Source organism: Notolabrus celidotus, chromosome 5 (assembly GCF_009762535.1).
Source record: "Notolabrus celidotus isolate fNotCel1 chromosome 5, fNotCel1.pri, whole genome shotgun sequence".
In the NCBI taxonomy this organism is placed as follows: domain Eukaryota; kingdom Metazoa; phylum Chordata; class Actinopteri; order Labriformes; family Labridae; genus Notolabrus; species Notolabrus celidotus.
Window position 1 is genome coordinate 38013433 of NC_048276.1, and position 113531 is coordinate 38126963.

The 113531-nt window shown below is 40.8% G+C and overlaps 5 protein-coding genes across 7 annotated transcripts in view; 3 read left to right on the forward strand and 2 right to left on the reverse strand.

Moving 5' to 3' along the window:
* Nucleotides 1–23657: 23657 nt before the first annotated feature.
* Nucleotides 23658–38734, forward strand: psmg1 (proteasome (prosome, macropain) assembly chaperone 1). The gene is made up of 8 exons (XM_034684495.1): nucleotides 23658–23922; nucleotides 25459–25659; nucleotides 26342–26445; nucleotides 28303–28448; nucleotides 30521–30583; nucleotides 31906–32104; nucleotides 34291–34421; nucleotides 38570–38734. Exons 2-8 carry the CDS (start codon nucleotides 25541–25543, stop codon nucleotides 38645–38647), a joined length of 840 nt encoding a protein of 279 aa, XP_034540386.1. The 5' UTR covers nucleotides 23658–23922; nucleotides 25459–25540; the 3' UTR covers nucleotides 38648–38734.
* A 3617-nt stretch (nucleotides 38735–42351) lies between these two features.
* On the forward strand, nucleotides 42352–77341 carry LOC117812792 (glucose-6-phosphate exchanger SLC37A2-like). Of its 3 annotated transcripts, none has more exons than XM_034683733.1 (28): nucleotides 42352–42751; nucleotides 45768–45908; nucleotides 46029–46136; nucleotides 50719–50835; nucleotides 50947–51057; nucleotides 52628–52747; nucleotides 52829–52932; nucleotides 53208–53402; nucleotides 53541–53689; nucleotides 53783–53865; nucleotides 56506–57228; nucleotides 60410–60491; nucleotides 61548–61638; nucleotides 64203–64281; nucleotides 64360–64495; nucleotides 66631–66707; nucleotides 67839–68005; nucleotides 68938–68975; nucleotides 69060–69236; nucleotides 71158–71248; nucleotides 71370–71432; nucleotides 72184–72269; nucleotides 72800–72848; nucleotides 74974–75047; nucleotides 75440–75518; nucleotides 75993–76090; nucleotides 76195–76282; nucleotides 77056–77341. In XM_034683733.1, the coding sequence occupies exons 11-27, from the start codon at nucleotides 57170–57172 to the stop codon at nucleotides 76261–76263; spliced, it is 1515 nt and encodes a 504-aa protein (XP_034539624.1). In that variant the 5' UTR covers nucleotides 42352–42751; nucleotides 45768–45908; nucleotides 46029–46136; nucleotides 50719–50835; nucleotides 50947–51057; nucleotides 52628–52747; nucleotides 52829–52932; nucleotides 53208–53402; nucleotides 53541–53689; nucleotides 53783–53865; nucleotides 56506–57169; the 3' UTR covers nucleotides 76264–76282; nucleotides 77056–77341. The 3 variants fall into 3 exon arrangements, with proteins under 3 accessions (XP_034539624.1, XP_034539623.1, XP_034539625.1); XM_034683732.1 differs by having other exon boundaries at nucleotides 42353–42751; nucleotides 76195–76259; XM_034683734.1 differs by lacking the exons at nucleotides 56506–57228; nucleotides 60410–60491; nucleotides 61548–61638; ... (13 more) ...; nucleotides 76195–76282; nucleotides 77056–77341 and adding an exon at nucleotides 54628–55141 and having other exon boundaries at nucleotides 42354–42751.
* A 17660-nt stretch (nucleotides 77342–95001) lies between these two features.
* LOC117812744 (cilia- and flagella-associated protein 45-like) lies at nucleotides 95002–97080 on the forward strand. Its single transcript, XM_034683658.1, has one exon. It carries the CDS (start codon nucleotides 95002–95004, stop codon nucleotides 97078–97080), a length of 2079 nt encoding a protein of 692 aa, XP_034539549.1.
* Nucleotides 97081–101651: 4571 nt separating this feature from the next.
* On the reverse strand, nucleotides 101652–104596 carry LOC117812746 (basic proline-rich protein-like). Its single transcript, XM_034683659.1, has 2 exons — nucleotides 104591–104596; nucleotides 101652–102431 (listed from the first exon to the last, which is right to left on the reverse strand). Exons 1-2 carry the CDS (start codon nucleotides 104594–104596, stop codon nucleotides 101652–101654), a joined length of 786 nt encoding a protein of 261 aa, XP_034539550.1.
* Nucleotides 104597–111783: 7187 nt separating this feature from the next.
* Nucleotides 111784–113531, reverse strand: part of LOC117812322 (glucose-6-phosphate exchanger SLC37A2-like) — a 24750-nt gene continuing 23002 nt past the window's right edge. Inside the window, exon 18 of the mRNA XM_034683008.1 lies at nucleotides 111784–112101. Within this exon, the coding sequence (XP_034538899.1) occupies nucleotides 112050–112101 (52 nt within the window). The 3' untranslated portion in view covers nucleotides 111784–112049. The remainder of the gene's footprint in view (nucleotides 112102–113531) is intronic.

The following is a 113531-nucleotide window of genomic DNA, read 5'->3' on the forward strand; positions in this document are numbered from 1 at the left end:
TGATATCTTTAAAGCTGCAGGCCATCTCCAGGCCGGGACAATCCTCTTGATATTCCCTCCACGCACACACTACTGCTTTGCCTGCAAGTCTCTGTCAGCAGAATTTCTAATGAATTGCACAAAAGCCAGTTTACCATGCATGCTCTCATGCAAACACACTTACACACGCACGCACTCACACACGCACACAAAGACAGAGGCTAACTTTTCCATTGTGCACAGAAGGCTTAAGGAAAGAATGGATGAGAGTCCAGCTCACGCAGAGAGAAACCTTCCTTCTCAAATTGATTTCTTCTTTCTCACTGATGACCCTGCCACCGGGCGCTAGTGTGTGATAAAGTGTGTGCATTCATTATGTGAGGATTTTACATTTCTGCATTCTTAAATGAAGACATATAGCCTGTGAGTTTCTCCTGGAAATGGCTCTATTGGATCGTGAAAGTGCGATACACATGCAACATAGGATGACAACTGCAGATATTGTATTTGTCACAAGGACACAAGAACATTTGTCTCTAAAAACTGAAATATTTTAAATCTATATTATGAAACATGATAAGCTAAATGAAACAACAACAGCCACAGCTGGTATGAGATAAGGTCATATTGGAACTTCACCTCCACTGTTTACTGATAGATCAATCATTATCTTTGATACAGATGTACAGTGAAGACAATGAATCATCCAGAGAAAATACGTTGTGGAGAAACGAAGGAGGAGGACCCAAGATGCAGACTTCAAAATGAAACTGATTTAATAACAAAAACTTGAGATAGACAAACTAAAACTTCAAATCCACAGAGAAACAACAGCACTAAGAACACGGGGAACAAAGAACACAGGAAAGACAAAGGCACAGGGAAGATGGAAGGAGGGAACTGGGGTGTTGGCCTGGGAGGCGACGGAGAACCTGGAGTCGGCAGGACCTCTGAGCGGAAACCGGTGCCGGCAGGACCTCCGGACAGGGGGAACAACAACAAGGGACAGGGGAAACAGAGGAACTAAATACACAGAGTCATCAACACAGGTGTGAGCACAGGACACAGGTGAGACTAATGAGGGGAATCACAAGAGGAGGGAAACACACAAGGGCATGACGTCAAACTAAACTGGAGACACAAGGATTCAGAACTACAAAATAAAACAGGAAACACAAGACTAGACTAAGAAAACCCAACAAGAGACATGGATCACTAAACACTCAAAGAGAGACAAAGGAGAACTAATACAGAATAAACACTGGGAGGAACCAAGGCATGAAACACAAGAACTAAACTAACCATGACATGTAGGGGAAGACATGACGCAAAGGGTCGTGATCCACATCGCTGCGATGAGGATCACAGCCTTTGTACATGGGGCGCACGCCCGAACACCAGGACACCCGTCACCCAAAGGGACAAATTTTTGAGACATTGCAGACTTGTATTACCTTTTTTAAATGCTTTGCTTGTTTCAGCTTTCAAATCATTACAGATGGTTACATTGCTGCTTATCTGTGTTTGTTTGTTAGTCCATGTTTTGTTGTGTAATCACACCTTAGTGACAGCTGGGAGGTTGGTGTGTCTGAGTGGAGTTGTAAAAAGAAGGGGTTTGGCCGTATGATGGCGTTTATGTTATCATTTCATTTAATGTGTTTATCATTTTTCACTTAAAATTCTACACAAAGGTGTGTTTGTTTTTTTACAAGTCTCAGGAATGTAACTATAAAGTTTATATTTTTGTTGTACACATTGCAAACAGTAACATTCATGCTAACAGGATATAATATACATATATATATATGCTAGTAAATAATATGTATATACTAACAGGACTAGCCAGGAGTCAGACGGAGTTTCAGGAATGTAGCATGGTGTGCTTCACTGAAACGTGGCTGCATCAGGATATTCCCGACCACAACGTCTCCATTGACGGCTTCCAGACTGTCCGGGCAGACCGGGATAGCAGCGAGAGCGCTGTGGGCCTCCGACCATATTATCTGCACAGGGAGATCTCACATGTCATACTGGTAGCTGTTTACATCCCCCCTCTGCCAACCGGACTACGGCGTCCAACGTTATCAACGCTGCCATAGCCAGACTCCAGACAGACCACCAGAGTGCCCTCTTCCTGATCTCCAGACAGACCACCAGAGTGCCCTCTTCCTGATCTCCAGACAGACCACCAGAGTGCCCTCTTCCTGATCTCCAGACAGACCACCAGAGTGCCCTCTTCCTGATCTCCAGACAGACCACCAGAGTGCCCTCTTCCTGATCTCCAGACAGACCACCAGAATGCCCTCTTCCTGATCTCCAGACAGACCACCAGAGTGCCCTCTTCCTGATCTCCAGACAGACCACCAGAGTGCCCTCTTCCTGATCTCCAGACAGACCACCAGAGATCCCTCTTCCTGATCTCGATAGACCACCAGAGTGCCCTCTTCCTGATCTCCAGACAGACCACCAGAGTGCCCTCTTCCTGATCTCCAGACAGACCACCAGAGATCCCTCTTCCTGATCTCCAGACAGACCACCAGAGTGCCCTCTTCCTGATCTCCAGACAGACCACCAGAGTGCCCTCTTCCTGATCTCCAGACAGACCACCAGAGATCCCTCTTCCTGATCTCCAGACAGACCACCAGAGTTCCCTCTTCCTGATCTCCAGACAGACCACCAGAGTGCCCTCTTCCTGATCTCCAGACAGACCACCAGAGATCCCTCTTCCTGATCTCCAGACAGACCACCAGAGTGCCCTCTTCCTGATCTCCAGACAGACCACCAGAGTGCCCTCTTCCTGATCTCCAGACAGACCACCAGAGTGCCCTCTTCCTGATCTCCAAACAGACCACCAGAGATCCCTCTTCCTGATCTCCAGACAGACCACCAGAGTGCCCTCTTCCTGATCTCCAGACAGACCACCAGAGTGCCCTCTTCCTGATCTCCAGACAGACCACCAGAGTGCCCTCTTCCTGATCTCCAGACAGACCACCAGAGATCCCTCTTCCTGATCTCCAAACAGACCACCAGAGTGCCCTCTTCCTGATCTCCAGACAGACCACCAGAGTGCCCTCTTCCTGATCTCCGGGGACTTCAACCATGTATTTATTTTCTACAGGGCTTATTATTGTATTTGTATAACTTATTGTGTATAGAGCGGTTTAAGAAACATCTTCTGATGCAGGACGTGGCGTTCTACTGCCCCCACTGCTCCCCCCTCTTTAACCAAAACCTTCCGAATGCTTTTTCTGCTGCCTCCACAGTGTTGTTGATGGCTCTTCTCCGGTTGGCTACTGTAATGCCCAGTGTGCTGTAGGCCTTGCTCAGGGATTGACTGGCAAATCCCTGACTGACCACTTCCACTGGCATGCGCCTGGTCTTCCACCCATTCCTCCGACAGTCCTCCGCCAGCTCCTGGTACTTCTCCCTCTTCCTCTCCTGAGCCTTCTCCATCCATTTCTCCCAAGGCACTGTTAGCTCCAGCAGGGTCAGTTGTCTTGTGGCCTCCGGGACGAAGATTATGTCAGGTCTCAGTCTGGACTGGGTGATGTGTGGTGGAATTTTCAGCTGCCTCTCCAGGTCAACTGTCATCGCCCAGTCTCAGGCCGTGGAGAGCAAACCAGCAGAGCAGGTCTTTGATGTACTCTGTGGCCTCTGTCCTTCCTTAAATAACTGTAATGACTGAATTTCCCTCCCTAGGATAAATAAAGTATTTCTGATTCTGATTCTGATTGGTTGTGCTTAGAGAATTAACAACACACCTTCATTTCCATCCACCATAAGATGTGAAGCCAAAATGCTGCCTCACATGTAACTCACTTAAATGGAGGCCTTAGGTCAGTTGTGTCCACAGCAGAGCAGATTAGTGCATTGATTTGAAGTGGACACTCATGGTTAACAAAAGTTTGATGACTCTTGTTTAAGTGAGTTACTCTACTAGTCCAATGAAGAACACTGCAGGAGTCTGCATCTGTCCACAGAGCTGTCAATCAATCATCTCTTTCACATCAAATAACTGATTTAACCAAAACTCTGTTGAAGAATGAGCTCTCACATGAACCAGCATGATGAGAACTAACTGCTTTAAAAGGAAGCATGGTTGGGATTCATCTTTAAACTTGTATCTCTAGTTTAGTCCAGTGGCCAAGCTTTGAGACCAACTGCTGCCAGTCACTGAGGGGAGTTCTAAAAAGGAATGGCTTCACAGGGGATAGACATTATTCTGCCCTTTTTTATTAGACAGCCTGTGGTTGTGCAAAACACTCTAGAGACAAAAATGACTTAAGGTTTCTGGCCTAAGAGTTTTTTTTAAAAATAAGTATCTCTTTAGAGCCATTACCAGAGCTGCAGATTTAAAAACACCATTAATATCCCCTTGAACATACACTACAAAGTGGTGTATGGGTAATACAGGCATGTGAGAACTATTAAAAATAGTCTCTGACAAAATGTGAACCGGTCCTTCTAATTGTTGTTGGCAAGAGGTGTTAATGGAGCTCTTCTATTCGTTGGGGGTCTCTCCAGCTAATTAGTTTCTCAATAATGAGTTCACTTCTTCATCATTCTTCACACAGCTCTCTTTACTTACTCTTACTGTGCCTCCAGATTCCATCTCTGCAATTAACACATTCATACATAAGTGCACCAGGCCAACGCAGAAACAGGTAGCATTGCATAAGGTATCACAGTCGCTTTTACAGTGAGTTTAGTTTCAGTATTTCATAACCAAAAGCAGATGAATAAATAGAATACCTGGCAGGAGCAAAGACTAAGGTGTAATACCTGCTCCAAAACATTACACAACAAGGTGGTGTGAAAAGCAGAGGGGGGATGTGATAATTGTACAAATGTGGAAACTGTTCACGTTTTCTTTTTTAAATATTCAATCATTTACTGCAGTACAGGTCTATGAAAAATACAGTCACATTACAACCTCTGTGTATTCTCAGGGGTATGAAAAAAAGGAAAAATGTGACATGAATGGAACATGAAAAAGGCGGTCAGACAGCGACTGATAAAACGTGCAGGGCTTTTTAAAATGTTCAGGGTGGTTATTGCAGAGGGGATGAAGGATTTCATGCAGAGGTTTTTCCAGGCCGGTTTGGACTTACGTACCGTCTGCCTGATGGCAGCGACTGGAGGGGGTGAGAGGGGTCCTCTGTGGTCAGGGTGGTTTTCCTGATAACAGAGCGGCTGTGCAGTTCAGAGAGAGGAGGTTGGGATGAGCCGATTATTTTGCTGGCCTGATTAGTTCTGCTGGAGATTTAGTTTGGTGTTTGTTTGTGAGGGCGTTGTTCCAGGGTGAAATGTTGAAGGTGATAATGAATTCAGTGAGTGAATAGTATACCAGAGTCAACATGTTTTGGGACCTTTTTGGATGTGTAGAAAACACATTTCCTTTATAAACATTAGAATCTAACTGATCCAGACGGCCTCTGTGGAGGTTTATGTTATCACTGAAGTTTGAACTTGTCCCCATCTTCTTTTTGATAGTTATTATCTCTGCTTTACTTTCATTCGCTGTAAAATCTTTGAAAGCAGAACACATTTTGTGACACCTCTTTCTTCATCCTGGCAGTAACTGTTGTTCTACCAGACAGCGCGGTAACGCACATGCAGGGGAACAGTGATGTCAGCCCTTTCTAGAAAACAGAATAAATGAGTAGGGCCTTACACAAAAAACGATTAAAAACAATGAAACAGTCTCACTAATGAATGTGTTTCAGTCCTCCTCCACATCTTCCATGTCTGCAATCAGGCTCAAGCACCAGTCCTCATTGCTTGAGTCTTGAGTCCTGAAAATCCAGACTGGAGTCAGGCTCAAGGGAACATTCAGGACTTTTAATTTGATCCTAGTGGTGACGGCTTTAACAAGCAGCTTGTTTTCCTCCAGTAAACTCATGTCAATATCTTCTCCAGAAATATATCATGAATCATCTGTACCAGCTCTCTGTCAGGGGGAGATGGAGCTCACTTCAGGACTGTTTCCTCTCAGAAGTATGCACAGTGGCTCACTGTCACATGAGGATAAGTAACAGAAGGTGTGTGCAGTGAAAACACAAAGCTTTGCAGTAATGCCAACACACTTCTTTGTTGTCACCTTGAACATCTGCCGGGTGGTTGTTAATTACAGTGGGGATGCATCCTTTTCACCTTGATCACTGGCACCACTGTCAGTGATCAGAGGACTGTGTGTGAGGTCTCAGTATTTACGTCATGTGCTAATATCTCAAGCTGTTATTACCAATATTATTATACAGTATGCATTGTTACTATAGGTTTGTATAATCTGTTGTTATTGTCTGTCTGTCTGTCTGTCTGTCTGTCTGTCTGTCTGTCTGTCTGTCTACCTGCCTGCCTGCCTGTCTACCTGCCTGTCTGCCTGCCTGCCTGCCTGCCTGTCTATCTGTCTGTCTGTCTGTCTGTCTGTCTGTCTGTCTGTCTGTCTGTCTGTCTGTCTTTATGCCTGTCTGCCCGTTTTTCTCTCTGTCTGCCTGCCTGCCTGTCTGCCTGCCCATCTGCCTGCCTGCCTGCCTGTCTGCCTGCCCATCTGACTGCCTGCCTGCCTGCCTGCCTGCCTACCTGCCTGCCTGCCTGCCTGCCTGCCTGCCCATCTGCCTGCCTGCCTGCCTGCCTGCCTGCCTGCCTGCCTGCCTGCCTGCCCATCTGCCTGCCCATCTGCCCATCTGCCTGCCTGCCTACCTGCCTGCCTGCCTGCCTGCCTGCCTGCCTGCCTGCCTGCCTACCTGCCTGCCTGCCTGCCTGCCCGCCTGCCTACTTGCCTGCCTGCCTGCCTGCCTGCCTGCCTGCCTGCCCGCCCGCCTGCCTGCCTGCCTGCCTGCCTACCTGCCTGCCTGCCTGCCTGCCTGCCTACCTGCCTGCCTGCCTGCCTGCCTGCCTGCCCATCTGTCTGTCTGTCTGTCTGTCTGTCTGTCTGTCTGTCTATCTGTCTGTCTGTCTGTCTGTCAGTCAATCAGTCAGTCAGTCAGTCAGACTGTCTGTCTGTCTGTCTGCCTTCCTGAGTGTTGCAAATGATCAACTAATGCAGACTCACTGTAGAGCGATACTATTGTTATCATGGGCGATGTATTAGGTATTGCATCATTTTATATCACATTGTATCATATTGTTTCACATCAGGTCGTATCATATTGTGTTATTTCATGTTATATCGTATCATATCGTATCATATTGTATCATGTTACATCGTATCATATCGTATCATATTGTATCATGTTATATCGTATCATATCGTATCATATTGTATCATGTTATATCGTATCATATCGTATCATATTGTATCATGTTATATCGTATCATATCATGTTATATCCAAGCGGCAACCTCTGGTCTCAAAATATGAAGCCCAAGCAGAAGTCTTAAACTGCAGTTCATCGAGCACCCGCTTGATGCTGGCTTCAGAAAGACCAGAAACCACATACACACCCATTCAAAGAAGACGATCTTTACAGCAGAAATAAACATGTTTACAGCCTGGTTCAAAAAACAGTTTGGGTCTACGTAGCTAATTTGTCTATCTCACACACTGTATGGGGGGTGAATTTTGTACGATTACAAGTTTTGCCCAAATAAGGACATGACTGACTTGACCGACAGGCGGGAACACATAGCTGTTGGTGAGGAGGCTCAAACCCCGCCCCTTTACCTCACACTAAGTTTGGTTGAGTTCCGCATTTCCAATATGGCTGGTTGTAATTTACCATGTCATATTGTATCGTATGGCGTTATATTGTATCATATTTAGTGGTGGGTAGAGTTAATCGAAACAGTACTCAAGTAAAAGTATTATTCTTTACATTAGGGGTGAGCCCGACTAAAGATTTGCTTAGTGGAATCTGATTCATCAGATTTTGCCTGTAGTGGATGAATAGTGGAATGTTTGTTGTTTTTCCTTATTGACTCAAAGTCTGCATGATGGTGACCGCATGACAATATTACACATAACCCTTTACAATCAAGAGACTCATAGCTTAAAGTAAAAGAGACAACAGAATATTATAAGTATAAAACTTAGATTTTTTTAATCTATATTGCAAAAACAACGAGGTGATGAAGGAGAGAAAACTCAAATAAGACCACCATCAGTTAAACATGGAACAACGCTCCGTTATAGAATGAGGAATCAGGAGATATTTAAACAGTGTTCACACAGAGGAGAGCAGCACTGTGGAGGGTAGTTTGTCCAACTTAAGACTAAACATTTGTATAATGTTCAAAATCAAACCTGAACCAGCTAAAGGGTTTTTAAATCTCTTAACAGAACCTTTTAAAACAGTCTTTCATCACGTCTTTGTCCGCTTGAGTCTTTTCAAACTGTACGTGAGGAAAACCATCGTGTGTACGGGCAGAAGTGCGCTCCTTGCTTTGTTGACTGTAAATCCTGTCTTTGAGAATATCCTCTCTGATGATGTGGAGGTGGATGGGATGCTGTGGATTGTTTTTGAGGCTTCAGACAGCTTTGGGTATCCCTCCTCGTTCTTTTGGCCCCGTACAGTTTTTGTGTGGTCCGGTATTCCTTGATCTCACAGCCCTCTTCATGAAGCTGCTCTTCATCTTCATCACTAGTTTTTAGGATCAACTGAAGATTTATTTCCTGACATTTTGAGCTACCATGAACGTAGAAAGATTTAAAGGCCAGCTGAGGTACGTCTGCTCCACAGGTCCCGCTAAATGGGAGAGTCCACCTTTAATTACCAGGGGAGATTTAATTACCACTTTAAGGAGATTTAACACTGCAAGAGCTGTTCTCAGAATTACATTAAATAAGTTTATGTTTATATAAAAACAGGATATATGAGACATTATTTTTACGGGAAACAGGAAAATAATGTAAAATTAGACATTGAGCACCCCCATGGTTTGAATGGAATGATCCACGTTTCATATGCAAATATTCAACTATGAGATTGGCAGTCGACTAAGGCTCGTTAGAACCAATCGTCGGATATTCGACTATTTGGGGTCAGCCCTACTTTACAATGATGATTACTCAAGTAGAAGCAAGACATCGGCTGAATATAAAAAAAATAATAATAAAAATAAAGGAGTGGGAAAATAGCGACTGGACAGCCCAATGTAACAAAGTAAAAGTACATCTTTTTTAACACAAATGTACTTCAGTAAAAAGTGCTCTGCAGAACAAATACTCTCAGAAGTATAAAATTTTTTGAAAAAACGACTCAAGTACATGTAACGGAGTAAATCTAACACGTTACTACCCACCTCTGCTCGTATCATATATCATATCATATCATATCATATCATATCATATCTTATTGTATCATATCATATCATATTGTATCATATATAATATCATATTGTATCATATCATATTGTATCATATTGTATCATATATAATATCATATTGTATCATATCATATTGTATCATATTGTATCATATCATATCATATTGTATCATATCATATTGTATCATATCATATTGTATCATATCATATTGTATCATATCATATCATATAATATCATATCATATTGTATCATATATCATATCATATTGGATCATATCATATCAAATCATATCATATTGTATCATATCATATTGTATCATATATCATATTGGATCATATCATAGCAAATCATATCATATCATGTCGTATCATATCATATCATATCATATCATATTGGATCATATAATATCATATTGTATCATATCATATCATATCATATCATATCATATCATATTGTATCATATTGTATCATATCATATTGTATCATCCTGTATCATATCATATCATATTGTATCATATTGTAACATATTGTATCATATATTGTATCATATTGTATCATATTGTATCATGTTGTATCATATCATATTGTAACATATTGTATCATATTGTATCATATCATATTGTAACATATTGTATCATATCATATCATATTGTATCATATTGTATCATATCATATCATATCATATTGTATCATATATCATATCATATCATATTGTATCATATCATATTGTATCATATCATATCATATCATATTGTAACATATTGTATCATATCATATTGTATCATATTGTATCATATCATATTGTATCATATTGTATCATATCATATTGTGTCATATTGTATCATATCATATCATATTGTAACATATTGTATCATATCATATTGTATCATATTGTATCATATCATATTGTGTCATATTGTATCATATCATATTGTATCATATCATATTGTATCATATCATATCATATCATATCATATTGTAACATATTGTATCATATCATATTGTATCATATTGTATCATATCATATTGTATCATATCATATTGTATCATATTGTATCATATCATATTGTGTCATATTGTATCATATCATATTGTATCATATCATATTGTATCATATCATATCATATCATATTGTAACATATTGTATCATATCATATTGTATCATATTGTATCATATCATATTGTGTCATATTGTATCATATCATATTGTATCATATCATATCATATCATATTGTATCATATCATATTGTGTCATATCATATCATATCATATTGTATCATATTGTATCATATCATATCATATTGTATCATATCATATCATATTGTATCATATCATATTGTAACATATAATATCGTGTTATATTGTTACATGTTATTTCATATCATATCCTATCATATTGTATCACATCATGTTATATTATATCATATAATGTTTTATTGTACCATATTATAAAGTATTATATCATATCATGTTATATCGTATCATATGCTATTGATTGGTGTTGATGATATCATATTATTTTTTAATCATGTCATATTGTGTTGTCAGCCTGCCATTCTCACTATTAGCTGCTGACTTGTATTCATTAGTAATAACAGTATGAACCTGGACTGACCTGATTTGTTACTGTGATTTCAGCCAGTTCTCAGTCCCAGGTGTGACATATCAACACTTTATCCAGATCCTTGCTGCCCCACACAGATAAACAGGGTTTCTTCAGGGTCTGAATGAGAGGCACTGTGCTTTCAGCTCACTGTGATGTAACCTTTTCCACATTAATATTAGATGCTTACAGAAAATGCTGTAGTGACATGTTAAAAGAAGTGATATTGTCCTCTTCAGCCGGCAGTCTGGAGGCGATGGATGGACCAACAAACACCTGACCTAAATCCAGGGGAATACGGCTGAAGTCAAGCATGCATTATTGTTACACCATCATGCTGTTCCTGACCTCATGCCTGTGTGTTTCTTGTCCATGGTGGATGACATGGACAAACAGCAACCCAGAAGAATGTGATAAGAAGACATGAGTCAGAAACGCATACAAGAGACCAAAACAAACACAACAAAGGATTAGAGGCAAATGGAAGAAAGGGCTGGAGCACTTCCGCTGGGGAAACTTGTAATGGATTTTCTTTTGCACAAACTATGATGACCCCAGAGAGTTACTGTGTCATTAAATTAATCGTCAAAACCCTGAAATAATGTGAAATAAGTTCTTCCCTCTAGACATGGAATAAACTACAGAGGAATGGAGGCTTTGGATTTATCATAGTGATAAAGTTAATGGTAAAAAATCACATACAACTTGTGATAAACCGAGCTGGCTGTCAGTATTCAGGCAATCAAAAGGGACTCTGGTTTGGTTCTAAAAAGCAAAATGTTGGACTAAAGTTCTTTAAATAAGTCCTGGAAATAGAATTATGTGGGCCCTAAAGGAAATTTAACAACATATGGCAGCCCAAACTGTTCTCTAACAAGCAGACTTGTGTTCCAGCTGGAAAGCACTAAAAGAATTTGGAAGGCTTATTTATATATTTGACAAAACCTCACACTTCTGTACGCTTCCTCTTCCCCACATTTTGCTCACTGACGTCCCTCCATCGATCTTTCCTTCATCTGCTGGATGGTGCATCATCGGCAGCTCACCTTTCCACCCACCTCACGGCTCTGTGAGCATCATCAGAGCCCTGCAAGCACTTACACGCAAGTTCATATGATTAATCCCACATCTCGCTCAGAAGTGATCACACCCCCAGTTGATGAACAATGCTGTTCCTAAGCAACTGATCCTCTCGGCGAGGGGTTTGCATGTTCTCTGTGTGTCTGCGTGCGTGGGATTCCTCCAGGCGCTTCACTTTCCTCCCACAGTCCACAGACAGGGAGCTCAGCTGGAGTGAACACTTTAAATTACCCCGGCGAGTAAATGTGAGTGCGTGAGTAGGTGCTCTGATGGAATGGGTGCCCAGTTGTGGGTGTGTGTAAAAAGGCTGAATCTCTTTGTGAATTTATATATAGGCATACATGCTGGAATGATGAACACTCAAAGGTCTCTGGTAGCATTTTTCTTAATGACCTTTTCAGCTTTCATGCATCCTTATATCAGGACAGAGAGTTTCCACATTTCATCCCTCCCCAAAAAGTTCCATAACCCTGTAAAGCCTGAGCCATCAAATAAATGCCAGAAAATTCTAATTCTTTGAAAATGGAGTGTTTATTGGACCTTCTGACAAAAACAAAATAAATTAAATACCAATTTTCATATATGAGTTTTAATTTGTATCATATTTGATACATCAGGCATTTTGGTGCAAATGTATTGCTCAAAGTTTCTTCTTTTTTAAACAAACTAGAACATATAAAACAACATTTTAGCCTATTAAACTTTGAGTTTGCTTCAAATTTTCCCAAAGTAATTTCAAACAGAAAATATTTTTTCCATATATTTACGACGTTATACATATTCTGTATCTACTACACAGTAAAAAAAAAATATTTATTGTATATTTCTTCTCTGAATTGTTCAATTTTTTATTGGAAATCAATGAGCAGCAGATAATTATTTACTAGGGAGCCATGGTAACATTCAACCAGTCATCAATCATCATGATACAGCAGGTTACATATATAGAAATACAATATACGTTATAAATATCTCAATTTCTACTCTAAATATACCTGATTATGTCATTTAAACATGTTCTTAAATAATAAAAAGACTGTATATTGCTTTATGGAATGATTAATGTTTGAAATTTAATAAAATTATGATTGACAGGTCTGTAAATAAATGACCTTATATACCTGCTGTATCACTTTTGATACACATTTTCAACACAGTTTGACTATAAATTAAGTTATGAAATAATAATTAGTTTAACATTGCATCAATCCAGTAACTATTCCTCTTGAAGTTTCAGGAACAATTTGAATTTTTTTTTCATCTAAACTTTTTCAAACTTTTTAAGAATATCCCTGAAAAACCTGGAGTGGGTCTCTGATCCACAGCTGACATTTTGGATGTCTCAAGTGACGTCCTTCTGGTGCATGAATTACTCACACCTGGTGGATTATCCGTGCACTGCATGTATCTGATTGTATAGATCAGAGTTTTTCAGAAAAATATATCACACTGATGATGTAGAGGTCTCAAAAACTGATGTATCAAATATGATATGCTTGGCGTTATAGGGTTAAAGGCTGCAGTTTCATCCCACAAACAGAACCCTACTGTACAAAATATAAGGTTTAGCCTCTCAGCATTGCAGCCAACAACGGCTCCTGCCTGCAGTTTTTTTCCATGTCATAATATAGAAAGGTTAAGAGTTAATTACTTCATTACCTCAGAAAAACAAGAGCTGTTATCTCACCTTAACAAGCTGTAATGAATGCATTAGCACTCGGAAAAAGAGCGTTTTCCCCTCCGTTGTAAAGTCGTCAGAGAGCAGGGTGTTAGCATGCATAGATGGCATCTTCACAACTGGAGAGTTTGATTAAAGCTAAACAAAAAAAAAAGTCAGATCATTTTATAATTCTTTACCTCTTCCACTGTTATGAGATTTATTTGAGAAGCTGTTAGCTGAGAGATTGGAGATGGTCAACCTCTCGTCAAAACAACAGCAGCGTGGAAAGAGCAACAGCCTGCAGTTACTGTTCAACATGCAGTGACAAAGTCCTGACAAATAAATGATATTATTATCTTGAGAATTTGGCCTTTTGTTTTCTTCAGACAACAAGATAAATCAATCACTAGAAAACAAGACTTAATATATTAGATATTATCAAAGTGGCATAAAGAAGGTGTCGGGCACTGCTGCCTCCACAGAACAGGTCCAACATTTCATAGATTCATCTTTAAATTGTAATCCATCAGTCAGATATTGATATTTTGGATTTTGGCAAACAGTGTCACTGACAGATGGATTACAAGATTACAAATCCTCCCCTGGGTACAGTCAGGAACGTGCCTCTTTGCCCTTTGGACCACAGGGATAAAGATGATAAGTACTCATACCATCACTGTTGTTCTTCTGCTTCTTCTGTTGGGATGATTTAATTGGCAGTCTCTGTTTATGCTGGTCTATTAACTAATCCTATCCACACACTGCTGGCACAGCCACTGCAATCTGTTAGTGGATCAGTGTCTTACCCCAAGGACACTTTGTCATGTGGTCAAGCAGGACCCGGGGTCAGAACACCGACCTTCAGACTGGGAGACGACGACTCTACCGCTGAGCCACATCCACAGGGATAAAGTCAGTGTGTTGGCTTTAAACAGTGATAGTATATATTAGTGTGGTTATCAGTTAACTCTCAGCTGAGGTTAAAGCCCCTGTGAGGAGTTATTTTGACAAGTTATAAAACAGACTGACATTAGTATTGATGCGTCTTTATGGCCTTTAAAGTCTCGAGAAATGTAAATGGAATATTTAAAATTCATATAGAATATAAAAATGTAATGTGTAATCAAGCTTCAACAAAAATCTGAGTGAAATTAAACATCCACAACTCTGAAAAAACTCTGTTCAAAAACAGCTTCTTTTACAGGTCAGGGGTCTCATTTATAAAAGAGTGCGTAGAATCTCTACTAAAAGAGTACGTACTCCGAAAACCCGGAAATGGCGTGCGCCAAAAATAATTCTGATTTATAAAACCGTTCGCACGCAAACTTTACGCAATGTTCCGTTTATAAATCACAAACCACCTGGAGATATGCGCACGTAGATCAGCCTCTTATGCCGCCCTTTTCACGCCCACATTCAACCATATACGGTCAATGCAAAGAGCTTTATGAATGAAGATGCATACAAATGAGCCGGAAGATCAAAGGTTCTCACGGTGAACCACGGCAACAACAAAGAGGAAGACAAACAAAATAAAGTTTCTGACTCACAAACCGTGGTCCTCATGAATGAAGCGGAGGTCAGAGAGCATGCTTTGTTTGTTTCTTACAGCAGGAGGGACACAAAAGAAATACAAATAAAAAATAAAAATATGGAGTGACTCCACGTCGCTGCAGCATTCATGTATCCGCCACCAGTGCCAGAGCATCCACCATTCATCATTATGCACGGGTCTCACTGCAGTGTTTCATGTTTACAGGACACACACTTTTATTTCACATTACAGAGAGCTCACGTCCTTCAGAGATCTCCTCTCTGATATTATCTGACAGAAGTTTGATCCCTGCATATAAGTTTTAATGTGCTGGTTTCATCACGGACAGCTTGACCTACGCTCTGACTGATTATGATGATATGTAAGATAATAACTCTGAGAACCAGGCATGGCTTTACTTCCACACTTTTCTCATTAACACAGTAAACACATGCAGGTGAGGAAGATGTGATCAGTGTGTGAGGCAGCCGTCACCGTGTCTCTGCGCTCCGCGTGCGCCGTACAGCAGTCTTTATTAAAAGTATAACTACACTCAGGGACTCTGCACAGAAGTCACTAAACATGACTCTCACTTTGCTCCGCGGCTGATTTACGTCCTCTAATGTTACTTTGGTTTTTACCTCCCGACAAACACGTTAGGATACGGCCCGTTGTTCCTCTACACTTTGGATGAAATGTGACGGTGAGACAAAGCTGATTAAATATTTGATGAACTTTAAAGACAAGTTTTTATCTTTTAATGACAGCTTATTGGAAACGACTCACAACAGACACATTCAAATAGAATATGTAGATTTTAGTGATGATGGTGACGTGGGTCTGTTAATATGTTGTTATTCAATGAATGAAATGTGTAAAAGGCATTAAAATATAATCTGACTTCAGTTCTCCCTCTCACCAACTGCGTCGCCAATTTCCCCTGCCTCTAAAATGTACGTACGCCTGGGTCAGAGTTTGCTTACCGGTAGTCACATTTTCACGTCAAGTTTGTTTTTTATAAATCACAAACTTGGCGTGAAAACAGGCGTACGCCAATTTCAGGCCCCGTTTTGTGCGTAAGCAATCTTTATAAATGAGACCCCAGAGCATTTCTCAGGACTGTGTGGGTGTGGCCTAACTCTTTGATTGACAGGTCAAGAGAGAGTTCACAGCCTGCATGTTTGAGCCGTCTGACTCTGAATCTAAAGACATCAAAACTCCAGAACCTGAAAATTATTCATTTACAATGGTCTCTGGTCCAGGGTAAAATTAGTGAACCGGTCCTAGAGAAAGTTAGTGAACCGGTCCTGAGGGAAAGTTAGTGAACTGGTCCTGGGGAAAGTTAGTGAACCGGTCCTGGGGAAAGTTAGTGAACCGGTCCTGGGGAAAGTTAGTGGACCGGCCCTGATGAAAGTTAGTGAACTGTTCCTGGTGAAAGTTAGTGAACTGGTCCTGGGGAAAGTTAGTGGACCGGTCCTGGGAGAGTTAGTGACCCGGTCCTGGGGAAAGTTAGTGAACCGGTCCTGGGGAAAGTTAGTGAACCGGTCCTGGGGAGAATTAGTTAACTGGTCCTGGGGAAAGTTAGTGAACCGGTCCTGGGGACAGTTAGTGGACTGGTCCTTGGGAAAGTTAGTGAACCAGTTCTGGGGAGGAAAGTTAGTGAACCGGTCCTGGGGAAAGTTAGTGAACCGGTCCTTGGGAAAGTTAGTGAACCGGTCCTGGGGAAAGTTAGTGACAGGTCCTGGGGAAAGTTAGTGAACCGGTCCTGGGGAAAGTTAGTGACAGGTCCTGGGGAAAGGAGGTGAACCGGTCTTTGGGAAAGTTAGTGAACCGCTCCTAGGGAAAGTTAGTGAACCAGTCCTGGGGAAAGTTAGTGAACCGGTCCTGGGGAAAGTTAGTGAACCGGTCCTGGGGAAAGTTAGTGAACCGGTCCTGGGGAGAATTAGTTAACTGGTCCTGGGGAAAGTTAGTGAACCGGTCCTGGGGACAGTTAGTGGACTGGTCCTTGGGAAAGTTAGTGAACCAGTTCTGGGGAGGAAAGTTAGTGAACCGGTCCTGGGGAAAGTTAGTGAACCGGTCCTTGGGAAAGTTAGTGAACCGGTCCTGGGGAAAGTTAGTGAACCAGTCCTGGGGAAAGTTAGTGAACCGGTCCTGGGGAAAGTTAGTGAACCAGTCCTGGGGAAAGTTAGTGAACCAGTCCTGGGGAAAGTTAGTGAACCGGTCCTGGGGAAAGTTAGTGAACCGGTCCTGGGGAAATGAGCCAAGCATATGCAGGTCTGTTTTATCTACTAGGCCACGGCTCAACTCAACCACGTCCCAGAGTTTTCCCAAATCCACTGCAGTTAGTGAAACAGAAGAATGACAACAAGCTGTCATCTTCAGCAGTGGATGTGCAGACAGAGGCACACGAGCACAGCGGTGCAAAGAGCAGAGAGACAGCTATACAGACAGATTACAGGCAGTACGTTATTAGCAAACAAGCTAACAGCTAAGACAACACTGAGGGGAGCTGGCTGAGACGTCAGGAGACGGTCTGAGCTGGAGCAGAGTAGTTTTGTTGAACATGTGTGGACGTGACTCAGTGCTTCATTTATGATTTGGTTAGATATTTATTACGTCATAAATATCAGGTTAAACCAGCCTCCTTAAAACCCAGTGTGAAAACGTGTTGAAAAATTGATTGAAGTTGAGTTCTAATATTGTTACATAGTTTTTAGTATTTACATATGGTCTGAAATATCATAGGTAGAACCTTTATGTTGATTTGGGTTACCAGGGCCTTCCAAGACCATCAGCACAGGATTGATTATCTCTATATAGTATTTTTTATGTCTCAAACTGCTGCTACCTGGTAGGTGTGAGTGTGAGTGACACCACGCTGCTGAAACAGATCAGTGCTGTAAAAGGAAAAGTGTATGTGCCAGTAGGGCCCCTTGTTTCTGATTGGCCTGTTGGCATATGCATGGTGCAGCCAGTATCAGGACAGTAGTATTATCGTATGTTGTAATTTATACAGCTTACAAACATTGAGAAAATTTAAAATGGCAGTCATCATGCATCTGCTTTGGTTTTCGTCCTTTACGAACCTTTTTGGAGCCAGGCCAACATTGTCGCCTGTTAACTCCAAGCGGCAACCTCTGGCCGCGAGAATTTAAACCAATGTGGAAGTGTTAAAAACTGCAGTTCATCGAGTGTCCACTTGAGGCTGGCTGCGGAAGTACAGGAAACCACATACACACCCATTCAAAGAGACGATCTTTGCAGCAGAAATAAACATGTTTACTGCCTGGTACAAAAAATTATCCATCCATTTTCTTCCGCTTATCCAGGGTCGCGGAGGTAGCAGGACAGGCAAGTTGACCCAGACATCCCTCTCCCCAGCAACACTTTCCAGATCCTCCTGGGGAATCCTGAGGCGATCCCAGACCAGATGGGATATCTAATCCCTCCAATGAGTTCTGGGTCTTCCCCAGGTCTTTCTCCCAGTTGGACGTGTCTGGAACACCTCTAAAGGGAGGCATCTGGGAGACATCCTTATCAGATGCCCGAACCACCTCAGCTGACTCCTTTGGACACGAAGGAGCAGCGGCTCTACTCCGAGTTCCCTCCTAAAGGCAGAGCTCCTGACCCTCTCTCTAAGGCTGAGCCCAGACCCCCTTCAGAGGAAACTCATTTTCTGAGACAGCTGACTTGATGGACAGGCGGGAACACTGTAGCTGTTTGCAAGGAGGCTAAAGTGTTCCCGCCTCTTTACCTCACACTAGCTCAACAGAAGTTTGGTTGAGTTCAGCATTTCCAGTATGGCTGCCGCCGACGATTGGCTTCAAAATAGGCTTCAGAAACAGATGGCTGACATCATGGAGACTAAGTCCATTATTTATACAGTCTATGGTTTACTCAGCTTTTTCCTCATTTATCTAACAATGTAGAGACTTGTGAGTGTGCATTAATTTGACGGTGCTCTCCTGTAAAAATAGACACTTGCGAGAGGGTCCTGAGAAACACGTAGTGCACCATGGGTAATGAATTTTAGGCACTATTATTAATCATCAAGAGAACCTGGAGTATGAAGGACAGGAAAGGGTATATGGCAGCTGGTGAAAAGTCCTTGTGTGCTGAAAAAAGTCTGGTACCCTAAGGGGTTAGAATTAGAAGTGGTGACACTGTGTAGTGGTGTGTAGCAGCTCACTTAAAGCACTGCATTTGTGAAGAAGCAGTGTTATATACATATGTTAGGGAGAATTTAGCAAAGAGATAGATTAAAGATTCAGACAACTTTATTGGTCCCAAGAAGGGCAATTCATTATAGCTTACCATACAACATTTAACATTTACAACACATCCATCATATATACATGCTACAAGTCAAGCACCGGATCCGTACATGAGACCAGAGGGTCTGTGAAGGACAGCAATAAGTTCATTTAGTTTATATGAAGTGTGATAAATAACAGTAAGATAAGACAATGATTAAAAGACAATATAATCTACTTTGACAATGTTACTTAAAATGACTAAAATGATTAGTTCTCCTCACAGGTGCATGAAAACGGCGAGCTGAAAGCATCAGTACGAACTGGGTAGAAAGAACATTTAATGGCCAGCTGATAATGGTTTTAGCTTTCTTCACCACCTGCTTCTCCAAGAGGGAACACAAGTCTCTTTGTTTGAGTCCCTTGATCTAGAGCAAACCTCAAATGCAAGAAGTATTGCTTTGTCCACAGGGGGCAGTAAAACCAACACAAACTCACCAGAGCTTTAAAGACACAATATATTAAATAAGTATTGGTTTTCTGTTCTTCTTTGTGTTGGTGGATAGTTCTGCAAAATGTCAAAACAATCTATAACTGTGGAAAAAAAAACTCCACCAGAGCAAATATCAACTCAACTCAACTCAACTCAAACTTTATTTATAGAGCACGTTTAAAACAAACGGAGTTGACCAAAGTGCTGTACAGATCAAAAACAGCACAAATGACAAAAATAACCCAAACAATGTCAAAGATGGAATACTAAGATACATAAACACAGTGCAAATATATAATAAAATAAGATAGAATAAAACAAATTAAAATGGAATTAAGATTTCTCCAGATGTCCACTCAACCTTGATTAAAAGCCAGGGAGAAGAGGTGGGTCTTTAGAGAGGATTTAAAAACCTCAGTTGATCCTCCAGAGCGGATCTGCCAGGGCCCGTTGTTCCAGAGCCGAGGGGAGCCGCCACAAAGGCTCGCTCACCTCTGGTTTTAAGCCTCGTTTTGGGAGTGACCAATAACCACTGACTCGATGATCTCAGTGTTCTGGCAGGGACATAGTAATGAAGAAGCTCAGTCAGGTACTGGGGGGCTAGGCCATTAAGAGCTTTAAAGACAAGCAATAACATTTTAAAATCTATTCTAAAAGCAACAGGGAGCCGGTGCAGTGGAGCTAGGGGATATGTGCTCATGCTTGTGTTTGCTAGTGAGGAGACGGGCAGCTGTGTTCTGTACCAGCTGCAGGCGGTGCAGGAGTGAGTGGTCCAGACCAAAATACAGTGAGTTACAGTAATCCAGTCACACACAAATTATGAATTGGTGCCATTAAATTAATTCGCAGACAGACAGACAGACAGACAGACAGACAGACAGACAGACAGACAGACAGACAGACAGACGTCATCTGACCGTCCCGTCCTTTTCGTAATGGTCAGTGATGTGATGTAATGAAATTCCTCTGAGTTTGTCCTGTCGTCGTTGTTGTTGTTGACATTCTTCCCTTGTTGTCTGGAGCCTGGAGGTTTTAGTGTTTGTTAAGCTGCAGAACATCCCTCCCACTCGTCCCTTTCTCCACTATCAATTATATTAACAGCACCCTGAAGCTTCCTCCCAGCATGTTGCTCCATTTTGTGACAGGAAGGCTCTCTGCTGTTACTTTATGGCCTCCTGCTACATTACAGCGCTGCACTGGTAATAGAGCTCACTCCTTATTCTACTCCAGGCTTTGCCCCGCCATCCAATTTGTCTTTCAAACACAAGACATTTTCTGGTGACAATGACGAATTTTTACGGCCATGCTGATGTCATCACATTTCTGTTTGTCCCTCATCTCCCGAGGCACAGCTTACAGGAAAATAAATTATACAACACTATGGACAGGATAGATGTTCGGCAGTCAACTTGAGGCCAATTTGCTCTAATATAACTTGGCTTATGTTCCCATCTACCATACAACTGGAGATGATCTGCCAGCATCCTTTAACTATTATGTTTTCAGTCTTTTTTTCCTTCTGTAAATTATGTATGAGCAGAAAGAAGCAGGAGGAGTGATGTGGCATGTCAAGTTTACCCTTGATTGGCACAAGGACCAAAAATAGCAACATCAAGCATTCCTACACTAATTGTTAGTCATACTCGAGCCCCATACGTTGTGTAACCACACACCATCATGTGAATCCACCAGAGTGCGGCGGCCTTAAATCATTCATCGATTTAAGCAAACAGCTCAGGCAGAAATACGTTGGACAGGCAGTACTCATGCATGCAGCCCCGAGCTTTGAGATTCCCACAGGGATTGTGAGGAGTGGCTGTTGATGCTCTGCTCTGTTTGTATGGACAGTGTGTTTGAGCTGCTCAATTGAAGCTACTTCTGTGCATTTTAAATATTTAGTCAGATCTTACTTGTTGGGATTTTGCTTATGCATAGGTTCACATTGTTATGTCTGTCTTTAAACAATGATTACCAGCCTCTGTGTACATTCAATTATTATTGAAAGCTGTAATAATGTCTTTATTATCATTACATGCCTTTAAAAGATTCCCTCCTATTTATTTAAAGTTAACACTTCCTGCAAACAGTAAATAATCTGCACTAACCATAAGTCTGTATGACCTGTGTTGTTTTTGTTGTCATCTGTCTCTGTCCATCTCTCTCTTTCTGCATCTCCCTCTATACATCTTTCCAATCCCGACCCAATCACAGCAGATGTGTGTCTAAGATGAGTCTGGTTCTGCTCGAGGAATCTGCCTGTTAAAGGATTAAGATGAGATCAGACTGAACTTTAAGATAAAATGGTATTAAATCTTGATGTTGGGTCTTTGTGAATTTATTTTATTTATTTTACATATCTATAAACATATAGTAAGGTCTAGACCTACTCTCTGTGTCTTGAGATGACATGTGTAATGTGAAACAGCGCTGAATAAAGATTGATTGATGAATTCTCTTTTTTTCTTTCATTTATTGATCAAGAATGAAGACACAAACAACATGGCACTGACATACTGATGTCTTTAAAATGTATCAATGAAAAAATACACTGATACATGTATATATCATTTTTTTAAGTTATATTTTTGGGCTTTATTGACAGGACAGTTGAAGAGAGACAGGAAATGTGGAGAGTAGAGAGTGGGGGTGGACATTGCATTAGATGGCCGACCAGCCGGGAGTCGAGCCGGTGACCTCTGTGATGGACTATAGCCTCTGTACGGGGGGCGCTTAGACCGCTAGGCCATCAGCACCCCCACAATTGCATATTTAGGACACTTGGGGAAAATAAAGGACAGGCATTTGAAATAATATTAATAATGAAATAATACAATAAAATAGAATACAATCAGAGTGTAGGTGTCATGAATCGATGTCTAGTTTAGTTTTGTCCTTGTGTTTCATGCCTTGGTTCCTCCCCGTGTTTATTCTGTATTAGTTCTCCTTTGTCTCTCTTGTGTGTTTAGTGATCCATATCTCTTGTTGTGTTTTCTTGTGTTTCTTAGTCATGTCTTGTGTTTCCTGTTTTATTTTGTAGTTCTTGATCCCTGTGGCTGTTTCTGAAACGGCCTGCTACATACTACTTACTAATGTAGTAGGCAGTAGGTATTGCCTACTACATACTGCGTTTGAATTTAGTATGTAGTATGACTGTTCTGTCCGATCTGTCATGCATCATGCTGAGCCAGACTTCGCTGGATTTCCGGTTTCAGAAAGCGGAAGTAAACAACGGCGAAGCCGATAAATAAAAAGCTTATTTAGCATCCATTTATGATTTAAAAAGTTAGGAAGTGGTTTATATGTAATTTGATAACTTTCACAGCACCCAAAAACGGATTTCCTCCCGTCAAAAAATGAGGAAAAAGAAAAAGCAGAACGAGCGCTGTGCATTATGGGAAACAGTACGCGAGGAAGACTGGTCCGATGCACACTGAGATATTTTCCCGAATCAGTAGACATCAGGGGAGTTTTGGCTTACTGCAGATTTTGCTCTTGTTCACATACTACTTACTACATACTGAATTTTGGACATATCAGTACGTACTGCTAGTATAGTAGGCGATTTCGGAAACAGCCTAAGTTTCCAGTTCAGTATTACTTCCTGTCCTTGTGTGTTTCCCTCCTCTTTGGTTCCCCTCATTAGTCTCACCTGTGTCCTGTGTTCACACCTGTGTTAATGACTCTGTGTATTTAGTTCCTCTGTTTCCCCTGTCATGTGTTGGATCATTGTACGTCGTTCTCTGTGTTTTATTTTGGACTTTTTAGATTTAGTGTTTTAGACATTTCAGTAAGTTCGGTTTGTACCTTTTGTTCTTTTGTTCTTATTAAACCTATTATTTTAAATCTGCACTCACATTTCCCAATGTGACAGAGGTTGGATCATTCTGTAACAATGGTGAAAACGGAGGAGGACCCATGTGCAGAAAATTAAGATTTAGATAATTAAAGAACAAAATGTACAAACAAAACTTACTAAGATGTCAAAGAACCAAATCTAAAGGAAAACAAGCGGAAAAAGAAACAGAAAACACAAGGAAGACAAAATGATAACTGGTTAGTAACTTTAGTGAAACACAGAAAACAGACAGAGAGAAAACAATGTATGAAACACAAGGCAAAAACTAAACCAAACATCAACTTATGACAGTGTGACAATTTTAATAATGGTTAAGTGGTTTAAGTGGTTGTATTGTGGTCATTACAAGAAATTGAGCAGAGCTGACTTGCGCTGTGATATATTTGATGGGGCCCAGAATTCCGAGCAACGCCCCTGTTCACAGAACTTGGGTTTCACTTAAGTTACTAACCATAGACTTTTCTGGAGTCCCTGAGGTCCCTTGTCTCATAGGTTCCTCTGAGTCGCTGCTGTGGACGTACCAGACTCCAGCAGCAACAGCTTCAACTACTATTACTACTATTCGTCCGTCTCTCTCTCTCTCTCTCTCTCTCTCTCTCTCTCTCTCCCTCTCTCTCTCTCTCTCTCTCTCTCTCTCTAATAATAATAATAAAAAAAATAATAAAAATACATTTTATTTATAACGCACTTTTCATTTCCAGAAATCTCAAAGTGCTACAGGCACACAGTAAAAACAAACTTGATCATTTCTTAAAAGCAGTACTTAAAATAAGTTAAAAGCCTCTTTAAAGAGGAAGGTCTTTAAATGTCCAACACGGTCTCAGCAGATGTGTGTCTAACACGAGTCTGGTCCTGCTGGAGGTTTCTGCCTGTTAAAGGAAGTTTGTCCTTGCCACTGTAACTTGCTAAATGCTGCAAAGTGCTCTGTTCATGGTGGATTAAGTTGAGATCAGACTGAGTCCTGTCTGTAAGATGGGACTGGATCTGATCCAGTCTTGATGTTGGGTCTTTGTTAATAATAGAACATAGAGTACGGTCTAGACCTGCTCTATTTGGAAAGCGTCTTGAGATAACATTTGTTGTGATTTGGCGCTATATAAATAAAGATTGTTTGATTGATTGACTTTCATGTATCTGGATGTGTGTGTTGGATATACGATCTGCCTGCAAAGAGAGCAATGTTTACAATAATATCATTCTGTTTATTTTCTATGATAAGTCCATTGGTGAAATTGCTTTTTGTTTTGGAAAATTATTTTAGCAGATGAAAAATGTTTGGTAAAGCCATTCATGTTTATCCTAGCAGAAAGCTTCAGAGTACATACACTTTAAAAATACATTATCAATAGTTTCAGTACTTTCATTCACAGGTTATGTCTCTATTTTGGTGTTAACACAGAGACTATAACTGAGGACTTTTTTATTTCGACCTGTTTGGGAACCATTCTAGTTAAATGGTTCCCAAAGTGGGGGTCAGGGGACGTTAACATGCAGTTATTAACAAAAGCAGCAGGTTCATCTCAACAGCACAGGAAACACGGCCACATGTTCATGTAGGCAGGCTAATTTTCTGCAGACCATCTAAATTAGGTATAAAGCAACATTCTATCAGCTCAAGGGACAGCATGGGACGCGAGTTTTTGGCACGTATAACTTAGTTTGGGAACCCCTGTCTTGGTTCATCATATCTGATCCTGTTTAATCATAGCTGTGATTATGCTTTTATTTTGAAGGGGCGCAGCAGCGGAAGTGGTGGATGCATGTCATGGCTGCAGGTGTGCATCACTAGGCTAACTTTCTCAGCTGTTTGTGATCATGGCCACGTTTTTCGGCGAAGTGTTGTCGGTATACTCTCGGGCAGTAGAGGAGGATGATGAGGATGTAGAAGAAAACGAAGAAGATGAAGAAATCCGCAGAGAACTGGAGGAGAAGAGGTACAATACGTTAGCCAGCTAGCATGTTTACAGAAAGTGTCAAGTCAGAAAGCATGGAAGAACTGAATTAGCTAACTTTAAAGGCTTATTTAAACTTATATTAAATATTTAAGTTTGTTTAAAGACTGAAAACCATTCATTACTTCTCATTATTGTATTATATATTACTGTTTGTGTTTCAAATGGCGCACTTTATCAAGTTAACCACAGCTGTGAGTGGTTCCAGCTAGCTAACATGACACATCAGCTAAAAGCACAACATTACACTGAACAGTGAGCTACTAGAGCTGCAAGTAGAAGTCAACATAATTCACTGTGAAATGAGCATTTTGATTAATTGTTTATTATTTTTTAAGATATTGGTCCATGGCGCTGTACACATATTAAATTAATTTAGATGACTCTGTACCGTCGTGGTAGGCTAACCCACAGAACTGTGACTACTTTCAGTTTCACTTTCAGGACACACTGCAGCTGATGATCAGCACATTCCCAAACAACATTTCCTCCACAGTGCATAACACCAGGATGTATTTGCTTGCTTTGCACTCTTGGAAATCACGCCTGAACAACAGCTGTCAAATATTAAAGTTTGAACTGTGTGTTATTTTGTACAGAAGTCATACTCTTCTTTTCTGTAACGTCCCCTCCTCTTCTTTACCTCCACATCACTATTCATCAGGGAGGTTGGTCTACACTGGAGCCCTGAGGTGTCAGAGTCGCTGAAGAACGGTAACAAGGTGCAGTGTTCAGAATTCATCCTCGCCGTGGGACACAACGCTACCAGTAAGTGATGCTTCTAACAGGACTTGTCAAATGTGTGTTTGAACACTTTTTCAACAAAGTATTTGATATTAGAAAACAGCCCCTGAGTGATCCCCTTGTGAAGGAGGATTTATTTCTTGCAGAATATGCTAATTATATTAAGCTGTACTCTTCTGCTGCAACATCATACTGTAGAGAAAAGTGATCTCCATGCATTGGATCTTTATTTTGTAGACATAACATCACTCAAAGAGTCAATTCAATGAAAGGCTGTCAAATATGCTCTTTCTTTTAGCAGGGATTTATTTAACAATGTTACAATGTTACAATGTCATTTAGCAGACGCTTTTATCCAAAGCGACGTACATACGAGAACAAGAACAACACAAGCAAAGATCTAGACAAGAGGAAACAAGATCAGTAAGAGTAACAAAGTGCTTTAAGTCAATTTGGGTGCAGGTACTGCCAAGCAGTGTAAAGGCAATGCACAAAAATAAGTAAGGAATTTTTTTTTTTTTTTCTTTCCCGAAATAAGGAACATCTACAATGAAGCAACCAACCAATCTAAGACCTTCCATTATCATCATTTAACAATAAGAAAACTGTCTTATGGTTGTATTTTCATTTTGTCTATTAGGAAGCAGAAAACAGCTAAATGTCTGTCACTATTTGGTAACATGCAATATGATGTCTTCAGTTTTCTTTTAGTCTAAAACCTACATTTTTCAGCTTTCCATCTCATGTGATATAAACAGATCATCAGCCTGTTGCACCAGCTGTGTGCAAGTTGTGTCCTCAGTTAGGGTGTAAAGTCCTCACTAAACCAAACGTTGAAACTAGTTAGTTTGTAACTTAAGTTGTGTCACTGTTTGGTTTCACCACAGAGACATAAGGTTCCTCTTAACGAGTAGACAGTAACGTCCAAACTAACCAAAACATTGTCACAGATATGACGTATACACTTCCAGCAGCCAATCAGAGGAAAGCAATTTTGATGCATTGTTATCTTTCGTGCTTAATCATCTCTGAACTGACCAACAGCTGAAACAAACTTATGTTACTGTCACGGAACAACAACGTGAATGTAAATCTTCATGAAGTGTCACAGTAAGGTGATAACTATAGCCTGAAGCCTTAATCTATGGTGTGTGTGTAATAACAGTGACATTGAGTGGGAAAATTATCAACTACAACACATGTTAATTTTCTAGAGTGCAAATCTTGGTCATCATATTTTTCCAAAGGATGTAATCTCTCACGGATATCGCGTTGCCGACATACTTTAGCTGGGAGAACCCTCTGTATCTCCTCATCCTCCAATCCATCCCACCTTTCAAAGCGACGCTGCTACCAGTACTCTACGGAGGACTTTACACCTACTAGGAGCTAAGTCTAAGAATTAAATTGTAACTTAGGCTTAAGTTGGGACTATCTCAGCTGGTGCAACAACCAACATGTTAGTAGAATGTCAACTTCATCCTAAATGAGAAATGATGTTTAAACTAGGCTACGTTTGAACTTACGCACAGCTGGTGCAACAGGCTGCAGGAAGTTGTAACACTTGAGAGGCTAAAATCAATCCCTGTTTGTACTTTTGTAATAGTTGCCAATGAATGTTATGTCATGAAGTAGTCCTGGTATTGCTTCAGCTCTAATGAGAGGAGTGTCACCTGTCCCACTGTGTAAGACAAAGACTAACAGATCTGTCAGTGTCCATACAAGTGATATGTAAACGGCTGCTGAATACTTTAAAAGACTTTAAAACCATGACTCATGTATAGACCTTCCTGGTAACATAAACAAACCAGAGCAGTAGAAAGGAAGCGCTCCTGTCACATGTGAGCTGTTGTTGAATACAGAGCGGGTTTGTCTTCACAGGGTTTCTGTCAGTGTATGTTCTCACCTCTGCAAAGTGGGACGCAGTGGGACATGCATCCGTGTGGAACGAGAGGAGCCGGGCTGTATCTGGGCAAAGCAGCGAGGAGTCAGCGTGTGTTTTCTACAGACAGAAGGACGACCCATCAGTGAGTGGCACACTGAACAAAACAACATGTGTTACTGTTTGAGTTATGCCACTCATAAAACGTTGTAGACTCAATCATTTCAGTTTAATGAGTTTGTTCCTGATTGTCTATTTAAATGATCTCGCATTAAGAGGACATTACAAAGTCTTTGCCATGTTCATTATCCAGCTACAAACAAGTGACAGATTAAAGGAATAACCCAGATAAACTGGAGGAAAATCAAAAAGCAGATGCTTTCAATGACATTAGGGATTCATCTTAAAAGCAATTATAGTTTGTTAGAGCTGATTATATCACTACATCAATCCAACACTTGTTTAAATGCTTACATTATAACTTAATAGATCTGATGGAGCAGAGTTTGAACCACATTTTAAGAGTAAAACACAAGACTCTGCTTCAGCCACCGAGGCTGTAAAGTAGGCCATGACACACAGAATTAATGATCTCTGGGAATCCGGTGTCTCAAACATAAACTGTCACCTCACAGAGTTATAACCAACCAGTCTGATGTGTGCAGAGACGTGTGTGGTTTTTCCATCAGCCCGGTGTCATTTGCACGTGATTCAATCAAGATAAACATAGTGAACGACCGGTGTGCAAGCACTGCCCTGCTGAGGGAGCGTCAGATTTATCACGCAGCCCTCAGATGGCTGCAGGGAGTTAATGAACTGAGGAGGAAGATTTTTATACACTATAAAGCAGCTGTGGACGAGAAATACTGTAGCCATAACACATTAATTTATAGGACAGATTTACTGAAACTCTTATCACAACCTGCATTTTTAAAGCTGTGATAAATGCATCTGTAAGTTTTGTGTTTGTAAGCATTTTCTGGGTCATTTTGGCCGAAGCTAACAGGGGGAGTTAGAGGCCGAACGAAGATGAGAAGGTGTCTGGCTTTATATGTAAGGGGTTATGTTCAGGTCCAAACCTGCTGCAATGATAAGTGGTTTTAATAAATGAATTAGTTTATAGCATGACAATGTGGAGTATCTTTTATGTAAGGGTTAGCAGGTGGTTATAGGAAATAGAGTCCCTTCAGGGTGGACAAGACCCGGACACAAAGGGTGGGTTCTATTTCCCATAACAACCAGCTAACCATACATTATCCTGCTTATCACCCAGCTACTAACTTAAAACACAAACATGTTGTTAAAAACATTGATGAAAGATGATTTTATTGATTTAAATGATTTATGTTTAAAGTTTTTAAAAATAGTCTCAGTGATTCCTCGTCAGTGATGGTTCCATGGTGATGGATTCTTCTCTGCCTGTTGTGGTGGATTGAACATGAAACTGTCCTCATTTAGCTCTCCTTCTTCTCTGAGCTCTGTGGTTCACACACCTTTAAAAAGAAACTAATGTCACAACTTTGAACCCTGCTGCTATCATCACCACCACTCATGGTTTAACTTTCTTTGGAGAGATCGCTAACCTAAAGTTTCTCTCACCTGCTCCACTCCTTCATCATATTGATGGACAGGATCCAATATGGAAACGTCTGTAGCCTGCTGATTTAGCATGCTCACCAAAGCTAACGTTTTAGCCACATTGTTAGCAATATGATGCTAATGAAAGCTAACGATTCCCACTCACCTTACGGTTTATGGTGTCAACAAGCAGAAGCTAAATGTGTCTGAACTCTTTTCTGTGGATTGATTTGACATGACGTATGATCAGTTTGTCTCTGGTGTTGATCATATTAGTGAAAGTTAATAACCAATGTCAAGGGGTTTTGACCAATCAGAATCGAACATCTTACACAGCTGAAAGATGAATAAGAGAGCCGGGTAATAACCGGCTTATTATGATGTGCCAACCCACAGAGCAAAAGTAAAGGTCAGAAAAAGAACAAACTGTTGGGGAGGTTGTCTGCTGGTTCTCAGTTGGAGGCAGCTGTGGTGGCGTGATGGAAAACACAAAACTCTGTTTGTTTCCTTAAATGTGTCATCCAGTAGTATTATCAGACTGTCCTGTGTTTAAGTTCTGCCTTTATTTTTTAAGAGATGTATATTTTTGACCCATAAATGTTGTGTCCATAAATATCCTTTGCATTCTTTTCCTTCCAGGTTTTGATTTGCCAAGTGAACGGCTACATTGCAGAGGACCAGCTCTTTCAGTGGGCACAAAAGGTAAGTTTAAACAGAATCATCAGGTGGTTGGTGCACTGAAAAATATCAAAGAGCCAAATGTTGCCTTGTATTTGAGTAATGATAGTAATCCTAATGACACTGACCTCCAGTAAGCACTGATCCCATCCCACCAACACACACACATATTGTCCAGTGCATTGTTCCCCTCTCATATTACCGTTCTTCTGCTAATGCAGTACACATATTTTACTGTGCACTATAAACAGTTTTACTTAAAGTCATGTTTTCTGTGCTACTGTGCCTGAAAGTTGTGCTCTTATTACATAATGACAGTAAAGGCTTTCTATTCCATCCTGTAATGATGTCAATACAATTTTAACAAACAACCAAACATAAACACGAATACATGAATAAATGTACTTGCATTTCAATAACTAAAAACAATAATAAATCAGCTCAAGCACAACTCTGTTATAACTTTAAGTTCAGAGAATTTTAGTTTTGGGCATCAATCAATCGATTGATCAATCAATCAATCAATCAATCAATCAATCAATCAATCAATCAATCAAGCTTTATTTGTAAAGCACCTTTCATACAAATCAAATGATTGTTATATATAAGTGCTTTACAGTGACTGAAAACAAAAGAGAAGCAGAAATAAAATAATGTCAAGACAAAACAAAAATAATGAATAAAATATGTGTAATTAAAATAAAATAAAAAGGCATCAGATTAACATTAAGAATATATGGTTAAAATAAATAAATTAGAAGGAGCAAGGATAACAGTTGAAAATAAAATGAAGTTTAAAATACCAATAAAACTGAGTAGATAAATTAAAATAAATATATCTAAATAAAATAAACAGTTAAAATAATAAAACAACTTTTAAATCAATGTTACAGTAAAAGTAAGTTATACAATTGTTAAACCCTACATAAAAGCCTGACTGAATAAATGTGTTTTTTAGTTTAGGTTTAAAAGTCTGAATATCTCTATCAGCTCCTCTCAGATCCTCCAGCAGGCTGTTCCATCATCTTGGAGCGTCATGTCTGAAAGCAGCGTCACTAAATGTTTCTGTTCTCAGCTAAAAGAGAGGAGCTGGAGGATCTGAGAGGCATTCCTGGTTTATACACTAAAGGCACCTCTGAGATGTAGTCTGGTGCGAGGCCATGCAGCGCCTTAAAAACTAGTAAAATAATTTTAAAATCTAACTGTAATGAAGTGTCCCCTGCACAGACCGGCTGTATGCACCTTATAGTTTGTCCTTTCACATTATCTGAGTGACTCACTGAAAGCATCCTCTCCCCTGTACTTACACAGTGATGTTTAATGCAGCGTGTCTCTGTCTCTTGCAGGTTTTTGACTGTCTGCAGCACAGAGAGCTGAATGTGACCGTGTTATCCGACAGCTCTGTGGCCGAGTACAAGACAGCCGACTATCTGTGCTCTAGCTCCGCCCCCTTCCTTCGCTCGCTCCACTCTAGCGCTTACAGCGGTCAGCCTGTCTGCCAGTCACTGGAGCAACCCAACATAGTCACCGGACTCCCGGCTGCAGGTACTGCTGTTACAGATTAAGAGCGTCTCTGATTCTTGTCATCATGTCAGATTAGCTCCTTCACCTGCCCAGGCGCTTCTCATGAACACTTTTTACAGACAAAACAAGCCATGGACTCTTTAAAGCTGCATAACTCAGCTTTCCTCGTCTGACGTAGAGCTCTGCATGGTGGGATATTAAATCTGGGGGTTTTGAATTGGGAGCTTTCTTTCTTGCAAATGAGATGCTAAGTATTCACATTAAATCCTCTTATGAGAATAGTTCACTAACTTTCCACCTCAGCCTTTCTTGTAAAGCCCCTGTGAGGAACTTTTGGATTTACTTGATTTTGACGACCCATACAGACAAATTGGCACCATAGCACTTCGCTGATCTTGACCTGAACATGTGTTTGTAGTGTCAAAGTCACCTTTTCTTTATTTAGACAGTCAAACACATCAATTATCGAGGGTCTCTGCCCTGGAGGTTAAATAAAGGCTTCTTTGGCGGCACTCTTTCTCACCTTGACCCTGTGGCAGTGCCTACAGGTATTCAAAACTACTCCTTAGAAATAGCCAATCTTGTCCCTGCTTCTCTCAATTCTTTTATAGTTCTTAAAGAGGCATCAGTAGGGATGTAAGGATATATCACAAGACAGTAAAAAATCGATACGAATAACAGTGGATTAAAATCGATTCAACAACATTTGTATATCGATACTATTTTCAGTAACAGTAGAGGGCGCTATCTGCGTTTCACTCCTCTTGTTCAGCATCATGAAGTCTCTCGTGCTGCTCTCTCATCACTCGCTGAGTGGAGTGTAACAGACATGGAGTCAGCAGGTGAAGACCGAGCAGGTCAGGATGTACCTTTGTGTTTACAGTCTGAGGGACGGCAGCATTTTGTCTTTCCCTGATATTCCTGAAGAACAACATGTCAATTCACAGCCAGGAGCAGAAGCTGCTCTGTAGTTTATTTAAAGACATTGACCTTATTTGTTTTAACATTTCATACTTTCATTTGGGAATCGTTCACTTTACATTTGTCTATAACTGTTCTAAAATTTTCCAACAAGGTATTTTTGTAAACTCATTTTGAGTTTTTTTACAAGGTGCTGAAAAAAAGTGTGCAGTGGTTTAATTTGAGTTACAACACACCTTCAAAATGAAAAAGGATGACTCTGTTTACAAAGAAATATTAGAGAACAAATATATATCCCAACTGTCCATATCTGAGGACTGAAATAAAATAATTGTTATTTAAATTTTGAGTTCAATCCAGTTTACTTGAAAAGCGTTACAGAATCGAGAGTGAATCTTATTGTGAACCAAAAATCAGGATTTGAATAGAATCGTGGGTTGAGTGTTTCCTTACATCCCGAGGCATCAGTGTTCATTTCTGTTTTCTATTGCTCGCTGAAAACTCTTTACAGGAGCTTTAAAAACATGAACTGATAAATGTGGATGTGACTTCATAACAATGGAGGGTTGTTTTCTTAGCCGTTACACATACATCACACTTTTAGCAAAGATGAGACCTCAGGCTGCAGACTTCAGTATGATCAACTCACAATGAATTAAAGAAGCAAAACACTGCAAGTGTGTACGGCAGCACAGGAAACCACAGGGATGAGACGGAGCAGAGGACTGTAAGATGAATGTAAATCTGAAAGTATTGAAGTATTGAGCGGGGAACATTAACCCCTTGTGTTTGAATAAATCAACCTATGTACTCGTTTTCCTTTTGGATTCCTGTTCAAGTGTCCTTGAGCATGACACTGAAGCTGAAATTGCTGTGTGTGTGTGCATGTGTGTGTGCGTGTGTGTGTGTGTGTCTCTGTGTGTGTGTGTCTGTGTGTGTCTCTGTGTGTGTGTGCACGCGTGTGTGTCTGTGTGTGTCTGTGTGTGTAAGCTGTAAGTCTCTTTGTATCACAGTGTGTGCCAGCTGAATGAGTTATAGAGCCATTAGACTCCTCTTCACTCTCTGAGCACACACTCCTGCATCCTGATCTGCTCATTTTGGTGCTATTGTGCTAAAACACAGTGAAACTCAAACAAAGTGATGTCTTATCAGGATGAAGAGGAGGAGGAGGAGGAGGAGGAGGAGGAGGAGGAGGAGCTTGTGACATAGAGGACTGACGGTTAATGCACTCTGGTCCAGCCTTCATTGATCTCCATTGTTTGGTCTTCTTTGTGTTGTTTCATCAGTGCTCAACCACTGCCAGGTCCACCGCATCGCCGCCGTTGTTTACCAGTGTTACAGTGATGTCATCGGCCCTGACTCTGTCACCATGGAGACCTATAAGCCTGCACTAACTAAGCTTGGCAAGTCCATCCAGGTGAGCTGCTTTCCTTTTTATCTCTGAGGGAGCTTTTGGAAAGGTCAGAGTGCTCTGGAAGAGGATGAGAGAAGAAGCTCTACTTAAAGTTTAGAGACTTTGGAGAGGAAGAAAGTTTCCCCCGTGCTCTTTTTCCTATGTCAGGTTTTTTTTATCCTCTCCTCAAATATCATGGAGTAATATCATGGATTCAAGGATCTGGAACAATTAATCCAATAACCTGTGCGTTTGTTTCACACTTTGAATCCATTAATAGATTTCTTTCTTCTTTGCAGTAGGCTACAGCTGAAGTAAACTTCCTCGTTTTGGCGTCCATTATATTTTTCAGCCTCACTGCCATCCGTCGAAACATTAGCCCTGCACATGTTGCAGTGTTAATTTTGTTAATGAAAATTATGACGATAAATGTTCGTCAACAGCTCATTTTTTCATGACGAAAACGAGACTGACGAACATATATTTTGATTTTGTTAACGAGACGATGATGAGACGATAACATTGGACCGCCAGACATTCAGAATCCATGTTTCCCCCGCTGTGCGTCTAATCATTAAAGTTAAAGTGATGACTTCCTGTGACAGGCTGAGTTTTTATTAGAATGGCTCAGTGTTAGCTTGGTCTCTACCTGCAGCAGGTGTGCTTTATGAACCAGCTCTCCTCACCTCCATGCATCTGTCTCATCTTCATTGAGGATTTTACCCCCGGTGTGCGTTAGTGACAAAGACACAACCGGGGGACGTCTGTTTAATATTTGAGGTTTGACGTTGTTGCCGCCATTAACATAAAATGCTTGGCGTCTTCAGCTTGATTTAATCCAGTGTGGTGATACATCAGACACATTTAGTAAGTTTGGATCAACTGCTTGTTGAAAGATGCAGACACATTTCAGAGTGCCGTGAACTGACTGTCCGTCCAGTGCAGGTGCATTCAGGGACCATCGTAAAGTGCAATACAGCCCTTATATTGTGTTCATGGCACTTTTATTTGAATCCAGAGAATCAATATATTTTAATAGTGGTCACATCAAATGTTTTCTTTTTGACTTTTCAGCAGCGAGAGGCTGAATTATTTAACTTCAGATATTACACAAAAGTGTTAAAAGAGTGAAATGTTGACTATTTGAACACTTGATACCGATATCTGAATTACATGAACATGAATTATTTTAAAGAGAAAATGTTTTGGCAAAAATTAAAGACTAAAATGTGACTGAAACTAGACTAAAACTATAAAGGGCTGAAAAGACTAAAATGTGACTAAACTAACAGGCATTTCCGTCCAAAGACTAAGACTAAATCTAAAATAGCTGCCAAAATGAACACTGACATGTTGCAGGTTTCTGGCAGAGTTTTTAGCAAAAGGAAGCATAAAATGCTCCTAAACTGCAGAGCCTCTGAGGTATCCACCATCATGCTGTATTAGCTCTGCCCAACATGCTCAGACCGACTGGCGCTGATGACATAGGAGATGCACATGGCTGTTGTAAACACAGAAAAGCATAGAACTGAGATGAAGAGATCTGCCATATGGATCAGCCCTTTGTCACCAATGTCTGATCTAGCATTTTTGAGTCAGTATCTGGCCAATATCCAATACCAGGGTCGGATCGGTGCATCCCTAATTTGTAGTTAAAGAATCAGACGTTTGCTAATTTGGCTAACTTTAACAGCAGTGATTGAACTTTGTGAATTTCAGTCTGATTCAAACAGCAGAAGTGCTCAAACTATGAGTCACATAGCAACATACAGAGGAAAATGAACAAGTGTCTGAAATAGCTCCTTCTGTTCTTTGCCTCTACTTAACATTCCCTCAGCACTTGACATTATGTAGCGTCATACAACTGGAGAGATGCCACTTAATGAGTGAGGGGGTCAGGATGTAAGTGGAGCTGAAGATTTCGAGTTGACAGCGCTTGCTTTTATCTGCAAAGACTCGTATACTCTTAGATGAGACATGGTGAAACAGTCATTTGCATTCTTGTTGGTGCATTGCAGTAACTTTGTCTCATGTGTCAGTTATATCAAAGGAGGCGGCGTGTCGAGCAATTAGTTCTGATGCAGGGTCATTAGATGAGTTTATCAGGGTCTACAAGTAGGTCAAATGAAGTATGAGAGCTTTCAGACATTAAAATATACAATATGTAACAATATAGATAAAGTTTGTTTATACAAACTGAGGCCTGTTCTTTTCACCCACACAGTGTAGGCAGGTTTTACATTGGGCCCTTCTCTCAGGAACTCAGTGTAACAGAGTTATCCCAACTTTGAGAGTATTAACATAGACTGTATATATAACAGACAGCGTTGCTCTGCCTTTCCCCATTGAACAGTTTTGAAGTCAAAATATCCCGTTCCAGAACGCTGCCATCTTGTAAATTTTCTTCAGCCAGAGTCAGCGCAGTAGGGAATTTGTGTGTTTCCACGGTAACAAGCTCCGCCATACAGCGTAGTGTCCCGAGGTCCTATGGAGTTTCTCTCTACGGCAGCTGTGAATCAAAGTAAACCCGGATGTAAAACCCCGTTTTTTAAACTCTAATAACTAACGAAAAAGAAACTTCAGAAAAAAGAGGCCTTGAACACAAAACAGTCAAATACTAACTACATATCACCACAGCATACGGATGTGAGAAACATTCGTACCATGTGTATTTATTTTTTAAAGTTTGACTGCAGCACCATTCAAATGAATGGGGGAGACAGAGTTTTTGACCTATACTGCAGCCAGCCACCAGGGGGAGCAGTTTTTGTGGCAGCCTCACTTCGAGTTGAGCGAGATGACGTCCATTTTATATACATTCTATGGTATTGGCATATAGCTCAACAAGTTTATGGGGTAGATAGTAAGAAATTGTTAAATCTCCTCTGATGTACTCCTGAAATGTTTCCCTGTTCTGCTTGTTTTTGCTACTGACTGCATATTAATATGGACAGCTCGCCTCCATGGTCTCCCAGTGTAAGAAGTGAAGCCAAAATACAGCCTAAATGGTCACTACCAAGACCATTGACCAAGATTTCCTGGGTCTTTTAGCCCCCAGAATTACTGACCTTGGGCTGAAGTCCCGGGTAGATTGTGCAAATCCGGCCAGTGACGTATGGAGGAAAAAAAGTAAATGCACTACACCACCAGACCAGTAGAGGGCAGTAAAACGAAGACAAATGCCATTCATCACAGATGACACCATAGAAGCAGACGGACAGGCAGGTATCATTATGAGCAACACAACAGTTAGCCTGTTAGCATGAAGAGACTCAGCTGGTCTGTTTTAGATGGTGCTATATTTCATCACAGATGGATTCACTGAATCAACACGTGAGAGGAGATAAGCGTGAGTAGCAAAGACGTTTCAACACGGCTTTAAAATCCTTTTGAACTCAAAAAGCCGTGGCAGAGATCAGCCGGTGTTTTGGTTTAAACAGCGACCCTGTTAACTGGAGACTCTCAGCCGGATGCATCCCTCATAAACGTCTTTAGACGATCATTAAATATCTGATGAGGATATTTTGAAATCTTAATAAAAACTAAACTAGTTTGCATTCCCAGGAACTCCCTCTGTGTTTCAACAGCTGTGTAAACTCCACAAACACTGACACGTTCAGCTGAAGGTCTCCAGTTTACAGGGTCACTTTTAAAACCGTAACACCAGTTGAAACGCACCTAGTTCTGGGGTAAAGTTCCTCTGGTCAAAAAACGCCCAATGACAAATTGCATTGGTGGAGCCGTAAGACTCCAAGCAAACATTTACCTCCTGATAAAACCACAAAGATCCCTCAGGTCGGTACACACCACAGTGAAAAAGATTCTTGTGTTTGAAGCAGACTTTCATGGCTGTAGGAAGATGTCTGTGAAGGTTCTCAGTCATCCAGGTCATGGTAATTCAAAGCTTGGGTTCCCTCTTCGGATCAAGCTTTGAACGGCTACAGGAAGTTCAAAGAGTCTGGTATTAATTTCTTGACATGTTTTAATATCTAGTTCAACTGAAGTTCCATGTCTCATAAAAGAGGGGGTGAGCTTTTAGACCTATACTGCGGCCAGTCACCAGGGGGAGCTCTCAAAGTTTTGGTTTCACTTTTAGGGAGCTGTTGTGCTGCCTGTGTTTATATACAATCAATGTCTTGTACTAATTTACCTATTTCTCTCTCTGTCCTCAGTTGGAAACTTCTCCGAGCACAGATGTCCTCCGCAAGTTTTCAAGAACCACCAACATTCAGAGCAACCTTTATATCTGAAGATAGCTGCACACCGCGCTGTGCAGGTTAATTCTATTTTCCTGTGGTATATACTGTCATTTTTTAAATAAAGACGATGTGTTGAAAGCCTTTGTTCTTTTTAATGTGTGTGGTTTGATAGTTTGCAGACCATACAGGGTTAGTTTAGGCAAACACTCTCCTACTCTACTTTAGGGATGAATGAATGAAACTTCCTTCTACACATATCTCCCTTTTTTTCAGCACATAGATTTGACATCAAAACATGGCAGGTCTGCTTGTTGTGAGTTTATGAACATGGAGATATTCCCCTGGTTCAGGATTTAGAGATGCCAACAGCAGGGGAAATTTTTGATCCTTATTTATGACCAAGTACCTGCAAAACTTATTACCTCCCCAGGCCTGGAGTCTTGTTCTAATAAAATATGAAATCAAGTTTCCTCAACACTGTTATCACACCAGCGCATTAAGCTTGGAATGACCCACATTTCCTCCTGCCTCTGGTGTTGAATTTAAATTGCTTTGCCTTTAAAGTGTTGGAGATATTCAGGAGGCAACTCAGCATAAGAATAGAGCGCTTTTATCAGCGCTTTTATACATACTGCTCCCACTGATCTCCTGTCAGCTGTGCACGCATACAGTGATGATATTGTCAAAATGATGAATACAGAGTAGGACAGCAAAGATGAAATAATGGAATCGGAGTTTGCAGGCATAGGTCAGCGCATAAGAGGATATGAAAATGTATTCTCAGAGGTAAGGGTATTAGCTTTTTGAGTTTTCAGCAGTAGTTTAATTATTAAAGATGTAACTTTACAAAACTTATTATAAAACTGAACACACCACATAACACCATGACTAAATATATTTGCATTTTCACTTTATTCAAGCTTATACAAGGAGCCTTCACTGTTGGGTTGGTTCAATCTTTTGTTATTGAAGTTTTCATTTATTTACAGAAGACTCATTACTTAACCAATATAAACAAACATTTAGCAGTTACAGCATTTAATCCAGTTCTTCACGGTGTTGCAGCGATGCTATGAGCTGTAAAGCAGTCCCAAGCTCTCACCATCCTTCATTCTTACTAAATTGTATTCTCATGATATTATTTCTAACATGAATTCATACATGTTTTGCTTTGGAGAGAAGAAGAAGAAGAAATGTACTTTATTAATCCTCATGGGAGAAATTCAATTTTTCCACTCGTGTTATTTTTTTGGTCATGCTCCACACAGTTTGGTATATACAATTTTTGATCCACAAACATGCAGTGAACATGCTTAGGGAGAGATGTCAGAGTGAAGATGCTGCCTTCAACCAGCGCACCCTGAGTGGTTGGGGGTTCGGTGCCTTGCTCAAGGGAACCTCGGCAGTGCCCAGACAAGTGAACCAGCATCTCACCAGCCACCAGTCCACTTGGGACTCAAACTGGCGACCCGCTGGTTCCAAAGCTAAGTCCCAATGGACTGAGCCATTGCTGCAAATAGGATGTGCTTTAAACCAGTCTAAGGATCACTTGGGCACGATTTACCTTTGTCACTGCAGATTCATACTTTGAAATATTGGGCATATCTGTGCGGTCTGTAAGAAGGATTGGAAATACAAACTGTTAAACTTTTGGACTTCCGTACGAAATGTGTAGACCAGTTTACAATCCAAATAGGATATTAGAAAGAGTCTCTTTTGACATTTCCATCACTATCAGCAAGCCTGTGTGCTATACTAGGTCATTCCAAAAACTAAATTTCTGGGTTGTGCCTTGACAATGCTGGTGCTTCATGATAGCCTCAAATCTGAAAATATGAGTTTGGTTAATGCTAAATCCACCAGCCACATTGAGAGATACACAAGCATTACAACTAATAATAATTATTATTATTACTATTATTATTATTGTTGTTTTTATTATCATTGTATTATTATTATCATTATTATTATTATTATTATTATTATTATTATTATTATTATTATTATTATTATTATTATTAATAATAATAATAATAATAATAATAATAATAATAATAATACTAAGATATTTACTTATAATTACGGAGTTTAATATTGTCTGTGTAGAGTTCAGTGTACAGTCATGGCCAAAAGTTTTGAGAATGACACAACTATTAATTTTCACAAAGTCTGCTGTTTCAGTCTTTATAATGGCAATTTGCATATACTCCAGAATGTTATGAGGAGTGATCAGCTCAACTACAATTAATTGCAAAGTCCCTCTTTGCCTTGAAAATGAACTTTATCACCAAAAACACATTTCCACTGCATTTCAGCCCTGCCACAAAAGGACCAGCTAACATCATTTCAATGACACACAGGTGTCACACACATTAACACAGGTGTGGGTGTTGATGAGGACAAGGCTGGCGATCAATCTGTCATGATTGAGTGACTGGACACTTTAAAAGGAAGATGGTGCATGACACCATTGTTCCTCATCTGTTAGCCATGGTTACCTGCAAGGAAACACGTGCAGCCATCATTGCATTGCACAAAAAGGGCCTAACAGGGAAGTTTATAGCAGCCAGTAAGATTGCACCTCAGTCAACCGTCTATCCAATAATCAAGAACTTCAAGGAGAGAGGTTCAATTGTTGCCAAACAGGCTCCAGGGCGCCCAAGAAAGTCCAGCAAGCGCCAGGACCATCTCCTGAAGGTGTTACAGCTGCGGGACCGGGCCACCACCAGTGCAGAGCTTGCTCAGGAATGGCAGCAGGCAGGTGTGAGTGCATCTGCACGCACAGTGAGGCGAGGAAGGCCTGGTGTCAAGGAGGGCAGCAAAGAAGCCACTTCTCTCCAGTAAAAACATCAGGGACAGACTGATATTCTGCAGAAGGTACAGGGACTGGACTGCTGAGGACTGGGGTAAAGTCATTTTCTCTGATGAATCCCCTTTCCCATTGTTTGGGGCATCTGGTGGAAGGCTTGTTCGGAGAAGACGAGGTGAGCGCTACCATCAGTCCTGTCTCTTGCCAACAGTGAAGCATCCTGAGACCATTCATGTGTGGAGTTGCTTTTCGGTCAAGGGAGTGGGCTCTCTCACAATCTTGCCTAAAAACACAGCCATGAATAAAGAATGGTACCAGAACGTCCTCCGAGAGCAACTTCTCCCAACCATCCAAGGGCAGTTTGGTGATGAAGAATGCCTTTTCCAGCATGATGGAGCACCTTGCCATAAAGCAAAAGTCAGAACAAAATGGCTCGGGGAACAAAACATTAAGATTTTGGGCCCTTGGTCAGGAAACTCCCCAGATCTTAATCCCATTGAGAACTTGTGGTCAATCCTCAAGAGGCGGGTGGACAATCAAAAACCCACAAATTCTGACAAACTCCAAGCATTGATTATGCAAGAATGGACTGCCATCAGTCAGGATTTGGTCCAGAAGTTGATTGACAGCATGCCAGGGAGAATTGCAGAGGTCTTGAAAAAGAAGGGTCAACACTGCAAATATTGACTTATTGCATGAATTCTGTGTAATTCTCAATAAAAGCTTTTGATACTTCTGAAATGCTTCTAATTGTATTTCATTATACCATAGAAACATCTGACAAAAACACCTAAAAACCCTGAAGCAGCAGACTTTGTGAAAATGTAATATTTGTATCATTCTCAAAACTTTTGGCCATGACTGTATAGTATGGGCATACTGTAGTGAGTGGTGTATTTCCTCAGTGTGTCCTCCTGTCCTGAAGGGGGCAGTGTTGCACTGCTCAGTTTGTCAAACTGCAGAAACCAAAAGAAGAGCGAAACTCAAACAGACCTGTTGATCACAGTTCAGACGTTGTGAGACTTCGTGCTTTCTTTGACCTTTTATTCAATACTCTCGTTAATTAACGTGCACCGACAGAACCGCTGAACCCTCACAACTATACAAATGTAAAACCAGGTTACCCGGTGGCCGAGAATCTGCTGTGAGAGAGTTAGCATCACCTGTTAGAGGCTGACGGTACAATGAAGGGCAGCAGGCTTATAACCTCAAAAAGGGGGAAAAGTTCAGGTAACCAGAACAAGGAGCCCACAAGAACCAGCAAGGTCCTGGCCCAGAGGAACCAGGCCGTGGTGGCGGTGGGAGCCTGGGTGGAGGAGGGACAGGACTTCCTGGAGGATCCGTCTGTAAGTTAATTTTCTTAATGCTAACAGCTAACAGCTTTCATTCTGTTGCTAGGCTACGAGAGAGCCGTTAGACAATCTGAATGATAGTCAATATTATATTATATTATATTATATTATATTATATTATATTATATTATATTATATTACAGGGTTCTGGTAAGTTTACGGCCTATCTTTCTTTCTCTTCACATTGATTTTATTCAAACACAGTTAGTAGTCATGTATTGTGATGGTAACCCTCATCCTTGCCTTAAACTGCCCCCCTCATGAACAGATTCATCCTACAGTCACCTCATCCTGCCCTGACTCTCTGATGGGCTATATGTTATAATGCATATTACATTATATTATATGTTTATATTATACTGTTATATAATATATTATATTATTATTGGTTATAACAACTGATCATTGTACTATTATAAAGTACTCTTTACTATTCTCTGTATCTTCATACAGACATGTTCAGGGCCGTAGCCATCATCTCAGAAGTGAGGGGGACAAATTGTTAGGGTTCTTAAGATCTAGTGCAAAATGTATTTTGATCCTGTTTCGATTCATATTCTTTTTTAAAACTTTTTGGGTGCATTTTTGCCTTTATTGATAGCTGAATAGAGACAGGACACATGAGAGAGCAGAGAAAGGTGTGCAGCAGAGCGTCATGGCCAGAATCAAACCAGTGGCTGCTGCTTTAAGGCCTCTGTACTGTAGCCTCTGTAAACGGGGCACGCTTAAACAGCTAGGCCAAGGGCATCTCCTTTGTCCTTTCAAACACCTGATACTGACAGTTTAGGGTTCTTTTATATATATTGAAGCAGAGGTAATAAGAGAGGGCCTGGGGTCCTCCTTACTTCCCGCATCATGGTGAATGTTTTTGTTACCATAAGCCCAAACTGCATAACTCAACTGATACTGTTATATAAAGAAAGAGTGCAGGCTCTTCTGCCTCTTGCTGGCTTGATTGCTTTACATTTTAGTGTGAGCCTATAGCACATCCTTGACTAGGGCTGTTTTTGAAACGGCCTGCTACATACTACCTACTAATGTAGTAGGCAGTAGGTACAACCAACTACATACTGCGTTTGAATTTAGTCTGTAGTCTGTCTGTTCTGTTGGATCTGGTCTGCAGGATGCTGGGTCTCAGAAAGCGGAAGTAAACAACGACCAAGCTGATAGATAAACTGCTTCTTTAACATCACTAATGATTTAAAAAGTTAAGAAGTGGTTTATATGGAATCTAATAATTTTCACAGCACATAAAAACTGAGTTCCCCCCCATCAAAAAAGAATAAAAGAAGAAGGGGATTGTTGGCGCTGTGCATTGTGGGAAACAGTACATGAGGCAGACTGGTCCGATGCATACTGAGAGATTTAGTATGACATTAAGTAGACATCTGGGTAGTTTTGGCATACTGCCGATTTTGCTCTTTCTCACATACTACATACTACATACTGGATTTTGGCCAAATCAGTCCGTATAGTAGGCAGTTTCAAAAACAGCCTAGGTCTCACTCATGGTGCGTTCAGGATAACTTGGAAAAACAAGCTCAGACTAGTGAAGATGAATTGAACAGATGTCAAACTTGATTCACAGTCTAGAAAAGTGCGGGGGACATGAGGAAAGATACGGCAGCTGCGGGGGACGTGTACCACGTCTACCCCACGTCTGCTATGCCCATGGTAATATTACATCTCTATACATATTTATTTATTCATACTGCTTACAATCTGTCATAACCACACCATTGACACCATGTCAACCTGTCAATACTGAATAACATTTGCCTACTGCCTGTAATTATAACTATTTACAACATGTGTAACATTTGTATAGACCTTAAATTTCATTCTCATCTTTATGTATCTATCTTTATTTTTATTGTTTGTACTTTTTAATATATATATATATATATATATATATATATATTTTTTTTTTTTTTTTTTTTTTTTTTCTTTATTTTACCAGGAATAGTCCCATTGAGATGCAGAGTCTCTTTTACAAGGGAGTCCTGGCAGAGACAGTATAACAAGTAAATACACAGTTAATTAATTAGATGTGTTAAGCAGTAAAACATGAGCACAGGATGATCAGATGATCCTTTATCCTAGTTTTAAAATCCTCCAATTGAATTAAAGGATCCAGTTTTAGGTGAGCTTGATGCTCAGACCAGGATGAGGGGGCAAAAACATTAAAAGCACTTAAAGCGAGACCGAGGAATGACCAGAAGAATTTAAACTTATTCTCAGTTGTGCTTTTGTCTGTGTTACTTCAACAACCAAACTGCCACCTGGGGATCAATAAAGTCTTATCTTATCATTTACCAGGCGTGTAAGTGATACTCATTGTCAAATAATCCGAACAATTATGGAGTCAAAAACATAAAAAGATCATGCTTTATTAAACATCTGACTCATGACATACTGTCTTTTATTGGTGTTCTTCTCTTTTCTTTCCTATTTCTTTCTTTCTATTTATTTATTTATCTGGCAAAAAAAACCATAGTCAGGATTATGGATTATTCTGCACCATATATATTCATATATATTCATCCAAGTAAATAATAATAATAATAATAATAATAATAATAATAATAATAATAAAAAATATTTTGTATTTAAAGGCACCTTTCAGAGCACTCAAAGTCACCTTACAGGGCAGAGTTTTAAAAAAAAAAGAACAATATAAAATTGATTCTGAAAAAAACAACAAGACATGATGCAGTGTAAATAATAAATAAAATTACAAGAGGGCCTTCGCTGACCTTGTCGGTGCTCGGGCCCTAATGAACAGGTTCGGATACAGGGCAGTGAAGAGGTGTAATCAGAGTGAATATGACACTTTCAAAAGATGCAACATCTGTAACTGCAGCTGTAGGACACATTCATGTGAGTGAATAGACCTGAAGTTCAAATACAGAGGTCGTAAAAAGGAAATACTGCATCAGAGTGGACATTGTATATAGAGTCCTGATGTTCCTAAAGTATTTCTAACAGTCATGCTCTGTCTTTGTTTCAGGCTCTTGCTTTGCTAACTGAGGAGATCCAGGCAGAGAAGAGGAGGGTGAATGAAGAGACCCTCAGACGGTTTCAGGATGAAGTACGCCACCGTGTGGTGCAGCAAACACATGTCAACAGAAAGAGAGGGCAGCCTCAGGAGGTATGGATTCAAATATATTGACAAATAGTGAATTGACTCATTCTTTTGGTTCTACATGATTTTACTTGTTTTTTTCTTATTGACGTCTTCTTTGTAAATCTATGTGTTCATGACGTCTAGGTGAAACAGCAGTACCAGGTCTGGCCCCAGCATGTGTCTGCTCATAAAGAGCTGCTGTCTGCAGGAGGGGCTGCACAACACAGGGTGACGGGGAGGAGCTCTCAGGAGGTAGTGGTGTTGAAAGTGTTGAATAATGCAGGTTTCAGATCAGTTAGAAAAGGTTTTCTTTATTGGTTTTCAGAAGTAGGTTCAAAGTGTCACAGTTTTGTTTTCTTCACGTTTATTTTATTTTTTATTTAACCTTTATTTAAACAGGTCGGTCCCATTGAGATCAAAGATCTCTTTTCCAAGGGAGACCTGGCCAAGACAGTCAGCAGCGAAAATACACAAAGTTACAGACATAGACACACAGAGAACCAGAGTACACTTTACAACCACAACGTTTGTCACAGAAAGAGCCGTTATCCAGGGGGCAGTTGTAGCAAGGTACACTAAAAACCACATCCTAAAGGTTCATTTTCAAGGTCTTTCATTTTAGATTTAAAATCATTCAGTGACACCAGCTCCTTGAGTTTCAATTCATTCTACAATAAATTCCAGGCTGAGGGTGCAGAATACCTAAAAGCTCTTTTCCCAGTTTCTGTTTGACCTTTTGGGACAGAAAGCATGAAAAAGTCCTGGGAGTGCAGTGAGTACTGTCCAGCACTTTTCTGTGTGATAAAGACACAGAGGTAATGTGGCAGCAGACCAAGAATAGCCTTCTAAATGAAAATGTACCAACCTACGGGTCGCCAGAGATGGCCAACCAACCCGCGAGTGCAACTCAGCGGTGAGTCAGAGCTTCACAATTGGTAATGAACCTCAAGGAAGCATGGTAGGCTGCATCAGTCTTGTGAAGACACTGAGCAGTGGTGTGCATGTACAGGAGATCATAATCAAGAACCGGAATAAAAGTTGCAGCAACAAGACACTTCTTTACATTAAAAGAGAAACAGGATTTGTTTTAAAAGTAAAAACTCAATTTCAGCCTCAGCTTTCTCACGAGGTACAGCACATGTTGTTTCAAATGAAGGGAGTCATCAATCAAAATACTGAGGTATTTGTAAGACATAACAACATCTATCCCCTTTCCCTCTGCAGTGACCACCACTGGGACACTTTGTGATCCAGCCTTGGAGTTAGTAAACAACATAAGCTTCGTTTTGTCTGCGTTTAAAACAAGCTTCAGCTCAAGCAGTGTATCTTCAACAATTTTAAAAGAGTTCTGCAAATATTCAACTGCCTTTACAACAGTTGCTGCACAACAATATAAAACGGTGTCATCAGCATACAAATGGAAAGTTGCATTCGATACATTTTGACCCAGATTATTCACACAAATAGTGAATAAAAGAGGACCTAATACAGAGCCCTGTGGCACACCTTTGTGGATTGATGTAATATCAGAGTTTAGACCATCATACCTAATGCACTGAGACCGATCACCAAGATAGTTTCAGAACCAGGAGACTGCTTCTTCAGAGAGCCCAATGCTCTTCAGTCTGTGCTTCAAAACATCATGATCAGTCAAAAGCCTTTGACAAGTCGAGAAAGAGTGCAGCACAATGTTGCTTCTCAACAAGTGCAACAGAAATGTCATTAACCCCCTTCAGTGCTGCAGTGATAGTGTTGTGCCTTTTCCTAAAACCTGATTGAAATGTTGATAAAATATCATTATTGTATGAATACTCTCTTAGTTGAGCACTAACAAGAGATGCAAGAATTGTAGCCAGCACTGACAAGTAAGATATACATTCAGTGCCTTGATGAATGCTTCAGGTATAAAGTTCACCTTGGGGGTGGCACGCTGAAGAGGCTCCTTTCACTGCAGCAGCAACTGCACATTCAGATCCACAGAGAGTTTTGTGGATGAGCTTGACAGGCTTGCACAAAACCCTGACCTCAACCCCATCCAATGCCTTTGGGATGATGTGGAGCACAGGGTGTGAACAGGGTTTTATCACCACACATTCCAGTCTGACCTCTGTAATGCTCGCTGGGCTTTTGAATGCGAGCAAATCCTTGAAGGTTAAAAGATATCAGGAGGAAAGTGGAAACAGGGGAGGAGATGGTGTTTAAGCAGGTTAATGTCTGTGATTATGGAGAGACATGATCAGCCTCTACATGTGGCTGGATGTTAGCCTAATAAACAATGGGAAGAGGGGGGGCAGAAATGTCCAAGATAAAGTACATCTGAGGCAACCAGGATGTGTGTGATATATCCATCTGAGGATGCTGATGGGTCTTTAAGCATACAGTTAATGTCACAGCTTGTCTTCTCAACAAAAATGTCTGAGAATTATTTGAAGAGCTTATTTTACACAAAACTCTGTGACATGAAAACAACAAATACATTGTAAGAAATAGAGCTTAATGTCATTTTATAGAACAACAAAAAGTTCTGCCTGTTGAGAAAAAAATGTAGATGAGTAAAATGTTCGATTAGCCTGACCCGTTGTTATCAGATTATTGATTATTCAGTATAAAAAGTAGGGGTGACCCCAAATAGTCGAATATTCGACGATTCGTTCTAACGAGCCTTAGTCGACTGCCAATCTCATAGTTGAATATTTGCATATGAAACGTGGATCATTCCATTCAAACCATGGGGGTGCTCAATGTCTAATTTTACATTATTTTCCTGTTTCCCGTAAAAAATAGTGTCTCATATATCCTATTTTAATATAAACATAAACTTATTTAATGTAATTCTGAGAACAGCTCTTGAAGTGTTAAATCTCCTTAAAGAGGTAATTAAATCTCCCCTGGTAATTAAAGGTGGACTCTCCCATTTAGCAGGACCTGTGGAGTAGACGTACCTCAGCTGGTCTTTAAATCTTTCTACGTTCATGGTAGCTCAAAATGTCAGGAAATAAAACTTCAGTTGATCCTAAAAACTAGTGATGAAGATGAGGAGCAGCTTCATGAAGAGGGCTGTGAGATCAAGGATTACCGGACCACACAAAAACTGTACAGGGCCAAAAGAACGAGGAGGGATACCCAAAGCTGTCTGAAGCCTCAAAAACAATCCACAGCATCCCATCCACCTCCACACCATCAGAGAGGATATTCTCAAAGACAGGATTTACAGTCAACAGAGCAAGGAGCGCACTTCTGCCCATACACACGATGGTTTTCCTCACGTACAGTTTGAAAAGACTCAAGCGGACAAAGACGTGATGAAAGACTGTTTTAAAAGGTTCTGTTAAGAGATTTAAAAACCCTTTAGCTGGTTCAGGTTTGATTTTGAACATTATACAAATGTTTAGCCTTAAGTTGGACAAACTACCCTCCACAGTGCTGCTCTCCTCTGTGTGAACACTGTTTAAATATCTCCTGATTCTTTATTCTATAGTGGAGCGTTGTTCCATGTTTAACGGATGGTGGCCTTATTTGAGTTTTCTCTCCTTCATCACCTCGTTGTTTTTGCAATATAGATTTAAAATCTAAGTTTTATACTTATAATATTCTGTTGTCCCTTTTACTTTAAGCTATGAGTCTCTTAATTGTAAAGGGTTATGTGTAATATTGTCATGTGGTCACCATCATGCAGACTTTGGGTCAATAAGGAAAAACAACAAACATTCCACTATTCATCCACTACGGGCAAAATCTGATGAATCAGATTCAACTAAGCAAATCCTTAGTCGGGCTCACCCCTAATAAAAAGTGGTATCAGCTTGAAAATAATCTGTATTTATTTGGTCCGTATTAGGGATGTAAATTTCAAGTATTTTTTGTGATCGATCTTTGGAAATGTTAACGATCAATTATCGATTAATCATTAAAACAAATATAAAAGTTTTCCATGTCAATAACAATGCCAAATGTGTTTTTTCCCCTGAATCAAATTTTCCTTTATGACACAATGTATATAACTGACAGTATTGAATATCTAAGGATCATATTGAGGTGTTTAAAATGTTAAACACGCTGAATATCAACATGTGGAGCAGACTCATAATCTCTGCAGACATACAGTCATAAAAGTGAAGGCTCAGACTTCAACAAGGGAACTGAACAGAAACATATTTCAGACTCATAGTGTCCAGTTTTCTGTCTACTGGTTCTTAATAAGAAAAATAAGCATGTGAGCGTGGTCAGGTGTCAGCCGGGAGCGCAACCGGGTCATAATCAGTCCGGCGGCTGAGAAACAAAGCGCTCGTGGAGACCTGTCACTCAGCTGCAGCCCCCAGCTGACCGTCTCCGCTGTGAGCAACACCTTCAGTCAGATTGGTGTTTTTGTGTTTCAAATACATGGGCCAGACATGACCATCAAACAGGCCGGGGGGGTCTGGCACCGAGTAGTTCCTTGAGCACATGAAACATGCTTTAAACTTCAAACACCTCCCTGATAGCTGAACCAAATATGAGACCACATGTTTGTTCCACGTGATAGAAAATCCAAACAACAAAATGTGTTCCAGTAAGTTCTTAACAATCAATTAATCCATACTCCATTCATTGATTACATCCCTAGTCTCTACACTTTTGTGGAGGAGCCAAGTCTGCCCAAAGACCAGATCTCCATTATCTGTTTGTACTGTCCCATCAGCCCTCTGTTGTTTTCCTTTCTTCAGCATGCAGTTTGAGTCTCTGTCATTGCTGATGTTTGTTGCAGTCAGAGTGATTCCAGTGTTTCCATGTGTGAGTGATAAAATAATGTGACCGTGATTAATCTGGCACATTATTTATTTCCATGATTTTCCAGTCCTTTGAGGGCATGAGGCAGGTCAGACTCAGACTGGCCGCCTGTCGAATGGACCTGCGTGGAGGGACGACGTCAGACCTTCCTGGAGGCGAATGGAAAATCTCTCCAACCAGACATGTGAGCGCCGTGTCTCACACCAGTTCCTCTTTTTCATTTTAGACAGTTTCCTACAGTCTACGTGGTTCTTATCTGAGTGTAATACACATCGTTTTCCTCTGCACTCCACAGAGATCTCATGTGTTGAGAGCAGAGCAGGACACTGAAGAGGAGGAAGAGGAGGAAGAGGGAGATGATCATATCATCAGCAGTCAGCACAGATGCCCCCTCGTTCAGCAGAAGGTTAATGAATCCCCACAGCAGCATTGGCATCTTTAGTCCTGGTCCAGTCTTTGCTTCTCAGTGACATTATTCATCATTTTCATGCCAACACTGAGAGAGATATTTTTCACTGCAGTTGCAGAATCACCTGTTTGAATTTGAAGAGGAGGGGGTGTTTGAATGTGAAACATCAACATCCACAACTGTACAGTAATATCTGTGTTGTACTCTCATCTGTTGAGCAGTCAGGCCGCAGTTTGCTCCTGACACATTCCTGAGATACTCCGTTGAACAACATTCTTTAAAGGAATCATAAAAATATGTGATAGGTATAATATTAGATTTGACCTTGTGATAATCTTTGCTTTAATTTGGAGCATATTTTTTTTTATAATAGGTTTCTTTTATTTTATAATCTTCAGAACAAAACAACAAAATCCAAGGCTCATTTTGTGTACAAAGCTGATTTTCAGACAAAGATATGTACTGTCACCCCTTCCCCCAAGCACAGAAAGCAATTAAATAATAATAATAACAATAATAATAACAGCAATAATAACAGACCTTTAGCTCAAAAAGACATGACATATGTAAAAAAGTAAGATTAGCAAAGACAAAAGAAACAAACAGAAAAAAGCAGAGAGAGAAAAACAACAACAACAACAAAAAACCCCACAAGTATTAGCATTTAATAAGTTATCCTCCAACTCCTATCCATGAAGAGTGCTGAAAAGTGATGTTGGATGTGTCGTCTCTTATGTAGTTTTAGGCACCGTTTTCTTCCACTCTGAAGGGTTCTGGCCTTTCAACAGTGAATGTTTGAGATCTGAAGGTAAAATAATCCAGGACAGGTTCCAGATCTTAAGGAATGAGACTTCATTGGTCCTAAGAACTGCACTTATCCTTTCATGAGATATAACATTGAAGATCTCCCTATACCACCGTGTTACTGTGGGTTGGAGCAGATTTTTAATAAGTAAAAAACATCTGAGCCCAAAATGTACCAAAATGTAGAATAAGATCAAATCAGAAGTTGCTTTTTCCCCATATACAACCATGATAAAAGATCCTGGTTTATAGGGTGGGGATGTAAGCATGATATGCCAGGGTCACAAAACCTAAATCCTCGTAAACATCTACCTTCTGGTTGTTCTTGTGAACTTATACACCTAAGGACTTTAAACTTTATGACCATGATATTGCCCTGAAACAGCTGAAAAATGTACAGATGTGAAACTGGGTCAAGTTCTGTTAAGTTCACAGAAGCAGATATGTTTTATTTACCTCATGACTGAAATGATTCAAGGTCCAAAATATAAACTTTAACTTCCATTTCCCTCTATCAGCGTGTGATTCACCTCTCTCCAGCCTACGTATAAGAAACAACATTTGTTCACAGTTCAGTTTATATTTGGTCTGTTCATCCATCCCCTGAACCTGATCCTTTCTGTGATTCAAACCTTTGAGATGGTATCCAATCAGTGAATGAGGAGCTTTAAAACCAGTTGATTGTGACCTTGGTGATCAAAGTGTGTGTTAAAGAGGGGGTCAATACTCACAATCAGGGCTTTTGTGTCTGTTCATGTTTCAGGGGAGTGGGCATGTGTTGTGGGGTTCTGAGGAGTCACCGCCTGATCCTGGTTTACAGCCTGACCTCAGAGTCCCTCGGGTCCTGTGGCCTCTGCCTGACCAAGAAGAACTGAGGAGACAGGTAGACATCAAACCCAATGCATGAAACTTTAACATATCGTACACCTGTCCAAACTTAAACACCACATCTCTGTGTCCCCAGCGTCAGTCTGAGTTCCTGATGCATCGACGTCTGTACATGAACATCGAGCGAGAGCAAGTGAAGGAGAACAAACAGTACAGGAAACACCTGAAGAGGACGGCAAGGTGACGAGACCGCAGTACTTTCCTCTGCATCACTTCCTCTTTCTGTAAATGTGTGAATTAAGTGATCGTATGCACAGAATCTGTCTAACATTCAGCAAAACATCAGCTTGAATTCAGCCAAATCCATGTATAACAAGTATCTGCAGCAGAAAAATATCCATATGTCCATGCATGGCACAACTGCTGCTGAATAGTTTGCCTTTCTGAGTAGCATACGGAACAAATTACAAAGGCTAGTGAAAATCCCCTTTAAGATGTCCCTGTCCTTACTGAAGGATCAAAGCAGAGAAAGAGCAGATTCGTTTGGAGGAAGAGAGGAGATTGGAGAGAGATCAACAGCTTGCAGAGGCCAGACAGAGGCTGGAGGAGAGAGAGCTGCTGATCCTGGAGCGACTGAGGCTTGAGGAGGAGGAAAGAGCTGTGGAGCTGCAGAGGAGGAGAAGTGAGGGGAAAGAGAAAACAGAAGCAAGGTAACGAATACAGAATCATCCATGTCCTTGCTTTGAGAGGGTTTATGTTAGAATAAGTGATTGTGACATGAACATTTCTGAGCTGCGATCCATGAAGCTGATGCCGCCCTATTTGACTGGCTGATTGTAACTCTGCAGGTTCATCAACGCCCTCAGAGCTCAGATGAAGGAGCGACTGTCTCAGGAGAAGCTGGACCTCCCTCCTCTCTGCTGCTGTGGGTCCTCTTTCTGGGACTCCCACCCTGACACATGCGCTAACAACTGTGTCTTCCACAACAATCCCAAAGGTACTTACTACCACCTGCCTCACTCTGAACTAACAAAGAGCTGTCAATGTACATTAAACAGTTCTGTTGACTGAAGCATGTTCTCTTCGACAGAGTATGCCAAAGCCTTACAATCAACCATGTTGAGTTTGGATTTACGATGAAGGAAGCGGATGAACTCCAGTGGACGTTGTCAGGTAGAAACAGACCAGCTGCTGTCGGTTTAAAAGAACAGTCCAACTCTGAAAATACAGTTCATGTTTCACACCCAGAGTCAGATAAGATCAATCAATCAATCTTTATTTATATAGCACCAAATCACAACAAACATTATCTCAAGACTCTTTTACAAACAGAGCAGGTCTAGACCACTCTATGTCAAATTATGAACAGAGACCCAACACCAAGACAGGATAAGACTCAGTCTGACCCCACCTTAATCCACCATGAGCATTGCACCTCGCAGTATTTCGCTAGTTACAGTGGAGAGGACAAACTTCCTTTAACAGGCAGAAACCTCGAGCAGGACCAGACTCATGTTAGACAGACATCTACCTCGACCGAGTTGGGTCTGGAAAGAGGGATAGAGGAGAATAAGAGAGAGAGGGAGCGGTGATAGTGATGAGACGAGTAGTAGTAGCTGTTGCCGCTGGAGTCCAGCAGGTCAGTATCAGCTGGTGTCTGGAACGTCCACAGCAGGAGGACGTCTACGGCAGCTCAGAGGAACCTACGGGACAAGGGAGCTCAGGGACTCCAGAAAGGTCTATGGTTAGTAACTTTAATGGGACAGGGAGAGTTAAAGTAAGTGATGAGGGGGTTGGGGGGAGGGGGGGATATAGGATCCCAGTGTGTCAGTTCGCCAGTTCCCCTGGCAGTCGATGAAAACTAGACTAACTATCTGCACAAAATATTAGGTGGATTCAAAGGACATTTTGCAGATGCAATCGTCTTTTTTGCAGGATAACGCCGACTCATCTCCTGGAACCTTGACTTCTTGTGTATTCTGCCACCAGTGCACGCTACACACATGTTCAGCCTGAGGGGAACATTGTGTACCATGGATTGGTGAATGTAACTCTGCCAGAAAACTAAATCAAGATGGTTAACAAGATTATAATTAGATCTACTAACTGATGCATGTTTACATTCTAAATGTAAGAATGTTGGCTTGATGATTTTAGCATTCACCTCATTGTGCCTCCTACAGCCTAGCAGAGATGCAAGCAGTGGTTGAGTGATGTGATGTTGAAAAATCTGCTTATACTAAATACATGTTAACACTTGAGGGTGATTGATGTTTGTTGTTTTCAGGGGGTGTGAAAGAAATTCAAATACTCTATTCTTTCCTCTTTTTACTCAAATGTAAATAAAGTTGTTTTCTAATCAGAAACAATACACCATGTACGTCAACCTGTTGATATGTGCTGCTGATCAAACATTGTGTGGTCAATTAAAATACACTACCAGTCAAAAGTTTGGAAACACCTTCTCATTCAAGGGTTTGTATTTATTGTAATGATTGTAAACACTGTAGATTAATACTGAAGACATCAACACTATGAAAGAACATATATGGAATTATTGAATGAACCAAAAAGTGTTAAACAAAGCAGAATCTGTTTTATATTTTAGATTCTGTAAAGTAGCCCCCTTTTTCCTTCATGACAGCTTTGCACACTCTTGGTATTCTCTCAGTCTGCTTCATGAAGTGGTCTCCTGGAATGGTTTCTAATGAACATGAGCCTTGTCAAGAGTTCATTTGTAGAATGACTTGCCTTCTTAATGTGTTTGAGACCATCAGTTGTGTTGTTCAGAGGTAGGGTTAGTACACAATGGATAGTCCTATTTGACTACTGTTGTAATCCAGATTATGGTAAAACCAGATTATTTCATAGTTTTGATGTCTTCAGTGTTAATCTACAATGTTGAAAATAATTAAAATAGATAAAACCATTGAATGAGAAGGTGTGTCCATGGATGGATGGATGAATGGATGGATGGACTGCAATAGTCCTGTTCCAGGCTTCTCTTTACTTGGAGGCGGCTAGATTTAGTTCTAGTTATTGGCAGGTTTTCAGAAACACTTTTAGGCAAAAATGTAGTCTCAGATTATATTTAATAAGGAATACCAAGCTTTTTTAAAATTGTATTTATTTTATTTTGTACTATTATTTTATATATATATATTTGTTATTTTTTTGTTTATTTTTGTTTCTTTCTGTGAAGCACTGTTACTTTTTTTTTAGAAAAGTGCTATAGAAATAAAGATTATTATTATTATTATTATTATTATTATTATTATTATTATTATTAATAATATTAATATTATTATTTAAAGGGATGCACAGTAAGGTAACAACCCTGAAAAATTTACTACTTTAATGAAGGTCGCAATTTTCTCTTTATATTGATTTTTTTATTTGATTTGATAGTGTTTATTTCTAGACTTTAGACTTTAGACTTTATTGTCCCCTTGGGGAAATTCTTTTTCACAGCATCTTCTGTGTTTCCACTGCAAGCTCAACAAACTATCAACACAGACATCAACACTCAAACAAACATGTAAAAGACATAATGCAAATAATAATAACCTTAATAATAATGTGAATAAATTGTATCCTCACTAATATGAATTGTATTTCCATGTCCGAAAAGGAGTGGGAAGAAGTCAAACTTAACTCTAAGAGTTGTTTGTTAAACTTTTTGATCATTTGAGAGGCAGCAGTTTGTATAAACAAAGTTGTTGTTGTGAATGTTAAATGTTAAGATGCTGCATAGGGCAAATGTTGATTGAAGATTAGAGACCAGCAGCCAAACATATTTATCTTTTATTGTAGTCCTTTCTAAACCATCCTGCGACCCCTCGTCCCCTTCGAAGGGGTCCATCTGAAGGAGTCCATCTGAAGGGGTCTATCTGAAGGGGTCGCTCTGCCATCAGCTGTTTCCGACTTCAGCTGTTTCCGGTCCGCCGTGACGTCAGGGGAGAAGATCACGTGGCTTCTAGGCTCCGTCTGGAAAATTTTCTGGAATAACATCTGCTCTAATAATAATAATAATAAGATCTATTTTTATTACCCCGGACGCCTTCTTCACCTGGATGTGTTCCACAGCCTGCTGCCGGAGGGAGGCTGGCCCTGAGCGCTCCATATAAACTCAGGCTGACACTATGGAGGAGAACTGCTGCATGTTTACGGACTGTGTCTCCCTGCAAGAAGCTACACGGCTCAAACTTCTCCTCAGATAGCATCCAGTGGCATCATTAACCTCACATAAAGGCTGCTCTTTTTTTTTTACCTGTTACCTCCAATCAGACACGCGTGGTCTTTGTCTGGACCCCCTGATCTGCTGTTACAGGTCTTTAGTACGGAGCCGGTCCTCCTGCTGATACTCAGAGAGGGACTCTCAGGGACTCACAGCATGTTTACAGACCTCAGCTAGAGGACATGTCTGGGATCGAGCTGTGACTGCTTCTGTTTTTAGTTTCACAAAGTTTCATCGAACATGAAGTCCTCCCTGGCTCCTGGTATCCGGCTCATTACGACCTTTTCTCGGGACGCTTGGTAAGTTTGTGTTTCTGTTCATTGTCTATTGTTCTCACACAGCCGGGAGAACAGCTGCTCTAATGTGTGTGTGCACTTATCTCCCTGTAGTAAATGATTGGCTTAACCAAATCAATACACACACATTCTGTGGATGTGTCGAGGGGGCATCATCATATAATAACCTGATTTCCTATATCTGACACTCAGTTACTAACTCATTACTACTGATAGGAATCACCCGGATAAGTGTTTCCTCTGCATGCGGCTTTGTTGGAAGTATTAAGAGTAAACTTCATTTAGTGTTTCACCTCCTTTCAACAAAGATCTGACTTTTATCGAACCGACTAATCCAGCATTTAAGGAATTCGCCCAACACATGCGGGTCCTTTACTGTACATGTAATACATATCATGTTCTAATCTTCCCCCCGGTTATAAGGAGTTTAGTGAAAACAATGTAACGATCAATCATAAATGTTTTTGTAAGGAATAATCCACCAAATAGGACTTTATTATAATAACATATCATGTTCTAATCTTGTTTCAAGTTGCTGAAGGGTTTAGGAGAACAATGTGAGGATTAATCAGAACTTTCTGGCATTCATACTGTAAACACTTCTAAGTTCTCTCAACTTCAAATGATAAGTGAACTAGTTGCATGAATTATTTTGAGTTCTAACCACTCTTGCTGTTTAGTTGTGCTAACATAAAGATATAGTTCAGGGTATAAATCTAATTTGCCCTGCTGACTAATACAGAGTATTCCTAACATATAAGATCAAGTTGTAACAAAAAAAGATGAAGTTTTCTTGACAAACTTTGCCTATCGTCAAGAAAACTTCATATTTTTTGGGGAAACACGGGCATGACTGAGTATGGATTAGAATAAACGTTATCACCCAGCAGACTGAGTAAGTGAAGTCTATAACACATGAATAATTATGATCAGGTGATATAAAGTAACAGACTGCTCTCTGATATGTGAATATATCATTACTTTTGGTGCTATAAGTTTATTTTTGCAGTCTTTTCTTTTCTAAAAGTGTTGAAACTGTGACTTTTAGAAGATCTGAGCAGCTAAACTACAACATGTAATGTTATTACTGAATAAGTCTTAAACTTATTTGCCTTTTTCAGTTATTCCTCTGTTCAAACCTCTTAATTAATTCATGTTGTTCTTGATTTGAATGGTTTCCTAATACAATATGACATTTTCTTTCTGACAAACTTTGCCTATTGTCAAGAAAACTTCATCTTTTGTCACAACTTGATCTTATATATTAGGAATACTCTATTAGTGCGCAGGGCAAATTAGTTTTGTACCCTGACTTTCTATATTTATGTTAGCACATCTCAACAGCAGGAGTGTTTAGAACTCAAAATAATTCATGCAACTAGTTCACTTATCATTTGAAGTTGAGAAAACATATGCATTTTTACAGTGCAGCTCCTTAAAGAGGAAACCATTCAAATCAAGAACAACATGAATTAATTAAGAGGTTTGAATCAAGGAATAAAAAAGGGCAAATGAGTTAAAGGCTTATTCAGTAATAAGGTTACATGTTGTAGTTTAGCTGCTCAGATCTTCTAAAAGTCACAGTTTCAACACTTTTAGAAAATTAAAGGCTGCAAAATACACCTAAAGTATTAAAAGTAAAGATATATTCACAATAGTAACAGAGAACAGTTTGTTACTTTATATCACCTGATCATAATTATTCATGTGTACACCACATTTACTCTATCTGCTGGGTGATAAAGTTTATTCTAATGCATACTCAGTCATTCTCGTGTTTCTGACAGGCACACAGGTCTGCAGCAAATTCCCACAACTCCAATCTGCTTGTCAAGTCAAGTCAAACTTTATTTATACAGCACATTTTAAAACAACCGCAGCTGACTAAAGTGCTGTACAAGCTTAGAAACATAATATCAATAAAAACACATATACTGTAAGTTAAAAAGACTAGATATTAAAAATACAATAAACAACACAGAAAAGACACAATTAATCAAAGACAAATAAAATGTTGGGATGTCTCGCTCAGCAGGTATTAAACATTGGACTATTTGATGTGTATCCCCAGCTGATCTATGCTCATCAAATGATATTACATGTGTTGATTAAATTGTGTATCAGTAATATGACAATCTGCATAGTATCAATAGGCTCAAGCTTTCAAAGAGGTATGTGTCCCCTAGAACGATGTGGGTGTGAAGTACGTAGTTCTTCCAGGAGCCACAGAGAAAGTAATGGGTCGTGTTAATGAAACTCAGTCTAGCAGCACTGTGCCATCTTTGTTGTGTATGTGTAGAAAATGAAAATGAAAACACAGTGAAGAGTTAAACAAGGTCAGTTTCTAAAACACTCTTGTATGTGTTGTAACAACTGACCAAGCTATCTTTAAGGTGACGCTTGTATAATTGAATGTAGACAAAAAAAACAGCCCTGCGCAGATTCTACATTCATAGAGTATTTATTTATTTATTTATTTATTTATTTATTTGTTTGTTTATTGAAATGTATTTAACCAGGAAAACCACATTGAGACTAAGAATCTCTTTTACAAATGTGTCCTGGCCGAGATCGGCAGCAGCACCTTCCAACAAAGTTACAAACAACACAGAATTCTAAAAGATGACAACACATCATGGATTTCTGAACAAAAGTCATCAGTCAAAGCATCTACAAACTGAAGCATCTTCCTCAAACGCCTTCAGTCTGCTTTTAAAAACATTTAAAGGGACAGGCTCACTCAAACCCAGGATCTCCTGCAGCAGGTTCCAGACTGCAGGAGCAGCATATCCAAAACTCTTTTACTCACTTCAAGATGCACTCTGGGGACAGAGAGCAAAAACAAGTTTTGTGACTGGGTCACAGAGCGGAGACTGAAGCTTCCAGTATTTTTTAAATGAATAAAATCCCATAAATACGAGAGAAGCAAGTTAAGAATCTCCTTATAAACAAGGACTTGCCAGTGATCAGTGTAATGATCAGGTTTGGACCCTTTGCTACAAAAAGCAGCATAATAATTAAAAATGCTCCGTGCTAAAGTCTTGCATTACCCTGCACTAAACTACAGACACAGAAATAAAGTCATCAAAATGTGATGTAGGAATTCACTATTAAAGAATTCCCTGTATTCTGTCATAACGTGTTTGCTTCATGTGACCCTGACTGGTTTGATCTCTCTTTGCAGGTACCGGAGTTTCATTCTCTTCCTCACCTTCCTCTTCTACACAGCCTACCATCTGTCCAGGAAACCCATCAGCATCGTTAAGGTAACTAGGACAGTGTAGTTTCTTTACATTTACAGACTTTTTCACATGAAGGCCAAAGGCTGCCTTCAAAATGCTCTCTAGAATTAGAACAGAAAAAATAGGAAAGACATTAATTTGATAATAATTCACAAAGTTTGATTCTGTGGTTGTAAAAGACTACTGGACGACTGTAACTCACTTTATTTAGGCGATAACCAGGCCTCTCTGTCACGCCTACAGTCAGTCCAAAATGCTGCCCGTAAGCGAGAGCACATCACCCCCATCCTCCTCTCCCTCCACTGGCTCCCTGTTTATTTCAGGATTCATTTTAAGATTTTATTGTTTGTCTTTAAATCTTTAAATGGAGTAGCTCCATAGTATATTTCTGACCTCCTGCAAAGCTACACCCCGCAAGGTTGTTGAGGTCTACTGGTCAGCAGCTTCTTCTGGTCCCTAAGACCAGGCTGAAAACCAGGGGTGTCTGTGCCTTCTCAGCAGTGGCCCCCAAACTGTGGAACGAGCTGACATGTTTAAATCCTGTCTTAAAACATCTTTTTATTCCTTTGCTTTAACCCAACATGAGAGTTGTGTGGTCTCTGTCTCTGTTTTTTGTGTTTTTTTACTTTTTTGTTTAGAGTGTTTTTTTATTTTCTTGTTTAGAGTGTTTTATTATGATTCTTTTATTTTATTTTATTTTCTGACAGCCTTTTATGTTCTGTGTGCTTTAACTTGTTTTACCTCACTGTGCAGCACTTTGCTGAACTCAATTGTTTTTTAAATGTGCTGTATAAATAAAGGGGATTGTTTGGATTGAAGACTTCAGCTAGTTTACAGCAGAGACACATTGTATGCAGTAAAAGTCAGCTTGTCTAATAATAAATAATGAAAGGCAAAAAGAACAATGTATGACATATCTGGCTTCTCTCACATGTCTTTACAACCTCAGTATGATATTTCCTGTTCATTAACCTCACTTGGTACCTCTACAGCTGATTTAGTCACTTTCTTTCTCTGCATGCTGTTTACCTGACCCAGCTGTGTAACCTGATTCCTCTTTGCTTTGTCTGACTCATACAGGGTCAGCTGCACAGAAACTGCTCTAATGTTATTCGCCCAGCAGACCTCAACATAACCGACAATGATACCTGGTGTGACTGGGCTCCCTTTGGTAAGTAGGGTAGTTATTGTGAAACATATAGTTGGGCTGTTATAAGAAGGCTGGACATGAACATTTTTATCTACTAGAAACTGGGACCAGAAGTAAAATGATGATAAAGCAAAGCAAAGATACCCATTACTACCCTTTTACCAGTTTTTAAGGCGCTGCATGACCTTGCACCAGACTACATATCATAGAAGCTTTTAGTGTCTGAACCAGGAAGGCCTCTCAGATCCTCCGGCTCCTCTCTTTTAGCTGTTCCTCAGAGGAGAACAAAAACATTCAGTGACTCTGCTTTCAGTCACGAAGCTCCAAGACGATGGAACAGCCTGCCGAGGATCTGAGAGGAGCTGATAGAGATATTTAGACTTTTAAACTGAAAATGTACTTATTCAGTCTGGCTTTTATCTAGGGTTTTACAATTTTATTTCTTATTTTTACTATAATATTGATTTAAGTGTTGCTTTATTATTGTTATTATTTTTTAACTTAGTTTTTCTGTTGGTTTAGGCAACTTAAACAGTCATTTATACATCTTTACTGTATCTGTTGCGATATGGTTTCATAAAATATAAAATTATAAAATATAAAAAACAAAACACAAAGACATACATTTAAATGAATGAATTAACAAATAAGAGTAAATAATACATATATTTATAGAAATAGAAATAATAGAAAAGAGAAGGAAGAGAATAATAGAAATAAAAATAAAAGAAGTGAATAAATAAATGAAACTAAAAAGGACTCTTTACTTCACCAACACATTCAAGGCAGGGCTCCACCTTCCAACAAACACATCCCTCTGCAGTCTCACAGAGTATGTTATCTTTTCATCAGATAGATTTCAGAAACCTTCTCAATCCATAGACTGAGTGACAGGGGCTCAGTTTTAACCACTTAATTATTTTATTCATTTTAACTTTTTATTTTGTTTTTATTTATTTATTTATTTTAATGTATCTACTCCGTTTTATTGATATTTTTAGCCTTCATTTTATTTCCAACTCTTATCCTTACCCTTTTTAAAATGTATTTATTTTAACTATTTATATTCTTAATATTAATTTGATGCTTTATCTTATTTTAATTATACATATTTGATTGTTGTCAGTGTGCATTAGTCTCTATTTTAAAATCCATTTTTGTTTTTAATATGTCTTTCCATTATTTTATTTCTGCTTCTTTCTTTTCAGTCGCTGTAAAGCACTTTGAATTACTTTGGATTTGTATGAAAGGTGCTCTATGAATAAAGCTTGATTGAGTGATTACATATAGAGTTGAATTGATAGTATGTTTCATCAAGCAGTCAGTTGGTCACACAACAGAAGTGTCCTGATATGTAGCAGGAAGTTATGATGTCCAACTTCCTGCTATACAGTCATTTCAAGCAGGTTTCCAGTCAGTGGAGTGTGCATGCAACCACAAATGACTTTCTTACAGTTTACTCAAAACACAAAATGTGATGTTTTCAATCAATCAATCAGACTTTATTTATAAAGGGCCTTTCATACAATAACATTGTTACACAAGGTGCTGTACATAAAAACAACTCAAAATAGAATAAAATTTAAAAAGATACAAGCTAGACCCCCATCCTAATTTTCCACAGGAAATTAAAATCACCAAAATGAAATACATTTCTTAGATAATAAACCACTAAAATATTAAACCAGTAAGAAGAAGAAGAAGAAAGGTACTGTATTAATCCCCAGGGGGGAAATTCAATTTTTTCACTCATGCTATTTTTGGACATGCTACACATACAGTTTTTTTTTTTTGGTATATACATACAAATGCACACACATGCAGTGAACATGCTTAGGGAGAGATGCCAAAGAAAATAAGATGCTAATCTTAAAAAATGAAATAAATAAGTACATAAATAAATAAAATAGAATAAAAGTGACTAAAATTTGACTTAGATTATAAATAAATAAATAAATAAATAAAACTGTTATAAGAATGAAACTTGGTTAAAAGCGAGACTATAAAGGTATGTTTGGCGTAATATAAGTGTAATGGAGAAGTTGGAAAACCTTTAAACTAAGTGCAAATGATTGAGTCAGAGCTCTTGAGGGATTTCAGAGTCACACTTTGAGTTAATATATTCCTGGTAGTTTTAAACTTTTGCTTTCTCATTTACTTTAAAAAAAAAATTAAAATGAAATTATAGAAAAAATATAATAACAATAATGATAATGCGTTTTATTTAAAGGCGCCTTTCTTAGCACTCAAGGTCACCGTACAGGGCAGAGTTTTAAAAAAGAACAATATAAAAATGAGGCTGATAAAATCAACAAGGCATGATGAAGTGTACATTGAATGCAACTAGTTTGATTTCTGGAGTTTAGGCAGAGCCACTCTCTCCAGTCACACTTTGATCAAAGTAAACCGGACCGTGTTCTTGAATGGATGACTGACTGTGATTGTAAAGGCTGTCAGAAAAGGCCCTGGTGTGACTCTCTGGCAATGTCATCCAGTTCAACAAGTTATTTTAGATTAACAGAATGAACCATTGATGTGGTTTAGTATAGAGATGAGTAATGGTTTAATCTGTGTTGTCTCTCTAGGCCAGGAGAACTACCAGACTCTGTTTGGGGTCTTGGATAACTCCTTCCTGGTTGCCTATGCCATCGGCATGTTTATCAGGTACGTACATGCTCTGATGGCTGACCTTCTGTTTTGGTGTCTCTCCTACCTTTTCTTAACCGTGTCTTGTGTGCACAGTGGGATCTTTGGAGAGCGCCTGCCTCTGCGGTACTACCTGAGTTTCGGGATGCTGATGAGCGGATTGTTCACATGCCTGTTTGGACTCGGCTTCTATTTGAACATCCATTCGTTGGGATACTACGCCTTTATCCAGGTAAAAACTAAACAGCACAGTCAAAGAGACACACCCACAAATATGACATCATTAACATGGACTTCAAAATGGATATTCATCGTTTCAAGAGGATGATTCTTCATCCTTACAGTTTAGAGATAATACTTCTCATAAAGTATTTTGTTCTGATCGTATATTACTTCTCAAAGTTTCTGGTTTGGTACCCATTCATTTCCATATTTGAATAGATGGTTTTTAAAACCTTATAAAGACTTAGTGTAACTGGTGGGACTCTGCGTTGTGTTTTTAGGATGACTGACAGATGACACCAGGATCTTGCTTTCTCTGCATTTATTCTCTGTTTAACAGATAGAAAAGAACCTCAACTTTTTTACACCGTAACATTTCAGCTAGCTTAAACCTCAGTGCACGCAAACCAGCACGAAGCATGTGCACGTTCAGCTAGCCTGCTTAAACACGTCCAAAATAACATTTTGGACATGACTTACAAAAGAAATCAAAGTCAAATCTGTTCAATAAAACACACATTAAAACACCATACAGGACAAAATCACACATACAATAAATAAATAGATGGAAAAAGATTTTTTAAAAAAGCTAAGCAACAGACAGCTACCTCTCCCCTAGGGATAACATACAAAAGAGGAGAGGGAAGGGGGCAAACCAAATATAAAGGTCAAGAAACCAACAAAGAAGAAACGGACCTGAAGAAGAGACTGCACATAAAAACACTTAACAATTACAAAGAGGCTCTACAACACACACAGGTATAATTTGTGTAATTATATAATAATAATAATTAATAGTGTATTTTTAACCCTGTTACATTAGGAGCTTTGAATATGTGTAAACAACCTGTGAAGGATCCTGTTACAACAACATCACATTTAGGGCTGAAAGAAGGAACCACAGAGATCAGCTGGGACGTTTGCTGCTGACACTGAACTCTCAGTCAGCCTTAACAACAAACACAGACGTCCGGTTTCAGTGGACAAACAGCTATTTGAAAAATCATGCACACTCACTACCACAGCTAAAGGCAAGCCTGAACGTTTGAGTTTCACTTCAGTATTTTGTCTTTCTGGAGCCGTGAGGATCTGAGAGGAGCTGATGGAGATATTTAGTGTATTTATTCTGTCTGGCTTTATGTAGGGTTTAACAATTTTATTACTTACCTTTTACTATTATATTGATTTAAAATTTGCTTTATTATTTTATTAATTTTAACTGTTTATTTATTTATTTATTTATTTATTTATTTATTTATTTATTTATTATTTATCTACTCAGTTTTAATTACATTTTTAGCCTCCATTTTATTTTCAACTCTTATCTTTACCCTTTTAAATTGATTTAATTTAACTATTTATTTTCCTAATATTAATTTGATGCTTTAACTTATTTGAATTATACATATTTGATTGTTGTCGGTGTACAATAGTCTCTATTTTAAAAACCTTTTCCCTGATATTAACACCATTAAACTGAAAAAGAAGCTGCAGCTTTAAGATTAAAATCAAATTCAGACTGCTTTCCTTTCTTATTACTCAAGAGTGCCAACAACATATATATTTTTTAATGATTAAATACAAGCATAAAGGTAAATACTGAATTCATTTATTGGAGAAGTTGTAATACAGAGTCACAGAAATAATCAGCATTGCACTAACAACCAATAAAAAGCAAATGAAAGCTATCGTTTGGACGGGCATGTCTTTATAATGTTGAATGAAATGGTTCTGATCATGAAAGCAGCGCTGTATTTCATCCTTAAATATCAGCTGAGCTTCAGATGATCAATTAACCTGCATGTCTGTGTTCAGCAAACACTGATTTATTATGTTGATACATCCTTTCAATCCATTACAGGTGTGAGCACTGAAAGCTCTCTGGGTCAGTACAGTCCCTATGTATTCCTTCAAACCTTGAGATCTCATGGTGGCTCACTCAGACTTTCTCACATGACTCACAGCTGCATCATATGACTGCAGGAGTGTGTCTGGGCTTATTTCAGTTTGGTGTAGGAATGTAAAGAATCGCTGCTCACGGGTGTCCTCTAATTCTCTGTTGGTAGTAGATGTTTGTTTGGTTGCACATGAACTGAGAGGCTTTGATTCATGTCAGCTTCTCCTCCTGTTTGCTTCATCCTGCAGGTCATGAACGGGCTCATGCAGACGACCGGCTGGCCAGCAGTGGTGGCTTGTGTCGGCAACTGGTTTGGAAAGGGGAAGTGAGTACTGCGTGATGTGCACTGGGGCACGTTCCTGCTGACTCTGCACTACTAGATGCAGCTGACTGACTCACACACATACACACATTTGTCACATTTTAACACCAGAATGACACCAGGCTTTGATTTTTACCAGACCAAATCAAATCCACAATTTAAATCTAAAGAACTGCTCACACGTGTTAATTTTCAAAGTGTTACTGCAAGCATAACACTTAACAGAACGAGAACATTGTTGTTATCAACAGCCACCACGCCCCTCTGAATGGGTCCCACCCTTATGTGCTCAATAGAAACCAAGCCACTGAGAGAATCCAGGTCACCATAAACACTACCAGTCACAAGTTTGTAAACACCTTCTCATTCAAGGGTTTGTATTTATTGTAATGATTGTAAACACTGTAGATTAATACTGAAGACATCAAAACTATGAAAGAACATATATGGAATTATTGAATGAACCAAAAAGTGTTTAACAAAGCAGAATCTGTTTTATATTTTAGATTCTGTAAAGTAGCCCCCTTTTTCCTTCATGACAGCTTTGCACACTCTTGGTATTCTCTCAGTCTGCTTCATGAAGTGGTCTCCTGGAATGGTTTCTAATGAACATGAGCCTTGTCAAGAGTTCATTTGTAGAATGACTTGCCTTCTTAATGTGTTTGAGACCATCAGTTGTGTTGTTCAGAGGTAGGGTTAGTACACAATGGATAGATCTATTTGACTACTGTTGTAATCCAGATTATGGCAAAACCAGATTATTTCATAGTTTTGATGTCTTCAGTATTAATCTACAATGTTTACATGCCCTGTAATGACCTGGATACTGATCGTTCTGTGTTTACGTTAAGATCAGAACGAATGTTCAAATCAGGATACATTCAAACACTACTTAATAATAATCGTCTGTAAGACATGGGTTTCCCTTTTCTCTCTCTGCCTCTACTTTTGATCTTAAGCTGGTTTGCTCTCTCCTGCACATACTTCACACAGACATGTGACCTGTATTAATCTCACTAAGAGAGAAAAAGTGAATCATCTTTTCATGAAATATTGAAATCCATCTCTGACACTGCTGAATCTGTATCAACTACAAGAAGTTCCCCTTCTTACTGTCATGTTTTCTACCACCAGGCGTGGATTCATTATGGGTGTGTGGAACTCCCACACCTCAGTAGGAAACATCTTGGGCTCCCTCATTGCAGGAGCCTTTGTCTCATCAGCATGGGGAATGTCCTTTATTGTCCCTGGACTCATCATCGCCTCGACAGGGATCCTGTGCTTCTTCTTCCTGGTTGAGAGTGAGTTTCTGCTTATCATGGAGACCTAAACACAAATCCACTTCACAGGAGTTAACACTTCACCCTGGGATTGATCTAGGCTTTTGATCACTGTGTAGACTCAGAGTCAGGATCATAGCCGAAATAATTAGTGTCAAAGTTTTAAACATGGGACACATTGTGCAGATTATGATACACTTAAAAAAAAACACACTTATGGTATGCTTCATATGTTTTTTTTTATATTTAATAATAATAACAACAACAATAATAATAATAATAATAATAATAACAAGAATAATAACAATAGAATAATAACAATAATATATTATTATTATTAATAATAATAATAATACTACTACTAATAATAATAATAGTTGATATGTTTTGTATAGCGCTTTTCTTGGTACTCAAATTTGCTTTACAGAAAATAATAATAATTATAAAATAAAAATAATTTGTGCCTACATTAATCACACACTTATGTCACTACTGAAGCAGTGATGATAAGTACTTGAAATGTATGTAAACGACATAAACAATGAGAGCATTAAGTTTACAAATGTTGATTGGTGATCCATGCAGAAATATATTTCTAACTGATCCTTTTTAAAGTTGGAAAAACAATCACAATGAATGAAATAGAAACCGAAAAGCAGAAACTACTCAAATCTGTGCAAATAATTGATGCTGATTGAGTTACAAATAGTTACCAATGGGTGTTATATTTCACTTGATCAAGTTGTTGATTGATCCCAGAGTCTGATTAATTACTGAGGATACATTTCTTAAAGGGTGCACATTTATCTGTAAGGACATGATTAGACTAGAAGATGAGTCATATTTACATGTTGTATCATGTCTTTTCTGATCAAACCTGAATACTGATCTTGAAGTTCTGCGTAGGTGTTGATGGGATTTCTGAGCTCCATGTTTTTCTCTCTTCTATATAGAACCTGAAGACGTTAACTGCATGCCTCCTCAGCACCATGTGAGTGAAAGACAGAACCATTCCTCCTTCTAACTCATCCATAACAAAGCTCTGTACACTCATGCATGTCTGTGTCTTTGATAGACTGAACAGGAGAACAGTGAGACTGAGCCTCTCCTGCGGACTGCGTCCCACACTGACAGGACCAGCAACGGGAACGGGAACGGTAACGGTAACGGTGCCATCTCTGCCGAGCCTGTGGAGGTCGTGGCGGCAGAGCACACTGAGGCCATCAGTTTCTGTGGAGCTCTCAGTATACCTGTGAGTGGAAACCTTTTAAACACTACCACTCAAAGTGTGGACACACCTTCTCATTCAATGGTTTTTATTTATTCTAATTATTTTCAACATTGTAGATTAATACTGAAGACATCAAAACTATGAAATAATCTGGTTTTGCCATAATCTGGATTACAACAGTAGTTAAATAGGGCTATCCATTGTGTACTAACCCTACCTCTGAACAACACAACTGATGGTCTCAAACACATTAAGAAGGCAAGTCATTCTACAAATGAACTCTTGACAAGGCTCATGTTCATTAGAAACCATTCCAGGAGACCATTTCATGAAGCAGACTGAGAGAATACCAAGAGTGTGCAAAGCTGTCATGAAGGAAAAAGGGGGCTACTTTACAGAATCTAAAATATAAAACAGATTCTGCTTTGTTTAACACTTTTTGGTTCATTCAATAATTCCATATATGTTCTTTCATAGTTTTGATGTCTTCAGTTTTAATCTACAGTGTTTACAATCATTACAATAAATACAAACCCCTGAATGAGAAGGTGTTTCCAAACTGTTCTGTTTGAATGTGTTTGATTTGAAACAGTTTATTTTCAGTATTTTATATTTTTAAACATTGTCTTTTAGTGATGAAGTATTTTTGATATTCTGAATTCATAGAGTTTGACTTGTACACTGTAACCCACTAAATTAAGGATCCTTACTCCTTTACCTCCTCTGGTGGTGGTATAAAGAATAATACAAGCATCAGGTTTGCCTTTGTTTACTACAAATAGAAATTCATGTTATGAGAAATATTAAAATGACTAAGATTAATTAAAAATACAAGCATGGGAACCTTTTTTCATGAATTCTAAGAGACTGACAAAATTCACATTGATTTAAGTTTTACAAATTAATCTCTGGTCTCTTGCTGTAACTAAGAATCTACCATGACACTTGATTTATTTTAAGCAGAGTCAAATGCAGTTTTCTGCTCCTCTTTCTTTGCAGTGTGTCTTAAAAGGTTACTTATGGAATAAAAAAAGGAAAGCATTTTTGCACATATGGTTTTTTAACCCTCCTGTTATCCTTGGGGTCAATTTGACCCCATTCAATGTTTAACATCTCTAAAAATATGGTTAACATATTTCATGACTTTTCCCTAATTCAAAGGGGACAACTGGGTAAACAGAAAAAAATAATAAGATGATGTGTTCCAATTTCCTCCAAACGTTTTAAATGCATCCGTGTTCCTTGGGGTCAATTTGACCCCTGGCTGTTTTAGCTGTTTAAAACAGGGGTTCTCAAACTAAAGACTCACGACCCCCACTGTCCCTCAAAGTGATTTAATGTGTCTTCATTTAGCTGGTCTGCAGAAAATGACCCTACTATATGAGCATGTGTCTGTGTTTCCTGTGCTGTTATGAATGAACCTGCTGCTACTGATGCTTTTGATAATTAACTGTTCACTAACCCTAAACTTAGGAGTCATCTGGAAACAAAGAAAGTCAGAAAACTCATTACATTTTATATTTTCAAGGTTTTATTTCAAGTACAGCTTCTATTTTTAACGATATGTTTCACTATAATGAGTAAAATGTACTATTTTTAGATAACTTAAAAAAAAAAAACATTCTAAAAGACATCTCCCGACCCCCCGGCTGGTCCCGACCCACACTTTGGGAACCCCTGTGCTTTAGGGCCCTAACCTGACATCACCACACCTGTCGTACTGTGAGAACTTCTGAGGGGTTAAACAACATGGGACAGGGGGGGATTTCTTTCCCATGAGAACATTGATATTTACTGTACTGTGGGGAGTAGTGTCCTGTGAAGACATTGATGATTCCCACAACATAGGAGTGGAGCTGACATATAGAAGAATGCACAGATCAGTGAAATTTGAGAATAACAGCAGGGTTAATATGTTTTTATGGTGTTGTGTCTCACCCAGGGCGTGGTGGAGTTTTCTCTCTGTCTGCTTTTCGCCAAGCTGGTCAGCTACACCTTTCTGTACTGGCTGCCTCTCTACATCTCTAATGTTGGTGAGTATTGACACACAGGCTTTATTTCTATCTAATGAGATAAACATCACTCATGTCATCTCGAATGATCCACATCATGCAAAGACATTTTCAAAGTAGTGGCTTTTTGTTTCAATTTCAGCCCATTTTGATGCAAAGGAAGCAGGAGACATGTCCACTCTGTTTGATGCCGGAGGAATCGTGGGTAAGCCCTGAGCCTTGATCATAGCACCTTTTAATCAGCAGGATACCTGTCTGTGACATACAGTGGTGGCTAAAATGATTAGAACACCTGACAGGTCTGAATATATTGACCTTTTTATTGCCTCCAAAACATGATTTCATTTTATAGTGTTCATAAACATGCAGCTGGTTGCTCTGAGCACAACAAATATCAGATGAAGTGAGTCCTAGTGTTTTCATCGCATTCTAATTTAATATATTGTATGCCCACCTTTTGCAGCATTACAGCAGCACATCTCACTGGCATAATATCACTATATTTCCTGAGAACTTCAACACTTATGTCATCCCATGCCTTCTACAACTCAAGCCAAAGGCTTTCCTTTATATGTAAAATAGATCCAGTTTATATTCTAAATCGCCCCAAATTTGCTAGATGGGGTTGAGGTCCAGTCCATAATTTTCAATGTGCCATTTTACTTTACATGTGTGAAAAGGAGTAGAAAGAAGTTAAACTTATCTAATCCCTTTATTCACTATTTTCTTTCTTATACGAGAGCATTCCCACAAAGCAAATCCTCCTATCCTATCTTCATATTTACACCTACAATACAAAGTAAACCCCTCATGATTCTCAACACTTGTCTTCCTCCTTGTACCTCATGAAAATGATGTGTGACCATTTCCATCCTATCCTTATTAAAAGTCTGACGTTTCATCTTGAATTTTGGTTTCTTGGTTTAAAAATATCAACCTGTGCTCTGTGTCTCCAGGAGGCATCACGGCTGGCCTTGTGTCTGACTACACTGGTGGAAGAGCGACAACCTGCTGTGTCATGCTGCTCACTGCTGCCCCCATGGTGAGCATCAACACATTCACAGTATTACCTTTCAACCACAAACATGTAAATAGTCTCAGTAACATCACATAATGTGGTTTCTGAGGAGGAGTTATGAAGCGGGATGATGGCGGTCTGCATGTTGGAAAAGCTGATTCAACCATACTTTCAGTCAACCCAGACACAGGCAAAGAAGTGTGGTTGAAGCAGGCCTTAAGCCACCAGGCAAACATCTACACCTGTCAGTCAACCTGGCTCCATAATGAAGTGTATGAATAACTCTTACACCTAATATCTTCAGAACGGATCAGTGGTGGGCCAAACAGAGTAGACCAAAGCTGTTTCTGTACCAGGCTGTAAACGTGTGTTTCCCTTTAAAGTGGGCATTCCTTCATAGATGTTCATGAGGTTTTCCTTTCCTTTACTAGTCTCAACTACACTTTAGCGTTGACTTCATTCCTCAAGCTTTAACCGTTAGCTTCATGGCTCCTTTTAGCTCTATGGATGTGAATTTGTGATATCTACTAACTGCTGTGTTTGTTTGTTTTCAGCTTTTCCTCTATAACCACATTGGACAAAGAAGTCTTGGTACTACAATAGGTAAGACTTGTCTGTATTTCTTGTCTTAGTATTTTGCTTTTTTTAGGGCTGTCAAAGTTAATGCGATAATGCAAATTCCTTTTAACGCCACTCATTCTTTTGATGCATGATTAACACACGCCGTCTGTGATTATAAACCTCGGCCCGCCGTGGAAATCAGGAAGTGGTGTAGATTTAATGATTTGGAGGGCAGGAGAAAGAAACCTCCTCGAGCAGAAATGGGTCCGGCAGGATCAGCTTCAAAGCTTTGCTAAATTGTTCTTTCAGGAAGGCCGAAATGAGTTGCATTTACTGTCGATGTGAATTGGGTTACCACTGGAGTATGTTGAGTCTCAAATACCACTTGCTGGCCTAGCAGACAACCGATGCAGCGTCTCTCCGTTGCAAACTATCCAGTGTAGCCTTTAATTTACACCATGTGAGGTTTAACAATGTGTGAGACTATTTGCTGTAAGTGTGAAGAATCCAGAGACTGATCTTTGAGTGATGGAAATGTACCTGACCTGTTTATTCTGCACAGGTGTAAAGATGCACTACATTGTGTTAGTATTATGTTGTTGCTTGTTGGGCTTGATTGTCACAGTTTTGGATTGTTGCAACAATAATAGAAGTACATCTGTATAGAGCTATCATATTTGTCTGATCCCCGATGATAAGAGTATTAAACACTTGAAAAAGATCCCTTTAAGGTACATTTCGAGGAGATTTTAAAATGTGTGATTTATTTGTAATTATCTAACTAACTACGGATGATCAGGAGATTAATTACAGTTTAAAGAAATAGCTTGTCAGACAGCCCTAGTGTTTTACTTTGTCCAGGAAGAAGGAACACCTGAGGTTTCAGCAACAGCACCAGCTGAGATTTGAGTCACGGTGGTGGTTTTATCTGTAAGGGATCGTGAAACAATCGTCCCTTTAAGGTTGGGTTACGAGCCTGTATCTCCACAGCTGTCTGAGTGTTGTAACTCCTGTTTCTCCTCGGTCTTGTTGTTCCCTCATACAGCTCTTGACACCAGTTTGAACTAAATCAGAATCAGAAATACTTTATTTACCCCGGGAAAGGAAATTCGGTCATTACAGAGCTCTTATAAACAGTATGTAAGAAAGTCAAAATATGAATAGAAGAAGGAATAAAATAAGATATAAATATGAATAAAATGAGATAAAATAAAACAATTAGAATACAATTAAATTAAATTAAATTAAATTAAATAAAGTAGAATAGAATAAAATAAAATAGAATAGAATCAAATAAAATAAAGTAGAATAGAATAAAATAAAATAGAATAGAATCAAATAAAATAAAGTAGAATAGAATAAGGTAAAATAAAATAACATAAAATAAAGTAGAATAGAATAAAATAAAATAGAATAAAATAAAATAAAGTAGAATAGAATAAAATAAAATAGAATAGAATCAAATAAAATAAAGTAGAATAGAATAAGGTAAAATAAAATAACATAAAATAAAGTAGAATAGAATAAAATAAAATAGAATAAAATAAAATAAAATAAAGTAGAATAGAATAAAATAAAATAGAATCAAATAAAATAAAATAAAGTAGAATAGAATAAGGTAAAATAAAATAACATAAAATAAAATAACATAAAATAAAATAGAATAGAATAGGACTAGTATAAAATAAAATAAAATATTCTGGAATAAAATAAAATAGAATAGAATAGAATTTAATAAAATAAAATATAAAATAAAGTATATATATATAGTTAGAATTTATTTTGAACAGCAGTGCTGGGAATGAAAGCGATATCTATAAGGATGTTAACGTGGCAGGGATATTGAACAGTGTATTACATGGTTATTGCACTGAGTACAGGTTATAGTTCAGTGATCAGAGGGAGGAGTTGTACAGTTTGATGTCCACAGGCAGGAATGACTTCCTGTGGGGTTCTGTGGTGCATATAGGGGGGGTCAGTCTCGCACTGAATTTGCTCCTGTGTGTGAAGGCCTGAGCGTTCCAGTTTATGTGCACAACATCAGTCGGACTTTGTCCACCACTGTGTGACAGTAGCTTCAGTTTTATATGGAGAAGATCTAAAAACATTGATTTAATAATAATATACAGGTGTAGCCTTTATTAACAGTATATTTGACCTTTTGTAGGTATGCTGCTGTTGTGTGGAGGCCTGGTGAATGGACCATACGCCCTCATCACTACTGCTGTATCTGCTGACCTGGTAAGACTTAAAGCATCATGGGAAATCCACTGTTTTATGTCCATGCCATCTGTTGAGCTTTAAAATATCACAAACATAGTTTCTATAATCGTCATTACCTACAGTGGAGATTGATTTCAAATGTAGATTCATGTACCGCTAAAATGTGCACTCTGGCTGAGGCTAATTTAATTTATTCATGTCTTTAAAAGTACTTCTATACTTTTCTTTGTACTGATAGTATTTTTATTTCAAATTTTTAGATTAGTTTTTTAGGTTTTTATATTTATTGTCCTTACTGTCTTATTAAGTACCAGTGTTCCAATCACCACATCAAATTTGTGTGTGTGCGAGCTCACTTGGCAATAAAGCTTTCTTGATTCTTGACTTACTTCATTTGTTTGTTTCAACAGGGAACACATGAGAGTCTGAGAGGGAACTCCAGGGCTCTGTCAACAGTGACTGCAATCATTGACGGGACTGGATCAGTCGGTATGTTTGGGGCTGAAAAACCGAGACCCAGCAACTTCATCTTGATGTTTTATGAGCGCTACATCCCTGAAGCTACTCTAATCAGGGTCAAAAACCAGCCAACCTTCTGTCCTGTCCTCACAGTACTGCCATAAGAAATTCAACAGTTATAGCTACCAGTAGTTCCTGATCCTCGAGGTCTTTAGAGGACCATTTGTCCCAGAATTGAATGAAAACTAAACTGTTGTATTTCAGTCATCAGGACGTTACTACGTGTTAAATAAGAAATAAGTGACTGAATGTCACTCAGAGGTTGTGAGGATGATTTTAAAATGTGGAGTGATATGTTAAATGAAGAATTAAACTAGTGTGTGTTTTAAATGAAAATGAAGAAACACAACAACAATGAATGAGAATAACGATTCATACTGTGAACAATATCTCTTTTTAAAACACTGAATAGGCCTTTTATTGATGATGGTGTGTTTTCTGTAGGAGCTGCTTTGGGTCCTCTGTTAGCTGGCGTGATCTCTCCCACCGGCTGGAACAACGTCTTCTACATGCTCATCACTTCTGACCTCTTGGCCTGCGTGGTAAGAAACACTGATATCCCTCTTTAATCTGCTCCATATTCTGTGTTCTGATGTTCCTGTTGTTTTTATAATGACACTCTGACTGACACACTGTTTGTCTTTAGTTTTTGTCCAGGCTTGTTTACAAGGAAGCTCAGGGTTGGTGTGGGCGGGCCCCTCGGACCAGAGGGTGAGTCTCCTGCATGGCTGTGGGTTAGTGTCACAGTGTTGTCCCAACATGTTTACAAAATCTCAGTGTTTTTATAATAATCAATATTATTATTGAATATTTTCATATCTTTATTTTGAATGGTTTGACTTTTGAATAAGGACTCTCACATGATTTCAGTGTTTATAGCTTAGCTTAGCTTAGACTTACTGACACAAACATAGTAAAGCAGGGATGTGGTATTTGATTTACGGAGGAGGATTAGGGCCACTGAGGAAAAAATTGAGGTCAAAATGTTTTATTTTCTTATATTCTGAGATTAAAGTCAGAATTATGAGAAAAATGTCAGAATTATGAAGGTTTGTTTTCCTGACATTCAGGGAGAGTGTCACTTTCACTTTATGGCATGCAGGAAGAGTACAGCAGGACTGTGGTCAAGCCAGCCTCCACTGTATTCTGTTGTGCGCATTTAGAACAGGTATTAAGGTAAAGGTCGAAGCAGATGTGTGTCTAACATGAGTCTGGTTCTGCTCCAGGTTTCTGCCTGTTAAAGGAAGTTTGTCCTCTCCGCTGTAACTAGCTAAATACTGTGAGGTGCAATGCTCATGGTGGATTAAGGTGGGGTCAGACTGAGTCTCATCCTGTCTTGGTGTTGGGTCTCTGTTCATAATTTGACATAGAGTGGTCGAGTGGTAGACCTTAATTTGATTTTTTTTTTTTTCAGTTGTCCTAATCCTCTTCTGTAGTGATCGCACTGTGTGTGTTTAAATCTCATTCTCAAACTAACTAACTTGTATTGTTCTTATTTTTATTCCAGGTTCAAAGAAATCTAAAACTTCCAATCAAACTGGAACAAAACACATGAAAGAGGGAAACAACGCTGAATGACCTCATTGTACAGTCGATCACCTCTTTCCATTCAGCCTGTGTGGAAACAAAGCCATTGGTGGAAGACTCAAGGCACTAAGCTGATGATTGAAGTCTTCTTCCTATTGTATAACAGAGAGAATATGCCTTTATAGAGACTTTTTTAAGATTATAACTTCACATTTTAACTTGTTTTAATATTCTTTTACCATTAAAGTGTACATACTGTAAACTTCTCTCAGTGTTGTCTCTCTCTGTGTGCTTATAGTTTCTGCATTCTCACTCCTCAACATGAAAGTTGGATCGTTCATTTTGTAGCCACATGGGGTTTGTTGTGGGATATTTCATCATGAAGGATGCTATCTGCAGACTTAAAGTCTAACACTCAGAGAAAGCTGTTGGTTTTAAAAACTCCACCAGTGTGAATGACAGCTGCATTGTGTGTTTCTCCATCTATCCTGCATTGTTAAAGAGTCACAGGAGCACAGATCAAACAGCTCGGGGCTTGTAGGACTTGTGCATGAGCCTGGCTGATGAGCAGTGTGTTGCAGTTGTCTCCTTTATTTACCTGGGAATGGTTATTTGATTTTCTGTTGAGTTAGATGTGAGTATCGATAGAACTCTCATATATGTATAAAGTTCCTGCATCAGCTATAAGATAGTTTGCATACAACCTCCCATAAAACCACCTGTTGTTGTTTCACACTGGTTTTGTTTAGTTAAATATGAAAGATAGAATACATTGACTAGTGAGCCCGAGAAGTGTTGGAGACCTTTCTTCTTTCCATGGAGTAAGGAGAGCACCCGACCCCTCTCATTTGGCCCCGTTTTCAGTATTTGTAAGGATATGATCTTCCCTGGTTTTCAGACGCTGGAGATACAGACCACAGATTGTATCGATCATCAACCTGTCAGAAATAAAGAAACACACATTTTACTACGAAATAATGTCAAGTGTTCTTTATTTCTACAGCACATTTCCAACAGTGAGCTGATCACAGTGTTGTGGATTTTCTGTAACAATCAATAGGCTAAATGGATCTTGAGTCAGGTCTTGTCTTTGTGTGTATTTTATTCAATCTTGCAAGAAAGAGGAACTTGTTTCACAGAGCACAGACGCAATCTGCAAAAGAGCTCCCCGAGACAGAGTTCTCGGGTGTTTTCTGCACAGAGTAACAGGAATGCATGAGTCACACTTAGCATGATCGAAACCAACCTTTCCATTTCAGATAAGCAGAACTTGCACATCAAAGTTGGACATAAAAGTACATTCCTGAACTAATGAACTAAAATAATGAGCAGAAACAGAAACTGACTATGGCTTATCATTTGAACCTAATGTGCAATACAAATTTTCCACCACAATAGCTTTACTACTAAACTATGAAAATACAAGAAAGGGAAATAAATACAGAAATAGATATGAAAGGTACATGAGCGAAAAACCTCCACAGTGGGACGATACAGGTGCATTGTATCGTTAAACATTGTATCATTAAACCTTGTATATAAACATTGGATCGCTAAACATCGTATCGTAAACATCGTATCATTAAACATCGTAAACATTGTATCGTAAACATTGTATCTTAAAGATTGTATCGTAAACATCGTATCGTAAACATCGTATCGTTAAACATCGTATCGTTAAACATCGTATCGTTAAACATTGTATCGTTAAACATCGTATCATAAACATTGTATCTTAAAGATTGTATCGTTAAACATCGTATCGTTAAACATTGTATCGTTAAACATCGTATCGTAAACATCTTATCGTATACATAGTATCGTTAAACATCGTATCGTAAACATCTTATCGTATACATAGTATCGTTAAACACAGTATCGTTAAACATTGTATCGTTAAACATCGTATCTTAAACATCGTATCGTAAACATCGTATTGTTAAACATCGTATCTTTAAACATCGTATCGTAAACATCGTATTGTTAAACATTGTATCGTAAACATCGTATCGTTAAACATTGTATCATTAAACATCGTATCTTTAAACATCTTATCTTTAAACATCTTATCGTATACATAGTATCGTTAAACATTGTATCGTTAAACATTGTATCGTTAAACATTGTATCGTTAAACATCGTATCGTTAAACATCGTATCCTAAACATCGTATTGTAAACATTGTATTGTAAACATTGCATCGTAAACATCATATCGTAAACATAGTATCGTTAAACATAGTATCGTTAAACATCGTATCATTAAACATTGTATCATTAAACATCGAATCATTACACATCGTATCATTAAACATCGTATCATTAATCATCGTATCATTAAACATCGTATCATTAAACATCGTATCATTACACATTGTATCATTAAACATCGTATCATTACACATCGTATCATTAAACATCGTATCATTACACATCGTATCATTACACATCGTATCATTAAACATCGTATCATTAAACATCGTATCATTACACATCGTATCATTAAACATCGTATCATTAAACATCGTATCATTAAACATCGTATCATTACACATTGTATCATTAAACATTATATTGTAAACATTGTATCATTAAACATCGTATCATTAAACATCGTATCATTACACATCGTATCATTAAACATCGTATCATTACACATCGTATCATTAAACATCGTATCATTAAACATCGTATCATTACACATCGTATCATTAAACATCGTATCATTACACATCGTATCATTAAACATCGTATCATTAAACATCGTATCATTAAACATCGTATCATTAAACATCGTATCATTAAACATCGTATCATTAAACATCGTATCATTACACATCGTATCATTAAACATCGTATCATTAAACATCGTATCATTAAACATCGTATCATTAAACATCGTATCATTAAACATCGTATCATTAAACATCGTATCATTAAACATCGTATCATTACACATCGTATCATTAAACATCGTATCATTAAACCTCGTATCAGTAAACATCGTATCATTAAACATTGTATCATTAAACATCGTATCATTACACATCGTATCATTACACATCGTGGATTGGGTTTAGTTAGTATTACTTTGAATTCAGTTTGATTAAGCATCCATTGTCTTCACCCCTTGAGTTAAACTTGGTTTGGCTCAACCACTATATAAGTTCCTTGATGTCTCATTGTGTCAGGTCTGATTGTTTAGCTCACACTTCACCTTTTGTTGTGTTAAATTGAGTTATGTTAAGTTGACCTCTTTTATAGACCTGGTTCTTATAATTTTGGTTTGTGAATTTGGTTTGCCTAATTTTAGGTAAAATAAAAACCCACTTCTCTTTAAAACTTACACCTGTGTCTCCACCTGAGCTTTTTAAGATTCAAAGGTGTCTGATCATTTAGAGTCTTTAGATCAGGGCAGCCTGATAAAAGGGAATTGCAGTAATCTAACCTGGGGGGAAGAAATGCATGGACTAGTTTTTCTGCTTGGCTCTGACACATGATGTTTCTGATTTTTAAAATTTTGTGCAAGTGAAAACAGGCTGACCTTGAAATGAGCTTCCATCCATCATCCTTCAAATAAGACATGCTGCCTCGTGTAGCCATGTTTGAGCTCTGTGACCGTTACTCTTTCTGCTTTTATTATCTGGAACCATAGACTGGATAAAATATGGACGTAGTATCCGTGACGTCACCCATCTGTTTCTGAAGAGCTGTTTTGAGACCAATCGGCGGTGGCAGCCATATTGCTTCTGTCGAGCCAGTGTGACGGGGCGGAGTTTGAGCCTCCTAGCCAACAGCTGCAGTGTTCCCACAGTCAGCTGTGCCTCTCATTGGAAGACTAGTAATCTCAATATCTTTGAAATTGCCACGTTAGAAAAAAAAATCACCCCCCTCACAGTGAGAGGACATCGAGAAATGAGCTATTCAGACTACACTCATCTTTTGTACCAGACTGTAAACATGTTATTTCTGCTGTAAACATCGTCTTTTTCCCATTCATGTGTAGGTGACTTCCGGAGCCAGCCTCAAGCGGATCCTCCATGAACTGCAGCTTTTAACACTTCCGCATTGGACTCATATTTTTAGACCTGCGGTTGCTGCTTGTCTGGAACAGGCAGACTAAACTGACTCTGCAGACTTACACCTGCTCCTTTGTAGTGATTTTTTTTAAATAGGCTAGTTGGTTGGTTGGTAAGTAAATTAGTTAGTTGGTTGGTTGGTAGGTAAGTAAATTAGTTAGTTGGTTGGTTGGTAGGTAAGTAAATTAGTTAGTTGGTTGGTTGGTAGGTAAGTAAATTAGTTAGTTGGTAAGTAAACTAGTTAGTTGGTTGGTTGGTAAGTAAATTAGTTAGTTGTTTATTAAGTAAATAAGTTGGTTGATAAGTAAAGTAGTTAGTTATTTGGTTGATAAGTAAATGAGTTTTTTGGTTGGTTGGTAAGTAAATTAGTTAGTTATTTAGTTGTTAAGTAAATTAGTTAGTTAGTTGGCTGTTAAGTAAATTAGTTAGTTAGTTGGCTGTTAAGTAAATTAGTTAGTTGGTTGGTAAGTAAATTAGTTAGTTATTTAGTTGTTAAGTAAATTAGTTAGTTAGTTGGCTGTTAAGTAAATTAGTTAATTGGTTGTTAAGTAAATTAGTTAGTTGGTTGGCTGTTAAGTAAATTAGTTAGTTGGTAAGAAAATTAGTTTTTTTGTTGCTCTCTGAACTTCAGAAAGTTCATCAAAGTTCATCACTAACCTTTCTGGCCCTGATTGTTTCAAATTGCGTTTGACTTCCCCATTTAGTAGCTAGAGCAAGAGTGGCAGACTTAGCCTCATCAAATTACTCTCTAAACTCCATCAACACACTGATGGCGTTTTTCAGTAGAGTAGATGCTCTCAGAATATCCGCGTCCTTAGCTTGCAGTAACTGTGAGGCAGCGTTTATATATTCCAGAATCTTGGTTTGCACGTTGACCAAAAATATGAAAGAAAATTTGCTTATGGCATTCTTGAGCGCACTTGCTTCACCACGCTCCTCTTTTTTGTCACTGGTCAGGGATATTTTGACGAGGGCTCTCATAATGTCTCCATATCTGTGCCTTAAAGCAAAAAGCACATCATGTCGAGAAGACCAACGAGTGGGACAGAGGCGTTTTAATCTGACATTTCTGCTCTCTGGCGTCATTAACTTATCGTTTGATGCTGTGACCAAAAAAGTTGTACAGCATCTCTACAGTGTCATAGAACTGCTTCACTCCAGGGAAGTTTTTAACAGAATCGTTGAGAGCTAGATTATTGAGATTATGAGCAGCGCAATGAACATAACGGGCAAGGGGCTCCTTCTCTGTTATTCTTGCCTGTATGCCTGAATACACACCACTCATATTCGCGGCCCCGTCATAGCCCTGTCTACGGCACTTTGACAGATCTATTCCGTTTTTCTCTATTGAGCCCAGGATTTGGTTTTCAAGCTCTGAAGCTGAGGAGCCCACAGTTGCTTCAAAACCCATAAACACTTCATTAATTTTTATATCTGTTGCGGTATCCGTGTCATTCTTAACAACAGTCACGTAACGGTAAACCTGGCTCAGCTGGTCTATCTTTGACACATCTTGAGTTGTGTCCATGATAATGGAATAAAACGGGGCTTCGTTTATTTCATTAATGATGCCACCCTTAAAGGTGACATATCATGCAAAATGGACTTTTTAATGGTTCTTTACCTGAAATATGTTTCCCTGGCATGTCTACAAACCCCCCGAGAATGAAAAGAATCCATTCTGCCCCTGTTCTGATTTCTCCACCTTTCTGTAAATGTGTGTGAAACCAGCCGTTTCAGACTTCAGTGTTTTTGTTACGTAACAACAATATCCGGTCTGTCACGGAGTCAGAGCTCGGAGCTTGTTCAGCCCATAGACTGTATAAAATACAACTCAACTCATCCTCCGTTTTTCATTACCTGCACACGTGTGCTAACAAGGAGCTTAGGAGGGAGGCATGCTAGTTGTAGGCTGTCTTAATAAACACAAAGGTCGGTTTTACTCCCCACGTCTTTTAGATTTGAAGATCTAGTGGATGATTTTTATTTATCATGGATAAGTGCTAGCGCTAGTTAGCATAGCTACAGCTACGACATGTAGCTGTAGCTGTGTACCAAGACAAACTTCGACATACTGACAAATAAAACAACAAGAAACACAGAATCTGTGACCAATCCTTCAGAAAGGTCCTGCTGCCTTTCTGGCAGGGGTCGGTTTTACTCCCCACGTCTGCAGATTTGAAGATCTAGTGGATGATTTGTATTTATCATGGATAAGTGCTAGCACTAGTTAGCATAGCCACATAGCTACATGTTAGTAGCTGTAGCTGTGTACCAAGACACACGTCGACATACTGACAAATAAAACAACAAGAAACACTAAATCTATGACCAATGGTTCAGAAAGATCCTGCTGCCTTTATGGCAGAGGTCGGTTTTACTCCCCACGTCTGCAGATTTGAAGATCTAGTGGATGATTTGTATTTATCATGGATAAGTGCTAGCACTAGTTAGCATAGCCACATATCTACATGTTCGTAGCTGTGTACCAAGACACACGTCTACATACTGATAAATAAAACAACAAGACACACTAAATCTGTGACCAATCCTTCAGAAAGTTTCTGTGTTTTTTTTAACATAAACTTTAAAGACATGTTTTGGGGACCTCTTAGACCAATATATATTGATGAAAAAAGCCTGATATGTCACCTTTAACACGTTGAGATAATATGTAAATAATCTCATCTTGAATCTGGTGACTTAGGTATTTCACTGACCCTTCTGGTCGGTTGATTAGCTCTTTCAAAACAGGGTCGTAGCAAGCTAATAATTTGATTATTGACAAAAAGTTGCCAGCATTACCCTTGCCAAGAATCTCCCCGTGCCCCCTGAATGCCAGGTTGCATGAAGCCAGAGTAAGAGTCACGTTTACAATGCGCTCCACGACTTGTCTCCAAAACAAGGCTGCATTATGCATATTCTTTTCCATTTCGGCGTCTAGTGTGTCGTTGAGTTTCCACTGCTTGTATACTATGCATGCACCAAGTTGTATTTGCGTGGATTCATGCTTCTCAATTTTGGCAGAAAGATGTTTCCAGTCTCTTATTCCATTTACCCATGCGTTACTGTAGTAAGGGGCATTTCGGTTTGCAAAAAGCCAGCGAGGCTCACAGTAACAGCAGTCTAATTTTGGGGAATAGCACATCCAGCTGCGGGGAAGCTTCATCCCAACTTTAGTGGTAGAGGTGTAATAGGTATCAGAAAAACACCGATTGTCTTTATCAGTGGGAAATGGACCTTTGGGTCTGCATGGGACCATCTTAAGGATGTATCTTTTAATGTTGGCGTCCTGGATGTTTTCAGAAAAATTGGCCCAATCAGTCAGAAAACCCTCCCGAGAAGGGTTTTCATCATCCGTGGTCTGCGTGTCACCTGCAGCGGGAGGAGGAGACCTGCTGCCTTCATTTCCAGTGTCAAGTGCGAGTGAGGAGGGGGGCTGCTGGTCAACTACTAGGTCTGGCTCTACCCATCACCGCTATACAGCCAATGGAGAAAGAAGGGGATATAAGCTAGGTGGCTGGGCTACTACAATAAGAATATCAGCATCTTACAACTCACTCACACATTGTTTAGACTGTAGTGTAATGATTGTTAGATTGCTGCCTGTAAATCTGGCTCCCTGACTGTGCTGCCAGTATTGGCGGTGTCCAGTTTTTGTAACTTGCTTTTTCCTTCTTCTCTTTTTTCCTTTTCTTTGTGCTTTGTCGCTCCACTTTTATGTTTATACAAATTGCCACTCATGTTTGGTTTATCAAAATGCTCCACCTAGCTTGCACTTTGTAGACAAGTGACGGATGATGACGTTTGGGTTGATGACTGTTTTACCCAAAATCCACTGGGAGACAATATCTGCGATCCACTTGTAAATTCAAACAGTGAGAGTGAAAGTGAAACCAGTCATGCGGTACTACATTTTATTCAATATTTTACACTCAACTACACGACTCAAGTCAGTCTTATAGTTAGGTTTTAACCAACCATGACTCATCCTGACTGGGGCAACCTATATAACCCCACACACACTGATACCACAGCTCCGCTTGAATTTAGAACATATTCAGCTCTACCAATGGAGCTCACAGCACCATTGCCGAGTGCGCCCGCCCGCCCGCAGGAGGGGCCTGCCTCCCCCAGCCCCCTGGGCCCCCCTTCACCCTGAGCTCACGGGGGAGCGCTGCCCCCCCAGCCCCCCGTAAGCTCCGCCCCTGGCCGCAGCTCCAACAGACACAGCTAAGAGCTCAAGCCCAGAATGTTTCCCAGAGCCAAACATTAATTTTACTTTTGATATAACTCTGAGTCAATCCCTTCAGTCCACAGGCACATCAATCGAGAAGTCAAGTCAACTTTATTTATATAGCACATTTAAAACAACCAGTGTTGGCCAAAGTGCTTTACAAGGTAAAAAGTAAAAATTACATGAAGACAACAATAAACAACAACATAACAGGATATTAATGTCCTCTTCATGAGTAGAAGGCCAAAGAGAAGAGATGGGTCTTCAACAAAGATTTAAAACATTCAACAGTTGGGGCCGATCTTAATTGGAGTGGCAAGCCATTCCAGAGCTTGGGGGCCGCTGCTGCAAAGGCTCGGTCTCCCCGGGTTTTAAGGCGACTTTTAGGCACATCCAGGAGCAGCTGATTTGTTGACCTCAGTGCTTGGGTTGGGTTGTGAGCATGGAGAAGATCAGCCAAGTAGGATGGTGCCAATCCATTTAGGGCCTTGTATGTTAAAAGAGCAACTTTAAAATCAAGCCAGTGGAGAGCACGCAGCACAGGTGTGATGTGCCTCTTTCAAACAGTTGAACAAGGACTGCAGGGATCCATTCCTCTTTAAGCTGAACGGCATATAAATTTGCACATCATCAGCATAACAATGAAATGAGACGCCATATTTCTGGAAAATAGATCCCAGGGGCAGCATATACAATGAGAACAGGATAGGGCCCAAAACAGACCCCTGAGGAACACCACAAGTAAGAGGGGCTGTCCCAGAGGAAAAATCTCCCAAATGGACAGAGAAACTTCTGTCTGTCAGGTAGGATTGAAACCAACTGAGTGCTAAACCCTTAATTCCACAACTCTCAAGGCGTGACAGGAGAATTGTGTGGTCGACAGTGTCAAACGCAGCAGATAGGTCTATAAGTACCAAAATGACAGAGTCACCCGAGTCAACAGTTAAAATCACATCATTAAAAACTCTTAAAAGTGCAGTTTCTGTGCTGTGACGTGCTTTAAAACCAGACTGAAACTTTTCATAAATGTCATGATCTGCTAAAAAAGTCTGCAGCTGGGTAAAAACCACTTTCTCCAGAACTTTAGATAAAAAGGGGAGTTTAGAAATGGGCCTGAAGTTTGTAAGAGCAGAGGGATCAAGATTTTTGTTCAGGGGCTGCACTACAGCATGTTTAAAGGCAGCCGGGAAGCAGCCTGAGGCAAGACACGTATTCATTAGAGACAAAATACATGGTCCAAGGGTGTCAAATACTTCCTTAAGAAGACGAGAGGGGATGCTATCTGAGGGGGAGCATGTAGGCCGCAGATGGTGAACCACCTCTGATAAGGAGGAGAGTGATATGGGCTCAAACTGGTCCAAGGCAGCTGAGCACATAAGAGGGATAGAGGTGTCTGGATCAGTGGGTGTGTCTAGGGATGATCTTAAGACAGCAATTTTTTCAACAAAGAATTGAAGGAAGTTGTTGCATAGGACCACAGAAGGTGTGACAGGAGCTGAATCACATGGGTTTACAAAAGAGTTAAAGACACTAAAAAGAACCTGGGGCCTATGACAGTTATTTGAAACCATGTTTGAAATAAAATTAGTTTTTGCAGATTTAACTGCTTTCTGGTAATCACAAAGACAACGCTAAAGGATTTCATATGACACTTGGAGCCTGTCCATCTTCCACTTCCTCTCAGCTTGCCGGCATGCACGCCTGAGGGCACGGGTGGAGTCATTAAGCCAGGGCTCCGAAGATGCCTTAGTGCGTCTCATCCTCAGTGGAGCCACAGAGTCCAAAGTGCTTGTGCAGGTTGTGTTAAAGAGATTCACAATCTCATCAGCACAGAGAGCATCAGAACCGTCCATATTATAAATCACAGAGCCTTCATAAACAGCTGAGAACTGTGACATAACGTGGCGGTTAATTACTCGGCTGTAGCGCGCAGGAGGACAGGTCTGAAATACATGTATCACAGATTTCATTGATATGCAAACCTAAGCCAGAAGACAAGACGAGGTCCAAAGTATGCCCCTTTTCGTGAGTGGGACCTGACACCGACTGGATGAGATTAAAAGAACTAATCAGATCCAGGAATTCTTTTACCATGGGCTTGGTTTCACAGCATACATGTATATTAAAATCACCACAAATTAAAACATGATCATATGCCAACATTACATCCGCAAGAAAGTCCGCAAACTCTCGCATGAAATCCTTAGTAAATTTCGGAGGACGGTAAATTACCGCGCACAGCACGGAAAAAGAGACATTCAACTCAAAGAGCTGCAGCTCGAAACTGGAGTAGGTGGCAGCTGGCATGGACAGTTTGAGAAAGTTTATTAATGGGGAAACGTCGCCATCTGTTGTCCGAACAGGGTTATCGGCTGCAAGCTGTTGTTGTTGTTGTGATCAGTGATCATGTCAGATAGCAATCCAAAGCTTGATCCGTAAGGCAACTGGACTGGTAGAAATTCTTGAAGATGTTTCACCTCTCCTCTGAAAGGCTTCTTCAGTTCTGACCAGACTGGGGAAGAGCTCGAAGATATAAGCCACTTACAGTCGTGGTGTGTCCGGGAGTCACAAAAGGGTCCCAAGTAGGGTTGTTAGTCTAGTTCCTGGCAGTTGTTCTCCCATCACCTGACAGTTCAGTACCTCCTGGCAATCGTTAGCCTAGTTCCTGACAGTCGTTAGGGTGATGGGTCAGCTGTGGGTCGTTAGAGTCACATGATGTCTGGTGTGAGTAAGGTCTTACTTGTTTTGACAGAGAATTCAAAACAGCATTGTATGTAGGAGACAAATGGTGTCTTAGTCCACCACCTCTGTTAAGAGAAGGGTGTTCAAGCTTAACATAGATGGCTTCCTTGACCCTTCTTTCATACCAATGCTCTTCTCTGTCCAGGATCTGAACCTTGCTGTCCTCAAAGGAGTGTCCCTTGTCCTTGAGGGGCAGATGTACGACTGAGTCCTGGCCTGAGGAGCTGGCTCTTCTGTGTTGGGCCATGTGCCTGTGGAGAGGTTGTTTAGTTTCACCAATGCTTCGTTCCCTGCAATCTTCATTGCACTGTATGTCATAAACTACATTACTCCGTTTGTGCTGAGGTGTTTTGTCCTTGGGATGAACCAGTTTCTTTCTCAGCGTGTTGGATGGCTTGAAATGAACATGGATGTTATGTTTGTTGAAGACCCTCCGGAGTGCTTGGATGACCATTGTCATGATATGATATGATGTCATTATGTGTGCCTTACAGGACACCGTAGTCCCACGAGAGTTACGTCATCGTCTGTTCCCACGAGAGCCTAGCTTTAGAAGTTAGCTGTCAAGTGTGTGTGCTCGAGTAATAAAGAGCGTGTTCAATCGCCAATGGAGTCTCACTTCCTTGTGTAACATTACTACACATGACATGGTGTCAGAAGTGGACGAGAGGACGCCAGCATAAGGAACAATGGCAAAGCTCGGACCACCCGAACCGTTTGACTTTTCCCGACCGTCAGAATGGCCGATGTGGCGCAAACGCTTCGACCGCTATCGGATAGCTTCGAAGCTGGACAGAGACAGCGGGGAAGTTCAGGTCAACACGCTTCTCTACGCCTTGGGGAGAGAGGCAGAAGCAATTTATGACTCGTTCGTGTACAATTACACCGGGAGGCACTTGGACAGCGACGGTGAGACGGCTGGCCCGGAGCTTGACTATTCAACAGTGATTGAAAAATTCAGCGAACATTTTGTGCCCAAGCGCAATGTGATACATGACAGAGCATGTTTTCACAAGCGCGTGCAGAAGCCAGGCGAAGCAGTGGAGGCTTTTGTCCGAAGCCTTTATGAGCTGGCACAATACTGTGAGTTCGGGGGCACAAAAGATGAACAAATCAGAGACAGGATTGTGATTGTGATTTTGGACACTGATGTTTCCCATAAGCTGCAGCTGGAACCGGACCTCTTGCTCGAAAGGGCAATTCAGATTGCACGCCAGAATGAACAAATCAAGCAGCAAAGCACGAGTTTGCGCGCGGACTGCGCAGTGGACGCGGTAAAACAAGGAAGACGGCAGTTTCAAGCAAGAAAGCCCGATAGTGACAATAAATGGCGGAGAAAACCGGAACAGAGTGAGTCAAGGTATTCGTTTACCTGTTCCCGCTGCAACAGAAATCATGGAAAAACATATCCATGTCCAGCTAAAAACAAGAGATGCAGAAAGTGCAATAAAATCGGACATTTTGAGGCAGCTTGTCAAACAAGAGCACTGAAAGAAGTGACTGTATCATCCGACAGTACAACAGACAGAGACATGTTTTTTCTTGGTGCAGTAACTGATGATACACCAACGGTAATTGAACAGCCTGACTCTGGGAACGAGTGGATGGTGGAGTTACCGGTAAATGCTGGCACAGTGAAATTCAAGATCGACACAGGAGCGGACATTACAGTAATGGCACAAGCCTCTTTAAATGCTCTGCCACAGCGCCCTCGACTGGTTCGAATGAGGAACATACCACCCATTACCAGTCCAGGAGGCAAGGTACAGTGTTTAGGCAAGTTTTTAGCTACAACTCAGTACAAGGGACAGAAACACAGGTATTGGATAACTGTCATAACAGGCCCCTATGCTGACAATCTGCTTGGAGGGAGTGTTGCCAAAAGGATGGGCTTGGTAAAGAGAATAGACAGTATAAATGCAGTCGTGTTGGAGGATGTGTTTGGGGAAATAGGTCTGCTTGACTGTGATCCAGTTAAGATTAAACTGAAAGCTAATGCAGAGCCATACTCCCTGACAACGCTACATAGAGTCCCATTCCCTCTCCTGCCCAAAGTTGAGGCAGAACTGAAGCGTATGCTGTCCCTGGGCATAATAGAGGAGGTAACGGAGCCCACAGACTGGTGTGCTCCAATGGTCCCTGTGGAGAAAAAGAACAGGAACCAAGTGCGCGTGTGCGTCGATCTCAAACGTCTGAACAACGCTGTGAAGCATGATAGGTACATTCTGCCGACTTTGGAGGACATCGCTCCAAAGCTGGGTGGAGCAAAAGTGTTTTCTACTCTGGATGCCTCATGTGGATTCTGGCAGATCCCTCTGGAAGAAAGCAGCCAAAAACTGACAACCTTCATAACACCGATGGGTAGATTCTGTTTCCGACGATTACCGTTTGGAATCACATCGGCTCCAGAAATCTTCCAGAGACAAATGTCAGCCTTGCTGAAGGGCCACGATGGAGTCGTGGTGGTGATGGATGACATCCTCGTTTTTGGGTCAAACAAAGAAGAGCACGACAGACGTCTCGATGCTGTTCTGAGGACTGTAAGAGACAGTGGCTTAAAGCTCAATAAAGCCAAGTGTCATTTTGGTAAGTCAGAAATACAGTACTTTGGCCACATCATCAGTGCAGAAGGCATGAAGCCTGATCCAGAGAAAGTGAAAGCAATCACAGAAATGCCACGTCCCACTAACGTGGAAAGTCTTCGTCAGGTTATTGGCCTCATTAACTATGTTGGGAAGTTTCTTCCAGGTCTCTCCACAAAGCTCCACCCGATCACAGACCTGCTCAAGAGTGAGAACGAGTGGGTGTGGAACGAAGAACAAGAAAAAGCGTTCAGTGAGGTTAAAGCTATGCTTGTGTCAGCCCCAGCACTTGCATATTACGATGCTAATAGAAAAACAGTCATAAGTGCGGACGCTAGCAGCCACGGTTTAGGAGCAGCTTTGTTACAAGAGCATGACGGCACGCTCAAGCCAGTTGCATTCTGCTCACGCACGCTGTCTGACTCTGAGCGGAGATACTCCCAGATTGAGAAGGAGTGTCTCGCAGGCGTGTGGGCCTGTGAACATTTTGCAGGCATGGACAGCTTCCACTTGCATACAGACCACAAGCCACTGGTTCCCTTAATAAACACATATGACTTGGATAAAGCTCCTCCCAGGTGTCAGAGACTTCTCATGCGCCTTCTGAGGTTCCAGGTCGTAGCCGAGCATGTCCCTGGGAAACAACTGGTTGTCGCAGACGCCCTCTCCAGGAGCCCATTGGCTGATGTCGGCGACAGCAACGGAGATCAGGAAGTACAGGTATTTGTCGAGTCAGTAATAAGCAATGCACCAGTCTCATCACAAAAGCTTAGTGAAATACGCGCAGCCACACAGCAGGATGGAGAGCTGAAAAAGGTCATTGGCTTCATCAGGAATGGCTGGTCACCCAAGACAACACTGCTTCCTTCTCTACATGCATATTACTCTGCACGAGCACACCTCTCAGAGACTGACGGGTTACTGTTATACCAAGACAGGCTTGTTATTCCCACTGCACTCAGACCTGACGTGCTCAAACGGCTACACGAGGGCCACCAAGGACTAGCAAGATGTCGTGCACGTGCCACAATGTCAGTGTGGTGGCCGCGCATCAGTGCAGAGATTATTCTGACTGTGATAACATGCAAGTTTTGCATAGAAAACAAACCAACTCAGAGACATGAACCACTCCTCACTAAACCGTTACCTGGCGGACCCTGGCAGCGCATCGCTGCAGATTTGTGTGAGTTACAAAGCCAGAACTATCTCATTGTGACTGATTACTACTCTAGAGACATTGAGATAGCTCACCTGTCCTCTATATCAAGCAGTCAGGTCATTAACAGACTCAAAAGTATGTTTGTGAGGTGGGGTATACCACTTGAACTAGTGAGCGACAACGGTACGCAGTTCACATCTGCAGAGTTTAAAAACTTCAGTGAGAAGTACGGGTTTATGCATACAACCTCCAGCCCACATTACCGTCAGGCAAATGGTGCTGCCGAGCGAGCTGTACAGACTGCGAAGCACACCCTGAAACAACCAGATCCACATCTTGCTCTTATGTGCTATAGAGCGACTCAACCCTTCTACTGTGGACAGACACCAGGTCCTGCTGAAGGATTCCCAGACAAAGTCAGCCTACAAGTTCTTCCATGACCGTCGCCGTTCTGCTCAACAGCTTCCGGAGCTGCAACCCGGCCAAAACGTCAGAGTGAAGCTGGATGGAGAGAAAGAGTGGAAAACCTCGGGTACAGTCATTGCCAAGTGCAGAGAGCCACGTTCCTACACGGTAAAGACAGACAATGGTGCAGTGTCACGGCGGAATAGGAGACATCTGCAGGCCGTCCCGGAGCCTGCTACCCCGACAAACCAGCAGCAAAGGCAGCCAGAGGGACCTCCGGTTCAGCTGCCCAGCAGTTCCCCTCCTGAGATTCACTCCAGCTGTGGTGATCAAGAGCCTGACCAAAGACAAACTGATAAACCTGCAGGTCAAACACCATTACAGTTAACCCCGCACGGAGCTGTGCAGGTGACATCCAGAGGCTGTATAGTCAGGATCCCACAGAGATACAGAGACACTTAAGTGTAATTCAACCTTGTTTGTTTTTCTGTACCATAAGGTTATTCTGGTGAAATAGTGGGAAAAGCTAAACAATTTGGTATTCAAGGTAGTACAGTGTTCTACGTTTAATGTTACCAAGCTATGTTATTAGCAGTAATATTTGAATTCTAAAGGTAAAGGAAAAGGAAAACTTATTTGGAGTTTATGATGGCACTTTACGTGTTAATGTGTTTTGAATTATTGCCAACTAAGAAATGTTTAGGCTATTCTATGTTCGAAGGATTAACAACACTTTGATACTGTTGTGTTTATGAGACATGTGTTGGTAACATTCATACTAAGGGATTTGTTTATTTCAAGTTACGAATTTGAGTTTAACTTCTTTAAGAGGGGAGATGTCATGATATGATATGATGTCATTATGTGTGCCTTACAGGACACCGTAGTCCCGCGAGAGTTACGTCATCGTCTGTTCCCACAAGAGCCTAACTTTAGAAGTTAGCTGTCAAGTGTGTGTGCTCGAGTAATAAAGAGCGTGTTCAACCGCCAATGGAGTCTCACTTCCTTGTGTAACATTACTACACATGACAACCATGATCTGGATGACTGAGAACCTTCACAGACGTCAGATAGCAAGTGTTTGACTAATGAAATGAACATGGAGTTTTTCAACAGTGAGTGATGTGAGTTGGCTTCATGTTAGTGAACGTGCTTGTAGCAGAGAGTGAGTGAAGTGAGTTAGCTTCAGGTTAGTGAACGTGCTTGTAGCAGAGAGTGAGTGAAGTGAGTTAGCTTCATGTTAGTTAACGTGTCCGTAGCAGAGAGTGAGTGAAGTGAGTTAGCTTTATGTAAGTAAATGGGCTTGGAGCATAGAGTGAGTGGAGGAAGTTGGCTCCAGGTTAGTGAACGTGCTCGGAGCAGAGAGTTTGTGAAGTGAGTTAGCTTCATGTTATTGAACGTGCTCGTAGCAGAGAGTGAGTGAGGTGAGTTAGCCTCATCTTAGTGAACATGCTTGTAGCAGAGAGTGAGTGAGGTGAGTTAGCTTCATGTTATTGAACGTGCTCGTAGCAGAGAGTGAGTGAGGTGAGTTAGCCTCATCTTAGTGAACCTGCTCGTAGCAGAGAGTGAGTGAGGTGAGTTAGCCTCATGTTATTGAACGTGCTCATAGCAGAGAGTGAGTGAAGTGAGTTAGCCTCATGTTAGTGAACATGCTTGTAGCAGAGAGTGAGTGAGGTGAGTTAGCTTCAGGTTAGTGAACGTGCTTGTAGCAGAGAGTGAGTGAAGTGAGTTAGCTTCATGTTAGTGAACTTGCTCGTAGCAGAGAGTGAGTGAAGTAATTTTGTGTACTAACGCTAGCGGCGTTTAGCCCGTCCACCAATGCTAACCTTGGCTAGCTCGCCAGCTCCATCTACTAAGCTATTTATAGAGCGACACAGACTATTTTAAGATCCTGGGATAGAGAGAGCTGCACCGGGATTCTCTCACAGAGATAAAGTGCTATATCAGCTGGGGAAGTTACACAGCTGAACCGTACTGGATACAATACATGTACTAAAGTCAGAGTCAGTATCAGGCTGTGAGGCTCTCCTGGTCCTCTTCACTCCCACAGTCTGTGGAATGTGGTGAGCTAGCTTATATAGGGTACGATGAAAGACGCACGTACTAAATATATCACCCTGAACTCGGCCAGCCGTATGAAAATCTCCACTGCAGTAGAGGGGTTTGGACCTGCAGGTGGCAGTCTCTACACACATTTTAAACACAATTTGAGGAATTTTAATACTTTATGCTCAACTGCGGATCAAGACCCACATTGATTAACAGCCCTACTAAATCCCTATATAAATATGTTTTCAGCAAAAAAAAAGTGGTGTGGAGTTTACACTGTAATATCTAGATAGACACCTGAATATTTGGAGGAGCTGACCTGACAGATGTTTTTGTTGTGAATCTGGACTGGAGTGTGATCACGCACAGAGTGAGGACCCTACTTAGTTCACTTAATCAAATATTAAATACTCAAACTTGTATTTATTCTTATGCAAAATAAAATTATGTCAACTGCATTTTTAAAAAAACTCAATCCCAAAGACAATGGAATGTGATGATGTCATAATGGTGGAATAGTGCAAAGCTGCAGATCAAAGGACTGAGGTGAATATGATGTCACTGTGCACTTACAGTGAATGAGGGAAGAGTGAAGATACAGCTAGATCACACACAAGCCTTGTTGACTTGATCATTCATTTTTATTTGTCTTGTAGCACAAATACTCTACAACAATGAGCCTGGCATTTTCAAAGAACACCGTTGGTGCCAGACCGTACCGTACATTGGCCCTCACCTCTCAGGTTGACGAAGCCCTGTTTGCGAGCAAAACACCACTCCACAGACTTCAGCCCAAACACAACCTCAACAGAGGGGTGGCCAAAATGTTAAGCAAAGGCTTGATAGTGGATCCTTCAGGAGAATCTGTCACAGTGCCATCATCTGACTGGCAGCGGATGTCTCAGCCGCTTGCCAAGGAAAAGAAGGGGGCTGATCAGAGGAAGAATACAGAGAAAGATAGGGCTGCAGAAGACATGAAGCGTTATATGATTAACTTGGACCTGTTGAAAGAGCAGAAAAAGCCCCCGAGTGAGAAGGAGCAGAGGGCCCAGGCTCGTAAAAAGGAAATGTTGGATCGGGCCAATGCTCTAAGAATGGATCAAGAAGAAGAGGTGAGGGAAGTGAAGAGTTTAAGTATTGCTGCAAAGTGCCATGCCATGCGTGAAGTCCAGATCCAGGAGAAGAAACGGATCAAGGCAGAGTTGGTAGAGGATAAGATGCTTCTAGACCTCGCTCTGGAAGAGAACCGCTGTAAAGCAATTGAGGATAGCAAGCAGAAGGATAAGCTGCAGAAAGAAAAACACAGGAGAGTACTGGAGGAAAATTATGAAATAGGTCTTAAACATGATGAGGACAAGCGTGCTCTCAACGAGGAGAAAAAGCAGAAGAGACAGAAGATCCTTGAGAATGAAGAGAAGTTGAGACTAAAGGATCAGAAGGCCCTGGAGATGAAGAGGGAGGCACAACAACGCCTCCAAGAGGACAACGTGTGCCTCAATGCTATTAAAATGCAGGCCAAGGAGCGAATGATAGAGGAGGAGAAGCTCGCTGGCATTAAGAATAAAGAATACAGGGAGGAAAAAATGAAGCAGGAGGAGGACCGTGAAGAAGAGCGGAGCCGCTCCAAGAAGGAGAGGGAGTTGGCAAAAGATAGAATGTTTGCTCAGCAGGACAAAGCCAGACAGGACAAAGCAGAGCAAGACAAGATCTATGCTCGGAGACTACAAGAAATAACAGAGCGAAAATGGAGGAGAAAAGCGCTCCAGCAGGCTGTAAAGGAAGCTCACAAGAAAATCCTGCTGAATGAGGCTCACGTAGAGGGAGTTCAAGCGAACATCAAGCATAAAAATATTGAGTTGATCTACCAGAAATCAGAGTTTGAACGGTTGTTAAAGGTGTATGAGGAGGACCGTGATAAAGAAAAGGTGGAAAAGGAGAAGAAGCATGAGAAGGTGCACCAACATAGAGAGGAACTGCTGCACCAGATAAAGGAAAATGAGCTCTCAGCAAAAATGAAGCGCAAAGCGAACATGCAGGAGGCTCAGCAGTTAATTTTAGAAGCTAATCTGAAACATGAGCACCTCGCTAAGGCCAAAGAAGAGAAACTGAAGGAGTTAAGGGCAACTGGACTCCCTGAAATATACTGCAGTGGTGTGGAAAGGAAAGTTTACCGTAAACAGCTACAATTTGAGAACAAAGTCAATGATAGGAAGCAAATAAATGAGGGAAAGCTCCTTGATACTATGGGACAGATGATGCAGGATGGAAAAAGTAGAAGACAGGAGAGGCAGCAAGAAGATGACATCAACAATATTCAGCTGCCTTGCCTAGATGACGAGGAACAACACCAGCCAAGGCAAACTGAGGCAGAAGAACTGCTGAAAAAAGAGGAGAGACTGCCTGAAAAGACAGACGGAAACATTTTCCAAGGTCTTAAAAGACCTAAACTGAAGCCAAATCGTCTGGCAGTAACAAAAGCTGAGCCAAGTTTCCACCTCCCACCAATTTCCAGTGCAGTAAAAAACACTAAAAACACAAAGGATGCTAGAGGAGAGGCAAGTTCCAATTTTTTTACAGAGAGCTCCAAACAGAGTCACAACAAGGCGAGCCGAGGATATCAGCAGACCAAGATAAAGGATCTGCCACAGACCCGCCTCTCATCGGCACCCACCATCTCACAGGAACTGTGTTTCCCTGTGCAGCGACGTAACAACATCCTCCCGCCCATCAGAAAAAGTTTCAAGGGGAGGTAGAGAAAGTCATGTTTTTTACCTCGACCTCCAATCTTTCTCTCCAACAGCCCCCTTCACTCCTTCCTCCTTCTCTCATTAACCTTCACTTAAATCCCTCCTTTACTTCTATCATTTCCCTTTCCCTCTGTTTCCCCTTCTAGGTTTACTCCGGGTACTCCGGTTTTCCCTAACAGTCCATTATTCCAAAATGCAAATAAAAAAATTTATAAATATTGACTCCACTTGAAATTGTCTACTTGTGGGGCCTGTGGTTGGGCTCGGGGCCTTTTGACGGGGGGCTGGCGGTGCCTGCCGGGTGCCTGCGCGGCCTCTGGTGCTAATGGTGGGGGAGGTGGGGGGGTTGCTGGGTCTGGTCCTGGGTTCCCCCTCTGGGCGCTTCTGCGCTCTGTCCCCGTGGCTGCCTGGGGCGGGGCCTGGGGGGCCTCCTGGGTCCTGGGGGTTCAGTATGGGGGGCGGGCGGGTGGGTGGGTTGGGCGGGCGGTGTCCTGGGCTGGGGTCGGCCGGCTGGCGTGGTGGTGGTGGGGGGGGAGGGTGGTGGGGGCAGGGGAAGTGTCCATTCATTGGCCTGCCTTTCCCTTCTGGTCTCCCCGGTTGGTTTTGGCCCTCCTCTAGCTGGCTGCGCCTACTCTGCCCGTGCCCATGCGGCCAGGGGCGGGGGGTTGGATTGGGGCATCACGTGGTGCCGGGTTCCCCTCCCTGCCTCCCTGTGGGATACTGGGGGGATCTCGGATTGGGTACTGCGCCCTGCCGTGAGGCTGTGGACCTTGTCCACCAAGGGATGGGGGGACTGGTGGGTGGGCTGGGGGGGGGTCGGGGACTGCTGGAGTGCCATCGCCCTAGGGCATGCCGCAGGCGGGCCCTGCCTCTTTTAACGCACTACACTAGAACAATTGGACGTAAAAAGACAATAGGGTTGGGGGTGCTGGATGGGTGGGCGGGTTTTATACACGGGGGGGCAGATTGTGGTGATTGTGAGGCTCTCCCCCCCTCTCTCCCGCCTCCCTTCAACCCCCCCTATTTTAATGCACCTCACTAGATACTGCAGGTTTTATACGGGGGGGGGGGGGGGGGCAGATTGTGGTGCAGTAGTGCACTACGGCTCTCCCCCCTCTCTCCCGCCTCCCTTCCTCCCCCCTATTTTAATCCACCTCACTGGCAAACATAAATACGAAAAAAAAAAAAATACAAATTATATAATTGGTGGAAAGCTGTTAAAATCACAAAGTCTCAACAAATTGCCCCATCCCTCCGCATCTCCCATCTGGAAAAACCCTGATTTCTCTTTTAAAAAGAAACCACTCCACTTCCCCAACTGGGTGAAAAAGGGCATCACGCACCTTCAGCACATTACGGAGGAAAACACTCTCATCAGCCTCACCACACTAGTCCAGAAATTTAGTATCACCCCAAACTTTTTAGAATACATACAACTACAATCTATAGTGATCCTAAATAGCATTGTTAACTCGCCGGATGACCCCATTCCAATTGACAGAATCTTAAATATCTTCAGCAAAAAAAAGAGCATGTCAAAAATATACGCAATCTTAAACCAGTCCGACACCTCGGTGTCATTACCGATATCAAAATGGGAATCAGATCTCTCAATAACAACTAACTGTGACTTCTGGAATCGAATCTGTATATACAACTTCAATAAAAGCATTAGCAAAAACTTACAACTTATCCAATATAAAACCATCCATAGGACACACTACACTGTGGCAAAACTACACAAAATGGGATTATCAGAAACAGACAAATGCACCAACTGTATTCAAGATACAACAGACACATATCTCCATGCATTTTGGACCTGCACACCGGTCCGCCAATTCTGGCAACAAGTCGTCGACAGATTGTCAACCATGCTCAACTGCAACATCATATCTGCAGCAGCATATATCGGAAATAACACAACATAATAAACATTCCACCATTGTCTTAACGGCCCTAATCATAGCAAAGAAGACTATCCTCTTAAATTGGAAATCCAAGAGAAATCTAAACATTAAGATTTGGGAGAATCTACTAATGGACCAAATATCAATAGAGAAATGTTGTGCGACAGTTAATAATACACTGGACTCATTTGAAAGCAGCTGGCTACCAATCATCACTAAATTAACAGCTCTAACTAACTGATCTCCAAACAACCACAAAACAAAACAAAACAAAATAGTAGACTGCCAAATACTTTCATGACTTGAGTTTTCCCCAACCTATTGACTTACACCCACATTCACAAACACATGGATACCCTCTTACCAGGGTTCATCATATACACACAATCACAAACCACACACATACATGTTTATATGCTCACACCCGCATACATATAAAGGAGCTTTAAAGGGGCCTTGCGGTAATTCTTGGATGGCCCTTGGGATTTGACCTGGCACGGGTGGTCGGCCCCGCGCCCGGTGTGGTTGGGGCGTTAGGTTTGGTGGGGCCCTTTGCGGTGTGGGTGGCTGGGGCCTGTGGTTGGGCTCGGGGCCTTTTGACGGGGGGCTGGCGGTGCCTGCCGGGTGCCTGCGTGGCCTCTGGTTCTACTGGTGGGGGAGGTGGGGGGGTTGTGGGGTCTGGTCCTGGGTTCCCCCTCTGGACGCTTCTGCAATCTGTCCCTGTGGCTGAATGGGGCAGGGCCTGGGGGGCCTCCTGGGTCCTGGGGGTTCGGTACCGGGGCGGGCGGGCAGGTTGGGCGGGCGGTGTCCTGGACTGGGGTTGGCCGGCCGGCGTGGTGGTGGTGGGGGCGGGGTGGTGGGGGCAGGGGAAGGGTCCATTCATTGGCCTGCCTTTCCCTTCTGGTCTCCCCTGTTGGTTTTGGCCCTCCTCTAGCTGGCTGCGCCTACTCTGCCCGTGCCCATGCGGCCAGGGGCGGGGGGTTGGATTGGGGCATCACGTGGTGCCGGGTTCCCCTCCCTGCCTCCCTGTGGGATACTGGGGGGATCTCGGATTGGGTACTGCGCCCTGCCGTGAGGCTGTGGACCTTGTCCACCAAGGGATGGGGGGACTGGTGGGTGGGCTGGGGGGGGGTCGGGGACTGCTGGAGTGCCATCGCCCTAGGGCATGCCGCAGGCGGGCCCTGCCTCTTTTAACGCACTACACTAGAACAATTGGACGAAAAAAGACAATAGGGTTGGGGGTGCTGGATGGGTGGGCGGGTTTTATACACGGGGGGGCAGATTGTGGTGATTGTGAGGCTCTCCCCCCCTCTCTCCCGCCTCCCTTCAACCCCCCCTATTTTAATGCACCTCACTAGATACTGCAGGTTTTATACGGGGGCGGGGGGGCAGATTGTGGTGCAGTAGTGCACTACGGCTCTCCCCCCTCTATCCCGCCTCCCTTCCTCCCCCCTATTTTAATCCACCTCACTGGCAAACATAAATACGAAAAAAAAAAAAATACAAATTATATAATTGGTGGAAAGCTGTTAAAATCACAAAGTCTCAACAAATTGCCCCATCCCTCCGCATCTCCCATCTGGAAAAACCCTGATTTCTCTTTTAAAAAGAAACCACTCCACTTCCCCAACTGGGTGAAAAAGGGCATCACGCACCTTCAGCACATTACGGAGGAAAACACTCTCATCAGCCTCACCACACTAGTCCAGAAATTTAGTATCACCCCAAACTTTTTAGAATACATACAACTACAATCTATAGTGATCCTAAATAGCATTGTTAACTCGCCGGATGACCCCATTCCAATTGACAGAATCTTAAATATCTTCAGCAAAAAAAAGAGCATGTCAAAAATATACGCAATCTTAAACCAGTCCGACACCTCGGTGTCATTACCGATATCAAAATGGGAATCAGATCTCTCAATAACAACTAACTGTGACTTCTGGAATCGAATCTGTATATACAACTTCAATAAAAGCATTAGCAAAAACTTACAACTTATCCAGTATAAAACCATCCATAGGACACACTACACTGTGGCAAAACTACACAAAATGGGATTATCAGAAACAGACAAATGCACCAACTGTATTCAAGATACAACAGACACATATCTCCATGCATTTTGGACCTGCACACCGGTCCGCCAATTCTGGCAACAAGTCATCGACAGATTGTCAACCATGCTCAACTGCAACATCATATCTGCAGCAGCATATATCGGAAATAACACAACATAATAAACATTCCACCATTCTCTTAACGGCCCTAATCATAGCAAAGAAGACTATCCTCTTAAATTGGAAATCCAAGAGAAATCTAAACATTAAGATTTGGGAGAATCTACTAATGGACCAAATATCAATAGAGAAATGTTGTGCGACAGTTAATAATACACTGGACTCATTTGAAAGCAGCTGGCTACCAATCATCACTAAATTAACAGCTCTAACTAACTGATCTCCAAACAACCACAAAACAAAACAAAACAAAATAGTAGACTGCCAAATACTTTCATGACTTGAGTTTTCCCCAACCTATTGACTTACACCCACATTCACAAACACATGGATACCCTCTTACCAGGGTTCATCATATACACACAATCACAAACCACACACATACATGTTTATATGCTCACACCCGCATACATATAAAGGAGCTTTAAAGGGGCCTTGCGGTAATTCTTGGATGGCCCTTGGGATTTGACCTGGCACGGGTGGTCGGCCCCGCGCCCGGTGTGGTTGGGGCGTTAGGTTTGGTGGGGCCCTTTGCGGTGTGGGTGGCTGGGGCCTGTGGTTGGGCTCGGGGCCTTTTGACGGGGGGCTGGCGGTGCCTGCCGGGTGCCTGCGTGGCCTCTGGTTCTACTGGTGGGGGAGGTGGGGGGGTTGTGGGGTCTGGTCCTGGGTTCCCCCTCTGGACGCTTCTGCAATCTGTCCCTGTGGCTGAATGGGGCAGGGCCTGGGGGGCCTCCTGGGTCCTGGGGGTTCGGTACCGGGGCGGGCGGGCAGGTTGGGCGGGCGGTGTCCTGGACTGGGGTTGGCCGGCCGGCGTGGTGGTGGTGGGGGCGGGGTGGTGGGGGCAGGGGAAGGGTCCATTCATTGGCCTGCCTTTCCCTTCTGGTCTCCCCTGTTGGTTTTGGCCCTCCTCTAGCTGGCTGCGCCTACTCTGCCCGTGCGGCCTGCGGCGGGGGTTGGATTGGGGCATCTCGTGGTGCCGGGTTCCCCTCCCTGGCTGTGGGCTCCCTGCCTCCCTGTGGGATACTGGGGGGGATCTCGGGTCGGGTGCCACGCCCTGCCGGGCGGCTGTGGGCCTTGTCCATCGCGGGGTCGGGGGACTGGTGGGTGGGGCTGGGGGGGTCGGGGACTGCTGGAGTGCCACCGCCCTAGGGCCCCCTGAAGTGGGCTTGCCGCAGACGGGCCCTGCCTCTTTTAACGCACTACACTAGAACAGTTGGACAAAAAAAAAGACAATAGGGTTGGGGGTGCTGATGGGTGGGCGGGTTTTATACGGGGGGGAGGTGCAGATGATGGGGCATTAGTGCACTGAGGCTCTCCCCCCCTTTCCCGCCTCCCTTCCACCCCCCTATTTTAATGCACCTCACTAAATACTGACATAGGTAAAGACATAGGGTTGGGGGGCGGGTTTTATACGGGGGGGGGGGGTCGGATTGTGATGCAGTAGTGCACTACGGCTCTCCCCCCTCTCTCCCGTCTCCCTTCCTGCCCCCCCTACTTTAATCCACCTCACTAGCAAACATACATATAACAAAAAAAACAAAACAAAATTCAAATCATACGACACAAACACAGATCAGGTGTGGCGGGGCCTTAGTGTTTGGCTCGGCCCTACTCGTTGGGGGTCCATCGGGGCTGGGAGGGTGGCTGATGTCCCTGTCATCCTCCATCCCCCTGCTGCCCCCTCCCCTGCGGGGGCCTGGTCCGCGGCTGCCCTCAGGGCCGGGTTTCCCGGGGGTTCCCTCGCGGTCCTCTTTGGGGGGTGGGGTGGCGCGCAGCTGGGGGGGTGTTACTACGGCAGCCATTGGGGTGTCCCTCCATGCCCCCGCGGCCTGGTCCATCAGTCGCGGGGCGTGGCTGGGGGGAGTGGTCGGGCCGGCTGGGGGGGTGGGGGGGATTGGCCCTGCCGCCTCCGCCCTCCCCCCGCTCCGGTGCGCCGGTTGGCGGGCTCTGATCCTGGTCCTGCCCGGCTGCCTGGCTGTCTGCTCCTGGTGCTGGGCCCCCTCGGCCCTGGTGGCTCCTTTGGCCCTGTCTTGGGGGGCTGTGGGGGCGGTGTTGTGAAGGTGATCCTTGGGGGGGCTGCGGGATCTCTCCCCCCTCGCCCCCCTTTCATCTGCTGGGTGACCCGGGGGTTCCCCTGGGTGCCCCGGCGGTACCTGTTTGCTTCAGTCTGGGTCCTTGGCTTGTCCCCTGGCCTGGGTCTCTCACGGTGCATTGGGTCCTTCGGCCTGACTGCTCTCGCGGACCGGCTGCTGGGCTGAACCGCTCTGCTGATCTGACCCAAGTGGTGGTCTTGTTACACAAATAGAGTGGCAACCCTCTGCGACCCAAGCTTCAGTAATGATTGTGGACACTAAGGGTTGGTTAATCATTAGTATCACCGCACGGTGTTTCTGGCGTCATGGTGAGATGGTCCCTCTCCATCGAAATGTCTTAGGTCTCTCTCTCCTTCTCTTTCCCTGTCCCTTTGTATATCTTTATGTAATCTTTCTTTTACTTTATTATTATTATTATTATTATTTTGGTCCACCTAGGTGTGCACGCCTTCTTTTACAGAACATGATATTAGCTGCCAATAAAAGATAGGCCAGAGTTCTAAGAGGAATGGTGATGGTTGCATGCACACAGTCACAAGCACAGAAGAAAAAGGTTTTCTTTCTTTTCCTTTGCTGCAAGAATAAATTGCATTAATATTTGACAGTTTGTGACAAACATGACACAAACCAGAAATATATATGCAGACAAGGAGAAGAAACAAAAAAAAAAAAGAAATTGTCTACTTGTGATTTTACCCTGATATTTTACAGTGTACTCTGTATTAAGCAAGGTGAAATAACCAAGAAAGAATCCCGACACTCTCTTTTAACAGTTGAATGCCTTTAATCCCATAGCATGGTCACATTGACCTTAAAAAACACACTAGAAATTAGAACCTCCATTAGATGGTGCCTTTTAGACCTTTGAGACATTAACCAAAAGTTACAAAATTCAAATGAAAAAGTACGTTTAAAAACTAAACGGCATTAACAGAAATGCTGATCAATTTTCCAAATATGGGCGCTTTATTTGGCTCATAAATGAAATAAAATGTCAATACACCAATTTTAATTTTCATCTTCAAGAATGTGTATCAGGTCTGTCTTTAAACCAGGTTACAGTTTATTATTGTTTCTGTCAGTATGGAAAGAAAACAGCATAAGTCTGCTGTGATTATTAACAGTTCTCTGGTTTCTGCCAGACTTTTATTAAACAATATTTTTCTTACCATACAAATCAAATATGTTAAATATATAAAACATTAACACATGCATTTAAAAAATAAATACAGTCTTTACACCATTTATAACGGCAGCATATATCACTAACGGTCATACTAGCAAATCCTTAACATTGTTTACAACAGCAGCAACGGACACATATTACTAACAGACATACAACTCACTCGTTTTAATTACATTTTACACGCAATTTTAAGAACATGTGAGTGGCTGTGTTACAGGGCCAGGAATGACACAAAGCTCACTCTGGTGCAACACATTTAATAGAATGAAAAATCTGTCAGAAACAGAAGATCATGGTTAAGATCAGGAGCGCTCTCTCCTACATGTCACTTGAGCTTACAAATCACATAGTTCAGTCTTAACCCGAAAATCCACAGGATGCGCCCATTCCGTCAGCTACATGACTTTGCTCCGTCCGAGGGCTTGTGTCCTGCTCCACAGGACGTGTGGTGGGAGCGTAGTGCCAGCTCAGAGCAGACAGGGTCAGCTGGGTCCAGCATAGAGAGAATACATACAAACAACAGGTTACAGAGCCTTTCTGTGGTTGAATTTCTGCTCATTTGGACAGTATTCCATTACTTTTGCGCTTTAATCATCACTGAGTACCTGAGGTGGGAGAAAGTCATTGTTTTGCGGGTCTCAAGTAAGTCCCAAGTCTTTAATCCCAAGTCCAAGTCAAGTCTCAAGTAAAGACAAGAATAGTCGAGTCAAGTCCGAAGTCTTAGGCTTGAAATCTTTGAGTCCTTACAAGTCACAAGGACTGTTTACCAAATAAAATGCTATTTTAACAATGTAACAATCTATCAAATTTGACAAATACAATGAATGAATTTTGAATCGTTAATTCTTTAAATAAAATAAAATGCAAGATTGAAGGCTGTTGAGGGTCATTTGGGAGGCTTCTAATCAGCTGCTATTCCTCCAATCTGCAAGTGGTAAATATATAAACAGTTTTCAGAATTTGTCAGCCTTACAACTGCAGATAACATCAAATAACTTAACTTGAAATAGTGTGACTTGAAACTACAACACTGAAGTTAGCTTTCAATTTAATCATTACATGATAATACAATATAATATTTGTATCATATTGCTTTTCTTGATTTTTATTAAATGTAGCTTGATATTTCTCTGAAGTGTTTTGTGTCTGTCTTCCTTTTCTACATGGTGGAGGGAAAGAAACTGGTTTGACCCTTTGGAAAAATTCACAATAAACTAGTTTGTTTTGTCGTAAAGCACTTTATAACATGGATTTTGAAAAGTGTTCTATGAATAAGATTTATTGTAATTTTAATATAACTTAATACACAGTTATAGGCAAAATACTTGCAAAAAACTGTGTAAGCCACTAATGATTAAAAAATAGATTAAAAGGCACAAAAGCTGCACCGAAAATTAGAAAGCTTATTACAGCTAGGCTTATTTAATATATTACACAGATTTTGGATAACACAAACAACAATTAGATTAATCGACTGCTATAACTACTGTTTTTAAAATGACTGTGATTGATTTTTAATTTTTTTTATTTAGTGTATCTAGTTCCTTTTAAACTTTGTCTGCTTGCACAAAAGAGGCAAACTATTTTTCTCTTTGATTGTGCAATACTTTGTGGCATGTGCTTTTAAAGAATACAAATAAGCTTTGCTGATCTTACATTCATTTCTTATATATATAATAAGTACATGAGTTTGCTCAGAAACCAAAATAAACACCCCTAACCTTACAACTGACTTCAGCTGAGCTAACTTCATTTCAGCGTCACAGTTTCTAGCCACAGTGATTTTACAAGTGAACATGCACTGTTGCATAAAATGGATGCTAAGTTTAAGTTACCCAAATCATTACCTCACAGCAGGTATCAGCCCAATTTACCGTTCTTTGTGCAACCTTAGGTGCCCAACAAAGCTCCAAGTTGTCGTGTTACTCTCGTGCTGCAGGTTTTGCACACAGCAGTTTGATTTTTGTTTATGACCTCGTAATTTGAGAACGCAAATGAAATGATCCTTGGTAGCATGATTACACATCCCCGTGTTAAAAACTGCCACTCTCCAGCAGTCTGACACAGTGATCATCTTTAAGTCCTGTTACCTTCTGACAGTGATCATCTTAAAGTCTTGTTACCTTCTGACACAGTGATCATCTTTAAGTCCTGTTACCTTCTGACACAGTGATCATCTTAAAGTCCTGTTACCTTCTGACACAGTGATCATCTTAAAGTCCTGTTACCTTCTGACACAGTGATCATCTTAAAGTCCTGTTACCTTCTGACACAGTGATCCTCTTAAAGTCCTGTTACCTTCTGACACAGTGATCATCTTAAAGTCCTGTTACCTTCTGACACAGTGATCATCTTAAAGTCCTGTTACCTTCTGACACAGTGATCATCTTAAAGTCCTGTTACCTTCTGACACAGTGATCATCTTAAAGTCCTGTTACCTTCTGACACAGTGATCATCTTAAAGTCCTGTTACCTTCTGACACAGTGATCATCTTAAAGTCCTGTTACCTTCTGACACAGTGATCCTCTTAAAGTCCTGTTACCTTCTGACACAGTGATCATCTTAAAGTCCTGATATCACTGATATCAGATCACTGATATGTGGCTGTTTGTAGCTTACATCCATAATGGATAAGTATTTCCGATCTATACGATCTTTGAACAGTCGGGAGTCCGTCTGTGACTGGCATCTCTGATATTAAGAAGCGACTGTGGGGTCTTACATTGTGAGTATGGTAAATACCAAACTTGGGTCCCCACTGTTGTTAAACACGCTGTAGTGCCACCTCTTATATAAAAGATAGATCTTTCTATTCTCTCAAACTTTAGGTCTATTTCCAAGCTTCATTTTCTGTCTAAAGATTTAGAGAGAGTAGTTTTTAACCAGCTGCAGTCATACCTTGAGTTTAATGACATGTCTGAGAAATTTCAGTCTGGTTTCAAATCCCTCCACAGCACTGAAACAGCATTATTGAGAGTTCTTAATGATCTTGTCTTAGCTGCCGACGCCGGGAACCATGCTGTGCTGTTGCTTTTAGACCTGACTGCTGCATTCGACACAGTCGATCACCAGATTCTTTTATCACGCCTTGAGCTTTGTGTTGGCATTAAAGGTAATGTCCTGAAATGGTTTAAATTGTATTTGTCAGAGAGGACCTTCTCTGTCCACCTTGGCCAACATTCTTCATCAGAGGCCCCTCTAGTTTGTGGGGTATTGGTATTGATCGTTCGTCTCTTCGTCGCCTGCAGCAGGTACAAAATGCTGTTGCACGCCTGCTGACTGGGAAGAGACGTCATGATCACATCACCCCTGTTCTGGCTTCTCTTCACTGGCTTCCTGTCAGCTTCAGGATCCAGTATAAAATTGTGTTGTTGGTTTTTAGAAGTTTACATGGGTTGGCACCACCATACCTAAGCGAGTGTTTGAACCTGCATGCTCCAGTCAGAGCACTCAGGTCAACACACCAGGTGCTTCTAGATGTCCCAAGAGTGAGGCCTGAACATATCATCACATTCATTTCAAGCTACCTATCTCGGCTGACAAAGTGCAAGCTGAAACACACACACCTGTCTTTTAACAATTTCCCAGACAGCAAAATGAATACAGCCCATACATGGGGCACATGCTTGTGTTTCTTCTGGCCCAGTAAACGGCTGGTTCCACGGGCCAGGTCTGTCCCATATACTGCATTACAGTCAGGTCAAACATTAGTGGGGCTGAAAGGCCCAGTGTGCTTATTATGACTGAGGAAAGGTTGTGGTCCACTTCTGGCCCATATACCGTCTCATTATATCATCATAATCTGGCCCATCTCTGGCCCATTCACTACATACGAATATCAAATGAAAAATGTGCTGCTGGCCTAGTTCTGGCCCATCTGATCCACAGTGTGTTTTTGCATCATTTCTCAATATTTCTGAAATGCTGAAACATTATACTCAGGGTTGCTGTTAATATTCTAGATAAACTGATATTGGTACTGCTGACTCAGCTGCAGTTGTGCAACCGAAAAAAATAAATAAGCTATACAATGTTAACTGTCCCCAGCTTAGAATATAAACAAAATACTCACAGTATGTTTCAGCATTTCATACAGACTGATGAAAGATCCAAAAATACATTGTAGAACAGAGGTTAGTGCAACTCACCAATAAGACCTAGTTGGTTTGTGTGCACGGCTGCACGCTTGTTTGCGTGTCTGTTTCCAAGAAATTCAAAACATTGATAAATATATTTAACTGCCTCTATTTTAGTAATAGTAAAAGTTTATGTGGCAGGGCGAGCTAATAGCTAAAGTTTAAACGGCCTTGGTAACCGGCAACGCCACCATGGGACCTGCACCCCAGGAACTATAGAGTAACACTTGATTATAATCAGTGGTGGACAGTAACAAAGTAAATTTACTTGAATACTGTACTTAAGTACTTTTTTTGAGTATCTGTACTTTACTTGAGTATTGCTTTTTTGGGATACTTATGACTTTTACTCCACTTCATTCAGAAGAGAATTATTGTACTTTTGACTCCTCTACATTTCTATCAGTGCTCTAGTTACTCACTACTTTATCTTTGAAGTCAGCTCATGAATGTCCTTCTCTTTTCTGAAATCTGATCCTAAGACAGTAAACTGTGTTTGTGTAGTTCTGTTTGTCTCAGTGGTTGAGTCGTACCTGTATATCGTGAGTCTCCATGGTTGAACGTGGAGCAAACACAGAGCATCACTCAGATCAGGCAGTTCATGTAGAGGTGGTAATGATGGCTATAATTCTCCACCTGAGCACCCATGTTCATATCTTCAGCCCGTGTTAGAGGTTTTTGAAATGAAGAATGATACGTATGGTTTGAAATGTTCTCCCTGTTTCCCACTCTGCCCAAACAAACAAACATTCACTGTCCAACCTGAGAGAGCGTGTTGAGCTACGTAACGTTTGTTTCATTCCAGATGAACATTTCAGACTAAGCTGTCTGTGCTTGGAGTAACTTAGTGTCTGTTTTTATTCCATGGTATAGTTTTTAGAGATTTCAAATAATGGTTTCTAAATAAACATGATGTAACAGAATGTACTTCTATATATTCTTGACTGCATTTATGTATTGTGAAAATACAACATTTTGAGATTTTTTAAGAAGTACTTTGAATACTTAAGTATTTTTAAAAGGAAGTACTTCAGGACTTTAACTCAAGTAATAATCTGACTGAACATCTTTCACTTGTATTGGAGTAATATTTGACATGGAGGATCTTTACTTTGACTTAAGTAATGAAACTGTGTACTTTGTCCACCACTGATTATAATTAAATCAGGTCACACAGGTAGGATACTGTTTAGGCAGAGACGTGTGTTTGTTTGTTTTTAGGTGTTTTGTTTTTTTCCCCCTACTTATCATGTTTGTGTTTTCAGGGCAAAACAGCAGCAGGTCTGGACGGATCCCTGTGCTGCACCCCTGGTACTGTGCTAACCTCTTCTGCTCTGCTTTCCCATGGAGGAGGAACTTGCCCAACTAAAGGACGTGATCGCCCAGCTGCAGGCTGAGAATCAATGGATGCATTAGGAATGGCAAGTCAACCCTCCAGAGCCCAGCACCTCCAGCTCTGCTGTCTCTGGACATCTGTCGGTCCACAACCTGGTAACTGAGAGACTGGTTTTCCTCCCTCGGGGGAGAAAATGCCCCATGTTTAAGGGCAGGACTGGTATTAGTACTGTTGAGTGGGTGGCAGTCCAGGCTTGCATCTGTGCCAGACGTCTGTCCCCAGCTGAGCAAGGTCTTTTCATTTTTGACCACTTGGAGGGAGAAGTGAGAGAAGAGATTAAGTACCGATCGCAGCAGGAGCGGGAATATCCAAGTAAAATTCTAGCTCTATAGCAGGAACTATATGGGTGTTCCAGATCTCATGTGTGTCTGCTGGAGGTTTTCTTCTCCAGAAAGCAACAAGATGGAGAAACACTGCAAGAATTTTCTCATGCTTTATTGTGTCTTATGGACAAGGTTGTTAAAAAGACGCCAAATGTTCTTCCAAACGAGGATGTATTGTTACGAGACCAATTTGTTGAACATGTTGTTGATTGTTCCCTGTGCAGAGAACGTAAAACATTTGTCAGAAGCCCCCCGGTCAGTGAAGGCCCTCTTGTAACCCTAAGGATTTTTCTTTCTTTCTTTCTACCTAGTAAAGTAAATTGCCTTTTTGGAGCCTTCATCATGCCCTAAAACTCCCCAAACTTGACACACTCATCAGGCCTGGCGACATGTTGATATTCGTTTGGTCCCGTGGAAAAAGTCCCAGAAATGGCTCAGTAGCGCCCCCTTCTTTCCAACTGGCCACCTCCTCAACACAGTTCAACTTACATGAATGACATTTTTTTCACATATCTATCAGGCCAAGAACTACAAAAAAGATACTTAATGTCATGGTGAAGTACCAACAGGAAGTCGGCCATCTTTTTTTTCTTTCAGTTTTTCACCCGATTCGCAAGGGTACGTATTTAAGGGATCCTGCCCTAGGCCTTTTCTCCAATCAAGTCCACACCACACACATTCTGTAGTAGACACATTGAACATTCAAAATTCTTCAGGGTGTACCATTCAGACTGAAATTGTGGGTGTGGCAGACTTTCAGGCTTTGCATCAAACACATGTATGGCACATGTCTCTCCATAAACATGAAATAGATTTTTGGGGCTTTAAAATGCACAAAATCTCACCAAATCGGCCACACACATCAGCCACGCATACCATTCATATATTTTAGGACTCTCATCAAAGAAATTCAAAAATCTGCTCCAAAGGGTTAAAAATAAGGGTAAAATAACCCTCCCCGTAGAGGGTTTTTTGAGCTACATGCACGATTTCGTACATGCATATTAAGGGCCTCAGGGTGCACAAAAAAGCCTCTTGCACCCATATCCAAAAACCAACAGCTTTGAATGTGAAAAATAGCGCCCAAATAAGGGTGCATACTTTTACAAACTAGTCCTTGGGTTTTCTCCAATTCAGTCCCAACAGGGACATTCTATAGTAGACACATTGACAATTCAAACTTATCAGAAACATTTTGCGAAATCTAAAAACTGGGGGCGTGGCAGACTGTCAAAGCTGGAGGTTCTCTTGGCAATCTGCCAAAAACATTAGCATCACCTAATGGAAACGAGCGGTATTTACTCTCAGATCCTGCTTTTACCATGTGTAAAAGAGGTGGTGGTGTACTAGATGCCACACTTGAGACCTCAGGGAGATTAACTGTTTGCTGGTGATTTTATCTGTAGGGTGTCAATCTTCACAGTTTGTCCGGTCAGAACATGGATGGTGTAGATGAAAAGATATTCGAGGTGACACACTCTCTTTTGATTTCCACTCCTTTTATTGTCTTTGACAGTGATCTTTACTCTTGATGGTGAATATGAAATTGAAGGTGTGTGAACATAGGTGTTTGTGAAGCTGTGTGGTGGTTTAATCTTATGGATGCACTCAAAAACTGTGAAAAGGGATGGGAAGAGAAAAGGATGAAGGTGAGGAGAAAGGGAGATGTCTCCTCCGATCGGCTGCATCACTGACTGAGGGGATGTGCAGGTGGGCCTCTGTGGATCCTGTTTTTGTCCCTTCAAAATAAAAGTCCTTTGTAGATACAATATTGAACATCCTTTGCTCCTTCAAAATAAAGGGTCGCAGATGCAATTCAGTGCAACCTTTTGCACACCATGCTTTTGATCACAACTCTTTCTGTAATGATATGTGATGAACAATCCTCAGAACATAATTAAAGTCACAGCATCACCGACTGGTGACAGGCAGTACTGCAATGTACACTATGCTGATAGCTGCTCGAGTATGCTCACAGTTTCAGCCTAGGCCTCATAAAGTGCAGCACAGCAACACCTGCTGCACATCAGGCGGTCGGGCACATCAGGCGGCGCTTGTGCGAGGGCCCGTTCATTGCCACTTGCGGCTTTAATTATTATTATTACTTACCAACTAACTAACCAACCAACCAACCAACCAACAAAATAACTAATTTACATACCATCCAACTAACCAACTAACTAATTTACTTTCCAAACAACCAAACAACCAACCAACCAACCAACTAATCTACTTACCAACCAACCAACCAACCAACTAATCTACTTACCAACCAACCAGCCAACTAATCTACTTACCAACCAACCAACTAACTAATCTACTTACCAACCAACCAACCAACCAACCAACCAACCAACCAACCAACCAACTAATCTACTTACCAACCAACCAACCAACCAACCAACCAACTAATCTACTTACCAACCAACCAACCAACCAACCAACCAACCAACCAACCTACCAACCAACTAATCTACTTACCAACCAACCAACTAACTAATTTACTTACCAACCAACCAACTAACTAACTAATTTACTTACCGACCAAACAACCAAACAACCAACCCACTAATCTACTAACCAACCAACTAACTAATTAACTTACCAACCAACCAACCAACCAACCAACCAACTAATCTACTTACCAACTAACTAATTTACATGCAACCAACCAACTAATCTACTTACCAACCAACCAACCAACCAAACAACCAACTAACTAATTTACTTACTTACCAACCAACCAACCAACCAACTAATTTACTTACCAACCAACTAATCAATTTACATACCAACCAACCAACCAACCAACCACCAACCAACCAACCAACTAATTTACTTACCAACCAAACAACCAACCAACTAATCTACTTACCAACCAACTAACTTATTTACTTACAGACCAAACAACCAACTAATTTACTTACCAAGCAACAAACAAACAAACAAACTATCTAACTAACTAACTAACTAACTAACTAACTAACTAACTAACTAACTAACTAACTATTTTGATAGATCAATAAATAAATAGACCAAATCAATAATAAATAGAATTTGATAATAACAAAATCCCCAAATTAACATCTCATATCACGATAAAGGTTTTCAAATAAAACATACATGTAAAACTCTTGTTTAAATGTCAAAGCATGTAAAGTCAACAGAA

Excerpts from the sequence above, each read along its gene's own strand:
- psmg1 (XM_034684495.1), top strand. The coding sequence starts at position 25,541 with ATGGCCACGTTTTTCGGCGAAGTGTTGTCGGTATACTCTCGGGCAGTA. Across the intron at positions 30,584-31,905 it reads TCTTTCAGTGGGCACAAAAG|GTTTTTGACTGTCTGCAGCA; the intron begins GTAAGTTTAAAC and ends TGTCTCTTGCAG. Across the intron at positions 32,105-34,290 it reads CACCGGACTCCCGGCTGCAG|TGCTCAACCACTGCCAGGTC; the intron begins GTACTGCTGTTA and ends TTGTTTCATCAG.
- LOC117812792 (XM_034683732.1), top strand. The coding sequence starts at position 57,170 with ATGAAGTCCTCCCTGGCTCCTGGTATCCGGCTCATTACGACCTTTTCT. Across the intron at positions 66,708-67,838 it reads AACTGGTTTGGAAAGGGGAA|GCGTGGATTCATTATGGGTG; the intron begins GTGAGTACTGCG and ends TTCTACCACCAG. Across the intron at positions 71,433-72,183 it reads TGATGCCGGAGGAATCGTGG|GAGGCATCACGGCTGGCCTT; the intron begins GTAAGCCCTGAG and ends CTGTGTCTCCAG.
- LOC117812744 (XM_034683658.1), top strand. The coding sequence starts at position 95,002 with ATGAGCCTGGCATTTTCAAAGAACACCGTTGGTGCCAGACCGTACCGT.